This window comes from Athene noctua, chromosome 12, assembly GCF_965140245.1.
Source record: "Athene noctua chromosome 12, bAthNoc1.hap1.1, whole genome shotgun sequence".
In the NCBI taxonomy this organism is placed as follows: Eukaryota; Metazoa; Chordata; class Aves; order Strigiformes; family Strigidae; genus Athene; species Athene noctua.
The window spans coordinates 22910461-23050229 of NC_134048.1; the positions used below are offsets into that span (position 1 = coordinate 22910461).

The following is a 139769-nucleotide window of genomic DNA, read 5'->3' on the forward strand; positions in this document are numbered from 1 at the left end:
AAAATGTACTCATACAACTTCATGTTATACCAAAACTAAGCTAACTCAAAGATGCTGTTAAGGTCATTACCTCTGACCTTCTCCCTTAACAAAGAGCACATACCAGCCTGCCCCACAACTTTCTACTGAGCAAGCAGCTGGGAAATGGGTCATTCAGCTCACACAGCAGGTGAAAACTATTCCCCCAACACAGGGAAAAAGGCCAAACGGCAAGGAGGAAAAGGTGAACCCCGCCCCTGATAGCAGCAGCTCTCAGACCGGATTAAATGGATTCTGAAGCGTGACCTGAAAGCCACGTTTTATGGGTGCAGGTATAGCACCTCCCTGTAACAGAAATAGCATGTGCAAACAGACGGCGGTTCTCTCGTTAGTGTCAGAGGTTTCATTTCAATAAAAATTGAGCTACATTAAAAGGCTGTCTCATCCAGGTTCTGTGGGGGCAGTCATATTCATAAGTGTGCACAAAACTTTCCCTGTAATGGTTTTTCGAAGCCCTGTGTAAAATAAGTCAATGTCAGTGGTTTCACCCTTTGCAGACAGTGCTTGCCAAAGCCTTAACTTTTATATTTTTGCTATATGCCTATTCGATGTTCTGCAGCCTAAAAATACTGTAAATGGGGGTGTCCCTCTGTCAAAGGGCCCCTCCAGGAACCTCCCTCTGCTACCCATGGTAGCTGTTTCCTGCAGCTGTTGTTTCTTTTCAGAGAATGAGCTCTCGTTATTTTTTTAAAGGATATCTGATTACAACAAAGAGAAACCTAGTTTTCCATGTGATATTTGCTTAGCAGGTAAAATCGTGAGCGCCATACTTCAGCACTGAATACCTAGGTTATTCCCCAGTCATCACACGGATGATGAAAAGTAACGTGTGAAGGAGTTGCAAAGAAAGATCTTGATACCAAAGAGCTGTAAGAAGGCACTCCAGAAGCATGTACCCTCACTGAAGAGGTTTGACAAAGATATCACACCAATACCCAAATGGCCACCACCCGTCTAGCAGCACAGGAAAAACGGGGCTCATTTTCAGAGGCCGAGCGAGGCTGTCAGGCCGCTCTTTGCTAATCATTTGTTTTCACAACAGGATGAAGTAAAACTTTTCTCACACTGCTGCCTATTCAGCCACTGAACTGATGCACTAAAGGGACCAGCTGATTACTCTGTCAAGAACATTTATTAATTCTAGTTGTACAAAGTGTCCACAAGGTCACTTCTCCTCGGCGTTATTACGTGGTCAGATAACGGGAAGGCAGCGTGCCCAGAGGAGCAGAGCAGGAGCTCCAGGTCATGCCACCATCCCAGCTTGGCACCACCTTCCTCTGCAGCCTCTAAGAAGCCTTTACGTGTGTCTTTATCGTTGTATCTTTGTGCAGCAGACTTCATACTCAGACCAAGTTGTTTCATTTATCAGCTAATCTTTTGTAACGCTTCAGAGAGTGACTTATTTTTATTGACACGCATAACAGCACAATAAACTGGAGAGGAGTTTCACTTTTGGTCAGAATATCCTAATCCAATATAGAACGTATGAGAGATTAAAATGTTTAGTAAAATGATACTTCCAAAAATCTAGAATTTATTTTCATAACTCTAGAAACTCTATATAGAGGAACTAAACTGACTACCAGATCACCTATTGTTGGGTCTTTCTGCATCAAAGAAGAGATACCTATTGTGAACAATGGAGGTGTAGCTATGACGTACATTAAATTTAGGTACTGTTTTTTTTTTTTTTTAAGTGAGAATCCAGTACTTTAGACATGGATGCCTTAGTGAAGCAGCCGGAAGCAGAAGCAATTATTTCTTTCTTTTTGGTTGACTCACTACTGTCCCCTTGGCAGGAGAATAAAACATGATATTATTATGCCACTGGATAAATCCACAGCCTGCGCCTGGTCCCCTTAGCTCTATGAGGATATAGAAGAAGGCAGGCTTTTTTAGCTGAGGCAGAGAGAGGTCGCAGATGGCAGTTATGAAAACAAAGGGGTGAGTGACCTGCCTTGCTGCAGCCAGCCCTCACCTTTGCCACAGCCAACACCACTGCACAGGGTGCCGTTCACAATCCGGTTGTCTGCAGGTGTAGAGAAAAGGGGAGGCAGCCCTGGAAGAGGGGTGTTTATCTTGTGAGCACTCCTCATTGCCAGGTACACCACAAAGCTCATCTTCCCTCCTCACCTTCCTCACTTGAGTCAATCACCAGGGAATGCTCTTTCCTCATCCTGATGCTTTGGGGACCTCGGTGAGCACGTAAACAAAGAAAAAGGCCCTCTTGGGCATATCATCCTCGTGCAGGTTTTTCCCTTGCCTGAGCAACTTATAAGTTTTGCATTATTTCAGGTCCTAAAACCTGATTACTGTGGAAAAAAACATCTCTAAATTACATCAACACTTCTGCTGCTTCCTACCTACCTACTTATTAGAGCAATATCCTGCTGACACCAAACAGTACTTGAGATGTGTGCCTGGCTGTGTATATCTATATCAGGTCCTTACAAAACTATCATTATCCTGGTGCTCGAATGGTTCGTAATGTTTAATTCATCCTTTACTCATCCTCAGAGCACCCCTGTAAAGCAAGGGATGTGCCAGTGTACCCTCTCGCGGGGCCGGCTTCACCCGTTACATTTTCAAACACGGTCTCTGCGCTGCCTCCGAGGCAAACAGCAGCAATGCTCTCTTATAATCGTTAAATCCCTAAAACTCCGCGCTTCTCTGACGCTGACAAACATAAGGTAACTGTTCGTATGCCAAGTCCCTTCTCTTGTCCAACTCTCTGGACAGTTTAGTCTGTGTTTATGCAGCATGCAGGAAAACGGACTCATTATCCATTAGGGAAATTTTTAGGTCCTATAAATAATGATGATAAAGTGATGGTAAATTAAAACATGAACACAACAAATTATACATGCAAATCTGCATAGGTAGTAGGAGAAGTAGTCTGCAAGAGAAAAGGGATTCATACACTACCCATCAGTGCCACAGCTTTGTCTAGGATGTTTCAGTTCTTTTCCAAGAAGGTTGACCTTTCAGCTAGGAAAATAAGTCTTCCTTGGGACAATTACAAATACAATAAACGGGAAAAATCTCATCCACTGTGTCTGTGACAAAGAGCTCAAGTGGCAGGTACGACTCCATAGACTATGGAGACTGCTGAAATGATCAGGTACGAGAAGGCAGGTAGGAGCAGAGAGGCAAACGCGGCCCAATCCTCTGCTACCATCAGTTTAAGGGAGTGCCGATGCTGTCGTCGAGGAGATAAAATGGGCTGACTTGAGCACAGGCTGCTATCCTCAGCGATAAAACCCCCTGTTTCACACTGCAGTCATAAAATCAGTGGTACGTAGTCTTTTAGCTCTGATTCTGTCTTGTCAAACAGTGACATATGTGGTTCTTTAAAATAATTTGTTTGATCTTTTTGGTTTATGGCAGGAAGAAGCTATTACAAGTAACAGGAAACATTTCTTCTCCTCAGATTGTTAGAAATCGCTCCAGCTCACATCTGTACAGCAGACCTGTGCCTCAGCTGTTACTCTGCATGGGCAGTTAGCTAAGTTTCTGCAACATTATTAATGGACCCTGCAGAGAGCACCTGATACTTCTTGTATTTCAAAGTCACTGAATCAGCTCAGTGAGCCAAAAATTAAAACACTGTTTATCGGGGCATAACAGCTATACCTGTGATTAATGCTTCTGCTCCCTTGTGGAAACAAACAAACATCATTATGCAGCTACAGGGCAAAGCTACACATTCTTTGGCTCTGTTTTATAGGAATTTTTAAATTGTGTTTAGTTTTGGGGTCGTAGAGACTAGGTGTTTCCCAGGGTAAAAAAAAAAAAGAAAAAATAGTTTCTGCTGCAGCAAACTAATGATTAATAATAGAATAAATATTTAAGATATATAAAACATGAGACCATCAAACAATCTTATAATGGTCTGGATTTGAAAGAGATATGATGAAACTAGTCTCCCTGGACGCTGCATTGTACTAAACAGGTCTTTAAAAATTTCTTAAATGCTTGTGCACGTGTATATGCAGCTACCTACAAGTATAGGTATGCCAGAATCTTCACTCAAATATAGCTGCAATTTATAACTCTTCAGCCAGTGTGTCCAAGCATTGAGAAACCTGAAGTCCAGTAAAAAGTCACAGTTTCCATGATGCTTTGGCAGTGAGTGTAGTTTCCTCTTCCGCTCCCTCCCACAGCTCCTGACTCCCCTGCGAGTGGCCAGGCTGCAGTCCTGCACGAAGGGATTGTGGTGGTGGTGCTGGATCCCTAACCTGTTCAGGGCATCTGGGTTTCAGAGGAAAAAATCAACAGCAACATAAACTCCAGTTTTCTCCCTCATTATTATAGGCCACTGCAGAGCAAAGGAAGTCTAGTTTATTAGAAGCTGCTCAAGAACTGCCTAAAGTTATAAACACGTTCATGGGAACTCTCAGGCTTCAGCAATATTAAGAATCCCTGCATCCTACAGCCACTCTCAGCACATTTCAGCTCCTATTTATGCATTGAAAAAAATCACATTTTCTAAAGGGCCGAGCAGTCAACACACCGTAGTCAAATCAAATCAACTGACCCATTAAACATTTCCACAGGTCTAGACCAGGCAGTTACTAAAAAATGTCAAAACTTCACCATAAGATCCTTTGAAAGCCTCCACAGCATCTAACCCAGTCAGACAGCAGGATGAAGAAAACCAAACAAGATCTAAGGTTTTTCTACCCCAAAGCATCCCAGGCTGCTGATCAGCATTATGCCGAGCACAAGAAGAGATGCAGTCTCGTTGACAGCCCTCCAGCAGCTCCCAGCTTGGCCGACAGAGCACAAGGCAGCTTCCATGAGGTTCCTCCCTGTCACTACTGTCAGTGAAAGGCCCGATATATTGATTCAAATCGGGTGTGTTTGGACTTTGACTTCTCTGCTTAGATTCCCAACAAGACAGCTAATAAATGTAGATGAGTTTTATGATCAGGCCATGAGACTATGCAAAAGAGTGAAAAAAGAGTGGAAAAAGAGTGGTCATCGCTAGGTTTAAATTTACAGTTAAAAATCTCCATGTTCTTTCACCTGTTTAGTGAACTTTTCAGTCTACTTGAGTAAAATTTTCAAAAGCTCCATGTTTAAGAATACCTTATTCGATGCAGTGTATATATAAAAATGTGTAAGAACATTTTGGCACTCACCATACAGAATAACAGTTTAGGATTTGCTGTGTCTTTAACATCCAGAAGTACCACTTGTGTCCTTTTGAGCCCTAAATTATTCAAGATAGGCTTAATTGTTCTCAGCTTGTCCAATGGTTTCAGTATGATAAAGCAAATATTCACTTTTTGTTGGATTATTTTCCTACCACTTCAGCTGGACTCATCACAGGATCTGGTAATATCAAAAATCAGTGCAAGGGAGAGAACAGGAATGCACATTTGGTTTGTGGAAGAGGGTGGGGCTAGAGGGCAGCTCAAATTGTCATGGAACAGCAGAAACCATAGTTACATTTGTTTGAAACAAATGTAAAGTGGGACTAATTCAAACCCGCAAGGGAGGAGGCAGATGAGCTGGTCTGGTGCAAGTGTGCCTGACTGAAGGATATATTTTTTAAATTAATCAAAGTACAGATCACCTTATTCAAAACAGTTTAAATATAGCTGACCTTAGAAGTGACAGTATCCCCTCTTACCGGAATCAAATCAGCTTTAAGAAATCTAGCAGAAAGTGATATATTATTTTATATTACAGACTGTTATCTGAATTAACCTTTCACTCCAAATCAAAGAATGCCAGACTGACATTTTTGTAAGTTAACACATTTTTATAAGGGTAACACTCTCTGAAGAAGCAATCCTTACTCGGAAGCCTTAAAATGAGAAAGTTAGATTATGGGTGACATTTCACTAGATTATTGATAACATAGCTCTAAGGAAAAACAACTGTCATGAAAACAGATTCCCCCCCCCCCCCCGTATTTTCCTAATTAAATAAAACTAAACCCCATCCCTTTAGTTATGTTCAGCTACAAGAGGTTCTGAATCTCTCTGATGCAATCAATATTACTTACTCCCTTCGGAGGCTTTTGGAACACACCCCCCAGACGGCTGGTACTGACTGAAAAAACACTCTGCTTCTTGGGTGCCTTACCTGCGGCTGGAGGTGAACACGTGCTGCATGCTGGAATGAAAACCAGACAGCACTGCAGTCCCAGTAACCTCTCCCTCTCAAGTGGATAGTCCTGTCTACAGAGAAGTGACATGTGAGAAACATGCTAACAGAAAATGAAATAGAGTTGGTTTTTTTTCTTTTTTATTAGCTTAGTATCGCTAAGACCAATAATATTTAGCATTATATATATATATTTCTGCAAATAAACGTGGATTTAGTTGGACTAGCCAGCACTAACTCATCTCCCCGGCTCCCTCTGGAGGCTGCACTCACTCTTGTTTTGTAATTTCCCACGTGAAAAAGGTTAACTCGCAGAATAAGGATTTTGTTTATAATATGCTTCCATGGGCAAAGGCTCCAGCCTAAATACAAACAGCTATGTAGCCAGCTGCAGATCTTTCTCTTTGGTCTCTAATCAGAAGGAAACCTCCCTCCCACCCCACAGCTGCAAAATATATAAGGGATTGGGCTCAGGTACTCTTTTTTTCCTTGAATGTTTTAGGGGAGGTGTTTTTTTGGCTGCAACCCTGAAGAGGATGGAGAGTACCTGGAGAATTTGTGTTTGTTTCTATTACTGTCTTCACTGGTTTTCTTCTAGCATCCAGTGCTCCCCCCACTCCAGGGGTCGGGTGGGCTCTGACAAGACCTCTGGGTTACTGGTAGCTCCTGAGGATGCCACCAGTGAGCCGAATCCATTGCTGCGGCTGCCAAAAGGTGTGAGACATGGGTACGCCCTCCTGCCTCCCCTCCTCGAGGTGCTGGCTGACCGGGGACCCCAGGACTGGGCCGGCGAGGCCCCCAGGCTACGGCCAGACTCCAGAGCCCTTCGGTACATGAAGAGGCTATATAAGATGTCTGCCACCAAGGAGGGAATCCCAAAGGCTAACAAAAGCCACCTCTATAACACTGTTCGACTTTTCACTCCGTGTTCGGAATGTAAGCACCACCACGGGGACCTGATGAAAGGTAGGTGTGGGGTAGCAAAGGTTAAACGGGGGTTTTCCATGTGTTCTGTGCTTACAGCGTGATACAGGAATATCCTCTTTCTTTAGAGGTGTTGCTATTTTAATCCTGATGGCTCTTCTCTTAAACTGTAGGTGTTTTTCATAACCTGCTTCTCGAGTGGCGTTAGACATTGACTTCTCTACAGTTTGGGAAATGCCACACAAAGGGTACCGTGTTCAAGATGATACTGATGTTTCAGGCTGACTCATCTTATTATGAGTCAGAGAAAACTACAATGAGTTGTAAGAAAAGTGGAGAATTAGTTGTAAGAAAAGGTTAGGCACGATGGGCATCATGTTTCCTCCTGCTGCCCATCTCAGTTTTGCTTTTTTCAAGGCCAGAAAAACATAATGATGCAATGAGACTTGTAACAAGCTGCCAGAAATCCCATTCTCCTTGCCTTGTACATTTGCTAGGGAAGAATCACAACCCCAAAGTGTGAATAATTTGAAGGGAAGAGTAGAACTACTCGTAAATCGGGCTCAGGACTGAAAAACTAGGATGGCTGGGCACTTTGTGACTTACTTTCATGGATTTCTTAAATGTGGGCTGGTCACAGAAACAGCAGCCAGAAATCCTTGGCCTTTAATTCTACTTATGTGACTGCTGACAAGTGATCTGAGCTCTCCTGACTTGTTGTTTTTTGTTTTTTTTTTTCTTAGACAGATAATTGTAAACACAAACATCATATTTGTGCATGGTAAGAGCCTTGAGATCGAGGTTCAGTTAAGAGGTATTCACTGTGGAAAAAACAAAACAACAATCAATGTTTATGACTAAAATTTCCTGGCGTAGTGTGATCTGATTCAGAAATATACTCACAGTTAACAGTTAATCTTGTGGTTCTACATTTTAAATGCAGTGATAATTAAAGTAGCAGCCTGAATCTGAACCAACTTCCTGCAATTACTGAGGCTCTTGAAATTCATGATTGTAGAAAAATTCATTAATATAGGAAACACAAGTTTATTGAGGTCTACAGAACCCTCATAGGATTTTTGATTATTTGGCCTATATAAATTTGAGGAGAACACTTAATGCACTTTGTGGGAAAATGAACACTTTCTAATTGCAAAAGAAATGCCACGGTGAGTAGGAAAAAAAAGAATACTTTAAATTAAACATATGCTATGTCCACATCTGAAAAACAGTCCAGGAAATGGGTTCATCAATCTCAAAACAAGATGAAAATTGGAGCAAATTCAAAGAATGCCAGAAAATTCCTAACACTGGGGAAAAGATAAGAGTAGTGTATCTTATAGTAGGGGTGAATGAGCCAGAAATGTGCATGCAGAATAATTTGGAAGCGCTAGTTCTGTTTCATACAAGAGCAGCAAAGTGAAACTCATGATACAATGATAATTTAATAACTTTTGCCTTGCTATTATTCAGCAGGAATATATGACTAGGAAGAATAACTAATGCTAAAAAAGCTTTGACAGCACTGACTCAAAATGATAGCTATTTCATTTCAGGGCTTGTATAACTTTGAGTATCTAGTTCCTCTTTCCCCATATTAATGCTGAAAAGACAACTGTTAACTTCCTCCTGTGCTGTTTTTTTTAACGAAATGAATTCTAATACCTCTTAAAAGCATGGGTTTTCTTGGTTTTGTTGTCTTTTCTTAACTTTAAAATCTTCTGTCCCTGCCCAAAGTATAAATTCCATATAACAGAAATAAGGGGGGGCATCTAAACTGGTTTCTTCTGCTGCTGAATTATTTCTACTTATCCACTACATCGTATTTATGTCTAGGTGGAAAATTAAGATGCGCTAACTCTACAAGATTTGTGTTTCCCTTCTCAGGAGACATTCACTCGGTGGATTTACTCTTCAACCTGGATCGTGTTACTGCTCTAGAGCACTTACTCAAGTCTGTCTTGCTCTATTCCTTTGACACGTCAGTTCCCATTTCTTCTTCCATTACATGCCTGTGCCATTTATCTGTTAAGGAGCGTGCTTTTTCTAGCCAAGTATGTCCCAGCATTTCACACACTCTAGCTTTTAGCCTGCACTTTGAAGTTAGAAAACGCAAGTGGGTTGAGATTGATGTGACTTCTTTTCTCCAGCCTCTAATTGCTACTAATAGGAGAAATATTCATATGGCTGTGAACGTCACTTGTCTGATGGGTGATCCACAACAGAACACTAAACTGGAAAATCCCATTCATATGGCACTGGTTCCCCCTTCTCTTCTTCTTTATCTGAATGATACCAGTGAGCAAGCTTATCACAGGTGGAACTCCCTTGGACACAGAAGGACAAACCCAGTGTGGCCCAGGCAAGGGACCAGTCCTCTCGTTGATCCTGCGGGTGACAAAGAGAATTCACAGGGTAAAAGGGCTTCTCGGCGCCGAAGAGACGGGAATCTGAAGGAAGCACCAGCAACTCCACCTTATAATTTGAGCGAGTATTTTAAACAATTTCTGTTCCCTCAAAACGAGTGTGAGCTTCACAACTTCCGTCTAAGTTTTAGCCAACTAAAATGGGACAAATGGATAATAGCACCTCACAGGTACAGCCCACAGTACTGCAAGGGCGACTGCCCAAGGGTCGTCGGGCATCGTTACGGCTCTCCAGTGCACACAATGGTACAGAACATCATCTATGAGAAACTGGACTCCTCTGTCCCCAGGCCCTCCTGCGTTCCTGCCGAATACAGCCCGCTCAGCGTCCTGACCATAGAGCCCGATGGCTCCATTGTCTACAAAGAGTATGAAGATATGATAGCTACCAAGTGCACCTGTCGGTAGTGGGTGAACCCTAGTTAGTTTTACTCCAGGTTTGGGTATTTTTGCATTCTCAAAGTATCTGTAGCTTTAATCAACTGAATAGCACGTGTGTAACTCTAATAGCTCTCTAAAACCAGTTAGGATTTGGCATGGAGTTAGGAGAAGGTGTTTACATCATAGCACTTACTTTTGTAGCCACTCAGCATTTCTAGAATGTGAAATGAAATGTAAGTAATATCTTTTTATTGGAATAATTCTGCATTTAAAATGTGGAAAAGCTTTCAACTACCATATGTCTATTTTAAGCTGTTTTGTTACAGATTTAAAGAAATAAATGCTTATCGTGCATACCACTTACATTCGGTGCCTGCTAGTCTTCCTCTAGATAAAGAAATCTGTGGTGTGACATCTCCAGCAAGTGTCTAGGAAGAGAGGGAAGCCTTAATGTTAAAACTACTTTCTCAGTTTTTAATTCTTTTTTCCCCCTACCACATTTCCAGTTCCCCAAGCAACAAGTCAATTCCTCCTTACGGTTCTGTAAAAAGTTACAAGGTTGTTTTTGCTTTTCTGTTACACTCTTCAGGCTTTCTCAACAGGTGGTAAGAATTTAAGGACAGCTGTGTGGTAACTTATGAAAACCTAAATCACTGAACTACTCCAGTAAGAACTGGCACCAGGAAGTTAACTGGCTGTTAAAACCAGAAAGGCTTGGTCTAGTTCAAGGACAAATCACCAGCTGTTCATGGGGTGAGGGCACAGGGTTCTGCATGTGGAACTACACTGTCACTTGCTTCTGAATGATGAAGAAATGTTCAATGCTGTCAGCTTCAAAAAAAAAAAAAAAAGGCCTTTAGAAGTCTATTAAATTAGTTTATTTAAATGCTGTTAAAGTGGTTTAGTAGTCTGAAAATGTGAAGCCATAGCCTTGTCCTCTCATGATGAAAGTGTAGGTAACAGTGCCTTAATTCTATGTGCTTTCAAACCCAGTTTTTACTACAATCGATTATTTTCTTCTAGACCCTTCTAGTTTCAAGAATTTTGTCAAAAATGCTGGTTTCAGGCTGGGGCTCCAAGCTAAGATGGCTGTAGATGTGGCTCACACATCGAAACCCCCATATTTGGTAGGGATTTTTTTTTTTTTAAATAAAAGGATGTGGAGCAGCACTGTCTTTTCAAAACATGCTGGGAATAGCCTTTAAAATGATGACTTGCTAATTCATTGCTATATAAATGCCTTAACTTTCTACAGTAAGCCACCTGGCCAGCCCCTAACCTTAGACCCTGACCTATGCAATTCCAGGGGGCTTGGCCTGGGGCTGGGAGCTCAGCCTGGCAGGGAAAGGATGGAGCCCAAGGGTGTGTGGGTTTATGTTACCGTGACAGAGGTTCACCGTGAGCTGGTTTGTGTTGGTGTGACACTTCTCCAAGCTTGAAGTACTCCATGGAGGTGCGGTACCGTCTGGCTGACAGTCGTATAACTTCTATCCCAGTGAAGTTGCTAGCGAAGAGTGCAGTAGCCTGGCCCTGTTGAAGTAAAAATAGTGCTTGCATTGGCTCTCGTTGGAGAGTTGTTTGAAATAAATACCAAAAGCTCAAGGAAAATAGCTCGATGTAAAAAAAAAAAAAAAAATCCCAGCCCAGAGTTAACACTACATTTTGAAGGGTTTAATTCAAAGCGCCCGATATGTGTTGCTCCTGCTGATCCCTTTCAAACAGCAGGAATTCAGCTTCACCGAGCCACCAAGGAGGAAAATCTAGTTAATTCTTCCTTTGACACAAATGGAAAAGCCAGTTGAAGGCAAAAGTGCTGAGGTTGAGCTCAAGAAACTGTGTTTTTGGGTCAGCTTTGGAGAGATGTAATCTCAGCGCTGAAGTGATGCACGTTAAAAAAAGACTCTACAACTCAGAGTTACACAGCAGGGATGTTTACTCTGGCTGGGGTGCAAGGGGATTTCTCCGCAAAGCTTGCACATCAGCAGCACATTTCACCAAAACTTATAGAGTGTGGATAACCATATTAATCGGGTTACATAACACAAACATACATATGCATGAGCAGGGCTGGGTTGGTTAGAAAGAATGGTGTCAGCAGTTTATGTCTCTTTGCACCTGCACGTTGCATCCTGGGGGGCGTCTTTGGGGGCTTTGGGAGGAAGGCTCGTAGTCTTTCTCACCCTGTTTTTTCCACGGAGCATGCGCAGATTCTCTTGGCCAATTTCTTGAATAACAAAAGTGTTTTTCAGGTTTATTTTTCTATCTAATCTAAGAGAACCAATAGAACTTCCACCATTTGTCTATGACTATCTACTCGTTATCAAAATTCCAACTAGTTAGAGCCACCTGTTCCTCAAGGCCAGAGCATAATATTTTGCTGAACATTGTAGCCCCTGGTAGATTTTCAGAGTGAACCACTTGGTTTTGATGAACACTGTAGTCCTCGGTAAAATTTCACAGAACAGTCTGAGCAAGCAGGATTCTTAGCGATATTTAAAACACTGTTAAGTAAGTTGCTAAACAGTTTTCTGTAAGTAAATAAATCTCAAGTAATCATTTCTCTGTATCAGAAGGTTGAGCCTGCGTTCTCCAAGAAGTTGCTAAACAGTTTTCTGTAAGTAAATAAATCCTAAATAATCATTTCTCTGTATCAGAAGGTTGAGCCTGTGTTCTCCAAGAAGTAAGTTGCTAAACAGTTTTCTGTAAGTAAATAAATCCTAAATAATCATTTCTCTGTATCAGAAGGTTGAGCCTGCGTTCTCCAAGAAGTAAGTTGCTAAACAGTTTTCTGTAAGTAAATAAATCCTAAATAATCATTTCTCTGTATCAGAAGGTTGAGCCTGTGTTCTCCAAGAAGTAAGTTGCTAAACAGTTTTCTGTAAGTAAATAAATCCTAAATAATTATTTCTCTGTATCAGAAGGTTGAGCCTGCGTTCTCCAAGAAGTTGCTAAACAGTTTTCTGTAAGTAAATAAATCTCAAGTAATCATTTCTCTGTATCAGAAGGTTGAGCCTGCGTTCTCCAAGGTGGATTTCTGTTTCAATTCAGCCCGCTGGAATATTTAGTCTAATAATAATTTTGATGTTTGAGGCTTCTTGCTGTAGAGGCTGGAAACTTCCCCACCACCACCACCACCACCAGGCCGCTTCTTGGGGGAGAAACAGTTTAGATTTGGCGTTCACCAGCGGGTTTTCCAGCAGGACCCTTCGCCCCTCGGACAGAGGGACGTGTTGTTGGGGTGAAATTATTATAGTGGTGGTGTAAAAATTGGTTTTATGGGGATAAATCGCCCTCAGGGCCTAAGGGGGGGGGAGGGCCCTGAGGCAACCGCCGACGGACGACCCGGAAGCGGAAGCGGCTTCGCCGCTTCCGCTTCCGGGTCGGCCGTCGGCCGTGAAGAAGGTGACCCCGCCATCGCCATGGGCCGGCACTTCGGGAACCTGGCTCGGGTTCGCCATGTCATCAGCTACAGCCTGTCGCCTTTCGAGCAACGCGCCATCCCCAACGTCTTCTCGCAGGGGCTGCCCAACGTCTGGCGGCGGTTCAGCTCCCAGGTTTTCAAAGTGGCGCCTCGTGAGTATCGCGGGAGGGATGGAGGGTATAAAATAAAACCCGAGGGTTTGTTTGGTTTTGGTTTTTTTTTTTTTTACACCCTCACGCACGCTACCGTGGGCTTATTGCAGCGCCCTTTTTTTTTTTCCTTTCAGCCTTTGTGGGAGCTTACCTCCTTTATTCCTGGGGGATGCAGGAGTTTGAGAGACTGAAGAGGAAGAATCCCGCTGACTATGAAAACGACCAGTAACCGGGTTAATAAGGAGCTTGTTCCCTCACTGTATTATCACCTTGGCGTTGCTAAGCTTGTTCATGTGACTAGAAGGGTATTAAGAAGGAGATAAGTCACGTCTAATAAACTCTTAACTTTGCCCCATGGCTTTGTGTGAAGTCTGTGTCTTGAGATGTGTGAGGTGAGTAGCATCCAAGCTCTGTCTGGTTCACTCTGTACAGGGAGATAATCAGGCTAAAGGTCTGTGTGCTCAAACTCTTCTCTGTTTGAGCATTTCCAGAGTTTTTGGCTCCTGTTTCTTCGAAACGTTTCTCGGTATAACTGCTGTAGCCAGGGTTGCCTTCAGCTGGAGATGATTTGAAATAACAGCTCATTGCTTCCTCTGTTTTCCCATCACTGGCCACTTCCTTTTTCCTCTAGCCTTGAGAGCTGTGAAAAAGAAATAATCCACCTGGTTTGGTATTGACCAAAACTGCACAAGCTGGCTGAGGGCTGAATGCGGACCTTGACCCCTGTCAGAGGCTGCTTCTTCACAAGGGGCAACAGGTACAAGCTGTGCTGGGAGAGGTTTTGTCTCCTAGAATCATAGAACGGTTTGGGTTGGGAAGGACCGTAATGATCACCCAGTGCCACCCCCTGCCCCGGGCAGGGCCACCTTCCACCAGCCCAGGTTGCCCAAAGCCCCGTCCAACCCGGCCTTGAACCCTTCCAGGGGGGGACAGCCACAGCTGCTCTGGGCAGCCTGTGCCAGGGCCTCACCCCCCTCACGGGGGAGAATTTCTTCCTTCTATTTTAATCTCAATCTGCTCTTTTTCAGTTTAAAACTGTCACCCCTTGCCCTCTCCCCACACCCCTGATCCAGAGTCCCTCCCCCCTTTCCCGCAGCCCCTTTCAGCCCTGGGGGGCCTCTCAAAGGTCTCCCCGGAGCCTTCTCTCCTCCAGCTGAACCCCCAAACTCTCTCAGCCTGTCCTCACAGCGGGGGCTCCAGCCCCTGATGAGGAAATTTTGCAAGAGTGGTTGTAGACAATATGCTGGGAAGGTTATTTAATCCCAGTGAAGTGTGGGCTAAGGGGTGATGATCTGTAGACAGGAACCTGACAACATGGCGTTGTCTTAATCTAAGGAACTTGCTTTCCATGCTGGCACTTAGGCCTCTATATTAAGCAATCACAGAAAATGATTGCTTATTACATCCGGATTTGTATTTACAATTTGGTTAAAACACAGTTCATTATTTCATACATTATCTCCCTACTTGAAGTAGCTTAAAGCGTAGTGTGCTCCAAACCCTACACACACTTGACACTGAGACGTTGGAGTTCTGTCTCTGACTCTGCACTCTCAGCAATCTCGTCCCTGACAGGCACGGCGCTCGTGGGACGCATGTGGGAGCCAGATGCACAAGATCTCAGAGGAGGAGGAGGAGTGAGCACCAGCAAGATCCATTTGCAGACCAGTAATCTTAGACAAACGCTTCCCCTGCTCGTGCCAATGTTTGTAAGGTGAGAGTAACAGCTCTTCCTAAACATTCTTTTCTCTAGGCTGTTGCAATCTCATTTTACAATGGAAAAATTAGGATTCCCCTTAATTACAAACGGCCCATCCGTGTCAGTGGGGGTTGCTGGCACAGTTTAGAAGGCGAATCGTGAGTTCCGCGGTGAGGTGGAGGCAGAAGCAGCAGGGATGGCTCAGCTAAAGAAACCAGAGTCTTGCCACCTGGAGCATCTGGGCTCCAGAAGACCCTTACATCAGCCTCTTCTCTGGGGGTCACCTCCCGAGAGATTATCTTGAACTACACATGAGATCCTGGGATGCAAAGGTCTATTATTTATCATGCGTAACATACTTGTTACATTCCAAACCCCATCTGAAGAGTTACTGCATCTGCTTTTTGAGTATCGTGTGCCTGGAAAGGAAGGATAAGTAACTTCCTCATGACTCTTCCATGCACCAAGAATGAGAAGCAGGATCAAAACCATGATTCACTACTCCAGATCAACTTGATAAGACAACACTTACCCCCGGCTGACAGACTCAGTGCTGTGAACGTCACAGAAGTTAAATGAGGTTATGGCTTTTGATCTGTACCATAATACTTTGGGCTAACCACCCTTTGCAATTACACCATGGAGTTCTGGTAACGTTAGGTAGGTTTTAAAAAAAGGAACAGTTGGCACAAGTGGTAAGCTGACCAGACAAAGTACAAGTAGAAGGGGAGTAAATCATTAGCCAGATAGACAGGCCTTGAACCAGATCACTGTGGCGGATGCTAACTTAGTAATTCCCACTTGCTCCAAAACGAACTTTGTTCCTGTAATGACTGACAGCTGATGCAATGATAAGAGAATGAAGTCTATAAAAATCTAGCTGGAGCTTGGGAAGTTCTATCTGGGGCTCGTCCTACCTCCTCCGCCCAAGGCCGGTCCTGCGGTCGGAGCGACGGCTCGTACTGAGAAGATGCACTGCTGGAGGATGGTGGCAGTTGTCCTGCTCTGCTCCCTGCTGCTCAGCCAGGTAAAGAGGCTGTTTAACGTGCTGACTCAGATGGTCAGGTTGTTCATAAAAACTGTTAGGATTTGCATAAATAACTGGTAGGAGTTAGAGGTGACGGTAGAGCTCTTTTAGAGGATCCAACATCATTAAAAAGTAGAGTAACTGCCTAGTGAACGCTGGGTTACTCTGAGATGTAATTTAGCAAGTAGTTCTGCCTTCCCACCCAAGATTAAAAAACAGTGAATTTTTATACTACTTTGGGGTCAGGATACAAGCAATTACCCTTCAAGAGCACATGCTATGATCTGAAAACGAGAGCGATTTCAAGTTCCTCACTTCAGACTGCTGACCTCGGCTCCGGAGCGACCGAGCACCTGCCGGGTGTTGCTGACAGTCCCACGATCTGTTTCAGACCCGCGGCGCTTCCCTGCGCCGGCACCAGCCTGGGCCGGCGAGGCCGAAGAGGATGACCCCGTTCTGGAGAGGAGTCTCGCTGAGGCCCGTGGGAGCCTCGTGCCGGGATAACAGCGAATGCGTTACGATGCTGTGCAGGTAACTCAGCCCCAGCGGCGTCGGGCTCAGCGACACTTTATGTGATATTCTGTAGAGGAAGTTCCCAGCGGTTCTCACCCAAACGAGGCAGGGAGTTAATTCTGTGCATCCGAAAGATGCATGGAGGGGGGATGAGGCAATAGATGGAGATCTCTTTTGTAAGCAGGGCAAACAGAGCAGAGTCCAAGTGCCCTCGATTACAAGCCTCCGTCCTTTCATTGCAACCCCAAATAACCTGTCTTTCCCAAGAACATCAGATTCTAGACAGCTTTTAGGGAATCACTTCAACACCCTAAAATTAATCCTTCTTAAAGCCAGTACTGTTTACTTTGAAGCATATATTAATTAAAAGCAGCACCGTACCCTAAATGAATCACTTTAAGGTGGTTGCTTGAGCTCATGGTTTAAAAGACAACTAAAATATCAAAAGCCATTTAGTTCTCATGAGCACCAGACATGAGCAAATCGTTCATCTGGTTAAACTGATAAGTTAAAATTGCTGCGTGTGACTGCAGGGTGATTCTGTGTGGCACCTGCTGTACACGCAGCAGAATCACGGGGTAGAATAGATCCGTGTTCTACGGTACGTAGAGTAGGACAGGGGAGCGGGGCTGCTAGTTTGTGTGCGTTTGAAAGGCATCATTTCCTTCTGGTTAACGTGAGGGAGCTGTAACAGCAGCTGCAGGACGGAGGGATCTCGGCTGTGTGTGATTTCTGCACTGCTGCCTGAGCGTGCAGCCCTGCGCTTTGGAGCTGTTACACGAAGCAAAGAACATAAAATGCATCAAGAGAACAGAATAGGGAGGTGAATACAGTGTGCACGGCTACTCGAGCTGAGTATGAGCACTGTTGGACAGCGGGGGCAGGAGGAACGCTGCTGAGGATGTAGCTGAGGATGTCTGTCTGTCTGTCTCTGTCCACGCCCTGCGCAGCCCGTGCCTGAGGAGGTTTTGTTTTGCAGGAAGAATCGCTGCTTCCTCAGAACAGCCTCCGAGTGACCTGCCCCGCTGCACAACAGCCCCCACTGTTACTGCTGACGATGCTCCACACTGCGTCTGGAATATTTATTGACTGCTCAAGAGCTAGGACGGTGAAGCGAGCAATAAATATACCCAACATTTCTGCCGTATGAACTGATAAAAGGACTTTGAAGAGCTCGAGAGCGTTTCCCAACCCAGGCAGTGCCCTGCAGCGCACGCTTCAGGATGACTCTGTGGCCAAGCTCAATAAAAGGACTCTGCATCTCCTGTTGGGTTTTGTTTTGTAATGGTTTTTATTTTTTTAAGGTGCGAATTAAAAATTTATATTCAGCAAACCACGCTGGTTTTCCTTGCATCCTGTGAGCAAAGTGCATGGCAGGTCCTGCACCCGACCCGCTTCGGGGCGAGCGGCTGAACTCTTATCAGTCCCTCAGATAACGGCCTGCCAGAAGGAGGGAGCAACAAACTGATACTACTGATGGCATTTTCAAGATCCCAAATATACCCAGTGATAACCAGAAGGAAAAGTGTTTAATCAGTTCTAATCCAATTTACTTAAATGAATGACCTAGACTGAGTTTGGCCGCTGAAGTATCTACTAGTCTAAAATATTCTAAACCAAACTGTTCAAAATGCAGTTTTGACCTGTTGTGTGTTAACTCTGAGGGCTGGAAGAAACAAAGCCACTTGTGATTAGATAAGGACCAACAAGTCTGGGACACAAGTACCAAACGCCGTCTTCCTTCCGTTACGCGCAGAGCGCTGGGGTCAAAAAAAATGAAACTCTGCTTAAAAATGCAATACCAGGGAGGAGAGAGCCCAAGATAAAGCAAGAGATACGAGCACGGTGGTTTTGAAGTTTAATACAGAAAATCTATTTGATATTTATTAAACTTAGTTTCTCCAGTTACAGTTTTGCATTGTACAAAGCATTTTAATGACACAGTAGTTAAAAAGATCTTTACAAATTGAAATGTGATACCCTTTTCTCCAAATATTTTAATTGCCATAAATTTGTTTAAAAATACACATTAAACGCATGTTTCAGACACTAAACTTTCTATAATCTCAATACCACAAAATACATAGAATATACTATACAGATGTGGAAAAAATCTAGTTAGTATATAATACTTTGCTCACCATTAACAGCTTTATTACGTGAAATGCACATACTGACTTAGAAATCCTAATTTTGAGCCCCAAAGTACCCTTTGAAATTTCAAATGTATTGCAACAAATAAAATCACAGTTTGTTTTTTTCTTTTTTCAGGTTTTGGTTGAAGACAGATGCCTAAATATTTTAATAGAAACAAAATGTAACACATGGACTTGTCATGTACAAAGCATAAAACAGAGACATCCCATTAGTTACTAACAGTACCTTTCTGTATGATTAGTAAGGGCTTCATTTATAAGTGACAGGTTAAAAGTTACCTTCCCCCACCCCCAAGCCCTCCCCCAAAAGAAAAACCCTTCTTCACCAAATAATAATTTCAAATAAGATAAAGGATTTTTAATAAATATATAAGCACTTTATCCTCCATATACAAAATTTCTTAAAACAATTTAAAAGGGGGGACCAGATACAAATGTCAGGAACTGTGCTTGCAAAAGTCATGCCTGGTCCTTAGAGTTGAGTTTTCGGATGTGTAATGCCAACGCGGCCCCCAACGGCCGCCGCGGAAGTACTGTGCACCCAACCACACCAACGATTAGGGTTGCATATAAAAACTGAAGCCAGGGAACTTTGCACCCCGATTCGCCTCTACCCGCTCCGTTAGCACGCGCGGAGAGCGACGCCGGCCCGGCCCCGCTGAGTTTCCAGAGGAGGTTAAGACGGGTGAAGCGTTTCGCTGAGGGGAGGTGCCCCGCGCCCCGCGCCCGGCCCCGCGGTGGGTTTGCTCCGGGGGTGCCCGATTCCTCGGACAGCAACGGAGCTGGACAGACACCACGATTCCCTGATTGTTTGAGCTGACGTAACCTTCCTGCTTAGGAAATCTGTCTCCTGGAATAGGTCTGGATTTGTCTGAGTTGGCTAGCTAAAGCTTTGGCTACTCTTGACGCTTACAGATGTCAAGCGTTCACGTTGTTGCATGGAAACACGGGGTTTTCCAGAACACTGATTCATCAGACGGAGTAAATTTAAACCCTGACCAAAGTATTTGTCAGAAATCGAAGAATTTGGAAGCTGTTTACTCCCCAATGGGCAATTCAAACTTGACTTGCTCAGGCCCTTTTGTATCTGCCTTAATAGGAACACTGCAGTGACAGCAAATATCTGCTCGGTAAATGAAAGATTAAATACAGCAAAGGTAGTCTCTCTTTCCAGCAGTTTGCCATTTTGGCAAACTACATAATTATCTGCCTAAGGCTTTATTTTACTTGCCCCAGGCAAGCGCTACATTATTTCCATAAAGTACTGACTCTCTGTATGTTGGGGCCATTCATAAATACATTTCAGGGCTTTTTTTTTTTTTTTTTTTTTTTTCTCCTCTTGTTATCACAGCAATCAAGCCTCAGCAATCTAAAGGAATATACATTGCACTCCTGTATAATATGCAATATTTATCACCAATAAGATGGCGATTCAGCACTCAATAAATAATATATCAATATAGTCAGTTGCACCATAATCTAAAAACAAGTATAACATATACTTTGGACAGACTGAGTTCATATATATATACATATATATTAAAAGACACATACAATACAAATTGCATACTGCCATCAAAAGCCAAGAAGAGCCATCCATACGCTCTGCTTTATGGCTAATAGTTTCAAATCAAAAGAAAAGTCTTGGGCTGTTTTTTACTCTGGTGTCCTGAAGATTTGTTTAAAATTATAAACGGTTGCACCTTATCACCTAGGAACCTGCAAGTTTGACAGCAAATTCAAATAGTATTGATATCTGAGCAAGCCTAGTCTGATTAAGCCATTTTTTTTTTTTTTTTTTTTAAGATTCACCAACTGGGACCGCGTTCAGTGAGGGAATTAAAATTACAGCGTTGATATGTATTTCGTATACAATCGTCCAGGGAATCATTGCGGAAGGCAGGAGTTAGGGATTCCCTCACCGTTAGTCACTAGAGCGACGTGCGTTAGTACTGGAGTGACACGTAGAGGTACGAAAGGGCAGGTTCAGACCGTTCGCCTGCACTTGGACAGAGGGATGGAAGCCTATTATGTACTTGCATTTTGTTTTAGCTATGGAATCTGACAAAGTACATCACTTTTGTCTCGGAAGCAATGGTAAATCCCATGTGAAGATATGCTTTGGGAAGTGCAGAGTTCAGATTTCCCTGTTCGACATCGCCACAGATGCGTAAGGCGTTTCTTCCCGATTACCAAAGACCACTGCATATCTCCCGGACAGGTGGAAGACCTGGGACAGCACTCTAGAGGATATTCTACTACAAAGTACACTGTTTAGGTGGGACACTTTCAACCACTTCAGGTCCACATTTTGACACGACGTTAACGAGTCTTCTGGTCGTTTGAAGACAATTTTTTAAGATTCACTGATCTGGGGATAAGCGATACATTTTTAAGAGACCAATTCAGCGTGACACCAAAAGGTATTTGTGGGACTCTAGTTAAGGAAAAAAAATTTCCCAGAGATGAGACCATTGCTGCTAACAGTAATGGTAACTGTGCACAAAGGAGCAAGCCAAAAAACAGCCATGCTGGCTAGTGCAGCGCTACACAAAAAATAAAACTATGAATGCAACTCTTATGAAGGTCTTTTTTTTTTTTTTTTTTTTTATATAGCGTCAAAAGTGTGCTAGGCACTTTAGAGTATTAAAGGAAAAATAGTTGACAGTGTCCCATTAACCAAGATGCGGAGTTTGAGGGTACAGAGTTCTGTCTCGACCAGCAAACACTAACAGAAACGTGACCTTGCACAGTGATTCAATAAAAAGGATGCTCCAACAGACCTGAAGAGTAAATTCAGCTATCACGGAAAAAGTCACAGGTCTGTTAACCATGTATCAATTCGTACGTAGCAAAGCTTTTCTGGAAGTACAAAACACGCTGGAACGCAAAGGAAGCTCTACGAATATGCAGCTACCTTTTAGTAGGTTACTAATTTGCAAAACTTCTAAACTCTTAAAGCCCATAGGACATACTGCAGTACTAAGTAGCGTAGAATTCTATTCCTTCTCTCGAGGTTGCCGTGATTTTGGCACTTAACTACAACTACACAAAAAATTTAGTGCAATAATTTTCCTGAACATGCACGTTCATATCTGGTACAGAATAAAGGGTTAAATGGGAGAGAAAACAAAGCAGCATTCCACAATCTCACTCCAAAGGATTCAGAGTTTGACTCTTCAAAAGGAGACCACCGCAATGAGAAGTCAGTTTGTGTGACAGACGCTAGTACTTTTAAAAAGGAAATGGAATTTTACCAGAGTACTGCAGAAGACCACTGCATACAGTATACCTGGTCCTGCTGTAAAACATCTTGTAAACAGTTCATAAAATCTTCATCTAAAAGTAAGGCATAAGGCACACCAGACATGTTAGGGGCACTAAGCAATACTGAAAGCAGTAGCATTTTAAACCTTTTTACTCAGACAAGCACCTTACGTGGAAAGGTACTTTGGTTTACACTTTTTGAGAGCGGTCAATTGCAACTCCACGAACCATTTCCGTTGCACCAAGTCGCTCCCTTGCGAGTGAGTATTATGCTCCATCAAACATTAACGGGACCTTCATTAACACGGGGTAAAATACGAGTTTTAAATCCGTTCTGCATCAAAACAGTCACTTCCCTGTAATAGCAGGTGTGCTCCCACCCCACGATGGCTGTTGCACTGTCATCCTGTAGTGTCCATTACCTATCAGACCCTAAAAGGAAAACATGCACCTCGATTTCTACTTAAGATTCCTGGTTTCTCAGTCAATGGAGAAGATGCAAATGACAGTTCTGGTAGGAATTTAACTATCGTTGGGTTTGTTGTTTGGTTTTTTGTTTGTTTGTTTTTGTTTTTTGTTTTTTTTTCAAACCACAAAGTTCACTGATGAACTTTAAGTGTCGAAAAATGACAAGCACGGAAACAAAATGTATTTTGAATGAAGAGATGCAAAAAAGCACAAGATTGTCCTTTCCAGAAACCTTTCCTGTACGCATCGCACCTATCAGACTGAAGTTCATTCCTACACCATTACTTCAACATCACATTAAATGCAAATTACTGTAATGTTTTGTGATTGTTATAGTGTTAATTGATGTTTTGAAACTGCCTTGAAAACAATCCAAGTCAGATCCAGCTAAATACTTTTCCATATAAATTTCTTTATAATTCATTTAAATGAAGTATCTTAATACGTAGAAGAATATCTGGAACTTTTCTATTTAGTACAAATTCTGCAATAATAAATCTGTAGTTGTCATTTATTAGTTGACTCATAGGCATTAGGCATGAAAAGTATGGTGTCCCTACACGTTAGAACCTATCAACCCTAGTTCCTTTTACAGGCTCTACCACCACAAGACATTACAGAGTAACAAAGCTCACAAAAGTACTTAAATAAAGTGTCTATGTTTAATTTCTGCTAAGTACTCGAAAGGGTAAATTTAGGGAAGAAATAGCTAAAAACGGCCCCAAACTGGGCTTTTCAAAATTAAAAAATTAAAATAAATAGGAATTTAAACTGACTATTTATGTATTATGACTGGAATTCCAATGATCTATCCATGACAGATCAGCAAAACTACACCTTTATATGTAGCAAATTTAAAAATATTTAAATAACTTAAACCGGGAATACTGAAGAAGTCCATTAACCAGATGACTTGGGGTTAAAACACAAAACACAAATGAGGATGGGAGACGTGTAAGCATTCCTTGCTCTTAGTGTCAACTAAGCAATGTGTTATGGCAGTCTTCCTTATTGACATGACACAGTGTTGTGGAGATAAATCAGAGGCAGCGAGAAAAAATGTGTTTGATTTTTCCATTCCTTCAGTTCAAAATATCACTTGGCATCCAGGCGCAACCAGTGTAATCCCTGACGGGTGTAACGCACTAGGTCTGTCATGATGCTCGAGTTAAAAATCAGAGGGCCCATAACTTTATCCAGTTCAGCAAAGAACTCTGAAACAACAGAAGCACAAGTTAAACCATGCACCTATTTTTATATGGGAAATATTACGGCCAACCCCCACCTCGTTTCAGCATGAATCTTTTACATTAAGATAGAAGTAATAAAAGATGGCTGAATGATGGAAGAATAAAGTAAAGAATAAAGGAAAAGGGCCCTTTCTAACCCAATTCCTTTACTCCTTTGCAGACGACTGGTTGGTAAGAATAATTAGAGTACAGTTAAACGATTGTAAAACCTCTTTGGCCTTCCCCCTCATATGTGTGTTTCACTTAAGAACTTCAGAGATGGAAACGTACCAAGTTCCTCTTCCTACACCTTACAGAAAATGCAACACAGATATATATATATATTTTTTTTTTTTTTAAACCCACTGCTAGTAGACGACACTACATCTCCAACACCTCCCTGACAACCAAGACAACCAGCCCGGGGTATCACTGTGAGCGAAGGGGTAACTCTCCATCTTTCTTTCGCAGAGGACCTGGTTAAGCATCCTGTGCACCACTAAATTCAACTCCAAAATTCAAAGCCCGTGAGCGTTTCAGCACACTCTGGTACATCCGATGTCACGACCCGCTCGTGCCAGCCCTCACCTTTCTGCTCTTTAGACAGCTGTTCGGCTTGGTCCCAAATTTCAGTGGCATAGAGGAAGTTGGATGTAACTTGGACGTAGCTGGCTGCCATCTGATGGATCCTCTGGGGGATCGTCACCGAAGACCCGCTCCCTGAAGGGTTGGCTGCCCCGGAAGAGTAATTTCCTGAATTCCCTGGCGACAGCTTTGGAGAGACTGGAGACGGCATACCGACAGGCTTGCTGCTTAGCCAAAGAAAAACAGTACGTTGTAAATGAATGTATTTGTGTACTTTAAGCACATCACGCTGTAAGATGCCCTCTAAGACCTCTCTCCCCACATCTCAGGGTGTGAGATGCCAAAGCACTCCTGCTTTACACAGCAACAAGTCGGGATTTGCCCCACAACAGATGAAATGGATGAGCTGGTAGCAACTGCTGAGGATCCTCCAACTCTTTACGTTTTAGCTTCACACCCAGAACCACCAAACCTCATCACCTTTTAACTCAACCAAATCTTAAATTCACCGTTTAAATAAATTGAACCTTAAAGAATAATAATGAAAATATTACAACTACCTGGTAACTATTCTGCCATAATATTACTCTCTCAGATAACACGATGCAAATCTGAATTGCCCGCCTAAAACTCAGAGTAACCTATCAAAGGTCCGTTGTTAGGTTTGAAAGAATAAAAGTCTATTGTTGTACTAGGGAACAGACAACCCTGAAAGTACTTGTAACCATCTGGGCTTGCAGCATTAGTAAAGCCATTGTTTGGAGGGAAAAAGCATTAAATAAAACACAACAAAACTCACTGAGATAAGTAACTTGTGTGTTAGTGACACAATGACCCTTTTCTTTTTTTTCTTTTTTTTTTTTTTTTTTTTGCAATAAGGAACTGCCAGACACTCTCTGCAGAGCACCATCACGAGCAGCAGTCTTCCAAACCTTCTATCAGAATCACAACCAAGCAAATCCAAATCTCCACCCTTAGAACAATCACCCCAACACTCTAATGAGGGAGAAGCTACTCTCTGAGTGCCCCAGGCACACAGTTTATGTAAAAAACCAGCCAGAAGTTGAGAAATACCAGTAACAGCTTTCACTACTTACCTTCCCATACCAGGTGATGGTGCTTGAGAATTATTATAGGAATTCTGTTTGAGGGAAAAAGAAATTTGTCACCCAGTTTATGTTTATACTTTAATTAGTTAGAGTTTATTTGGTTATTTTTCATCAAATTTTTGTCGTTTTTATTTTAAGCAATAACTAACATTCTAAATAATATCAAAGTAAATTCGAATTTGGGACAACATCCTTTTTTACTGATGACTAAACCACAAATTAAGGGATTATTTTAGCAACACAAAGAAGGGCACTAAATATATACAGAACTGGAGTAGTCCTATGTTCTAACCCTTAAACCCCACTGCCTCTTGTGAGAACATTTTGGGTTTTTCAGCCCATTAACAGGAAGAAATTTGTTATTACTGGCACTGAACAATTGAAGATGTCTCAAAAAAATCTGAGAGGTCGGGTATGTGACAAGCCTGCTTCCTCACAGTTTGATAGTTGGAAGTTTCAGAGAAACCCCGTGACACTACCTACATCCCTCCAAGTGCTCCTTTGAAAATCTCAACCTAGATTAAGGACTGAGTAACACTACAGAAGCATTGTAACTGTTTTTCTCAGCTGCAACATCTTGATTCATATAAATTCATCCCAAGGACATCTCTTGATCTCCTTTCCCTGGCAGCACTTTCCAAACAGTTGCACGGCAATTTAGATAAATTCGCTGGTAGCGGGGAGGGGGGTGAGGGGTGTAATTAGAAACAAACAGCCCGATGCAAACAACAAACATTCAGACAAGCCAATTTGGTTTTGAATTAGAAGTTGGCTCTGGTGCCCGCTTTTGCGCAGGCGGAATAGCTGCAGCCCACGTAATGCACCCCGAGATCCTGAAGACCCTTAAGCTTAAACATGAAAGTGAAGTTTCAGCTTGTTCTATCCGCAGCAAGAAAAACATTTTCAAATTCTCCTTGAAGCCTACCAGATCTATTGAAGAAAACAAAGGCTAGATCAAATTATTCATAGAGAGCTACCATGCTTGGAACTGTAGGGCCGTGACAGCCGTGCTGTCTCTTCCCAGCTTTAAAGTACTCAACTTTAATTGACTTTCAAGATCCAGTTCTAAATTGGGTATATTCCAAGTTAACACGTCTGAAAACCAGATTCAGGAATTAAGTGATGCAGACCTTTAATCTGACGAGGTTTTAATATTTTAAGAAGATACATATGCAATTACCTTCAGATGTTCAGTCAGAGTTTTAGAGTATTTCAATGCACTTTCCTTTTTCAGTTTGAAAAGCCTTAGGTATAGCAGAGACTGGCACCGCAGACTGGCCAAAGACAGAATAACAGAACAGTCAGAGTTAAAGTCAAGTTTATCACAACTGAGTGAAGTTCAAAAAATCTAGCAGCTGCGTTTTTGAAGTTTTCTCTGCTAATTCTCAAGTTGCAGCTCTACCAAAAGTAATCCATAAAACACCTTTAAATTCTCAAGGGAATAAAACCAGCTTTGTGTGCCTTCAGCTGAAACTGCAGATTTAGTGATCTTGCTGATATCATCAGTTCCCAGTTCTCAGCACAGGAGACAACACCAAGTTACCCCCCTAGGTGGGTTTCATTTATTTTTCACTCGTGTCAGGACACACAGAGTCTACTGCGCTCTGCCACGGCCTCCCCCTTCTGTTCCACCTGACAGCGGGTGGTTCTGGTCCCCTACCCCTGCTGCAGCCATTTCATTAGTCTAAGAGGCCGGGGACAATTCCTTACGGCCAGTCCAAATCTTGACTTATCGCTGGGTGAGTACAGAGGGAGGACCTCCCCCCCATCCTTTCTGCTGTTACTCCTTCATATTTCAAAAACTCAGCCCTCGTTGTCAACATCCCCTCTGCCCCAATTTACAGCAATCAGCTACACAGCATTAACCTTTACTCCTAAGTGGAAAACTCATAAATTTGGTTCAGAAACACCTGCGAGCTCAGTGTAATACAGCATTTCACGTAGATAAAACATCTGAAATGAATCAGTGCATTGTATTAAGTTGAGAAGACACATACCAAAGCACTGCCAGCCTTTTATCTGCAGCCGTAGCATCCGGTGCCAAGTAATTCTTCAGTTTCATAGTGTATCTACAAACAAAGACATCAAGTAAACAACAAAAGAAAGGTGGCAGTATCGTTTATCTACCACAACACACTGCTGTCCTTATGAATTTCTAGTTTCAACTGTCTTCACCATTTCAGGAACCTCTCCCAGACCCTGAACAACATGCTGACTAGATAATAATTGCAGTAATTTTGCTTCTCATGTGTTACATGTTGTAGAGGGACTTCACGAGCCTTAGGAGAAAGCATCTCATGAAAACACTTTACGCCTCCGCAACTGGAACTAACTGGTAGGTGATGCAGTTCTACTGGAGAATGATAAGAGATCTCAAAAACTGGCAGCAAAACTTTAGTACATCTAGAAACTCTGATTTCCAGACCTCTTTCCCACCCACTTGACTTTTGTGCGTGCTTTGCAATGCTTACTTGATTAATTCCACAGTTTCTGAATACATAGGGAACGGGGACTTGGATTCCTGAGCATTTTTCTCCAATGCATTCCCACACTCAATGAAGGACACTACAGCATCTAGGTAGTACACAGCCTTCTCAAACCTGTCAGACTGAGGAGATTGGAAAAAAATTTTAATGACAAAAGACAAAGAGGAAATAGAAGAAAGCTCCGGTCCAGAAGGGCAGCAAAACGCCAAAAGCGGTAAACAAGCCCCAACGCAATACACAAAGCGGGTGAGTATTGCAGATTTACTTACCAATGCATCTGCATTATGTTTTAACTTCTTTGCTTCTTGCAAATAATGATCAGCTGAGTAAGTCCTGTAACAGAAGACACAAACTTATGGACTCAGCCCCACCCATACTGCAGATCCTTTTATGACTGAAGTTTCTTAATGTTGCCAAATGTCGTATTTTTTGTGTCTAACTCGAGTCACAGGAGCTACACTGTGATTAATCTTTAAAAAGCTGATAAAATAGTTAACTAGTATGAGTAGTTACAGTACCATAAAATTGTTACGGATAGTTTAAATTTAGTTCTCTAGTTTCAGGTGCCCACTTCCAGAGTTCTTAACCAGGAAGTTACTTTTACATTTGGGATAAAGATAATTTTATCTGTAAAATGAATTTAAACAACAACGAAGAGAAATGCTTTAGGAGCAAGCATCATGCTGGGATTTGAGCTGCTACGAGCGAAACCTAAGGTCTGCACAAGACGGTAAAATATTTGTGTTTACTTTCTCCACATTTAAAACCAGAACAACCCTGAGCTATTTTTTAAGTGTACTGCGTGGTCCTTTCATGCTCGGCAGGAATGTTCAGGGCAGGCTGCAGTTCCTCCTCAAGGACTGTGTGACTGCCTGCCAAGTGACCGGCCAGGGAGCAGCCAGGCAGCTCAGCACCGCGCAGCGCTCCAGCTCCACTTCACAGCTTCTGTGAAGCAAAACCACAGCTCATCTCCGCGGGGAGCTGCCCGTGCCCCGGGACTCAGAGCCCCGCAAAGGGAAAGGCACCTTTGGCTGTTCTTACCTATCGTCAAAAACAAGTTTTGCTCTTCTTGACTTTGAACTTTCCGTAGACTGGCCAGACGCGGGAGGGCAGTTTGATGAATTGTTCAGAATCTTTTCCTGAAAGGAAAATTGTTGCCAAATGATAAAGAACAGTTGAATCTGCCTTCAAGAAAAGCATTTGTCTAAGTTTCTCCCATGACTTCAGGCATTAGAGGCTCTGCAGCTCCTTTAGCTGCCATTCACCACAGACACAGCGTCCACGAGGCTTTCACCTACTGCTGGCACAGAGGAGGATGCAGAGGCTGTAATCAAGCTCCTCACTCTAATACTCTCCATTAGAGGAAAGAATGCGGCCAAGGCTTTCTAGACACACCCGGGTCCAGGAAATCCTTCCCTGAATCTCCCCTGTCACTGTTTCTAAGTCCTGTTTTTCCACTCTAACAAACAGATTATGAATGTTTTTATGATTTCTCATTTCTATCAACAACATGCTCTGCTGAATGTCTTTGCCTTGGGGAAAAAAAAAATAATTTGGAAGGATAAACATCAAGGAGAGAAACTGGCTGTCTTCACAAGACACTGTCCTTGCTCCCCTAAAATGTACATGGCCCAACATGGCACTTCAGGCTAAAGACTGGACACCACAAACATGCTGTGAAGCACAAATGAATCAATTTTTAGTAGCTAAACAGTATAAAACAGCTCCCCAGCTTCATCTCCGTCTTCCGCTCCTTGATTTATCGTGACCAAAGGCCACCTACAGAGAGGTAGTTCATAACCTACATTTATCAGGTTATTGCTAAGCGGAAGGATCCCGGAGTTGCAAGGCACCAGGTTTGCACAGCAATGTCCTATCTCCCATTGCAACGTAGAAACAATAATAAAACATGCAGCACAAGGCAGGGAGAGCACAGAATACTTTGAGAAAGACAGGACTAAGCATACGTGAAGTATAAAATGATAAAGACCTCACAAATTAACAACTGGCTTAGGGACGTTTCTACGCTGATGAATAAAGAAAGGGCAAAGCCTCAGCCTGCAAGGTAAATTCACTATCTACAGTTCCTGGAAACGTCTTTTGCAGCCACCGGCACACAACCTGCCAGGCTTCTAAAACCTCCTGGTATTGGCCTCTGAAGTAACACAGCACGTCTCCCAGTTCAGATACTCATGAACTCCACCCTGATGACTAAGTTACTTTCTGCCCATTGCTAATGTCTATTTGCTCCTTTACTCCTCCCCAAATCAATTATCTTTCCCAATTATTTTTAGACTTTGCTTCTAAGCTTTTCAGAGGCTGTAAATCCAACTCCTGAGGTTCAGCAGCTGCTTAAACTGGAGTTTCCATCGGAGGCTTTGGGGCTTTGCAGACAGCTCCACCAGCACACTTGGAATCCCAAAGTCAAAGGTGAAATCCCTCCCAGTGAAACGTATTGTACTCAACAACTGGCTGTACCATAAAAACTGCTCATCACGGGTATTCAACAACACACTCTCAGATGTCCTCACAGGCTAATTTCTGTCCAGCAAGTCACATTTATATACTGATGAAAAAGCTTATTAGAATTTAGTGACTTACAAGTGTCATTTTCCTATAATATTTCTAAATTTCAACATATCTAAATATCCTCCTAACCTAAATACCTTAAAAACCATTTTCTGCACTGTCTTTATAACCGTGGCTTCTTCACTCCAGCCACACAGAGCTCTGTACATTCCCAAGCTGGACTTAAAATAATCTTTCTGCAGTCCTACAGTGTCACAAAATGAGAGCTATAGCTTTGCATCCTAGCACTGAGCGGGGACCGAGCTCCTGCTCTCCTTAAAAATCAGGACAAGATCTCTATCTTCTCTGATGAGAGAAGAGTAACCTCATTGTTCCATCTCCTATTGTGCAAACAGCCTTCTAGTGATATTTCTTATTAACGAATTAAACTCTAAATAAGCAGCATCGGTAATCAGAAGATGACTAAACACATTTCACTAATTAACATGAGAATTTGGTAGGAATAAGCATTAATATTCCACAATCCTTCCCAAGTTATTTTCTAATTTATAGACTTCCAAGGCACTTAAGCACTATGACATGAAAGAACACATATCTAAAACTAATTACGTTTTAGCTTGAACTGCAAATTCTTGTTTAGATCACACTGAGCGTGTCGAACTGCAAAGAAAACAGGCTTAAGGCATTTATAGAATAAGCCCTTTACCTTGGTTTCTTTAGCACTGCTAGAACCCTTCCCCTCCGTCTTCTTTTGTTTGGAAGATGAGCTGCTTTTACTGCCGCTGCCACTCTCCTTGCTAAGGTTGCTGCTGGACTTTAAGGACGACGACTGACTGACCGTCCTCTTCCGGGATCCATGTTCTTGCTTGACATCTTTCTGCAGGACTGGGGCAGCAGGAGATGGCAGTAAGTCCTTCTCTTTAACAGCACTTGGCTTTGAAGACCTGGAAAAAATTAACAAATTCAGGTTTTGGGTTTCTTTCCCTAAAAAAACCAAAACCAAACCCAAAGAAAAAAAAACAAACAACCACACTACTATTTTTTTTTAAATATATATTTTTTTAAAAAAACCCAAGATTTTTATTGTTAGACTTAGCAAACTATATATGGAGGAAAAGAAAGAGAATAATCATCTCGGTGAGTAGGTTTCTATGAAGCCAGATTGAACTCGTTTTCACCATTTTATTTGTTCTGACCTGAAAACACAGTAGGCAAGTTCTAACCATAAAACCACATCCCTACAACAGTTCTTAAAAAAAACCACCCTAAAACACTTACAACGTAAGAAATTAATGCCAACGTTAGCGCCAGCCTGTCTGTTGCAGACTAGTCAGCCTAACAGCTCAGAAAAAAGATGGCCCAGATAAATGTTCTCTGGAACCCAGGAAACAGGAAAGCTTTTTCAGCGTGGCCTTTCAGTACACTCTTACCTTGGCTGCTCTTGGGCTATTTCTGGCTTCCCGTAAATAATACTTTATACGCATTGCTTTTATAAAATCATACAGTTTCGTTTAATTAAATATCCTTCAGATAACTGCACTGGCAATCAAGCAAATATCAGAAATAACAGGCAAAAAAAGCATAATCAAGCTAAAAATGCATCCATTCATTCTACATCTGTTTCCTAACAAATAATAAGACACTGTTTAATTCAGAATGTGCAAACAACTTTTCTAGCATCTGATGTGCTGCAGCTTCTCACATATTTGTAATTTGGCAATTACTCTACAGCAATATTTTCCATGACATAATTAGACTAGTTTTCAGTTGCTTGATCTGAAATAACAGAGTTTTAAGAGGCAGTGGAAAAAAACCTTACTCTTTCCTGGTGATCAACACTAACCAAGAAATAAATCAAATAAAAGCATAACAGCTCTTACAAAAAGCGTGGAAAATTACAGAAATAACGTACAAGTAAAGGAGTATCAAACAATGTTATTGATTTGCTAATTCTGTATCACTTTGCTTTTGTGCCACTCGTAAAACACACACTTTACATGAGGGGTGATCTTACTTCTGGTAAGTAAAACAATTGTCCTTGACCAACGTTTTTGGTTATGGAAATTAATTTCTACCAACTACTAGCCAAAACTCTGAAGTCAATCTGTCTGAAGGGTAAGAAAGAATGAAATTTTACCCACTGATTAATAATGAGGAAACGTGTTGTTGGAGGGGGTGGGAGGGGGAGGAGAAGAGGGGGGAAGACAACACCCATCATCTCCTCCATCACCCTGAGCCTTCAATGTTGAGAACACAGCCAAGATACTCACTCCCTACTGCTGGAAGTCTTGTGTCCTGATGTAACTTTTTCTTCCAGTTTTGTTTTCTTGCTTTCGCTGGCTCTGTTTTCATCTTCATTCTGAATAAAGCAAACAAGAAATGCATCCAAATGTCCACATTTATATCTTCACTAAGAGGGGCAATCTTCCACATGAAGAGACTTAATTTAGCAGGTGCTTTGCAGTGTACGGAATAAGATATGACAGACCACAAAATCACGTCCTACAGCATCTAGTCCGTATCAAATATTTGACCGGACCCTGATATAGGAACGTAATGAAAAACAAAGTCTGGCTTCTAAATTACCGACCTGCATAAAAAGTGTAGCAGCTAAGCTGTTCATTTTAGCACAAACATATATTATCACCATGAAATACCAGAAAAATCTGCCAAAGGCTTCAATAAGAGATCAAGAGAAAGATTTTATGTTGTGGAGCCTAACAGAGGTTAGGCCAAAATGAATGCCAAAAAAAGGTAAAAATCTTGCAGAGATGCTGAAGACTATAAATTCTATGAATTTAATCCTCAAGTCAAAAGGTCTTGAAGGAAAGTTTCCAAGCTGCCTTCAGCAAGCACTGGAAGTATCGATACACTGATTAAAATGGAAAATAGGGCCTCACAGAATAAGTCATCTGGTGACATAACCCAGATTCAAACCCAAAAGGTTTCATTTTTGTTACACCGATGCTGCAGCCCTGAGTCTTGTGGTCAGGGAAGCACACGAGCAAGTAACGTGTAGAAATCTCGTTGCAGTTGTGTAGAAAGCACTGGTAAACCTCCCAACCGGAGGGGTGGGGGGAAAGGGTGGGCTTTTCTTCAGTTGCCTCAGACAGGCTTGTATCTTCTCCAGCATGCACCAGTAAGCATTAGAGTAATCTGAGGGTTTCAGACAATTAACAAGCAGAATGTTCGCTGGGATAAAGCCTAATTTTCATTAGTCTTACCAAAGCTTTCTGGTTTAGATGTAAGAGCACAGATCTTTAATGCTGTAACTCCAGATGTGTACTGAAAGGCATAACTGGTCAAGGAATGGAAGTCAGGGCACTCAGAGACAGTGGAGCATGTGAGCGCGTTCCCATGAACATTAGGATTTATACAGTAACGTGCAAAAAATAACTATTCACTGTACTGGTCAGAGTTATTCTCATTTTACAAAAAAAGCCCCTACTTTCTCACTTAATTTCCTTATCCAGCGAAAATAGGAATCAGTACAGGAGAAACTTGTGCTTGCAGTTACATGTCAAGTCTCCTAGACGACACTAATTTCAGTAAGTGGTCAAGTTTACTGAGGTTGCTCAGTAGGAAAACTGGTTTAACTGAAATCATCTATCTCCTCTGAAGAGTCAAATCACTCTCCAAATGATATCATATAATCCTTTGATTCCACAAGTCAACGCAGTGTTACAACCGCTGCCAAATCCCCGTCAGAATGACATTTTCAGAAGGAAATCCAGAGTAGCGCGGCATTTTTGGAATCCCTGAACCAGGACTTCACAGTCCTAACTTCATGGAAACCAGAAACTTAAGAACACTCACTGCATCACTGACTCCATCTGACAGTCACAGGCTCACTCTTTTACAGACTGTTTTATGTTCTGAGGTTTGTGGAAGCAGTTTAAAATCACACCACCAACTACTTCTTACCATTCCCTCCTCTAAGAGTATTACTTCTCTTCAGGTCTCCCACTGACTCCTGTCCATTTTATTGCCCTCAGGCATTCCTGCTTTTTATTTACAGTTGAAAAGATGAAATGCTTTTTTGGAAAACATTAAATATCATTACGGAAAGATCCCTCTGCTCCCAATAAAGCAGCATCCCCTTGAGATTAGGGTTTCTGCTGCTGCCATGCCCCAGGCCCATTTCTGCCCCATCCCTGGTCCTGACAATATGCAATTGCATGATTCACTGGTTCAAGGAGCTGAAGACTGCTTTTTCTGCCCTTTTTTTTTTTTTTTTCCCCTTATTTGGCCAGGTGAATTTTCCATTGGATCAGCTGCCTGAGCTGGCCTGCAGTGCCAGAGGGAGCAGAGGCATGCGAGGGCAGGATGTGGTGCTCAGGGGTACAGAAGCTCCACGAGCTCCAGTGCTACCAGTCCTACAGGTGCAACCTTCTCCCCTCCCCTCTTCACTCCAAAAGAAAACCCCAGTAAGAGCACAGTGCTGATCAGCGTGTTCTACACAAAACAGCTCCCCAAAGTCAGCTCAGCTGCTGTCTCACTACGGTGGGGTACGGTCTGGGTTGCTGGGCTACACACATGACACCAGCAGCAAAGGGGCCGAGATAACAGGTAAATCTCTACAAAATTATCACCTGCTTATGTTTCCTTTTGCCTTTTGTAGAACTTTTGTCAGATGGCTGCTTCTGGGATTCTCTCGCGTGCTTCTCTGGCACATTTTTCTTTTCCACTTTGGGTGCATCAGCATCCTTGTAAGGCTTCCCTGGTATTCTTGATAAGAGGCTCAGGTCAATCTTCACAATAAGTGGGTACCTTTCATCAGGATCACTGAGTGGTGAAAGAAGCTCTTTCTCTTCCATAGGAGAGAACATTCTTTGCCGAAAAAAGCTGTCATCCTCCTCCATGGAAGATTTAACAGGAGTCCTATTGCTCTCAGAGTATTTGGGTGTTTGTGATGAAGGAGGCAGGCTCTCATTTTCATCTGAATCAGAGGATGAGGTATCTGTTTCTATGAATTCCCTGGATTTCTGGGCAGATTTGCTCGAAGCCTTGTATTTCTTTTTCTCTGTGGTAGGCCGAGGGGAAGATTTGGGCTCTTTCTTTATATTGGGTTTTCTGGAGCCTTTTGTGGCTGCCTTATGCCTGTTTGAAGGTATATTTGTTGCCATGTCTACTGGGGTTTCACTTTCTATTTTAAGACCTCCTCTAGGCTCTTCAACAGCTGTCTTTTCTGCTTTCTTGGGCTGCTTTTTACCTACAGTCCTCCTCTGTGTTGAGCTGTCACTCTGGGCAGGTGATTTCTGCCTGCCACGACTGCTCTCTGAGCCCTTTTGGGTGGGTTTGGAATCTCGCCCCGGGGTAGATGAAATCGAATCCTTGGATCCGCTTTGATCAGTGTACCCACTCCCTGTCCCCTGATCCCGGCCCTCTTTTTTGTAGCCTTGGGAGGATGGGATATTGCTGTCCACGGAAGAAGCTGGTGACACTTTATGTGAATTAACTTTGTTCAACCAGTTATCCAGTTGCCACTTGTTTGTTGGTGGTGGCTCTGGCTAAAAACAAATAAAAAACCAGCATTAGATAAAGTATTTCACATTCTTTCCATCTTTTCCACAGGACAGCTGTATTATGCTGCAGGCCAAAGCAAGAGGTACACCAAAAAACCTGAGATCAATAATGAATGATATAAATTGATGAATACAGATACAAATAACAGCTCTCGTTTTCCCTTCATCAGGAGCAGCTGCTATCAACAGGCAATATTTGCTGCCACAGCTTTCTAGACTAAAAGCCTGCAGTTTTTTAAGGTCCTGTTACCATTATCTAACTTCTGCTCTCCAAGAGATAACTGGTGGTTAAAAATCACCTCAAATTCCACCATCAAATGCATGCTTATACAGAGAATCGTTACCATATCCAATTACAGGTGCTTCAGCAAAAGAACAGTCCATCTTGAAAACGATCCCATGTTTGCCAGTTATTTTTTTTAAAAACACTTTGAGAATTTATTAATCTTTTCTGCTTTTAAAAGGCAGGATTAACGTCAAGCTAATGAAGACGGCCCAAACACATGTCAAATCCTACCTCAGGGGATGCACTCTGTGATGGTTCATTAGCTTCACTATCACTAGAACTGCTTTCACTTTCAGAGTCCGATCCTGAACTGCTTTCAGATCCACTGTGGCTGCTCGAGTCATCCCTCGAATTATCTGCTCCTTCACTGTTATGCTGTGAAGGTTCAGAATTACTGAAAACAAAAATGAGGAAAAATAAACAAACACTATCCAAAGCACAAATATATCCGAGAAGTGATTTCATTAGAAAGAATAAAATCTTTTAATTAACATTTACTAGGAGGTTCAACACAACTGAACACAGTTCACCCTGGAAGCAAACAGCCCTTGGGTTTTTTTCCCCCGTCCCAAAGTGGTTAGTGCAATTTGCAGGATATACGGTATTTAATCACTGATTAACTTCTAATCACCTTTTGCTTCAACACAAAAGACAAACGTGAATTTTAGAAACAAGATCAAACCAAGAGTGCTGACTGGGCCAAATATCACCACTCCACACAGTCTGCCAGGAATGCCTACCTTCCAGGTGTGCTCCTTGGCACTGTCTTATCACAGTCCTGCAATTAAGAAAAAGAGCATGAAGCTTCTAGAAGTTACTTTGGGATCGTCTATACAATTAAATTGCAAAACATCAATTCAGAGCCTTTAAATTTTTAAAATTATTTAGCCCGAATAGCATCTTAATTCAGTACTTGCAGCAGTTTACATTTATCTGCGTTTTCCTTAAACAGAAGCGAAAATAAATCAGAGTTTTCACCACAAATCCATTATCTCAGAGTCGTACACACACTGACTGCAGCTCTAGGAGTTCCTCCTTCCACCACTCGCTAATGCCACGTTTTCATCTTTTTGAAGCAGACAATTCTACATTTCACAATGCTATTCCTGAGATGCCCAGAGTATTAGGAGTTACCCAACTAGATGCACTCTCTCAAAGTTTTTAATATTAAAAAAAACAATAACTAGAACTGGGAGAGGGAGAAAAGAAACGAAAGGAGGAGTGTGGATGCCTGCTGACAGCACAGACCTACAGGTATTTTCAATTTCGCATGCTCGACGCTATTTCTGACAGAAGCTGCACAGAGTTAATATGGAAAAAGAGGAAAACAGACTTTTGGACAAAGATAAAGGTGCTGTATCCCTTATCCCTTATCAACCCAGATGCAGGCCCAAGCTACTAATGCACAGAGACGTTGATACCATGTACACTCTAAGCGGAGTGGCAGAACCTGAAGGGTTCTATCTCTAAACGACAGGCCGTTCCATACGTTTTAAATGACACTACTGCCCCTTCACATTCAGAGAATGCCCACTTGAAATCAGTAAAACAAGATTTTCTAGCTAAAAGCATACCGTTTTCACAAAGCGGAGCATTTTCCCCAAGTTTACATTTAGGAATACCCAAAGTTTGTCTAAAAACATCCCATTTGATTTTAGTTTCTTAACCGTATATGTCTTCTTAAGCTGCTCGGTTTGCTGTTGGAATATTGAGCACTGCTGAAGTACTGAACCACGAATGCATTTGTTACGTTCTTCTCAACCTCTGGTTTAATGGACATACCTGCTCTCCATCGCTGTCTTCACTACTGCTAAGTTTTAAGTCATCTTTCAACATGCTAAGTAAAAAGGAGAAAGTGAGACAAGTTTTTCCACGTACATTAATTACTTTCAAAGCATTCTTCTACATTTCAACATGCTGTTGTTTATACTATGAAGTAGGCTGCGTGGGTGAAAGCCACCAAATGCCATTCTAACATTGGTGAGTTAAGTCATTCTTTAGAGAAGAATAAGGATTCTAGTACTTTGAGTGCTTAGTCCATTCTGTTAAATTAAGAAAGGAAATTTGACACAATTTACTAACGTGGGAGCAGCTAACTTGTGTACGTTCAGCTTCTTACACACAATGGCCAAGAATACCCTGTTAAATAGAATCGAGAAAGCTAACACTAGTGGCTGCTTCCTGTCTCGTGGCAACAGTGCAACTGTTCTAAGCCCTAATTATTTGATTATTATTCAAAGCCATAATTATTTGTGGCAGTCATGCATACACACACTATTTCTAATACTGAAAATACACGAACACACTGAAAACACAGCAGGGTACAGGGCCCTTGTGCTTATTGAAAAACACCTTTGATTACAAAAAAAAAAAAATCAAAACATCTTACTCTGTCTGGTTCGATTCACATCTGGAGAAAGAAAAGGAGAAAGGATTAAAAGTCTAATAATTCCGAGTTTCACAGTATAGCTGTTCTACTGATGATAGCCTCCAGGATCTGGTTCCTGAAATATTCTTCATTTCTATCCTTTTACAAAAGATGCGTTTATCTCCGTTTTTACGCTTTTTGACCAGATTGCAATCATTTTTTTTAAAAAAAATATTATTTAAAACTGTAAACACTTGTCACAGTAAACATTTTCTCAACTTCCTTCTGATGCATCCCAGTTCAACACATTTCTAGTGCCACCTCTTGTTCTTAGATGTTCTCCCATTCCCCAGCTTGGGAAACAGCACGGCTCCTCCTTGGCGGGCTGTGCTGCTATGACAAAAGGAAAGCCAAGTGGTGAACTTCCATTTCTAGCACTTGTTGAACTGGCTGCATATGAGCATTGCCTTAAACTACTCATTTTGGGGAAACTGACTGTAAGACTTTAATAATTGAGGGGGTTTTCCTGGTGTTCTATTCTCCTCCCACAGGTCAGGTGCTTTTTAACCTCGCTAACACCGTAACGTGCACAGACAAGCAGAAGAACTAGACTTCATTTTGTGATTGCATCGCAACAAATGTTAACTTCGAATAACAAGCTTTCAGAATCTACAACCACTTTCATTTAACATACAATTAGCTGATAAACCTTTATTTTCAGGGACATACGTGCTTGGAAACAATCGTTTAAGAGCATATAATTGATTTTCGGGTATGAGAAAGGTGGGCTACAGCCATCCAGAATATTCCAGCTGCTTTTTATTTTTTTTGTCCAGTTGCATGACTGACAAAGGAAAACGTTGGGTCTGTGTGCCTAACTAATAGACACGTTTGTCAGTCAGTTAAGAGACTGAGCAAAACAAACTCGAGCAGATCCCAACCACAGTTTACTGTCTCCTCCAATACAGAACAGTTCCCCATCCCGTCTCTTTGTGCAAGTGCTACGAGCTCCTTCCAGCTGCCAGCTCTGCAATGCACACGTTCGGGAAGTCCCGTCCCATCCTGCCCATTCTTACACACCAACGCCTTCCTGGTTTACAAATCAGTTCCAAGGTCCAAACCCCTGCACCCCTATCCTGACAACTGACAAGAAACAGGGGAACGGAAAGGCAGCACAGGGTATTTGTGACTCACTCCAATGTGCCATAGTTGTCCGCTGTCCCAGAAAACAGCTGCTTAAAGATGATCCCTTTTTCCTGCCAGTCGAGGAGAAGTATGCTAAAGAGTCTGTGCCAGAACTGACAAATTCTAGTAAAAGAAACAGCTATTTCCCAAGCCTCTTAAAATTTGACTGTTATTTGAGAAACTTTTTCTCAACAGCCACTTACGATTTGGATTGATGACCGTTGGATGTTTTTGATGAAGGATTATATCGTTCTAGAAGAAGAAAAAAAAGAAATTCACAGTTGAAAACTCAGCCAGAAAAATAAGTCAATCCCCAGTTGCCAGAAGTACAAAGTCTTAGATAAACCAAGAGTGGCTGAGTAGACAGGAGAAAGTAATAACTAGCTGATGCCAGGTACAATCTCCCACAGGCTGAAGATGTGCATGGATGCAGAGACAAAATACCAAATACAGCAAGAAAACTGAAAAATTATTTAAATCATTTCTGTCTAAACCTATACACAATTTATCATTAATGGGGTGAAAAACTGTTTTGCTTCTATCAAGATTAATCTATTGCATTAACACGCAGGATATAAATCAGCCTGCCAAGCTCTGACTTGTTTCAGCATCCCGACTTAGTTTTTTAGGAGATGAGCAACCTTTAGATCCAGAAATCAAATTCAGAAACCAATTCTTACAATAGAAATACACACTGATCTAAACTGCTTTTCAGTTTGGGGGGTTTTCCTTCCCTTTTCTTTAATTCTGGCAGATTGCGTAGTTCAACCGAAACAAGAACTGAGGCTGTTAAAAGTTTCCCAGAAAATTCAAACAGGAGTTAAAAACTGGTTCTGTGTTTTGACAAACCTTGCCTCTTCATTTACACACCTAAAGACCAGTTGCTCCTATGGTTTAGCATCATGGAATTAAGTTTTAATTTGTTTCCTTAATTCCCCACTGTATCAGCTGTTTAGATTAAGCTGCTTGTGAATATCTAAGAATAAACCGTTCTTCTTTTACTGTTAATCACTTCAAGAGGGAGTGGAAAGACTTTTGGAAAGTCACAGCACAAATCAAAAGAAATTTTACCTGGTATGTTACCTGTGTTAAATTATTAAGTAATATCCAAAACAACAATACAGTTATAGAGAAATAAAAGCTGCTTTTGTCTAAAAACCTGAAAATGTGTTCGGGGACAAGAAATTCAAGGATATTGCTAAGGATATTGCTATGAGTTCTTGATCACTCTCTTGATTTTAAAATGACAAAGTGAAAACGAACAGTGAACTGGCAATGTGCTTTTTCTATTGAAATATAAACATAAGCACTATTTTGGTTTCTAAGATGTCCCCCAGCAGGGATTTGGATTTTTTTAAGGGGTGTTTTGTTTTAGTTCTCAGCTATTTTCAATCAGATCAACCAGGAAGGCATTTTTTCAAGAAATAGCAACATAACAAACTACAATACATATTTTTTTCCTAGAAGTCAGTAACAGCCTTGCAGCTCAATCATAACTTTCTAGAGCTCAACAAGAAATGCAAAAGAAATAGTTTTATAGGTTAAAACTTCAGAGAGTACAGAAAATCTTAGCTTAGACTCTATCCTATAAGCAGTCTGGAAAATCTCCTTCTCTAAAAAGCATGACATACTAAGAATACTGAATCACAATAAAAACATTAAACACATTACAGGAAGTTTAACATACTTACTCTGTTCTCCAGTGCCAAAACTGGACTGTTGAGACTCCTAAGGGAATAAAAGATCACAAATGTTTTTTTCACTGGGAATTTTAACATATTAAAAACCATGCTTTAAGCAAGATACTCTTTCCACTTAAAGATGGCACCTAACCTCTGAAAAATAAAAAAACCCAACAGTAAAACAGAAAGAGTGATTCTCTGTCTGGGCCGTAACTCCCCTCGCCAGCCGTAACGGCACAGCCAGCACAGGGAAGGAATGCTTCACGCTCCTCTTCCTCACCTCAGCTCTCCCACTTGCTTGGTTTTAAGAAAGGCCACGTGCAGCTGTACTACGTGATAGCTGAAACTCCAGAACCCCTACCTGACTTCCATAAACCCTATCTTCATGTATGTTTAACATGGAGAGGGATCTTCAGTATGTTTTTATCTTCCTTACGCACAGAAAAGCTGTGTTGCTAGTTTTATGTATTTTCATTCAAATTTTTTTCTCCGCCTTTTTTTTTTTTTTTTTTTTTTTTTTTCTTTTTCAGACACACACAGCATCGTGGTGGACAAGCAATGAGTATAGTAACCTATCAGCAAAAAAAAAAAAATAATTTTAAAAAATCTTTGGGACAAAGGAGCCCAAGAGAAAATGAAACTTAAAATCTGAAGAGATCTGCACACTCTGCCCCAAAACTCCTTCTCGCAGTGGCTCCGGGCGAGTCCCTGGTAAACAGCTGGCCAACACATCACTCCTCCCCAAGGAAGGCCAGATCTGCTCCAAAAGCCAATGAGCAATGCTATGGAATTTCCTTTGATACATAAAGTATCTGTTACCTACAAAGCTAGGCATGAAAGATGAAGCCTTGCAAATTTTAGTGCTTCTATGATCTTCAGTATTCCCATCCCAGAAAACCCAATTCTAACTCCCAAGACATAGTAGATTATAAATTTTTTTAAAAAACCCGACAATATTATTTTAACAAACAAATACACAGAGGATACCAAGTTACCGAAAACCTACTTCTAGGCTGGAGTGCCATTTTAAAATAGGACCTTCCCGACCTCATTTTAAAACGAGGACAAATGCTGGCCCCATAAATAAAAATTGAAAATATTTGACTCAATTCATAAAGTTATATACACACATTTTACTGAAATGCTCTGGCAGTGGCAGACCAGAATTACAACTTAACAATGAATTCCAGGTTTTTGGGTGTAACTGTGAACCAGTCTCCACAAATAGCCAAGTCAGTGATGTGCAGCGGTTACATACTCAATTTAGAAAATTTAATTTTTTAATCACACAAAAGCTTTACACAGCAAAGCAGACTTAGATATTTCCAGTTTCCCTTAACTTTATTTCAAATGTGAAAGCAGGTGCAATAACGCACCAAACAAGTATTTTGTTGATAGGGAACTTGATACGTAACTTTTCTTGTAAGGTGTTTCAAATGCCTCTAACCTTTACTAATTGAAAGAAAGGGACAATAAAAATAAAATTAACTTAGGTTTAAAGTGTAAAGCAAAGATGAAGTTGGAGAGAAGCCTTGTGACTTCAACAGAAAGCAACAGCTACACTTCAAAATAAAACCTGATTTTTATCTTTTACGTAGGTACGTGGGGTGCAAGTGTGATTCCCTGTCAGCTTAGACAAGCTGACAAACTGTAAGTCAAAAAAGAAGTAAAGACCACACAGTAATCAAACACCGCATCTACAGAGCAACTGCGTCGGGGTGAGCAGAAGATGAGGAACTGGCACCCCTTCTCACCAATACACTATCACAAATTCTGCAGAAAGCACCTGCCTCATTGCTCACTTCAGTCAACTTCCTATTTCTAAGGCACAGTGGAGTCTTTCAGCTAAGTGCACTTTAATGAGGTGCTATGTTTAAATGTGCAACTTTTTCCAACTCTCTTGCCATCTATTTTGTCTTTAAATGTGTATTTCTTTAAGAAACTCAGAGATTTAAAAATAAAAAGCTACACTTTCAACTCTGACATTATTTACAGCAGTGTAAGTCTAAAGGTCTCCTTCAGAAAGATGAAATTCAAAACAACTTAAAGGAAGGAAACCCTTTTAACCAAAGTATAATATAGACTGCTGAGGTTAGATAGTGAAGACACTTAAGCAGGAAACAAAATCGCAGCTTGTATTCAAACACAAAAACTGTGAGAGAAAACCACTCTCCAGCAGGATAGAAGGGCAGTTGGGTACCAGCTCTCGTTTGTAGGTTACCAGCTTGGCTGCAGTCCCGGTTGTGGGGATGGGACCCATTTCCATGTAATGTCTGAAATCTCAGGTCAGATCTCATTTTTATTTCTCAGAAGAAAGTTTCTGTATTACGGTGGATCAAGGGACCTGCATCCATAAAACTTCCCCTGACCTATTTTCATCAAGTTTTATCATCTGATTCAAAGACTTCCTGATAATTATTAGATATATTTATAGTCATGCAGAGAGGCCCCGGTCAGGAGTTTGTGTTCCTTCAAGCTACTCACTACCTACACACAGGGAAAATCACCTTATCCCAACAGTCTTACAAACAAAATCAACTGGCCCACCAAAGGGAGCTTAATTTTACGTGTGCAGGCAAAACATACAAAACTTCTGCACACAAGAGGAATGCTGTGAAACACTGCAGCAGATCACTTGCAAATAAACTGAGCACAGTATTAAAGAGAACAAGCTTTCCTCGAACAGTACTGCTTGATTAAAGTAAATCACTGTTTTGTTTTGTTTTCTGAATTCTGCTCTGGGTCCAGACTGCACAAGCCTATGGCTCGCTAACTTGTTGGAATTCTGCAAAGATCCTGCTGCCAAGAATGACAGAGGGGAGAAGGCAGAGGAAATTATAGGCTTTGGATGCGGAGAGAGAGTTTGACAAAGTTCCATGGCTAAGATGTGCAGCCACAAAATAAAAAAGCTGGCAAAAAGTCAAAAGACTCAGAGCAGCCATAAATGGAATTTTTTGCAAACTGGGTGAAGAAACACAATCCAGGTTGATAGGTTCAAAAAAAACACAACCTACCTTTTTTGTTCAAACATCAACAAGACTGTGCAATCTTACATAGTTTCTCTCTGCGTCACAAAGACACGTATATCTCTGCACACCTTCTTCTTCCCAAACTGAGTCAAATACCAGAGAAATGCAGAAACAAGCAGTTCTACCAACCCCATAATCAAGTGCGTTCAAAAGCGTGTGAAGGGAAAACATCTCCCCAAAGGTTTGGGAATAAGTATTCAAAGCAGTGGAGTAAGTACCTTTGTTGAAGAGGAAAGGTGGGGAATTTCTTTCTTTACCATAAAAGGTAAGAATTATTTCCAAGTTCACAGTTTTATGTAACACAGCAAATAAACCCTGACTAAAAGTAATATATGCAAGATTAATATTGATCTAATGTTAAGAAAATAGCCGACAAGATTTATTTCTAGATATGCCTTCAAAAGTAAAGCTGAGAACTGTACAGTATGTTCTGCATTTTCAGCTCACTGGAGAGAAGCAAAGCAAGACACAGTGAGCCCGGAACACGCCGCGCAGAAGGCGATGACAACAGGACTGCCCAGAGCTCCGGGACATCCAGCCAGCAGGAGAACCTGAACCGTCTAACTCTGCACCAGCCTGAGGAGTGCTGTGGATGTGCACTCACAACCCGGGACCTGGAACCTTTGGCCAAAAGAAGGTGATGTCAAAGCACTCACGCAAGACAATCGGTTTAGACAGATTACATTAGAGAGCGCAGTGAGAAAATCTTCTTAAATTACTTCACTGAACTGTTCTGGTTTGGGGAGCAGTTTGGATCAAACAGGAAATTTATAGCAGCAAGTGGTGCTCTAGAAGAGCAGCCTGGTCAGAAAAAAAGTGCTGTTTTAATTATTATGAAGGTAACTTTTAAAAGATGAACAGTGTAATTTCTTCACTTTGAAGTTATGCCAAATTAGGGGTGGAGTACCCCCAATCCGTATCAGAGATATGTGGAGTCTGGAGAAAAATTATATTGTCAAGCTAAACCTTTTACTGGTAATCAGTAGATACAGGAAACAAAATATGAATCCTTGAATGAGTCAGCTATCGCAAGCTGAACCATATTTGCTAAAGTTGCTACCCACAGCTATCTACCCTGCCTATCTCCTCACTGCCTACCCATCAGCTTCCAAGATACTGCAGATTGCAAAGCTGTATTTCAAGGCAAACAATCACCAGCGCCAGTTTGCCTTAAAACCCTGCAGCTGGGGCTGCCAGATCCAGCCTCAGGGGAGGGAGCAAGCAGCTGGGAGCAAGACAACTCCTTCCTCAGAGGTGTCAGCTCAAGCAGGTCTCCTGGAAACGTGCCCTGTGCTGTCAACAGCAGCGAAGAGCGACTGATTTCTCTTTAGAATGAATAGCTTAAACACTTCAGTAGTTACTAAGTACACGGGAGGTTAGCAAGAGGATCTTTCGGAGTAAGTGATCCGAAAATTTCTTTAGCAAAACATCTCATTTTTAAAATTGTTTTCATTTTTTTTGTAATTGAAAATGTAAGAGCTAATACAGCTATTAATGGACTTCAAAATTATGAGGAAAATTCAGTTTATGCAGAAAAGTACATTTAAATTTCTCAGCATTTACCAGCCAGCCTCCATTACTTTGTCTACTTTGTAGAATTGCTTGGTTCTACACAAAATGGTGCAAAGTTGTTTCCCTCACAGGGAAAAAGGCTCAATGGCATTCTGAAGCTTCAGAAGTATTCTGTAGAAGGTTTAGATTTATGAAACAAAAATTTAAAAGTAAAAGGAAAGGTACGTTATAGACATCTTCGCAGACTGCTGTGTGTGTGTAAACCAGAGGAAAAACGATGCCGTTCTTCATAAGGCTACTGCTGACAAATGTTGTTGTGAAGCAAGATAAAGAGATACAAAGCACTGAAACAATCCCAGAACTATACAGAATTGAATTTTAAAAAAAGAGTTTCAAAATCCTGATCTTCAATAGGAGTTACTCTTTCAACAGCATTCAGTATTTGACTACAGCACTGACCTTTGTTGGAAAAGGAAATTTTGACGGTTCAGTTTTGCATGGCGTATGAATAGCAGTCAGTGGAGGAGGCCAAGAATGGCTCATCTCCTATAACCAGAACAAAAAAGGAAAGCTATTAACAAAATTAAAGCAAAGATTTCCAGTTAGTCTTGATTCAAATGGTAACCCTGTCTCTCAATTTTCAGTTCATCGTCCACACTTCCCTAAACTTTCTATTCAAATCTTAATTTCCCAAATGCGTAACAAAGATTTTGCACATAACCCTAAATCTTAAATCGTTACCCACGAGAACAGATAGTGAAGGCATAATAACAAGCAGAAAGGCAGAAATCCATAAAATTGGTTGGCCTGAACATAAACTGCAGTAGAAGTCAGTCTGATCATTTCAGACTGTGAAGAGCACATGTAGGATACAGGGGTAGAAAGAAGAATCCTAGGAAAGGGAAGCCTATAAAGGGGAAAATCAAATGCCTGAAGCTGGAAAGAAAGTGCCTTGTATTCTCTCAGAGCATCTCCAAGGACCACGGAGTACTGCAGGTCAGAGCAAACGGTAAGCCATGGAAATGCTCAAGGGGAGTCTGATGATTCTTTTGTGATAGTAGACATACGACCAGGGGAATCACATCGGGGGTAAAAAGACTTGAGAAAATAACCTAGGTAGAAGAGAAGGGAAAGCTCTGCCGTGGGGGTAGCAAAAAAATTACTATAATCTAAAAAGATATTGGAATGTAAGGACTGTATTTTGGTGGAAGAAATGGGTAATTCTGGTTAGGTTAACAGGGAGGCGGCCTAGAAGAACAGGAATGCAGCGAGGATATCCAGGAGATGATGTGCACACCCGGCAACGCCCAGCTCACACGCAGCTGCTTCCAGCCTTCCCCGCTCTGCCCGCGCTAGAGGAGGAACGGAGGAGCCCTCCTGTAACAACTTGCAGCCAAGTCAATTTAAAAGGCGCTAATCAACTGCAGACTACTTTCCACCTCCTTAGTAATGTTTGCATTTTCAACAAATAAGTTATGAACAAAAGCACAGAGAACTTACTTTTAGAATTTCATCCACGCAGCTCGCATCACCAGATGCTGATGCCTACAAATCAAAACTCAAGATTAACGTCTCCTAAAGAAAATTTTCCTTATAAGATCCCAGGGGCTAGAAACAGTTAAAAATAAACTTCAACCCTTATCATGATTCATATGGACTCTATACAGGTACAAACAGACCTTGCTAATTCTGTTCAACAACATTAATTTTAATATCAGATAGGTCCGTATTTTTATGGTATGAGTCACATCAAGTTATGAAAAGCAAATACATGAGATCCATAAAACCGCAACAATAATCTCTTACTTTTCACTTGACAGTTAAAGTGATCACAGACAGTCAGTGATATTAAAAACTTGTAGAGAGAGATGAAAGAGAATCGTAGCTTTCAATCACTTCCTGGAAGAAGTCACTGGGTAATATCAGAATTCAGACGCATGACTGTGAATGCACAGTAATGACAAACTCCATTATGAAGTAAAACATACGTTACAGCAGGACTCTAGAAACAGCAATAATTACGAAACTATGAATCTTCTACATCCCTGACTGCTACAAGCTGGAAGGATGCAAAGCCACTACACAATTCACCGCATCAGCGTGTCGAGTCTTCACGAATAAGGAAAGAATTCATTTTCCAATTTCCTTACCTGTGTCCTGGGTCTTATTTTGCTATTTGCTGAAATCCCAGGAACAAAGGCTCTTCTTCTCTAGCTACCACTATTCAAGCAGTTAAATAGGAGATGCAATGACATTTATTAAGACAGGCACTCTCCTTCTAAGTGAGCTGTAGTCACAGACTGTGCCTTAACAATTCAAGAATTACCAAACTACTAAAAGTTGTTAACCCAACAGTATTTTGTACCCAGCACAACTGATAAAAGTTCTGAACCCTGTTCAACTTGGTGTGCTTTAGAGTTAGCTTATTTCCCCTAGGTGAAGGCTCAATAATCACATCCCGTTAATTGCTACACACTTCAAAAGAAAATCCGACATATGCAGATAGTATCACAAGTCTGAGACAAAATGGCTCCCAGAAATAACAAAATATATATATAGCTTGTCAAAATATTTGTGAATATCCTACTATTTCACTAACTTCTGACTACAGAAATAGTCTACAAAAATTAAGTCTCTGTGGGTTAAGCTAGCCTTTCTGAATGTCTCATAGCCCATATTTAATAAAAATCACAGTATCCACACAGAAGCAGCAGAAGGAAAAAATAATTACTTTTGCACATTCCCCATTTAAAACACAGGTCTTCGCTGCGAAAGTTTAAGATGCTTTCCTTAACAAAAAACCCATAGTGTTTACTAAAAACTAGACTTTGGTTATGTAGATTGGGATTTTAAAGAAGCTGGAAAATCCCAGCCCAAAGGGACTTAGATTTAAGAAGCCAGGAAAGAGAGAGCAACTTACATCCAGTGGTTGAGAAGGTATTTTGAGCTTGGTGAGATGTGCTTTGCTGCTAGGCTTCAGCTCATTCACGCCGCTGCTGTGAGTCTGACTGCTGTAGTGTTCGGAGGATAACTTTGGTTCCATGGACTCCTGTCCATCCATTGGCCTTACGTACGCAGTGGGTTTCTGCAACATTGAACTGGACTTGGACATTAGTGAAGGTGGAAAAGACTGATTAGAGTGTTGTCCACTTGAAAATGAGGGTACACGGGAGGGAGAGTCCCAGTTGGCGTCAGGATCCCGGGGAGATTTCGAACGTCGATGTTCTTTGCTGTGGTGATCATTTCCATGAGATCTTGAATGGCTGGAGCTCAACGAAGAAACAGCAGATGGTTTTCCAGGGCTGGAAGAACGGGGTTTGGAGTGTTCAGACCCATGCTGGCTTTTTTTGCGGCTGCTGCTGCTACTGTACGAGTCACGGTCATGCCTCTGGCCACTACTGCTAGTGTTATTGCCACTGCCACGCTGACTACTGTGTCCGCCCTGTAAACCCGAGGACCGTTTCTGAGATTGCGAGGAAGTGCTAGGTGCTGGTCCTACAGGAGTCCATTTGCTGCTCTGATGAGAGCCAGCATTATGTCTCTGATCACCAAAGAAACTTTGGTTTGATTTTTCATCTGGTGTTGATGGTACGGTTGGCTCGGGAATTCCAACAAGCTTTTGTAGCGATCTATCTCCTATAAGATCCTTCATTTCATCATAATTACCAAGCATGCTCTGAATACGACTAGATAATTTGTCTTCTTTGCTGGTCTGTGAAAATAATTTTAAAAAACAATGCTTTAAAAATCACAACTTCGCTTTCAGTTAATTGACTTGACAACTACTGCAGTTAAGCTAAATTTCAAGACTGAGATCATGGCTAGCATCCGTGTCTTTTTTGCCATTGTTTCCAGTTCCCAATTTTAATTCTTAAAGCAGTAATTTAACCTGCTAAAGCATAAAGAAAAGATGTATTTCTGCAGCAGGAACAGTTGAAACAACACTAACCAGTGCTTCAAATGAGCTGGATGCAAGTTTAAACATGGCAGAGGCCTACTGTCACCTTGAAGACTATTTCTCTAATACAGAATGTATTAGTACTAAAAGGTTTTAATTAACAGTAATATAAAATCAGCTTAACCTCACCACTGTATGTAATTTTTAATTGGTATTTATACTGGCATAATTCTTGTTGCCAACAAGATTATATGTAAGAAAGGGTTCTTTCTTATGTAACCAGTTTGCTTTCAGATCACGTGTGCTGTGTCATCCCAACCAGCTTTAGTTAACTTCATACATGTGGGATTTGGTTATTAAGCACAGTAAAGTGATGGGAGAACAGAAATAAAAAACCCAAAACCATCTCTCAACTTTCCTCCTGCAGGACAGTTTTCAAACACAACATATTTCCTCTCACAAACCAACTTATCTTGAAATTGTGATAAGGGAACGGGTTTGCTTTCAAAGGGAGTTTTGAGCTACATAATGAAAATCTAAAATGGTGTTTTTGTAGCTCTCCCAGAATTAGGTTATTTTTTCCAGTTCTGTTCAGCAAATCAAACCTGGAAGAAAACCTAGCACAGGTTTAAAGCTGTACAAGACCATAAACAGAGTCAACTCCTTTAAAACAAACAAAAAAATCAGATACAAATAATTAGCATACTAGTTAAAGCTGACCATTCTATCATACTAGGCATTTCAACATTTAAAATTAACCTTCTATTAAAACATTCTCTTTCTGAACTTACCCAGGTCTGGATCAGATGGATTGAAGGTTAGAAAGTTTAGCAACGGGCTAAAGCACCCAAAAAAAGCAATCTGGCCCGTGTCGTGTTTAACCCCATCTGGCAACTAAGCACCACACAGGGGCTTGCTCACTCCCCCCCACCCAGTGGGACAGGGGAGAGAATCAAAAAAAAAGAAGGGAAAAAAAAAAAACCAAACCAGGTAAAACTCATGGGTTGAGACAACAGTTTAACAGGACAGAAAAGGAAGAAAATAATAATGACGATAATACTAAAATGTCAATAATCATAATAAAAGAAATAGAATGTACAAAACAAGTGATGCACAATGCAATTGCTCACCACTCGCCGACTGATGCCCAGTCAGCTCCCAAGCAGCAATCTGCCCTCCTGGCCAGCTCCCCCAGTTTATATACTGGGCATGACGTCATATGGTATGGAATATTCCTTTGGCCAGTTTGGGTCAGCTGGCTGAGTCCCCTCCCAGCTTCTCGTGCCCTTCCAGCTTTCTTGCTGGCAGGGCATGAGAAGCTGAAAAATCCTTGACTTAGTGTAAGCACTACTTAGCAACAACTGAAAACATCAGTGTGTTATCAACATTATTCTCATACTAAACCCAAAACACGGCAGTATCAGCCACTAGCAAGAAAATTAACTCTATCCCAGCTAAAACCAGGACAGCGGGACACAACGGACGGCTTGTTTTGAGCCACTGTAGCAAAAACAGAAGCAAGCCAAACAATTTTATGGTTCTATCATCCTTTTTCTCACTGCCTGCAAAGCAGTCCCTCCTTCGTAAGCATTATTATAAATCTGCCAGTAGAGCTGGTTAGTAAGTGCCCGTCCTTATTTTCAAGCCCTGCTTAAACACTTGGTTTGACATAAGAGCTGCGGATCTAAAAAGAATGCAGATAAAACCAAATGTAAAATACAAATTTGCATACAACTTCTGCTATAAAAACTGCATTTGTAAGAACTGCGTAAACTCACAACTTTGTATGGTTCAGCAAAGAGAGGAGAGTTAGGTGGAAAGGCTTCTTCACCCTGCTGAATTTCTTGATTTCGCCTTTCCCTTTCTTTCATACGCAGCACATTCCGGTCTTCACGGTTCATGTTGCTACGAACAAAAAAATAATTTCTGATCACAGAAGGAAACGAGGAGGGATGCAAGCGCACACGGTTAGCCCCTGTATCTGTTTTGCCAAAAGAATGATCTCGGTTAAGAAGCCCCAGCTGAACACAACTCCTCAAAACGGAACAGATGTTTGTCCAGTTTAAGACACCTCACACTCAGAAGAGCTCTAACCCACAATCTACAGCTAGCTGCTGCTTCTGACGGGGAAAGTTTATGCTGCAATAAAAGAAAAAAAAAAAATCCACAAAATCCTCAGGCAAGTAAGTATTTCAAACCATTTCACCTGCTTGAATCATTTAGCTATTTCAACCCTTGCTGTACATCTCTCATTCAGTTCTAAAGTACTTTTTCTCCTCCACATCCCCCAAGTGTCGTTCTGCAATTTTACTCTCTTATCCCCCCATCCATTCAGTGCCCAACTTCTCCTGTGGATTTGGTGCTGACATACCTTTGCTGGCACCCATTCTCCCACATATTCTAACCTCAAGCTTTGATGTTGTTTCCAGGTCTCCCTTCCCCCTGACTCCCAAAAGACACTTCTACTCAAAGAAGTGATTTCAGTAAAGTTCTGGCAATATCGCACCTTTTGCCTCAGACCACATAGTTTTCTCCTACTGCAAAAATGCACATTAAAAACCTGCCAATCTCCCCTCTTACAAATTTTATTCTGCAGTTTGGTCTTGCTGCTTGAGTGAAGAGAAATACGTCAAATTGTTGCAACACACACAGAAAAAAAAGTTTGAAAAGACTCCTTTTGAGCTTGATAAAGCACTGGAACTTAAAGGAGTAAACAACACAAGATGATAAATAAGGTCACACTAACTCTTTTAACATGTACTATCCTTCATATCAAGTGATTTGTAAATGTGCCTTACTGATCTGTAAAAACTATGGTAGGTGCTTCCAGGAAAGAAACAGATGTTCTTCCACATAATTTGCAGTCTGAAATGAAAATGTCATCTGCTTACAAAATCATTATTTCATGTTTTTAGACAGCTGCCTGATTTATTTTTCTAAAAAAAAATTTGCTACAGCATTACTTTGAAAGCCATGCAAAACCAGCTATTCCACTCTAAACAAGAAGACTTCAACCTATCAGTTTTTTAAATATTAGTCTTTTCACTTTAATAGTATTTTAGTCTCTTACAGTGATTTCTTAGTCATTTGGCTTCATTTTGTCTACTACTCTGAACACAGTGAAATCTAAGAGGATGGCAAAACCAGCATAAACCCACAATGTATGTTTATATCTTGATGTTTTTGAGGCAACGGGTTTGTTGTATTTCCCTGCACTGTAAACGAGATAAAAGCATTGGTATAATCCAACTTGGTGTTGATAAGGCCTATGAATATAATAACTTCTAAATAATCTGTGAAAAACAACTTTTTTTTTCTCCAGTTACTCTGTGATCAGATGAACTGCAAGTGAACACCAAGGCTGCCTCCTGGGAGAGGGACCTGTACACTGGAATGGGGTGAGCAAACTACTTGGATCATTTTGACATAGATGGCAAATCTGTTTCAAAAGTTTGAGGTTTAAAAGCATATTCTTCGGCCTGCAGCCCAAGTTCTTCTACGTGTCGGATTTAAATAGAGACAAACATCGGATTTAATTATGGATACTGATCGGTTAAAGCCAACTGGAACAGTCTAAATCTATGCCATTTTATTATTAAATGCAAAATGTGAAGCAAGGAATAGGAGTACCCTAGCTTTGAGTAGTTCATTCACATCAATACACTACGATTGTGAATTATATACAGCTACACATTTAGATTATAATCTTAGCCAAGAATTTTACATCTACATTTTATAAATGAGGGTTAAATATTAACAAAGAACTTTACTATTCTTTACAGAGACAAGCATCATCTTTCAATATTGTATCAACATTTACTCTAACTCTTGGGACTGAGGAAAAAAAACAGCATTTGTACCAACACCGTCACATGAAAGGAACATTACAGCAAAGACTAACTTGAGATCAGAGCTGGAGGAAAACCAGAGTTGATCTGGCTATACCTGCCAGGTCAATGTAAAATTAGTCATCAGAAATATACCAACTAATCACACTTTTTACCACTCCTCCCCAATCTTTTGTAGTACAGTAACTGATAAACATCTTCAGGGGTAGTCATTCTGACTGCATGCGGATTGGGTAGAAGAGGTTTTTTAATTCCTTTAATTTTTTTTATTAGTCAATACTTTGAATGCGATTCAAGCTAGACTTGTTTGTATCTAATCTTCTAAGTCTCTACGCAGAGATATTTTAAGCGCCTACAATGTGTACTAAGCCATTAAAATCACACTAGCATTAAATGTGTAGATAAATGAAGTTAGTAAGGCTTTCTTAACTCTGTACTTCAGACAACTTTCCAGTCAAATTCCTATCTTCCACAGCCACGAAATGACAGAAGATAAACTTGCCTGTGTTCAGGAGACGTAAGCAGCAGAGGTACTTTGAAAAGCAGAAGATGAAGGCATGCTTACTAAATCAATCTGCCAGCAATTAACTTCAGCATAAAGGAAATTGCAATACAAAGTTTTCAGACTGCTGGCAATTGTAATAAAACTTTAAACTTCACTATCTAAAATTTACTACTGTGATCAAAGTTCTGTACTATTTGCTGGTTCTCGGGTTTTTTTCCCAAGCAGAGCAGACACCCACCCTGTCTCACGCCGGCACAAGAAGCTCCATTCTCCCCCAGTTTTGGTGCTGACTGGTGGGAAGGAGGCTCTGCCCTGCCACTGCAGACACGGTCAGAGCAGCACGGAGGCAGAGCTGCTTCTCCCACATCCACACTCGCTCCCCAGATTTAAACCTTTTCCCAGACGGTAAAACAGCTGGTGCAGCCGAGCTCCTGCCACCCCTACCCCAGCCTCTGGGCCAGAGGACAGCGTCTCTGCTCCTCCCTCCCTGCACAACAGGCCTGGAAGCGGAAGATGGAGAACTTCTTGCCTTGTACTTGATGCTCTCAAGAGGATCCTGCCATAATTTCCCTTTCCCTCTTCCCAGGAGGCCTGAGCGAAAGTGTGAACTCCTAGGAGGGGCAGAGCCAGGCTAAGGGAGACAAAACTAGCGTCCCTGCAGCAAGGACTGAAGTCACCTTAATTTCCACATCTGGAAAAAGAAAAGTTCAAAAATTAAATTCAAAACCAGGCCTAAAGCACAGCATAGTATATCCATTTTTAGAAAGTCTAATTCTAAATGGTTTGAGCCATTATTTGTGCACTGTTTGCCATGCTGTCCCATTAGGATGTGATTTCACTACACAACTGACTGTTCAAATCTCATGCCTCTTCTCCAGCTCAGTACAAAGAGTTGGAAGAAAGAAGGAAATTCAGCAGGAAGTTCACAGACACTTCTGACACAGAATTCACTTGTGTGTACTCTTTAAGCACTGTTGACTGCTGCCCTGGACATACTGAGCACATGAACTAGTCGAGCGTCACTCGAATCATCCATAACAGGGACACAATTTTCATTTCTCCTTCCAACATCTTACTAAATCCTATTTGGTATTTCTGTTCATCCTTAATCCAAAAAGGGCACGGCTTTGGCTAGAGTTCACTTCAGCTGTCATCATCTTGGACTTTATAACCCGCATTACGAAACTGCAGCGTTGCTGCTGCTGCCTTCTGCTTCCCACCTCCCACCCACTCCGCTCTGGGGCAGGGGGACAGATCCCAGGACGGGGACTTTTGGACCACATTTTGAGTTAAAAAAAAAAAAAAAAACCAACAAACCCAACACACCCACATTGCCAAACTTTTACTGGCAACACTGTTAAAGGAAAGAGGATCTTGGCCAACCCCCGGGTAGAGGCATAGGGCTAAGAGCCTACTTCTCACCCTCCTGAACCACATCAGGCACCCAAGAGCCCATCCTTGCTCGAGTTCACCAGCACCCTCACCAGCAGCAGTATCGCTCCATCTCCCCACACACCATAAGGCAAAACCATCAAAGGTGAAGGTCTGCCCGAGGAATCCTCCACACACAACCCAACAAAAAACGATCCAAACCCATCACTTTTCAACCAGGCATCAGTGGATCTTCAAAGCATGTTTACAACACCTTGACTTCCTTCAAGACATCCTCGTTTAACTCAAGGGCTTTTTTTTCCATCTGAATTGGTTTCATAAGCAAGAGAAATCAAACAGTTCATTTATCCAGTGCCGGTTAATTGGCTGTGATGAAACACAAATTTTGTTTGACAACATTTGGCCATGAACGATAAACAGTCTTCAGAGAGAACACACAGTATCTAGTGCTTTGTGCAGGGCACACCCAGCTGTGGGAGGCACAGACAACTCAAATTATTTTTTTTTACTTTTTTTTATTTTTTTTAAAAAAAAGGGAGAAAAAAAAGCTGGAAATCCTGCTTATAATAAAGAATGTTATGTTTTCAGAAAGCATTAAAAAATATCATAAACCGTCTCAGTGCTGTATCTAACTCCCTCCCAAAGATACCTGTTACTTATTTTCAAATATTTTTCCTACTCATACCATGAATAGCAAAGAGCATCTAAGGAGCTGACATGGCATGCTTAACTCATGCATTGAGTATGGCATCAATACTAACCCTGTCACTAGAAATCACGTACACAATCCTAAAACATTACTCTGTCAGCTTTTAATACAAATGCACTCACATGAGAGCTGTTAAAAAACGGGAGAAATTAAAAAATAACTGCCCTGGAACGTGAAAATTAACACAAACCAACTAACACACAAACCAGGAATGTGCTCTGGTGTCACCAAGAACTATTTAATACTTATCACATAAAAGTGAGTGTGTAGTCTTAATTTCTAGCTCTGTAAGTTATGGTAAAGAAAAAAAAAAAAAAGCAGGAAAAAAACCCACTAACATTTCCTACTAAAATGATACAGCTTTGCAAAAAGGATTCAAACACTAGGCTTCTCCTGATAAAGTTTAAAGGATCAGCACAATGTTGCAAATACAAAAGTACTACGATCAAAGCCGGTTTTGTAACACTGAAATAAAGAACAAAACTAAGAACAAGAGTTTATTCAAATACTATTCGTATGTGTCAAGAAACAGGAAAAAACGACTTTTCAAAAGGACAAAGTATTCTGTTTTATTTCTCTCTCCTGCACCTTTTGACACAAAGGCTGCTGTTTTCCATCAGCTCGGGTTAATACCGCAGTGGTGTTCTCCGCCAAGGGAGGGGTATTTAGTTTGGGGTGGCTCCAACTGCAAATGCTATCTGCTCCACCAAAGCAAGCGTTGGTTAGATCGGCAGTATTCTTCAAATTTAACTCCGTATCAATCAACTCGCTGCTGGGCACAGTCACACAGTGAGATTGCGTATGTGAACGTAAGAAAGCTGGAGCCGTAATCTCAGTTAGATATCTGGATGAGAATGAACTCTTGCATAGCTCCATCTCTAGGGGAGAGCTGTCCCTCTTCCCAAGGTTTCATTAGAAGGTCAGAGCTATTGGCAATACAGTTGTACTGCTAATATAATACAAATACAAACCAGCGATTCACCATTAATATAAACAGAAACATCTCTCCTTTCCAGCATACAAACACGACTGTTTCTATCCCACCCCTCCTGTCAGAGATTCCTTCCGCGCATTCAACGGGGAGGTCATAAAGTTCTGTAAGAGCTGAATGTAAACACCTTTGTACATACTGGGAGGCTGGGAGAGCTTTAAAAAAAAAAATAATAAAAAAGTAAATTGGCCTAGGTCAGGTTAATGTTTGACAAGAACTAGCAGGGAGGGCAGAGCTAGCAGCTTCCCCTTCCTACTCAGCTCCGAAACAGTGCAGAAATCCCCAAGAAAGCACTATAGGCCCAGACTTGCTGCTGCTTCTCAGAAAAATGAGTGCAAATCCCTCATCACCGTTAGTCGAGAAAAATTTCACAGTACTTTTTATAAGAACATGTTAATTCCAGTGTCTCAGTCAAGTGATGATGCAAGTAATTACATCCTGCTCTAAGTTTTTACCTGCCAGATTGCCCCATCATCCCTCAAAACCGTATCGGGTTACCCAAGTATCAGCCAGGCAGCATCTTGTACTTGAGAAGCCACCACACTGCAAGGATGGATAAAAGAATTATAGTGATCATTTGTAACTCAACACTAACGACTGGAAAAGGACTCGAGGAGCCTTTAGAACTAAAGAGGCTCTCCAAGTGTAATGTTTCGTTAAACAAGTTCAGATGAGAAATGGGTCTATTATTCATCAGACACGAGATTCAGCACATAGAAGTAAGGGCTGCATTTTGACTAAGGTAAAAATAAACACCCAACAACTGGATTTTAGAAGCCAAGTTAAAGAGGAAATTTCTAACTTCAGCAGTTGCAATACAGCTCATTTAAAACCCAGCTTTAAGTCAATATCTAAAACATACTACTAAAATAGCTTCAAATTGCTTATATCCAGGAAGAATTTGCAAGACTGGTTTGATGTCATTTACTCAAGGGATCTTAAAAGATCCAAAACTACCCGTTCTTTAAAATGTTGTACTTTTGTGCAAAAGCATTACACAGCAAGGAAAACGTCTGGTTGCCCTCTCCCTCTGATTAATCTTACACAGAAACAAAATTCCCAGCTCTTTTTCTTCCTCGAGGGCAGAGCTGCTTGCAGGACACCAACTGCAGTCCCTCCTCTTCATCCTGTCTCTTCAGAAATGGTAGAGAAATAGGGAAGTCTAAGTGGCAGCACAACTCCCTGCTCTCTCCTCCTCTCTCGGGGGACACAAAGAGCAGCAGAAGGTTCATTCCTCCATCATCTGCCCCTCTGCCACCAAGCGAAGGCAGGCGCAGGCGTCGCAGCTCCCACAGAGCAACGACGTTGCTGATTCTCAAAGGAAAAGGCTATCTCTAAGATCAAATGCTGCGATACCACAAAGCCATAATCTACTAAAATTTGTCATTTTCTGCACCTTCCACAATGCCAGGTCAGGCCTCCGAGTCAGGTAAGAGAGGAGCCTCCGTGTATTCTTGTTATCAATAACCAAGCCTGGGACAGAAGAGGAAAAGTAAAGCTCCTTTCTGCTGTTAAGAGAAGCAGAATTTCAACGCTACCTCTCTGCATTCCTATTTGCTTCACCTTGCAATACCTAAACTACTTCCAGGAATACGAGGCTTTCTCAACCAAGGCAATAATACTCTTTTTAACATCATCTGAAGCTTGAGCCCTGACATCCTAGAGCTCAGAAGATAACAAAACCAAAAGCACTACAGAGCAGACTGAACTCAGAGCTCCGCTGTCCACTGGGAACATAATTTTGTTTCTCATGCAAATCTAACTCAGCAAACTTCAGCCCAATTCAATCTCACACTCAAACAACAACATTCTCCTCATCCTTTCAATTCTCCATCCCTGGTAAATTCTGCAATTTGCACAGTGCACAGATGGAGCATCACAAACACAAAATTTTGACATGCAGTCTTTTCATGTCCACACAGGCTAACCAAAGCATATACTAATACTGTTTCCCAACCATATTCTGCAGTTTAATTGGGCAGAAACTTAATAACCAAATTCCTGTGCCTACATGTCCTTCTGTTTAAACTTTGAGCCAAGACAATTGGTGTTTAAATTTTATTAAGCAATAGTTATTCAGACATCCAACATTAATCTGGCTATTATAGTTCTGACTTCCTCACATTAATTTACTTTAATAAAAGACATCATTACACTTGAGTGTTATGAACTCTATGGCATTAGGATTAAGAAAGGACTCACTTCACAGAAATTCCCTGATAAATTTCCTCTGTGCAAGATTTGAAACAGTAGACAATGTTTTAATGAGGTGCCATCTAAACTAGGAGAGTGAAAAGGCAAAAAGGAAAAATCACATTCGTTTCAAGGTTCATATCCTTTTCCTATCTTAACAGAACTACAAAAAAAGCAAGGAGAGAAAAAGTTTATCACATACATTACCCAGGTTTAACTGCCACTTCCTCCAGCCTTATTGAAAGATCATCTGTCTGCAGCGTCTCACAAGACGTTTATCTTGGGCTCCCTATCGTAATCACGGTTCTCGCGTTCCGCTGCATAACATACTGCAGTGAACATCAGGGTTTGAGATAGTAAGTTCTGCCACTGTATAAACTCCTTAGGTCTTTCCTAACCGCTCGCAGGAGTAAGGTCTCTTCCACATGACAACGCTGTATAAATACCGCCAGCATCTCTGCCTCTTCCCCTTGCTCTTTCAAGCGCAGCTTATTTTCTAAACACGGCTTGTATTTGATGTGTCTTCGTAACACAAGCATCAGTAATAAAATATTTGGGAGCTATTAAGACAACCTGTGTTCAGCTCTACTTGGTACTTAAAGCAAAAGGCAATTTTTAAAATTTGAGAGTGCAGTATGGGTGTGGTTCCCAGGGCCTGGTCCAGGGCAGATGCCCAAAGCAGCTCCCACCCCGCACCACTCTCCTGGTTGTGCTGACACAGCCATTTACTGGAGCTGGTTAAGCTGAATTTGGGAAATCTGTGCAGGTTCAAATTAGGTATTTTGGGGGCAGGGTTAGTTTTAAACACAGATAAATCTGAACATTCTTTGGCCCCCAAAACAGTCACATCAGCATTAGAGAGCAGGAATAAGCAACCTGTTTAAAACAAAAAAACCCCAACAAATAAACAAAAAAACCCAACCCCCAAAATCCACAGAAGTCTCATTAGATTACTGCTTATGTTTTTTGCATTGCAGCGCCATAGGTGGACTCTGCAACAGCTGACAAGCAACGTGGTTACAACCGACGGAGAGCAGGAGGATGTTGGAGAGCAGGTCAGCAGAGCAGCCAGTGTTAAGGAACTTCACCATTTTATGATTTAACTCTCTTCAGAAACATGGGAAAACACTTGAGATATGCTACAGAACAGCTGAGTAACACAATAAAGTGAATTATGTTTCCAGACTGTTACCAGAACAACTGAAGGGGGTGGAAGGGAAGCATCTAAAAAGCCAACTGAGTTCATGTATGTCAGCGTGAACTCTCACAGCACCAACGGTCCCCGTTAGCACTGACGGTATTTCCAGGACTGCTTTGCAATTTGAAAACTGGAAGAGTTCAGACTTCTTAAAATCCACGATTTTGAGTGTCAGAAAAGAAAGAATAAGAATTTTAACTCTGACTCCCAGCTTTCAACCCTAACTTGTATGCAAAACGTTCACCAAATTCATCACCATTTGCTACTGGTCTAAAAACCGCTACTAATATGTGAATGACATGACAGCTCTGAGACCTGGGATACTTTCTGATTTTCTTTTTAAATTTCAATTTTAATTTTAAATTTAAGAGCACTGAAGATGATGAAAGCGCAGGTTAGTTAAACTTTGGAAAAACCCACTAGGGAAGAGGAGCATTTAAGATTTGTAGACAAAGCAAAAAAAATATTCGGAAGCAAGAGGAAGGGACCAGAACTATCTACAGAGGTAAGCTGAAATTCAGCAGGAAAGCCACAGCTCTGATGTGCGGCACTTCCAAACAAACACTGGTTTAAAAAGTTGGAAGGTTTCAACCTTTCATCCTACCCATTAAATCTCACCTGTATTTTTATAATCCCTGTAAACAGATGGAGAAAAACATTAAAATTTCAGCAGCCACTGAGTAACAAGACATTTAGTGCAGTATCAATTACTGCAGGAAAACAGTTGATAAATGTTAATTTAGCTATCCAAACCCTTTTAATAAAATGACATTACCTTTTTCACCCCCTGATGACACGAAGTTGGGTTGGTTTTCCCCCTCCCAAAGTTTTTACAGCTTTTTCTCAATTTTCTGGATGTGGTCTTAAAACAAAAGTCACGCTGTTCACGGGTCTATCAGATTGAAGCACCAAAACGAGACTGAGCCACCCAAGACACCCCGGACAGAACACCCCTTGTGCTGCTCCCAGGGACCCCGGGTCCCAGGCGGGGCCTTCGTGTCCTCCCTGTCGAGCACCAGCACCGCTCCGGTACAACCTGCTGTCACCCAAGGTCCGTGCAGTTACACCAGAGATGTGACACCTATAAACAGTGATAATCATGAAGCGTCCTCCACAGAAGATAGGTAAACAGTTTTTGGTCTACCCAGTCCAAAAACTTAACTTCTTCATTTGACAAACCAGTAAAGGTGTTGTGCAAGCTGGTTCTGAGCTGCTGTTCCTAATGTATTTTGAGCTATAAGCTAAAAGATCTGACAGACAGAACTGCAAAACACAGAATCACAACAACGTATATAAAGCCAGCGAGACTCAATGAACCTTGCCGCTAGAAAAAAAGAAAAGCTTTTTTCTTCTATGAAATTGAAGAAAACCACAAGCAACCTTGCAAAAGTCAAAATTCAGTTGAATTTCAAAACACTTAACGCAATAGGCCAGTGTGGCTCACGCAGAGCCTATCAGTGTGTCAGTCTGTTACAAAGCTTAAACCTGGTAACGTCCCTGCTAACAGATAAAACTGCTTTCAAGTGCTACAAAAATTACACCGCAAGAAGAGTTTCTCATTGCTAAAGCTTCCAGGGATAGAGTGGACAAACTAGCTTCCATTAAACAGTTTTGCTGCTTTGCTTAGGGACCTGGCACGGACAGCAACTCCTTGTTGTTAGCTGAATTAACTGAATTCTACTAAGTACGAGCTAAGATTAATTTTTTTAAGGTATGCTTCACTATTTACTTACACATAATAATTAAAAAAGTCGTATAATGGATTAAAATAAATGGTATAAATACAAAGTACACTCCCACTAGCAAGAAATCACCCCATTATACCCACCAATGAGATTCAAATTTTATGCTCTTAAATAGAAACTAAGATTAAACCACACCCATTTTTTTCCATCTTTACTTTTCAAGTCTGTCAGTAAATCATGACTGAGAGTATTTTAACATTCCTCTGAATAAAGACATGCTGGCACGTGCCACGTACAGCGAGCAGGAGAGCCACACAGGCAGTCACCAGTGCCCCCCTCTCCCTGCCCGTGCCCCCCCACGCACGCTGCGCCGCTGCTCGGCATCCGCAGGGCACATGGCAGCTGGATTTTTTTTAAAAAAAAAAAAACTAACAAAAAAATCAACATAAGCTATTTGGGACAATTAGGTACGTGAAGAGGACACCGTGAAAACATCGTTAAATGTCAATCCAGCACGGATCTTGCTTCGTGTGGCCATAGAAGAATGCAAGTTTTTCCTTAAAAAAAAAGGAGTAAAAATGAAGGAAAAAAAAAAAAAAGGCAGTTTTCAGAAGGTTATTGGTGATTAACAAATTTAAGCTGAAGCCTACTTGTTAAAAGTCTCTCCTAGTACAACATATTTCTGGTAATTACTGGCTAAGAATGTCTCACAGTACAAACTTCTTACTGGTGTTTTTTCCTCGTTAAATATAATTGGTGCAGATATTTCAGCAGAAGTGATCACTGCTCCAGGAAAATCCTTTTCACCCGTTATCATTTAAAGGCTACCTACAGCCTAGTTTTCACTGTATCAAATCAACATTTTAATACGATGCTAATTTATCCTATCAGCATCACAAGGACAAAATTAAATATAGTGGTTCTAAAACTTTACTGGTCAATTTAAAACAATATATCGAGCAGGTACAGTGGCTGTACTGCTTTCACCTACAGCCCGCGCGGATGACAGCAGCTACCTACCAGCATCAGTCCCTGACCTACAAACCACAAGTGAACTGGGAGGTTTAATGGTAAATCTCAAACAAACAAACAGAAAAGCTCAGCACCAGCAGCCCCCCACCCACCCAAATATACAAAAACCTACTCGAAACACACAAACAAAACTATCAGTAAGCTCTTCTCCATACAGGACCACCCAGCACATCAAAAAAAAAGACATGAGATAAGATAAAATGGACTGATATTTTTCCTATCTGGCCAATCTTTATGCTTCAAGGCCCTTGAAGTTACAAGAATAAAACAATATTAAGACATTCTTGTAAAATCAGGCATTTTTGAATCTCCATTACATTACTATTCTTATTTATGCCAAACACGGTACAATTTGCTAAATTAAATTTACGTGTTCCTCCATTAAGTCTTTTAACCCAGTTCTCCACATACAGTTTTTCTGAAATCTTCATCTTAATGGCTCGATTTTTCAGATTTGGACTTTGACCAAGCAATTTTTTAATTATCTTTAAATAAGGAAATGCTTATGCTAATAGTAATGGAACACTGGAAAATGAGGTTGGCACATTTCTTGATTTTTTTTTTTTTTCCCAGAAACTCTGGTTACTCCTCTGCCCACAAAATACATAACATCACACAAAAACTCAATTCCCATTTTGATGTGGCTTTTCTTGGTTTGATTTTACCCTCCCCTATAGGAAAAATATTCCCTTAGTTGCTCTGCAGCAAAACTATACAAAGAGAACTGTGGACTTTTATCTCCTCATCCTACTCGCTTTAATGATCTGTGCACATCAAAGACTGATTAAAACCGTTTAAGCACTTCCATCACTGCAATCTCTTTAAAGTCTTTTGGAAATTAAATTAAATACAGAAACAACAACAACAACAAAAGATGTGAATGCACAAAGGTGTACAGCAACGATCAGCTACTGAGCTTTATAGCGATGTTAGCGTGGATGGTGACATACATGGAAGTACATGTTTAGTGGTTCAAAGCATAATTTATATAAAAATATTGCAGACAACCAATATAAATATTAAATATTCATTTAAAACCAAGAGACTTGCAACAGGATCACGCTAAGGAAAGTGCATTCTGTATTTCTGACTGTTCCGCACAGCCCTAATTCTGACCGTTCCACGCAGCCCTAAAGCACAAGAGGAAAAAAGCACCGAATATAACTGCCTGCTAGGGTAAATAAAGCTATCACAACTTGTTTCCAGATTTTCTGATGCTGGAGGACCAGTTACACTAACATTGCCTTATATGGCTTCAGGGCGGTTGCACAGTTATCTAGGAGTACGTGTCTATCTACGGGTAGATACCTACTACCTCAGTATCTACACACTCTGTGCAGCTGGAAGGGCAACGAAACATCTGCTCTGTTCTCCTTCAGATTCATCTGGTTTCTCTATTTGAAACACACTTCCATTTCTCACACGGCTGCCTGATCGCAGCTCAGGATTCAGCTCTCGAAGGAAACACTCACATGTACCTGCTACACTTCAGTGAAAAGGTGGGAGAGACTGTTCAACGGTGGGAAATCTCAGCAGGAATCAAAACTGCTGAGTAAAGCATCATCTAATATGGAGCAATTTACTTTGGTGAAATCTTAGAATCTGAGCTAAGTGTAAGTTTACACAATTCTTTTTGTCTGAAGAGGATTTTTTTAACTGGTCACTGGTTAGAAACACAATTTTCCCAATGTTTGGCTCTAAAAATTAAACATACTATTATTTTTTTCCTTAAAATTGGAAAACATATGTAAATAAAATGATGTATTCCTGGAGATTACAAGGTTACAAGACCTGGGTGCCTTCTCCTTGGAACACCATACACAGTAAAAGTGACAGAATTTTACACGCACTAAGCTTAGGGATTCACCTTGGTTTGACACATTCTCCAACACTCTTCCCAACCCCAGCAGTCACCCCCGAGAGCTTCCGGAGGGGCACACGCATTTCCAGGGCTCAATTCTGCCCCTCCATGACTAAGCCACTAAATGTAAAAGCTGAGGAAAGTTTCAAATCCAGTCCAAAGGACAAGTATCTTAAAGCTACTCTTGGAAACTGCAGATAATGGGGGGAAACATCAATCCTCTGCAGGAAAATAATCACAGTGCTAACACTGAAGAGAACCGCACCATTATCCTGGCCTGTCGTCTCCTACGTCTGGTTTTTATGCCCCCAGTGCAGTACTGGGAATAAAAAGCAGGAAACTGCTGTGAGGCTGCAGAGGAGTACACCTATCCACAGGGAGAGATCTGGAATGATAAAACAGTCTCTCCTGAAAAACACGATCATTACAGGATCACAGTATTAGTAAAAGTCCACTCCATATTTGTTTAATTATAAAACACGGAAAGCAACACGTTCAAGTAAGTTATCAATAAATGTTATGACGAATAAAAACTAAGATGAACTGTAAAAAAAGAGATATCAATAAAAGGGGGCTATGAGCTGTCTAGTGAGGTATTGCTGGCACTGGCTACCACAGCTCAACAGAAAAGTGCAGGAAAACTTCTCTTAATGAGCTGTTAACAGAAGAAAATTAGTTCAAGACTTCGGGGCAAGAACTTCTCTTATTCAATGTTTGTACAGTACCCAGCACAAGGAGATTTTTTTTTTTCTTTTTCTCCTGTTGGTACCTGGTGCTACTGCCAGTTAATAAGCCGGGTTTTACATTCATCAGCAAGAATTAATGAATCAAGTAATAACAAGAGACATGACAACTTGAAGAACTACAAGCTATTGCACTTGAGGAGAAAATACAGATCACTACATTAGGGAAAAGGAAGGTCTGAAACACAAAGTTGGAGAAAGAAACTTGGAAAGTAGTAAGGATTTGAGAGCCTGGGGAGATGGCAGACACCAAATTAGCCACGAGTGCATGAGGCAAACAATATCACAGCTATGGGGAAAATGGAATTTTGGACGGCACGTACGAAGCTGGCACAGAACCAGACAAGGAAGCAAGCCGTGCTACGCTGCAGCTATGTGCTGTGCTAGGCACCTCTACAGAAGTCATCAACATCACATTTTTATTTCAGAGAGCACCAGCACAATCATTCGAAACGGGAAACCTTAATTCAACAGGAATACGGACATCTAGTTCAAGTATCTAAAACCAGAATAAACCTGGGTTCCCACAGGAGAAAAATACACAGCAAGAGAACAGTACTACTTTAAAACTTCACACTGACTAAACTTACGAGAAAAGCTTTATGACAGGAAGGAACACGAGCCTGTGCAGTTACGTCTCTCCTAAGCAGTGACAGAACCCCTATCATTTCACAAGCTGGAGAGCATCTTTTTAGTCATTAGAGACGTAACAGAGAAGGAACAACCCTGCAAGAGAAGAATAATTGCCAGATAAATTCTTTCATCTTTAGTTTTGCAATTCTATGAACTTGATTTCTTATTTTCTTATTTTAACACAGTTAGCAATAGATTCTACATACATCTAATCCTGCTCTGAAGGTAATCTGTTAAAGTTTCCTGGCTTGTTTCCAGACAGTCCCTCTTCATCCTATGGCCTCTCCATCTCCCCACAATTTGGGACGTTATTTCCTCGCTGCTTAGCAAAGACAATATCAACATCATTTCCTTCTTAATAAAAACTCCAAAGGAGACAGTAAAAATCAAATGACAGGTGGACTCAAGTTTAGTTACTTCTTAACCTCTGTTGAAGGTAACCATGAGACTATAGTAACACTAGCAAAAGGAAATATGCCTGTAGAACAAACCACATGTGAGTAACTATCTGAAATTATGTGGCTGAGAACAATTACTGTAGCAGAAAAGAAACCTCAAAGTCACTAAAAATCTCAAGCCTATTCTTACACCCTCGGACTGACAGACCCCAAATATGACACTGTGTAAGGAACTTTCCTCCTGGCTCTACACAGACATCGCTGCTGGTAGAGGTGGCTTCTTGAAAAGATGCTCGCACACTTTCCACAGATCAACAAGGGCAAAACCTGCCTATAGGAGAGGTGCTCATTCCACGTCTCAACCCTCAAGATTCAACCAGGGTTACTAATTCTACCTTCAACATTGTAGATTTCTGTTGATCTGCAGCAAAGAGTGAGAGTAGTAGTGATTAAAACACTCACAAAGCAAGAGGACGAGCAGGAAGGAAAGGAAGGGAGGCATCGGAAGCGGTTATGATTACGGCAACTCTCATAAGCACTGAAAATGCAGACAGGGGACAGGAGCTTCACCATCACTTGGTCACAGAGTCCCCTCTCTGCTTCAAAAGACGCTGTGACCTGCCCCCTCCATCAGTAACGCACAAGCCGTCCGCGTCTTTCGTCACATCCGACATCCAGCAGCAACCACGGTGGAAAACAAAGTGCAGCAGAACATCCTTGCCAGCTGCTGTGAGCTAGAAAAGGAAGAAGGAACTAGCGCGTACGTGCCAACTTATTATCTACCAACTGTAACATCAGGACAGATTTCTGCTGCAACTCTTTTATCTACACAACCCGAACAATGCAAAGCGTATGGCGTTTGCAGATAAAATTCTGTGGCATCTTCTCATTAAATTGTTGGGTCATAACCACGCAAAAAGCATTTCTACATTCCAGCTTACTAAAAAGACAACCTAGAAATCCAAGTGGTATTTCACTGAAGTTTTATCACGCTTTATCAAGCTCAGATCATTAATGACTGGGAAGAGAGCGATACACACAAACATGAACTACTTTTTTTGGTTGCCGTGTGCGCCTTCTTGCACAAAAACCTACCCCAGGGGCTCAGTCTTGCTCTCTCCGTGTTTGAGATAAGAGAAAAGTCATAAAAGGAAGAGTGCTGAGATCTTTGTAGGAAATATTAGGGATCTGAAAGCGGTTTTGAGACTAGAGTTGAAATTTACTGTTTTCTTTCAGGATGGTTAAAACTTCAACAGAGAGCTTGCTCCTGCACCAAGCTGCAAATACACTGTACAGCAGTTAGGAAATCATAAAAAATAAACATTGATACGTTAATAAAGCCAAGATATCAGTAGCACCAAAGGGTAAAATTTTCTTTCTGGTTACTGACCAACAAGAACTGCACGATTACCATTACGAGCCACTGTATAATTCCAGTGTAATACCCATATACAGCACCTCTGTGACTAAGACTGCATACATCACACCTTGCTGAGGCAGATGACACAACAGCAGCGCTCCGAGTTTAACAACGTTCCTCTCATTAGAGGAGATATCAAAATGACAAATCAAGTCTACAACCCCCCCTCCAAAGCACTTGACCAGAGCCTATTTTGCAATAACACCCCCAGGCTGCACAGCACTGTGTTCCAGTGACTTACGAGAAGTATTCAGAAGTTCTAAAGAAACGTAAGGAACCAGAAATACACCCATGAGGAGAGAGGTTCGGGAGCTAGAAGGGAGCTGGCATCAAGGTGACAAGCAAAAGCACAGACTTGAGCAGAACAAGTTAATTTCAAAGACGACTGATGCTGAGTAAGTGCCTGTTCAGCTCACACAGAGGCAAGTGGGAGGTCTGACTGACATCAGTGGAAACATGTGAACATTTAAAACCATCAGAGTTTTCGTAAGTAAATGATCAAATAAGCCTGTAATAAGCGAGGAGACAGCCTTGTGAAATAGAGGGGTCTACACCGGCTCAGCGGAGCTCTCTTTTCACGGGCACATTATCTTTGCAGGCTGTGTTTGAGAGAGGGGTGTAAGTACTCCCAGTTTGCCCCCAAAATGAAGTGAAGCACTTTCTCATTTCAAGAAGGGAACGAAAGACACAGCAACTGGAAGCACTAATATCCATATCACACCTTTCAACACCTTCTCGTTTTGTTTTGTTCATCGGAAAAACAAACAAAAAAAAAACAAACCCCAACCAACACTTGTCAGCCCAAGTTCCAGAAACGCGAAGCGATTGCTCCTTTGATTACGGAGTATAACACAATCCTCATGGGGGCTGATGCTTTACGTAACAACTATCCAGTCACTCACCAGGAGGATGCGATTGCCCGTCAATAACCCCGCGAGTCTCCCTTCTCCTGACCTTCGGCAGCACCTACCTGAAGCCATTTCCTCCGACCACCCCGCACCCAGCAGCACCCACCCCTGCCCGCTCCATCCCCAGAGCGGCTCAGGGCCTAAAACGCAGAGAGCAAAGGGGAAGGAACAAAGCCCTGACGTCAATTACTGGAAAAGGATTAACCCCCCGCCCCCCCCCCCCCCCCAGCTAAAAGAGGGGAATGAATCGGCCCCGTTAGCACCCAGAACCATCCCCGGGGGCTATTTTCTGGGTGTCCCCCCCCCCGGTTTGGCTCTCTAGGGAGAGGGGCAGGGCGGGACTGGCCGGTGGGGAGCGGTGCCCGGCGCAGACACCCACCCCCTTCCCGCCGGGGGGGTGACTCCTCTCGGCGCCTCGCCCCCCGTGAGCGGGGAAACACCGCGGTCCCGCCGTCGGGAGCGGGAGAGATGCGCCATGAAACGGGTGATCCCAACCGTCCGGAACGGCCGCCCGGCGGGGCGGGGGCGGGACGGCGCCCGCGCAGGTAACGCGGGCACAGGGAGCCGGGCCGCGGCTGGGGGCGGGACGGCCGCGGGCTCGGGAGGGCGGGCCGGGAAAGCTCCCCGAAAAGTGAGCCGCGGCGGGGGGGGGCGGGGGGGAGCAGAGCGGGGTCCGACGGCGGCCGCAACCGGGATCCTGCCCTTCCCCCCGCCGGCGGGCACCGCAGCGGAGCTGCCGATCTCGGTGGGCCCCCCCTTCACCCCACCCCACCCCCGGCCGCGTCTCACCTCCGTTCGCCGCTCCGCTAGGCCCGGACCATTTCCTGGCTGCCGCCACCGGCCCGCCGGGCGGGGACGAAGAGGCCCGAGGGAGCGGGGGCGCCGCCGCCGAGTCACCGACCGCCCGAGGAGCGCAGGGGCAGGCTCGGCCCCCGGCGGGGGACGAGGCCCGGGGGAAAGGGGAGGGGAGGGGGGGGTGGGGGGGGAAGCGTCTCACAGGCGGGAGGCGACGGCGGCTCCCCAGGGGTCCCGCCGCTCCATCGCGGGACGGGGCCGGGCTGGCGGCGAGGCGAGGTCGGCGAGGGCCGGCGACGGCGGCCTGGGCAGCCCTCGGCCCCTCGCCCGGCTCCGGCCTCCCTCCCGCCCTCCCTCCGCCCGTCCTGCCGGGCCGCGGCTCCTCCCGCAGCCGGGCACTCGCGTTACCCGGCAGCCCCCGCGCCGCCGCAGCCCCGCCGCCGCTCACGTGACCCGACGACGGGAGCTGGAGGGGGGGGCGGGAACGACACTCCGCGAGCACGTGACCCTGCCGGGCGGGGGGGGGGCGTGCCTCGGCCCCGCCCACCCCCCGGCGCGCGGCCGGCGTCACGTGGCGAGGGCGCCCGCGCGCTGCGCCCCCTGGCGGGGGGCGGGGCCGCCCCCGCAGAGCCTTTCCCGCGCAAAGCGGCCGCGCGGGGGGCTCCGCCCGCGCCTGTACCGCGAGCGGAAGGGCTGGCTGCCTGCGCGAAAGGGAGCTCACTGCGTCACCGCCGCCAGTAGTCATCTCCCCCTCGTCCCAGGCACAGGCAGGCTCAAGCCCGTTCCCGCTCCGCTCAGACGCGCACAACCAGAATTCAGTTTTTCTCCACAATTATTTCAGCGTCTTTGCCTGCTCCTACAAGCGCCCCCGAGCCCCGGCCACCCCCCGACGCCAGCTCCCGCCGCACGGGCCGATTTGTTCTTCAAACCGCTCCAACCTTGTGCCGCTCACGGCTTTGCTTTATAATTCGGTTTTTCATCTCAGCCGAGTGTCGTGTTGCCCCTTTTTGACCTAAACTGGCGGATCAGAGCGTTCAGGGCTCCGCTTGACCCACGGAAGCACACGTCGCCTCAGTGGAAATCCCACATCAACAACCCCATCGCACTGGCCGTGTTACCGAAACTTCCAAAATCGGCTTTAAAAACAATCTCTGAAAGAGGATAGTTTTTAAAAAACGGACAACTATACTACATATTTTTAATTTAAACAACAACTTTGTCCACGTGAACTGATTTTGAAACATAACGGAACACAGTTCTACTTTGGATTCATATTTTAAGAAGTAATACTTCATGATTTGTTTGAAATTTTAAAGTAAAGTGCAGCAGAATGGTGCAAAACCCCATTTTTTTTTTTATTTTCGCATAACTGTGGCAAACTCCAGAATCTAAATCCTTTAAAAATATAGTCTCTGATACTATGATTGCAGAGACCCTTCCAGCAAAAATGCTGTAAAAAGACACAGCAGTGGTTTTAAATCTAGAGCCAATCTGAAACGGTTTGTAACTATTTTAACTGGCAGTTAAATCTGAAGTTTGTTGTGACACCAAAATATGACCAACACCACAACAAAACATGATCAAACTGCGGTGGAACCCCAACCTACCTGAAATTTAAACGCACCTAAAACTTCCCTCCTTTACACGAGCGGGGAAGACACAGGCAACTTCTTTGCCAAAGTAACACTGTATTGTAAAGAACAGAAAATAAAAATGCCCTGTTCCTATCAGTTCCAATGATGTTTTTTAAAATTATGTCCTGCTAGTGACTTATTGGATATACCAAATCTCAAAAGTCACATTCTGGTATTATTTTTTATTACCCCCCCCCTTACACATATCTCAACTAACAACATCAGGCTGTGTGGATCTGCCTCAGACACAACTGATGGCTCACTGCCTGGTTAAAAATAAGTTAAACCCATGGGGGTTAAGGTATGTTGAATAGTTTCTTTATAAAGCAAATCCATTTGCTAGCAAGTGTCCTATTTATTAAGGACTCCTCCCTCAAAAAAATAAATCAATGCATCAAGCCACAAGAGAGTGAATAATGCAATTCCATTGCGCACACCCAGAAAAACTGTTTCTGACTGACAGATGTTTGATTTAATAAAGACCCGGACTAGAAGATCAGGTTGTCTCTCCTTCCTTCTGCTCTCCCATCGGTTCGCAGTGTTTCTCCTTGAAACGTGATGCCTTTTCCCGAGGCTGTTTTTCTACTAGACTGCATCAATTGCTTCCCTTCAATTAGCAATGGCAGCTTTACTTGTAATTGGAAGGATTAAAATTGAGGCTGTTCAGAGCTACACCGGTCTCATGTAACTGCTTAGTAAATACAACCATTTCTACTCAGTGGGTTGGTTTAGTTGTTTGGTTTGGTTTTTTTTAAATAATGATCTTAATGTACTTAACCTAGAGCTTTGAAAGACAGCAATTAAAGAAATACCTTTCCTGTTGAAGAAAAATTGGAATCAAAGCATCCAGTAAGAAATCGGGGTGTGATCTAGTGAAAGATGAACTGGTAAGGCTCTTGAGAGGCTGGTGGGTTTTACTCTGTAAAATAAGAATATGTAGAGACAAATTAAACAGAGGGGGCAATTAAAAAAAACAACAAAAATATATCTGAAATGTAACTCTTTTTTTAAAATCTGGGTATAGAGCGACTCATGGTTGGTCTCGAGCTTAATCAGCATTTGGCAACACTGGATGTCCAGGGAAAGCAGCAAGCCAGCTCCTTGAATCTCCACTCACGAGCCAACAGCAGATCAGAAATTAAATTAAGGTCCCCTTAGTATCATCTGTAATTATGCCACCTTATCCTGGCTCCTGCTGACAGGACCTAACATAGACAAGCATTTCCTTTTGTCTTTGTGACTAGGCCCAATCTGTCTGACTGTAAACAGACCTATGAAGAGACCAGCCCTCTGAATTTCATGACGAGCTTTAGTACTTGGTGGCTGTCTAACAAACATCTCTTTTCTTGGCAGACACAACGGGGAGAAGCAATATACTTGTGGGAAGCGACGTCCTTCCGACAAAACCATCTACACAGAACGCCAGCAGCTTTACAGATAGGAACGTACAGCGTGGTTTTAACGGGATGGCAAAGGCAGCCGAGCCCTGACCCCCGTCCTGACCCTTCTGAGCGACCGCCCGTTCCCCGTCACAGCCCTCCTCCATTCCCAGCCCAGCACCAACCAAACTCAAGCCTAAATTCTTCACAGCTGGGACCTCCGCGTCCCTCTTCCAGCTGTGCCCACGAAGGGAGGGCGGCTGGCAGCAGGCTGGCCACCACGCCTGCTCCAGCCAGCACGTGTGGCTCGCTGCAACGGCTGAGATGGCCCAAACCCCGCAATAAAGAACATCCCCTAGTCCAAAGGGCTTCCCCACACATCCGTAACTACTACGGTATCGCTTACACTCGGATTTGCAGTAAGCATGAACTTAGCAACTACCGTTTAATAATTTATTAAACTTTTCCCGTTAAATGGTACATTCACTCAAGAAGACTTGAACAGTTTTCTCGTAATTTTATTTACAGTCTGCAGAGTGCTCTGTAAAACACGGTAATGATTACAGACTAAAACACACAACATACATATTTTCAAACATTTAAATAAGCACAGTTTATTCAAAAGTAATTCTACACTACTTTTTCCATAAAAATATAAAAAATAGTTTAGTTACCATATTTTACCTAAACCAAGATATTTAAGAATTCTTCCACATGTAACACCCCCTCCCCAAAAAGGAGCACTCCAAGGATATGAAATTTAGGAAACTGCAGCACAAATTAAAAATACTAATGCCAACGGCTTCAATCCACCAAAAGAACAAATAACTTCCAGTTTGCAACCAGCAATGCTTGTTCTGCAGAATGTTTGACTTTGCTTGTGTTAGGGTTTTGGTTTTTGGGGGTTTTGTTGCACTAACTTGCTTCTCCCATGCCAGATTTTCACAGACACGTACACACTATTACATAAAAATAATGGACTGATTATACTGCAGACTATAATGCCAGTCACCATGTGCCCAACAACACGGATTGGTAATCTTGCATTACACGACAATTTTTTGCAAAAATATCAAAAGGGAAACACTTTCCTTTGGGACCTCTATTTAAAGACGACTCCTTTTTTTACTGAGCGTCCAGCAAAAATAGCCTTTTTCCCCCCCCATCTCCTTGAAAATAGTGCCCATTTTTGTTTGTTACTACTCTTTCTCCGGGTTTACTGACCATATTCTGTATGGAAAGCTAATGGGAGTTCTGAAAAACACCCACTCGAGCCCTTCTCTCACTAGGATACATTTAATTTACAAAAAAAGGCACAAAGATGAAACTCCTAAGCACCATCAGTCATAACTCTTCCACTGTGCACTGCTCCCCTTTCTTACACAGACACCGCTGCAAGAGACACTCCGTGTCTCACGAAATACTACGGAGACATGAGCTAAGGAAACAGGCAAGTTGAAAAGACTAAAGCCTCTGTACAGTACAAGTGGTATACTGATCATTAACAAGTGAACACTAAAGTCTGATGTTGCAGTAACGACTCGACCTGGAAGCATCAGGAAAAGCCATCAGAAAGAAAGCTCAGCAGCACAGAATACGTTTGTTAACAGTGAGATGGAAGGCCCTCTGTGTGCAACACTGTGCATTCCCTTTCAACAATGGCAGTGCTCCACAGCCAGCAGCAGAAAAACTCTGCTTCTCATACATTTAGAAAAATCCTCTCAACTGAGTGAAGCGGTCATAAACAGAGTAGTAGCATATGATGCACAGCATGATTTGCACTAAAAAGCTTTTGCTTTCCAGCATGTAAACATCCAGGTTACTGGACCTTAGCTCATATAAACAAATCTGATGATAGATTTTTGAACTAAAAAAGTAAAATTTTCCATAAAAGGATAAACCACAAAAATACTCTTTCAGTAAGTCTCACGTGCCATTTAATACCTTCCATGTCCTATGAACAACTAGGCAAAACATTTAGAAAGTTTTAGCAGTAGAAATGTTGACCAGTTAAACTGTTTGGCAACCATGGGCTCAAAACATCTTTGAAGAGTGTTATCCTTCACTAAACAACAGTTCTACACTGTACCACACTATTTCTTCTTCTTTTTCTTTGGTGGCTCATCGTCAGAACTACTGTCTGTGCTGCTGCTGCTACTGCTGGAGGAACTAGAATCCGATTCAAACTCTGAAGAAGAGGAAGTACTACTTGAGGATGGGGAAGATGAGGAAGTAGAGGAGCTCTCATCACTGTCACTATCCTCATCAGAAGATGAGGTAGAAGAATCTTCACTGTCAGATGAGGAATCACTAGCTGAACTGGCACTGCTACTGCTGCTGGAACTGGTCACGCTTTTAGATCTGCAAGAAAACAGATACACAGATGAGAACAGGCCTGACAGAGGTAGCATACGCTATTCAGTGTTCTTCATACTGTGTTGTAATCCAAAGATCAATTATTTGGTCTGAAAATTTCCAGGCCTGACAATCTAAGACAAATCCCCATGCTCCCCCCCGCTTCCTCCAATTCTGAACGGATGCATTTTGGCCATCTGAGCCATGGCAGAGTGATGCCACGTACATGAAATAAGTCAAAACAGGACTACAGAAAAAGGTTAAGTTTGAAAACTGGCAAGGGTCTTGTTTGTAGTCATGATGAGTGTCTTTACTGCCTTGGTTAAATAGAAGAATGAGGCTGCAGGAGAAGCAATGTCCTGTACTGCTAAAGCCTTGGGAAAAATTCTCAAAGGTCAGTTTTCTAGGACACCACTTATAAGGAGTGACATTTTGGCAATGTAAAAGTTGGAAGTTTCATCAGTGATTTCACAAATGTCAGAATGGTACTCGAAGGCAACTTAGATTACACCTGGCAAAAGAACCCAAATTACCTGCCACTACAGGATGCTCATGCTTTCAAGGTGGAGGAGGAGGAGGAGTGGAAACAGTCCAAGATAAAGCCAGAATCATGAACATAGCAAAGTGGATTTCAGTATCCTCTGCAACTTGTTTTTTTTCATGTTTAGCCCTTACTGAGGTGGCTGTTCTCAAAATCAAGGTCTCTAAGTAAGCCAATGTGAATACCAAGAAAGTACAACTAAATTCTCCCAACAGATCTTTCTTCAAAGTGTAAAGGCACTAATTCTCTCCGCTTCCCACCAAGCCAACCAAACAGCATGCAAAAACGCTAAATATGACAACGCAGAAGCTTCTTTCCATTAGAAAATTAATGTAGCAGGTTTTATCAGAGGGTTTGATTAAATGCAACAACTCAGGAAATGCCTGTGTTAAGGCTATTAGAGAAAGAGCAATGTTTTTCTCATCCTATCAGCCACAGTCATGTCAGCTGACAAGTGTGGATGCACGCGTTAAGCTATGAACCACCGAAGTGTTTATAATACATCTGCAATCTGTTATCTCTGCGTACAGACACAATGGCTGTTTATTGAAGATAAATCCATAGGGGCTGGTTAAATACAGACCTGTTTGTGAAAAGCTAGTCTTAAGATGAGAAAATTTAAACGAGAGACTAGTAGTTGAAATCTAAACAGTTTCATCAGATGTGCAGAACCATTTATATGGTCAAGAATCAGAGGATACCCTGAATGACCACTCTGAACTTTTTTTCCTAATCACCTTTCACAGAACCCATAGCAGCTGTCCGTGGGCCTCCAATACTTGGGTTATGACCTGAAGCCCACTTACAGAAACATCAGAATTTAACAATATTGCTTCTCCTAGAGGAAAGCAATAGCTAGATCTATGAGGGAACAAGCAAGCAGGTACTTGTTCTCAGGTGGTGCAATGCAGCCTGTTGGTCATTACAGGAGGACGGAGATGGGAGCAAGTAAAACTCACCACTTCACCTTGTCCTAATTAGATAATGTGACAACCTAGATGCTCTAGGTTGGTAGATCCAAGATCTTCAGGTCCACTGTAAACGTACAAAATTTATCCAGCAGACAAGCACTCAATTCTCCTCAAAACAAGCTCATGAATGTTAATACCTTGCACCAACTGTGCAACAACTGCTGCATTTTGTAACACAAGCTGTCACCCCTCTCAAACTCTTTGTCCTTTCTAATTCTATTTCAATCACCTAACAACCCCGGGTGATTTTAAACACGCTACTTAAAGCAAATCTACAATTTTGGGCACAATCACAGCCGGGTGCCTGAAGAAACAAGCGAACCAAGACACAAATGTACCTGTCTGAAGGGTAGAATCACACGCGATCCAAGTATAAAGTGGGCTTGCAATTAGCAACCAAAGAATGCCGCGTGGGAACACTGAAGGCAACGTGCGCCCAGAAGGTAGCTCTGTGTCACCTGAGGTCACAAGATTGTACAACAGCTGTTTCGCCTGTTCCTGTTTTTCTGGTTAAGCCTGTAGCTTACTTATTACTGCTTATATCAAAACAAACATACACTATGTAAAAGGTTAGTGCTCACTACTGACAGAACCCTAACTTTTGCATTTTCTTTTAAATCCAGAACTTACATATTCAATGGCAACACCTTGTTGAATTTTCCACATTTAATTCTTCCTGTATCATAACAAAGATATAAGTAGCAAATGATGCGGAAAGGAATTTATATGGATGGTTTCAGTGCTTGCATAAAAACAGGGTAACAATTCAAACCTCAAAGAGTTTTAAAATTCTAAGGAAAAGTGACCAAACCACCCCCTCTCCCTTAAATCCTTTTGCTTTTTTCATTTTTGCCTTGGCTTAGAGCTCAAATACTCTGGGAATCCTTATGCCAGGACTGCAGCATCTGAGAAAGCTGAGGCAGAAAGAGGTCTGAGCTACAGCGCTCAGCAGTCAGTTCATTCCTGGTCTCACCAGTCCCAAGTAACTCCAGCAACAAAGGGACACCACTGCGAAAGGAGCCTCTGAGCAAACCCCCTGTGGCGGCAGAAGGGAGACACCAAGAACCGTTCCCATAAAGCCACGTTCCACCCGACAGCCTAAACTAAAGGCCTGTTCTAAAAAACTGCTGTGGCTTATTCCATGGCTGCCACACCAAGCGCAAGGCCCCGTCTGTCCAAATCTGCCAAAAACTGTTTTTCAAAGATCCGATTTAGAGACCGAGAACAGTCAACTAGATGTGGAGAACAGCGAGGCCCTTCCTGCACAGACACCCCGTAAGTAAAACTCGCACCAGGATCAGCAGGAGAGTTACAGCCGGGTTCTAGCTGGTCCTGAAACCGCTTTGCTAACAAAGACAGAAGCAAATTCCCAGGCAAATGTTACTGCAAAGTGAAGTAGAAATAATGGCAAGAGAGTTCTGGGCTCAAATTAGCACTTGGGGTGGGGAAGAAGTTTATTTCCTGGATTTTGTGTTGGTCTGGGATTGCGGGGGTTTTTTGTTTGATTTTGGGGTTGGGTTTTTAGATGCTTTATTTCATTCTCCAGACAAAGCTTCAGAGACACCTGCTATGTGAAGGGAATGAAGACAACAAAAGGAAAAGCAAGGTGGGCAGGTGGAGCAATGACAGACTAGAAAACGGTATGCCATTCTTGCACAATGTTGAAAATACACTTGATGAACTTTGAGTTAGAAGTAGGAAGATTTTTATTATTAAAGCAAGATCATGTAGAGATAGGACAATCAATACGGAGAAAAGCAGAAAACAAAGAATTTAGACTTTTTGGACAGGGAGGAGTAGAAATTCTGCAGATGTCTGACATACAAATGCCTGTAACAGGCTAAAAGCAGTAAAATCAAAACCGTATTTGCAGCGTTGACCTTCTCCACACAGCCCTCCCAAACTGCCTGCTGCAACACCCCGTGCAAGAAACAGCTGCACAATGTCAGCGTTCAACACGTACCTTTTCTTCTTGGTCTTCCTTTCTGCAGTACTTTCTCCAGTGCTAATTAAAGGGGGGGAAAAAAAAAACAAACAATGGCTTTGATTAATGCAGTAGGAAAATTAAATAAATAGCAGCACAGCAGAGCTGAGTTAATATTAGAAAACTGGTATCCCACTGGCAGAGCGCCGCACCGCCCAAAGTTCATTCTGCATCTATTTTCAGTCCCTACTCAAACCAGAAAAACAACAATACCTACAAATCCAGAAAGAAAAAACAAAGCCTCGATTCACCTCTAATTTTCTGTGTTAAGTATGCTTTTCTTTACTCTTCATGTTATATAGACAACATCATTCTGGGATGGGAAGGGCACAGGAGAAAAGGATACAAAAGAGGTGTATAACCATATTTAGCAATAACTGAATGCTTGAAACAAAAGGTAAAATACTGAATTGATCTGTAGCTTTCACCAAGCATTTGTTTCAAGTGAAAGATGACAAAGAACAATATTTACATTGATGCTTTTGCCTTTTCAGGTGCCCATGTCTACATACACTCACAGAAAGTTTTAGTAGTAAGTGACACAGAATGAAGTTTCTTTTAACAAAACATTTCTTTTTTTTTAAACCAGAAACCAGTCTGCACTTGTGGATTATTATTTTTTTTTAAATAAAATTCTAATAAAAGTCAACTATACCAGTCACATGCTGTTCTCAATCCACTGCAGATGCACAGCACATAACTCAACCTGGAATGTCCATGTGTGATTAAAGTAGTCCCTCATGACATACTTACAACATGCTTAATGTGCCGCTGATATATGAAGAAGTTGTAGATTCTTTCATGAACCAGGATACTTTTTCCTCAACTGAAAGTTATTATTAGAAACCATCTTAAATATACAATAACAAAAGTAAAAACTGCATATATATTTCATTTAGAAATCAGATAGCAGTATGTGTTGATAAAGGCTCCAGAAAAGGGTAGGAAGAAGAAAGCATCAAGTGTAAACTATACTGTATTTCAATGAAAGTACTCAATGCCATTCGTATGTCAGGAAAGTGAGATTTGTTCAATTTTTCATTTTCACACATATGGTATGAAAATACTATAAGTACACAGAAGAATTTTTCACACTCCCCACCATCTCCTGTGGGCAAGAGGAAGATTCATTGACTGTCAAATTTCAAACCAGATTACAACCCCTCCTGTGTTGCTGAATGTTGTTAATATTTATATTCCTAAGGCCTTACACCCTTGCCCTAGGTAACCAGGTGTTTCACAGTTAAGAGAAGTCACTGTGAGCAAACAGATCCCAAAGCACCTTTCAGAAGAGGGAACTAACTGAGCTGTGAGGAAGGCGGGCTGCCGTGGCACGGGTCTGTGCCTCCCTCTAGTGTTTAACGTGTGGACAAGTAAAGGGGCTCACCACTGCGCAACCACAAACCGAGGGGGTCCCCCCCGGCAGATCCGAGCCGATCCGCTTCAGGACACTCGGTCGTTTTCCCTGTGGCACCACACTGTCTTCAGAACCATAAATAAGACTCGGGCATCCTGATCTTGGTTCAACATAGTAACATCACCAAGGAATAAGCATTTTCTCAGTGTTCCTCCCCTCCCAACTCCTACTCTAGCCCAGGCAAGCGTGGGCTTTACTGGCACCACCATAACGTCCATCAGTGGGGTCAACACTGGGCAAACAGAAGGATCCTGGAACAACTGCTGAAATGAGATAATGCTGAAAAATCTTGTAGGTAGTTGTCATAAAGTAAATATTAACCTTATTAGACTATGTTTGCCTTCCGGTTAATGATTGATTAATTAGATCTTTAAAGATGACAATACAAATAGTCAGAAGCAGACCTGTAGGAGACTTGACTTCTCTGCAGATAAGAAATAACCTTCCAAGCAAGTTATACAAAAAGTAAAATTGTGGCAGGAAGCTGTTTTTTCCATGAGGAATAAGCTTCATCCTTAAGAGTGTAACACTGGCATCTGAGGAACTGGATACCTCATGGTACAGTTAAGGAGCTTCACAGAGCTTATGATTATGCAACCACTGTGAATCCAGCCCAATTTAACCAGGATTACAAACTGTTCCCATCCGAGGATTACTTGGTCTTCCTTTTAAGAGACAGCTTTTCACTCCACATACACCTCACGCTACAGACTGTTAGACTTACAGCTCGAAAAACTCCACTCGTGACAGACACTGGACAGTCATGTAACTACTATATAAAATACCCTGTACACAGACTTGAGCAACAAGCAATTCCACCCTCAATTCACTGTCCTCCAGTGTCAACCTGCAGAATTCAACAGAAATTGGGCAGAAAAGGAGCAAGGAAATAATTGAGTCTTAAACTCAATCTTTGCCTTAAAAGTCTGGAGTGAAGAACTCTTCCCAACTGCCTCCACAGGGAGCAAGTTTTAGGGCCTCAGCACTCCTGATTTCTTATCGACAATACTAGGGGATTACAACTGCTTTAGAATTACTCACTGGATCAAAATTCATTTCAAAAATCAAACATTTTACGTCACTCAACACAAGCTTCCACTGAAGTCAGTATTTCAGCACCGATTCATTCTGCTGCCCCAGTCAAACAGCTGACAAAGCCCCACCAGACCTCTCTGCCAGAGGGTACCACACATTTTGTTTCCCCAACAAGCAAAAAATGTGAACACTCCTCAGTAACTCACAGCTGGGCAGCAGCAAGAACCTACAGCCAACACTGTGCTGCCAGTGACAGCGGGTACTGTCCAAATCCTCACCAATTCTAGCTGTAAATGATACCGTCCCTCGGGGGGGGCTGAGGCAACAACCCTCCAGCTACCATAACTAAATCTGAGTTGCAGTGGCAGAACAGAGACCCTCATACATAGGAACTGCATGGAAAACTAACGTGCTGCATTCGTTTTCTCTTTGTCACCTGGAGTTGCTTGTTAAAACAACTATTAAAGTTGGGGAAAGCATTAAAGACTACTCACAGAGCAAAGCGGAAAGGAAATCACATTACACATGGAGTTTTGCTTGCATTTTTCTGCTTAGCTGCAGGTATCTTTCACTTTCTCAGATGTCAAAAAGGGAAATAATTAATGCACTTCGGTGAGCTATCTCTACTTTATGCTTTAAACACACCCGATAAACCAACTCTCATTCACCTGTTTAACCATTACAGCTCATCATGAGCAATACAGGAGCTGCGCTGGCACAAGTCCACTGTCAGGTCGTATCCAGAAGACCAGGTTTTAATTGCACAGTCTAACAGCAAACCTAAACACAAGTGAAAGAATCGCTTCTTTGTTAGAAACACATTTACAGTCTTCACACCAACCTGCTCGTACTAGCACATAAACATCTGAAACCAAGGAACCAAGGAATTCAGGAAACAGTATTCCATTAGAAAAAAAAGGCTCCAACTATTTTAACTTTACCTTAGTACACTTTTTTTGTTTCAGATAAGCAGGTATTAACAAACAACATTAATTTGGTGGGACCTGAGTGTACACATTCCACCTAACATACAAGACAGTTCCAGTATTAAGGAAGCATCACACAGCCCAGAGCAAAGGATGACAACGAATGGTCTAGAACACCGTCTTTCCCACCCACATACAAAGTTATTTTCATTAATAAACTAGACATTTTCATTCTGCTAATCTTACCTTTGTTGCAGTAATAGTCGCTTTTCCTTTTCTTTAAGAATTTTTGCTAATTGAGCTGTCCTCGAAGGTCTATGCAGGTATTTTCTCTTCCCTGTACATTCATACGTCCAATGTCCAAACTCTAAACATTTCTGACATCTTACATGCTGCTTGTTTGCCTCCCTACAAAAATGCAGAATTGCTTAAGTGACTGATTCCAAATCTGTTCTACCTAGTGAAAAAAAATTTTTTTTTTCTTTTAAATCAGACAGATTCTTAACAGCATATGTAGTTATGATTAAACCAAACTGACATTCATGGATGCTTTAACAATCATTCATCTTAAATCAGCACAACAACAGTAACAGAATTTAGGCAAATAACATTCCTTTTCATTAAAACATTTTCATATCAACTATTTATGAAAGAGAACAAAGAGACTTTTGCTCTATTGCAGAGCTTCTGCCAGTTAGCAAATGCAGAGCTACTGACATCAGCTGTCAACAAGCTCATCAGCTGCACCACAATTTCACTTTTAGTTTCACACTAGCTGCTGGTTACCCTGCCTTGCAGTCTTCCCCCACTCTTAAAATTCCATGATTTCCCACCCCTTCAGCTACCATAAACAACTTAAACATTTTGGAAATGCTCCTAGGACCATTCTCTGTCAGTGAACAACAATTAATCCCACCACAAAATCATATTTTGGTCAACCTAATGGGCAGATCTTTTAGCATTACAGGATATAGTTGTGCAACAGTTATTGGGAATGACTACCCCGCACACAATTTGTTGCTATCCAATAATTTGCACACGTTTGGTTGTAGCTTGTTTCAGATAAGTAGTTGACATTATTTTTTAGAACATTTTTTAGCAAAAAGCAGGCAGCTTCTTTCCTAAATCTTAGAATTTAACACAAGTACCAAACTGCCAAGTTCTCACAGACAGCCTAGGATTCTGAACAAGTAGAACAGAGAGGATCTTAGTTGTAGCTTATTTGAACTTACTAAGATTCATTAAAGGCTGGCAGAAGGTTTATCATAAGAATAATCAAGCAAGACTTCACTTACTACTGTGTACCACCCAAATACCCGAAGTATTTAGTGAGCATTTTACATTCACATTTCAGTTTTCACACTGTGGCAAAATCCTTTGGGCATTTTTAGAAGCCAGTTACGGGAGAAAACTCCTATTTTCATATTCTAGCTCTTACTCCGCTATTCTGAAGCTTTGCAAAAACTGTTTTGCTGCCTTCTCACAGACACTCCCCTTCCTGCTCTACAAATAAGGAAACTCGTACAGCAGTCAAAGGACTCACTCAAGGTCAGGATCACGACGAACTAGTTTTAGGGCCAGTACTAAAAATCAGGACTTTGTAGCTCCCATACAGTTCGTTGCAACTGCAATAACTTATTTCTACTTTTTATCATTTTTTCCAAACACCAAAATACTAACTTTTCAACGCCAGCTCATCTAAACTATCTGAATATAAGAGCCCTGGCTTAAATAGGAGGCTCCTTGACTGTTCATTCAGAATTTAGAGAATTCTGAACAATTACGAAAAAAATTTAAAATAAAATTTTAAAAAAAAAATAGAGAGCATGAAGTGACAGACCAGCAGCGATCGTTGATTTTCAAGGCAAGGTGTGAATTGCTTCTCCTTCAACAACAGCCATCACCTTTTGTGACAGTCCTACTGTATCTTGAAGGGAATCTTGTTCTGAACATCCATTACTTTTTCAAAGTAAAGAGTATTTGGCTTCAGAGTCTAGCCTTAGAAATACTCACCTAAATCAGCACTAGAAAACTAATTAAACTTGCAACCTAGACTGCACAATTAACCCAGGCTTGAACAGGAAGCAGTATGTCTAGTAATGAACAAAAAAAATCCCAGTGTCTTTGTCTTGCCTTGGACTTCTGGCTCTGCCACAGGAGCTACATATCAGCAGGGTACTCCCCCCTCCTCTTCATCATACAAACCAAAAGAGTGACTGTTTTTTTATCCCAAACTAGCCCAGACCTGTCTTCACAGGAACAGAACGGAAGTTTAAAGCAACAATAACATAACTCATTATTTCCAAGGCTTTAGTGCTCTACACGTGACCAGGGCAAATGATTCAATGCAAGCTAAAAAGAATCAAACCCTAAAAGCAATATAAGTGTTTAGCAGGAAAACAGATAAAAATAGCTCAGCAACTACAGATCTATAAATACCGCATCAGCGCTAACAAGCTTTAAACACTAATGAAAAGCACAAGACTGAAACAAAATTATACCAGAGATCAATAACCACCCTAGAAGGAAAGGCTGGCAGATGTACAGTTCAGCATACACCCATTAAGCACATTGAGACATAGCGAGAAATGGGAGAAAACATTCCTTGACTCATATAAAATAGCAACTTAAAAGAACGAGTATTCCACGAGTACTTTGCCATTTCAAGTTACTATACACTGGAAAATAGGAAAGTTACACTAAATAAAAAAAGAAAGAGAACGCAGAAGTCACCCGTATCCTATCCAACTCTTACCATCAGGCAAAAAACCCAAATACACTCTAAAAATTGAAACAATAAATTAAGAAAAAACACTCCAAAACAACAAACAAATGAAAACCCAGTGCAAGTAACACACGAGAATGGAACACAGCGATTTGCTGTACTCAGCATAAACAAGGAAAAATGTTGGCTTTTTCTCATTTCAGTGTTTTGCAACCAGCTCCCTTGGGTACTGAGAGAATTACTTGAATGCGATACCCTGATCTGCGTAAAGGTCACTTTTAGTTTTGGCTCCTCTTTTAGAGTTCTGTAAACATACTGAACATGAAGCTAGAACTTAATCTGCTGAAAGCCCATGAAGAAGATCAGTAAACACCTGCATCCCAAGACCTTACCCACTTGACCTCTTCCCAAAACGCCGCTAACTGGTGTTAACACCAAAAGCGACAGTTTGAAGACTTCCTCCCCTTTTCCACATCCTGCTTTCCTTCTCATCATTTCACCGCAACGATGTCACTGACCGGCTCACCGCAGCCGCATTCTGGAGCGGTTTCCCCACAGAGGAGCAGCACTCCGCCGCGGATGCAGAGCGCCTGCGAGGAGGGGGCTCTGTGCCCTCAGAAAGCGCTCGGACCCACAGCCCCCACTCACGGGGGATACCCCGGGCTCTGCCCCGGCCCCGCTGCCCCGGGGCCCGCAGCCGGCCCTCCGCAGCCCCTTCCCCGCAACCGACCGCCTCAGCCCGCTGCCCGGCGCCTCCCCCCGCTCCGGCTCGCCGACGGAAGCCCCCCTGCTCCGCCACGGCGCCTCTCCCGCGCTGCCGCGGCCCGGCCGCCCGCCGCACTCACGCCTGTCTCCGAGCGATGAGGCGGTGCATGGGAGTCGCCATCTTAGCGGCCAGGCCGGGAAGTGAGGCGCGGGCCGCGGTGCATGCCGGGCCATGCCGCCCGCCGCCGCCTCCCATTGGCCGAAGGAGCGGTCACCACAGAGACGAAACCCGCCCCCCTCCTGCGGCCAGAGAGAACGCGCCGGCAGGGCCGCGCTCTCCGCCTCGTATCGCCTCGTCTGCTCCCGCGTTGTCATGGCACCGCGGGGCGGGACGGCGCAGGGCCGCGCTGTGGGGACTGCCGCGGGCCCCGTCCCTGCTGCCTCCTCCCCGCGCCTCCGCCTCGTCCGGCCCGGCCCCCGCTGTCCCCTGCTCGGTCACCGTGGCGCGGCCCAGCCCTCCCGCAGCCCTCCGCTGGGCCCCGTGCCCCGCCGACGGCCTCGGCCTCTTGGCGGGCTCCTGCCTTGTCACAGAATCCCAGAATCATCCGGGTTGGAAAAGCCCTCGCAGCTCCTCCAGCCCAACCATGACCCTCCCCCTGAGCGTTCCCAACTCCCCCAGATCCCTCAGCGCTGGCTCAGCCCGACTCTTCAACCCCTCCAGGGATCCCGGGGACTCCCCCCTGCCCTGGGCAGCCCATTCCAACGCCCAACAGCCCCTTCTGCACAGAAATCCTTCCTCAGAGCCAGCCTGACCCTGCCCTGGGCAGCTTGAGGCCATTCCCTCGGGGCCTGGCGCTGGGGCCTTGGCTCCAGAGACTCATCCCCCCTCTCTGCCCCCTCCTGGCAGGGAGTTGCAGAGGGCCAGGAGGTCTCCCCTCAGCCTCCTCTGCTCCAGACTGAACCCCCCCAGTTCCCCCAGCCGCTCCCCAGCAGACCTGTGCTCCAGACCCTGCCCCAGCTCCGTTGCCCTTCTCTGGCCACGCCCGAGTCATTCAATGGCCTTTTTGGGGTGAGGGGCCCAAAACTGAACCCAGGAATCGAGGTGCTGTCAGTGCCTAGCTGCTGCTTCTCTCTCCTGTCAGTGCAAGTCTCACAGGAACCTGCCTCTCACTTAAAAACTGACAATTTCTCCTGGATGTGTTTTAAAGCAGAATGGACTGTAGCAGACACCTGACTGTGTGTGGCCGGGGGAAGCCAAGGCAGCCCGCAGAAGGGTGGCATGCAGTGGAGGTGAGGAAGAGGAGGGTTATTGATCCAGGCCTCTCCTGCCAGCAGGCACCACCTCCGAGTTGCTCCAGCCAGCCAGCAGGGTGACCTTGGGATCATTTCACCTTCCTTAGGCCACATGAATAATTCAACATAGTTGCAGGTAGCCTGCTACAGCTTCTCAAGAGCATTCAGCTATGCAACAAGTTGGAAAGCGTAATAGCTCTCAGGTGATAACATGAAGGCTCCAAGAAAGTGTCAGAAAGAGCTAGATCTCAGAAAGGCATCATTTAACTCATTATCACTCCTAAAAAGTTGCAAACATTTACTAACATTAATTTTTAGCAGGTCAGATTTTTATGCCCCACACTGGCAGGAAAAGAAATCTCAGTATAATTGAGAAGATTAATTCTGCTACCAGAATGGGTGCATATCCATGGCTCAATAATCAAACAATCTCAGGGTCTGAGGATACTGAGCAGTCACATTCGTGTTGACCCAATGTATTCTATGCTTGATTGTGAGGAAATACAGTTCAGATATATCTAGGAATCATAAGGCAAATTCTTTCTTCCACTCCATTCAGCCCCAGAGACTGTTGTCCCCCAGTTATGCCAACAGCAGCTCGTATTTTTGGCTCCTACATCATCTCCTTGTAGTCCTTGGCATGGGAGGGGAGGGCTAGGCACAGAAAAGAAGAGTAGCAGCGGCTGGAGCTTTCTGACAGCACATACCTGGCAGGCAGCGCCTTGGGGATCTTTGCCAGCTGGCAAAAGTAGAGCAGCCAATATCCTGGATTCGGGGAAGCAAGGAAAGTGGCTTTATCAAAACGCATTGGAATGGGATCGGTTTTAAAACGGTATCTTAAATTTCCTGGCAAAAATCCTTCAAGAAAACATTTTGTAATGCTGAATTGCAATTACTCCTGCTATTAGTATCCTGGAGGTGCTTTATATCCAACCATTTTCAGTATTAATTCAGAACTATCCTGTCATAGGGACAATTGATAGGCGATAAATCAGCGGTCTACTGAACAATTTACATTTAGGGAAATAGATTAACTTCTAGATTTTTAGCAGTCTAGTATCAGCTATGTAGCTCTTTAAAAATGCGTGTCCTGTGAGTCGGTGGTATTAATTTATTATATAATATAAAAATACATATTGTATTTTCTTAAATTCAGTAGAATTCAACTGTACTAGTTGGATCAGGGCCTTGCTGTGTGAGGAACTGTAGCAACAGGGTCAAAGGCCGCCCTTGCTGAGAAAAGCTCACACTGACCTCAAGGCAAGATTCGAGGTGGAAACACGGAACAACAGCGTTTGCGGGGAGAAAATACAGGAACGTAACAGTAGGGAGGACAGGTGGCTATACAAGTGTATATTTTAAGCAATTAATAGATGTATAAAAATGAAATATATTTATGTCACATATAATACAGCAATAAAAATCAGATGCTTTCAGGCGATGACTATCCCAGGTCTCGAATTAGAGGCGTGTGGCACAGAGGTGTTTCACCTCTGGCGGTGCACGATCAAGTCACAGCCAGGAGATACCAGAGCCAGAACTTCCTCTGTGTGTCACAGAATATTTATAATAACAGGGAAGGTAACAACATCTGCTGGGTACAATGGCACCAATTAAATATCACACTGGGAAGGTCAGATACTGCGGGATTCTCTTAGACATAAACAATTCCAACTCATCAGGATTAATTACCATGTGACTAATTGCTGAATATTCTCATAGCTCCTGTCTCCAAGCTCTGTAATCGTAACATCTAAGACTAGCAGCTGTTCCTGTGTGTGTCATGCATTCTCCTCTATCTGGCACTTCTTGCAGTGTCTAATCATTGTCCTGTTTCAGATGATGCTCCGCGATAACCTGTGATTAACCATATCCGGCACCTTAGCTAAATTCTGATGTGTGATGCCTGATGTGTTATAAACGCAGCAGAGTTTGGCCCAAATATTTGAATTTTGATGTCTGGCATCTCACTTAATGCAGAAAGTCAGACAGAAGAATTTCCTATTTTAAGATTGACTAAGAAATTTTCTTAAAAATATAAAATAACTAAGAACAGCTATTTCAAATAATCCATGCTCTATAATAATAAATCCCTGTCTGCTGATCCCTTTTTTACCTCAGTAACACTTAAAATCTGGGAGTAAATTACACCCTGATAGCAATATCTGCTTAACAACTTCGGGTGCTTCTAGCACCTGTGCATCTCTCCCAATGTTAATGCAGCAGAACTACAGTTTTCTTGAATTGGCCAATATAGCAAGATTTCTCATAGATGCCAGATTACTCCATGGAGTGGATGGGCTTTTTCTTTACAGATGTACCTTTTATGAGAACAATCCACTTTAAATCCTTCTACTTGAGGAGTTTGAAAGTGTTCTTGTGAGTTCAAGTCCGCAGGCTCCTCCAGCCTGAAATCTCCGTTTCTCAGCCGTTCTGTCATTCGGTGGGAATTCAGGGGGGGGCCGAGGAGTGCACCGGAGGGTGCGACTCCGAGACTCTCCAGACTAAATGTGCAGAGTCATTGCACGGCGCTGGCTCCGCTCTCGGGGAGACGGTTCCAGGGAGCTGCTGCTGCTCAATGAACCGACTGCGCCCATAAATCCTGCCTTTGCACGTTAGGTTGCTATTTAAAGTTGCAGTGTCGTTAACCTATTTCTAAATGTGCTGGGCAGGGAAATTACTTTCTAAAACGTACCCCTGTCTAGGCAGGAAAGGGAAGAGGTATGCAGGCAATGCAGGAGAAAAAAAACGGGAAAATACTGAAGGATCGGTGGCACCAACACTGAGTTGCCTCGTGTCAGCTCCTCAGACACCCTTCTCACTATGCTCCCACCCCCCAGCACTTTCCTGTGCAGACTTATTGCTTAAGAAACGAAGGTGTGACACTATTTGTTAAGGTCTGTACGTGAAACGGGGAAAATCTTGTCAGAGCTTTCTTCCCGTGGCACAGGAAGAACCAGGACCATGAGTAAACGGTTAAACCTCCATGGCCAAGAGTGCTGGCTGCTAGTGCCAGTTGCTCAAAACTCTGATCAGTCTTCCAAAATGATTAGCAATTAAGTAGCTGACAGTGCTAACGCTGGACAATAATCAGGATAAACCGGGAGCGCTAGAGACGGCGTCACCTGGCATTTTTTAAATGTGTGTTTTACTTTTTTCCCCTAGTTCTCCTGCAGAATGTATCCGAAGAGAAGTGAATCACATCGTGTATTCTGCACTGAAAACAAAAATTCAAAAGAAAACACAATGAAAATTGGATATGGAAGTAACAGTAGTTAAAAAACCCTCCAACCAACCAACTAACCAAAACAAAAAAAAAACCACAACAACAACAACAAAACCTAAACCGAAACAACCAACCCGCACTGGCTGCCGAATTCCTGTGTGTAGAGCTGTTAGCATTTCCAGCCACAAAGCAAATGAAAAGTGAGAGACAGAAACCCAGAAGGTCCTTGTTCAGGCAAAACTGTAGGCTGGGGGAAAACCCTCAGTGATAAGGAATATAGTCAATAGATCTGAATCACGCCCTGCGGAGGATTTCCTGTCTCCACTCCGTTGTACCTTTGGTAACTACAAGTTTACACACGGTAGTACTTTAAGGTAACACGTTAGAGTTGGCCAGCTCGCTTTGCCTCTCTGCAGAGGAAACAAGCTCACATGAAACCCCATGGTCCTACTTTTGGGGACACAAACCAGTTCTTTTAAATTTGGCTCAGTTGTTTCTAAACAGCACTACAGCCGCGGCGTGGGCACAGCCTAAGATACTGGAAAGTCTTTGTTCTGTTTTCGGCGTTTTCTAATTCAGAACAAAACGTGAAAAGTTTGACACTGCCTATGAAATAAGATGTCTGAAAAAACGAAGCAATCTGACCCAAACGTGTTTTATTTCTCTAATTAAAGCTTCTCCTGATGTAATTCTTTGGCCAGCGCATCTGCAGCTTGAATTTCCAGGTGATAACCTAATTTTTCTGAAGGAACGATGCCACACCCGTAGAACAGCTCCAGACTGAAATCTGAGAGCAGGGCAGGGTCTCCGGGGTGGCGGAGCTTTACATCAGCACCTGGCAGAAAGTGGTTTACTGGAAAGTCTGGATCGGCGCTGGGCTGGGTCTGAATCCACCTGCGGTTACTGAATCGAATCTTTTTAAAATGCAAAGGAGGGTTTTCTCAAAGCTTTTCTACCTTTTCCAAGCGCTGGTTGACCTAATGGAAAATACTGTCTCTACCGACAGAGCTTTCCTTATAAAACCTGAAATGAAGAAAATTCAAATGTTTCTCCTCATCACAAAAGCAAAACCAGAACAGCCAAGTGAAACAAGCCGTGAACCCCGAGCACGAGCAGGTATCCTGCTGGTGGCATAAAGAACAAAACTCCTATTTCCCACCAGAGCATGGCCTGTACACTGCATTTATATGATGGTTTTCTCGCGTTGTGCCAACGTGGATTTCAGCGAACCGGCCTCATCACAGCGTGTTTTAGCACGTCAGGGTGGGGAACCCCAGGTGAGACTCCATCTGTTGTGATATCTCAGATGACTTGCTTGTGAGAAGCAGAAATATGGGAAACCCTTCCTAGGCATAACAGAAAGCAACACGAGCTCCAAATCTTTCTGTTGTTTCTCTGTCTCACAACTGCCCAAGCAAGATGGGTTCCCTCGTTCCCTCTGCTGTACATTTTCCTTGCAGTATGAATTGCTGAGCATACTATAACATGTTATTTACAGGCTGAAAAGTGTCTCCTCTTCCAGCAGACTCACAAAAAGTATTTGTTTCGGCTACTTAACAGGTAATGGAAGATCTGGCAAAATTGTTCTTAATATATATACAATTAGTACCAGCATAGATGTAGGTCAGTTCCAGTAAAATCCTTGTAGGAGCTCAATATTTATATCGGTAACTAAGAGCAGAGCCTGGCTCTATGTATTAGAATTCCAGGCTTGAGTAATATCAGACACCTTTGGTACCCACTACATAAACAGACAATTAGAGGATAGTACAGAAAGCTGAAAGAAAAAGAATAGAAATGCCAGTCGGAACTGTGACTTGACACTCACATGAAGGAATCTTCTTGAGCCTCAAATCAGCTTAGTCTTGTAAAAATACACTGAAAGGGGTACTGCCCCCCAAAATCTGTAAGCTATACGGATAGTCAACCACAGCTCCTACAGAAATGAGAAGTAAAAAATAGGCTTTATTATTAGAATGCATTTAAATGAACTTGATTTATGATCTGTGAACCTGAGGTGAACGCCCCTTTTCTAGAGGGGGTAGCAGTGCTGTAGCGTTGCCATGGGGCTGTGGGGTTATTCTGACTGTACCCTCAGCGGGTGCCTGCCGGGTGACCATTCCCCGCTCCAGCCTAGAGAACTCTGCCCTATTTTTAGATCCTCAGCTCACACTTCAGCGATCGCTAAGTGCCTCTGCGTGTCAACACATCCCAAACGTCTCCCGACGGAGCGCAAAGCATCTCCACGTAGCGGGGACGTCATTTGTGTGTGCGGGTTGAGGAGGCTTACGTCATTAAGCATGTCACTGGAATGTATTCAATGGATTTAGAACAAATTCAGATGCTTTTCTCTCCTGGGCAGCCAGCCAGCGGGCTGAGGCGTACAAAGGAGCCTCAGCGGCAGGCGGCGGGGCCGGGGCAGCCTGGCTGCCACTGCGAACCCGAGCGGGACGAGAGGGGAGGGCTGTCCCCTGCGCCAAACGTGTGTGCGCGTCACACAAAAAGCTGGAACCTTTAGGAGGTTTGTGGGTTGTCTGGATGGAGAAAACAGGGGCTGAGGTCCTGCCCGGTGGCCAGCCACAGCCCTTCGCCCTTCGAGCCGGGCTCACGGGCCCCAGCTCCGGGATCTGTAAAAGCTGGAGCGCAGGTGCCATGGGGAAGGGTGTGACAAGGAGTGACTGTAGCCTCAGTCCTCAACGTTTTAGCACTCGTGTGCTTTGGGCTTACAGAGTTACTGGGTACCGCCGCTGCTTCCAGTTCTTGTGGGAACCATTTCACAGAATCCCATTTATACACTTACGCTGCTTCATCTTTAAAGCTGTTTTCTTCCTCCCAGCTCTCTTCAGCAGGCTTTTCAAAGCTTGACTGCTCCGACTGCTCCAGGATCCCCAATTTCTGAGCTGATTTATTGGTGATGAGTGTATCCATTTGTTCACATCAGCTGTTCTTTAGTTTAAGGACTTACTTCCATCCCCGCTGTGCCTACAGGCAGTGGCTGTATCCCCTCCTGTATTCATTTCAGTCCATCTGTAGTGCCGACTGCCCGTTCCCCTGACCACCACAGGGTCCCTTCTAGGCATCTTTTCAATGCTTTGGAATGACAAAATGCCACTAACACTTTCCTGTCTCAGCTGGAAATTCCTCATGCATCTCGAGATACTCTCCACCCACAGCCATCCTCTGACCAGCCAGGTTAGATGCAAATCATTCTCCTCTGCCATGATTTCCTGCTGATGTGCTTCTAACAGATTTTTTTTGCTCTTAGTTCATGTGTACATGACCTTAATCTCTGCACCACACAGTTTCATTCCAGTCTTACTACTCCAGCCCCTGGGATCATGCAGTTTTTCATTGATAATGCCTCCTAATTTTATGTCACATCAAAAAACTTAATCACCACGTTTAAATTTCTCCCCTAAAGCCTTGCATTCTGTGAACGGAGGTACGCTTGCATGTAGCATTTATAATATTTTTTTTTTCCTTTAACACAGCCACTGTTTCATATTTTGAAATCATATGACACCATCCTTTATCAATATGTCAAATATTCTGTCTGCTGGACTTGCAGCTCGGTTCAGGGCCTCCAGACTGCAGTGGGGAGGCCGACACAGTAATTACAACCTGTCCAAATAAAGCCTCTCGCGCTTTCCTGCCACGTTTCATGGACCAACACGCTGAGAAGTATCTTCCATGGTTAAAATCATGTGGGCAGGCTGCCCCCAGGCACTAATTTCCAGTGTTAAGAAGTAGCAAACCCATGAACTAGCCTTAATTATACAACTATGATGTGTGTGTTAATGTGCAACATCCAGGAGAAAATAATTGTTTCAGGAAATATTTGTATATTCTTTACACTTACACGTATGTTGCTACAGTGTAATATAACTTTCTGTTGTTTTTCTTGTGTCTGTTTTTCCTCCTTTTTTTCCTGTTTGCTTTGATTATGTTTCTTTGGGAAGTTTTTGGTGTTTTTCTTGTGTCTGTTTTTCATCCTTTTTTTCTATTTGCTTTTATTATGTTTCTTTGGGAAATTTTCGGTTGTTTGTTTTGGGTTTTGTTTGGCAGGCAATTACCCAGCTCTGATACGTCAGGAGCTGTGACGGCTTCATTGCTAAACACAAGAAATGTAATTATCTCTCCAGTTTGATGGAAAACGATGGAAATCGCAACAAGAGGGAGATTTATCCTTCCAAGGCTTATTTCACTGCACATTCTCAGGATAACTGAAGTGGTAAAAACGGCTCCCGAGTAACTTTTACGTAGCACAGAGGTAGGATTTTCTGAGAACTGTGTTATATGCGGTACAATTCGTAGCAGAGGTCGGGGCAACATGATACTCCAGATACCCTCAGCTGAGGAGACTGCAAAGCCCATTTCTGTCTGGATATCCCAGAATAGCACTATGAACCATACATTAGATGACATGCAGTGACTATTTACAGCAGCCCGAAGAATAGCCTGTGACAGCTACCAGCTAGGACTTATTTTAAGGCCGTATTCACTTTCGTGTTTGGCTGGCATTAATGAATTGCAAGACATGCCCCCGTAAACAGAGACTGAAGAGACTGGGCGCACGCTGCGACACACCGTAGCGGCAGATTTGTAGTATGGAAGCACTTCCACTGAAACCGTACATCTATTGTGCATACAGAGAATAGAAAAAGGAGGATGCTTAATCTGCCCGGCAAGGATTTATCTGTGAGGCACCCCAGAGGAGTAGCTCTGGGGAAAGCCTGGGGGCTGCAGACTGAGACCGGGGCTGACTCCGGCACAGATGAAGGAAACCACTGGCTGAAAGCACCATGAGGATACTTTGAGGAACAGACAAAATCACCCGTAGTGTACAAATTAACATAGATACATCAGTCTTTTCCCCATCTTTTTTATACCCACGGTTTCTGAGGATTACATATTTGTAACGCCTGCCACGCTACAGAAGACCCATTTGCAGCTCAGAGCAGTGAAATGGTGTTAAGTGTATCAACAGCGAATGATTCCTTCTTTCAAAGGCAGCCGTGAGGCTGAGGCCACGTTACCATTCCATTTTGAATACGTTCTCTGACTCGTATGCAGCAGTAGTTGTTCAAATATATGTAACTGAATTCTGAAAGTCCTGAGCGCATCGTGTGATTATATGAAACTTTTGTTTACATTATCTGCAAAAGTCTCAGAATTCCTGAGATGCTTTGTGCTTAGAATAGCTGCCATCTATTTTAAAAGAGACAAGCTGCATCTTCAACAGCCCTTTTTTTATGATTCTTCTTCTGTGTTTTTCTCCTTAATTTAAAATAAAATTACTCATTAGTGTGATAACAAGAGGGAACAAAAAGTATTCAGCTATTTATCAGTTTACTGATAAGCAACAGAGCAGCAACATACACAACACATTCCAAATTACAAACACCGTGTGTTCAAATAAGGAATATTTATGACTGATAGGGATTCACAGATGCTGTATTTAAGTGCATAAAAAAGAAGTTACTTGCTTGGAAGAAGACAAAGTCTGCCTTGATGTAAGAAATGAAATTACCCCCTTAAATTAATGTGTCAAGGTGCTCTGCTACCTCATAGCTGATTTTTTGCCTTGATATTTCTTAATGTACTGAGACATTTCTTCTAGTCATAGATCTCCGTTAAAAGCAAATGTATCAGTGCTGTAAACCCAATTTGAAAATGTGCTAGAAAGCTTGCGAAAACAGTGATAAACTTGCAGATTTCTCCCCATAATTTCTGGCATGTAGGTTGATTTATTCTTGATTTTCATGGCCCAGGTCTTCCGAAATAATTAGATCCCGTGACACTGTTCTAAAAATATAATATAATAAATACCTCTATTAATTAAAAGTTTAAAACTTAAAATTCACTGACCAGTGAATTCCAGACCGGTAGTAACTCAGTTTCAAAAGCAAGTGGACAGTTTAACAGAGGAAGGTTTAACCAACATGAGGACTCGGGTGCCCACCCGAGCAGAGGACACATCTGTGGGCCACCACGAAACAAATCCCAGCGTTCAAGTTAATTGAAGCAAACGTGCAATGCTCCAGACACGCTTCCTAAGCACCCACAGGGAACCACAGCAAATTTTCTGCCTCTATACTGGATCCAAGAGTTTGTATTTGTTTGCCAGGTGAGGGAGTGCGGGGCAGCAGAGGCAACGGGACATTTGGGCTAAGCAGGACCGGGAGGCGCATCCGTGTCCTTCCAGGGATCCGGCCAAACGTCCTCGGACCGAGCCCTACAGCGCCGTGGGTGGAGGGTATCAAACCCGTACCACAGAGGATATAAAAGGTAACGAAACTTGTGTCTATTCTTTCTTTAGTGCCTTACCATTGCCCTGGGGAATGGACAGAAATGCAGTTGAAGAATGTGCTTTCAGATCAGGCTGCCCATTATTCCAGATATTTTTTTCTGCCTACTCTTTGTTTCTCCTTTTTTTCCCCTCACTTCTCCTTCCTTCTCTACACATTTTACCCACCACATTGGCATAGGCAGGCTTCATCTCCCGGTTTATTTTCCACGCAAACATAAGCAATAAAGAAATTAAGGCTTACCTTTTGAGTATGGTTTGTCTTTAGATTGCTCCTCTGATAGTAATTGTCACTCCCTAACAGCAATTGTTTCAGGCTGTTACCAGTTTAGGAAACAACAAACACTGGTTTATTCTGAACTCCCACCTGGAAAGATCACTGCCACCCTGAAGGCTAGAAATATTGCCCAAGGCCTGATCTCAGTGAGCGCATCTACACTGGAGATTGGACTCAGCTAAGACAAAGACACTTTTGTTACCCCAATTCCTTTCCACGTTTGTCAGGCATGTCTAGCTGGTTGAACACAAGCTGGATCCCCCACGGGGAGGGTGAACCGTGTGGGAGCAGAAGAGCGAAGGCTGCCCACAGTGCCCCCCAGGCTGCAGAGGAAGGCACCCGGACCACTGGTGAGGTGGGTCCCAGCACCATTCCCAAAACCATCCACCCGTGTGGCTTCCTTCAGGCTCGGCATGGGAAGCTGCTTCACCATGCCGACACCCCAAAAAGGGGACGCTCGCCAAATTAAGTATAAATGCCTTGGGACTGGGTGACACGCGCGGTTTTCCGTAGGATTCTCAGTGCCCTCAGCGATGACTGTGTTTTTATAACATGCTGAATGTGAAAAATCTGTGGCAAAAGGAACAGTCTGGATTCAAACAGGATTCATCAGAAGTTATGGGAGGGGGGAAAAATATCCAAAAAAGCACATACAGAATAAAACCCCCACATATATAGAATCAGCTACTTATCATGCCTTCAAAAGTCAAGCACTCACAGGTAAAATCCAGTAAGTTGAGTTCTCCCAACAGGTACTTTGCTGTTTCATTTTACAGTCGCTCTCTCCACTGAAAATTAGTCTTAATCAGGGAAGAAATTATAAAGCGTTATTAAAGAATATATGTTACAAGAGTTCAGGATAATCCTATTTTTTTCTTAGAAGTATTTATTACAGTCTTTTCATGTTTTTACATCCAAAGTCTCACTTTTTACAAGAAAAAACATTCACAAAATAGAGGAGAGTAGGGAGAATCGTGGAATCTGTTCCACTTCAGGTGACTACATCATGACAACTCAGGTTTGGAGTTGGTTTATTTATTTTTCTCCCAGCCAGGGAGGTTGTATGTGGTGAGCAGAACCGCCTGCTTGGGCTGGCGGGGTCCCTCTTGCCCACCTTCCTCCTGCCCGGGGGGCAGCATCCCTGGTGAGGTCCCCAGCCTGTGCCTAGCCCAGGGTCAGCAGTCACCCGTGGCAGGGAGCTGGTGGGAGCCTGTCGGGGATCCGGGGCTCCAGGCACTCTGACACTGAACCCCTCTGATGCCAGGCCCTCCGCTGGCAGAGCCTCTGCTTTTAGGAAACAAAGTTTACAACAACAATAAAAAAAAGAGGAAACTGGGTGATGTTCTTTCCCGCTGTTCATTGTGCCGTGGGGACGTGTTGTACAATATTCTCCATGCGGAGCCGCGGGCTGGTTTCGTTCCTTGGCACCTCGTTCTACGCTCAAGGACGTCCGAGGTGAAACACTTCGTTACGATTCTGTCATTAGCACCGTGATGCAATTCCCAGCCCACCGGCAGCTGCCAGAGCGGCGTCACTCAGCACGCTGCCAGGAATCGCAAACGCGCGGGGCTGAGGCCACTCGACAGCCTCCGGGGCAAGAGTCCTTCCTGCTTTAAATATTGAATTTCTCTGCCATGTGTTTTCTGTATCATTAAAACAAGGAGCAGCGATGTAAATATAGGGGCAGGGAATTTGGAAACACACTGTTTATAACGCATTATGTTGCAGTATTTTCGGCAGGTTTTATCTCAGAATTAAAAGCATTCCCAAACACTAAGTTTCACAAAGTCCATGACTGTAAGATAAGTATCAGGATTATGCTCGTGTTCGGATGAATCTGCCAAACCCTTGTGCTTTCTTCCCAAAACATTCCCCTCGGTAAAACTCTCCCTCACCTCCTCACTGCTGGGAGGAGCAGCCCCGCTGTCGGGGTCCCAGCAGAGCAGTTGGCCCACCCTGTCCCCCCTCAACCCGCTCCCGCCACCGCTGGGACTATGGAACATGCCGGTGCTTTTAGGGATTTTTTTTTTTTTAATTATTTTATTTTTTTTAAGATTTCTGATCCCTAAACAGGGCTTTTCTCCAGCAGGCTCACAAAGCACTTGGCGGCCAAACGCTGCCCTGGAAAACATGATGTAGCGATATAAATCCATACTGCAGGGGTAGTGGCCCAGGCCCTGAAGATAGATAGACTAATATTAAAATTTGGTGTTGATTAGAGAGTGACTGTACTGCAAATCCTACTGGATATAAAGCAATCATGCACTGAATTTTATTGGTAGCATTGATGGAACCAAACTATCTTTTATCCACATTCTCAAACTATGAAACCGTGGGTCCAGCCTTGGATTTTCTTCTGTAATTCAGAAATGGTCAAAACCACTGTTGGATTGTTTGACCCAATCATGTTTGAACCACGGAGCTCTCCTGTTTTACCCGAGAATTCCCACATGGAGAAAGGTTTAATGAGGACCAAATACTTCTCTGTGTGTGTAAAATGTATGGGCTGGATGTGGTGGTTTTATCCTTGCACCCTCTGCCTGGTGTTGCTGAGGAGATCTAGGAAGAACCAGCACACGAGAGTTCAGCTCCTCATTGCTGTGAAAGTTGGCAGATGCGTAAAAGCTGAATGACACACGGCTGCTATCAAATACCCTGTAGCGAGCTACGCAACCTTGTCAGTGAGGCCTTTAAAATTTTTTTTAGTACTTCAAGGTTGTTAAAATAAGAAAAAAAAAAAGAGATTTCATTGTAATTTTGGGAGCATTGAGGTAGAATCACCAGTGTGCTCCTCTCGAATTGATGGGCCACAAAATGACAACAGCCGAATGGCAAATGTAAATACTCGAGGGGGGGTTTAGGTCCTTTTCTGCAAGACCCGTGTGTGCTTTCAGAAACGGTGATTTTGTTGTTTTAAATCTCATGGCACGCCGTGTTCCTGCAAGCCCCATCCCTTACGATCGGGTGATTACATCCCAGGGAAGGAAAAAAAAAATTAAAAAATAAAATAAAGCGGCCCGTTTGCCCTGAAAGCCACGAACGCCTTTGTGAAGCCTCAAACCCGAAGGGAACTAACAGCACAGAGGCCTCCGCCGTGCCGCCCAGCTCCGACCCCGCCGCCGTGCCCGCGGCGCCGAGCCCCGCCAAAGGGGCGTGGCCACCCGCCGGGAGGGCGTGCCCCCGCCAGCCCCGCCCCCTCCGGGGCGCTTCCCGCGCCTGCGCAGTAGCGCCCGGCGCCAGTCTCGCGAGACTCCCGCCGCTCCCCTCCGCTGGGCCCGGCCGCGGCCCGACGGGATCTTTCGAGAAGTCCCCCCGCCCCGAGGAGGCAGCGCCCGCCGCCGCCGCCGCGCATTTAAACGGGCCGAGCCGCGGCTCCTCCGGCGCCTCGGCTCCTCCTGCCCCTCGCAGCCATGTCGGTGGTGGGCATCGATCTGGGTTTCCAGAGCTGCTATGTGGCCGTGGCCCGCGCCGGCGGCATCGAGACCGTCGCCAATGAGTACAGCGACCGCAGCACGCCGTGAGTGGGGCTGAGGCGCGGGAGGGCGGCGGCGCCCGCCCGCCCGGGCCCGCGGCCGCCTCCTCCCCGCGGAGGGAGCCCAGCCGGGGGCCGGGGTGCCGCTTCCCCCCGCGGCGGGCCCGGGGCAGCGGGCTCGGTAGAGAAACGCTTCGAGAAAGGCCGGGTGCGGGCGGGGAGAGGTGCCGCGGGGGGGGTAGGACCAGCCTGTCCTCCCTGAGCCGGGGCGGTGCGCGTACAGGGGCTGCGAATATAAGCAAAAGCATCCGTGTCCTTGACTGCTGGACGTAACAAAGCTTAATTTCCTAGAAATTTATACGCCGCGTTCCGGCGCATCTGTTTGTTCTCCTGCAGCTCAAGTGCTGTTTCCCCCAGCGCGGCCGGACGGGAGGTGAACGCTGAGCTGGTGCTTAGCTCTGTGCGATGGGGCAAAGCTTAGGAAAGCCGCTTAGCAGCCTTCCCTTCAGGCTCTGTGTTTCTTTGTTCGACGAGGGTTCTCAAAAAATTCACGCTTGTTTTCACTGTTGGGTCTTGGAGAGTCTCCCTTGAAGGTGGCCGCCAGGTTAAGTGGAGGTGGAATGTGAACGGACAGTGCGGAGTCAGGCACCTGCCCCCCGGCGAGGGGATCTGCCTTGCCGTGCAGTGGGCTGGTGAGCCTGGACCTCAAGCACGTTACACTTGACAGGGTGTGCAGTGTACTCTAACTCTGTTTATAGAAATAGGCCTCTCGACACACTTCTCAAGAACGGTGTGCATTGCCTATTTTTAATAAAAAACTTGCTAAGAAGGAGAGGGAGAACTGGGGTAAAACTCGTCTAAGAATGAATTGCAAAATAAAGGTGAAAGAGGAACTTCTAGTGCATCAGAGCTGGAGGGGAACTGTTTAAAAGTGGCCTTAAAATATTTTTATAGCTTGCTGTATGTTGTGGTATAGCTTTATTTTAAGAATATACTAAATAGCTGTCTTGGTGAGACAATTGCATCTAGGTTTGTTTTTTTTTTAGATCCCTCACATCTCTTTAAAAAGACCTAGGACCAAAAATCACCTTTTGTCTCATTCGACAATACCTCAGCTCTGTTTGCCTGTTACTGTCTCTAAGCAATGAGTCAATGGAGAAGGAAGTTTTTAATTCAGTACATGTGCTAGAGTAAGGACTTGTCAAGTATTCTCGATAATATGTAAGTGTAAAGGTTAGATGTACTAGAAAAATATTTAATGTAGGGAATTTCAAAACAGTCTTCTGATAGCTCTAAGTATCTGGTCCTCAGGGAGTTGGAAGTTCTGCTTATATATAGTTGAGATATCGACACAGATCTCGCTCATCGAAGGAGATAAGCTATATAAAATCTGACACAATGCATCTTTCAGGAAATGATTCAATTATGAAAGGCTAAAGTGAAACTGGTAAAAATTAGTATAATAAAAATGATAGTTTTCAGCAAGACCTCATCTCTGAGTACTGTTTGGAGGGAATGCAGAAAACTGCTCTGTAAGCGAACACCTCTCTATTAGATGAAATTATTAATAACTTTTAAGTGTCTGTCTTGGAAACAGAAAGCCTGGTTGGGAAGGTCAGTGCTTAGCATTTCTTTAGAGTGAGCTCTGGGGGTGGTTGTTTGAGGTGCTGTGACGGGTTTCCTCAGGGATCGGCTCATGGTCAGGGTTAGACACTGTTTTCTACCATGACATCCACGTTTTGGGAAGGATTAGCAGGTCTGTGTCACTGATCGTTTGTATTGGGAAAGTAAACCTTTCTGAATATATTGTACTTGGTTCAGCGGCACAGATGACATTCTCACCGAGCCTGCTTCCAGCTCTGTGCTTGGATTCTTCCAGAATCCTGTAAAACTTGAACTTGTGTATCCAAAAGCAGTGCAAAGCATGTTTTTCCCTTGAATGAGGTACTCTTAAAATGGAAAGGTTGGTAGAGAAAGTGAGTAACCAATGAGAAGGAAAAAAAGTAAGATAACGAAACTATCCCCTTAAGGACAAAGGGACTTGGATTAAGCGCAACAGTTGTAACTGATCTTCGGAATCCTGTGCTGCTCTCCAGCGTGGAGGAAATGTGCTGTCGGGACGGGGGTGTCCTCCAGGGAGGTGAAGGCGGGTGGGAGGGTACCTGGGGGTGAAGTAGTGCCTGCAGGTGTGTTAGGGAAGTTCACAGCTCTGTTTAAGTTGCTTCATTAGGCCTCTGACCTTCCCTGTGATTACGTTTCTACTTAAAATGCTATGGTTAGTTATTCAGTGTCCAGTAAATTGTGTAATAGTATAATTTGTATTTAATGAGTTAACCCTGGTTCCTATGGTGAACTCATGTGGGGAATGGGACTGGCTGAACATTCTTCCTTCCCTCCCTCTTCCCCCTTGAGCTTACCTCTGCGCTGGGCCCCTGTGCGGCCTCCCAAGGCTCAGTTGGAGCCAGGCCTAGCTCGGGAGAAGGGTTGGGATGGGTGGAAAGGGACGGAGTGGAGCCGAGTTAGAGCCACCCCATCTGTCCAGCTGCGGCTCCTCGGGGAAGCTTGCCTGTGCATGACGCCAAGCAGGGGACAGGCATGATCAGGAAGAACGTAGGCACTTAAGGGTTTTAGTCCTAGTGTGTAATATGGAAACCTGTATTTTTGATTACTGTACTCTGTCCTTGTGTTGAGACAGGCTTCTATCTTGAGGTTTTAGTCTGACAGATTTAAAGAGTTCTATGAATTAGTGGACTTGTGAATGGAGGCTGATGGCTTGTGAATTTAGCAGTGAAGTGACTGCATATGGTGGTTTTTTGGTCTGTGAGAAAAGCAGCAATTCATGTCTAACTCCTTTCTGGAGCGCAGAGTGAATTAATAGCTAGCTTTCTGCTCAGGACTTGTTTAGATTTTTAGCTGTACGCTCTGTGGCTCCTGCTCCCTTAGCATGGGCCTTAGGGTCTGTGTAGCACAGAATTTGCCCAAATTTTGTTAACTAATCCCTTGAATAGCTGTTTCAAATAATAACAGATCCGTTCAGAAACATTAATTCTGTTGCAGCATATGCTTTAGGGTGGGCCTTGTTTAATTTGTTCTTAATGAACTGGAAGAAGATACAAACCCAGTGCAATTATATCACTCTGGTCTTCAGTACTGGTTTTGACAGTTTGTGTTTGGAAGATCGATTCTAAACCTCAGGCTGAGTTGGAATGTGTTTCTTGTGGCAGCCGTATGGCATAACCCTGCTGTAAAGCAGATTCTTGACCTGCTACAGAGAGCAGCTTCATTATTCTGTTAGTGTGTTGGGTGAAGAGTAAAGCTCCACTTGACTAATAGCAATTTTTTTTTTCCCTGGTAAGTTTACCTCAGTGGTATGAGGAACTTGGATTAGAGGGCTGGATTTAAATTTGTTAGGGCTTCCACAGTATGTTGAATATTTAAATCAAGAGGCTTAATAGGACTAGGAATTTCTCCAAAAAGAATTTAAAAAATGCTCCTGTCTTTTTCAGAACTCTAAGCTGTCACAAAGTAGTTTTGAGTAAAGTATGATTTTTAGTTTAGTGAGTACAGATTAAATTCATAAACATCAGTCTTTCTTTAAGAGCAGAAATAAAAAACCTGCAGAGGTTGCTTTAAAACTAGAAAGCTTAGTTAGCATTTGGTACAGACGTGTAGGAATGATTTCCTTGCTATCTGATTTAATTTGTGTATTTCTTCTGAACAGTTGAGTGTTTCCTGTATTACTTACCTTTGAGTGACTTAGGTGTATGAGTAATTACTGAGATAAAGGGTGTCTACCCAATTATTACTTAGATGTGAAACTTGAGGTAGCATGAATAAGTTTGGTTTTAGCGCTGTTCTGCAGAGGAGCATTGCTGTTTGAACTCAACTCAGAGCGCCCATTTCCAGAATTCACAGAACATTCCATGTGTGTATTGCAGCGAGTGGCCAACTTTCTTAATGAACCAAAGACTGTTTAAAATATCCCTAGTCTTAATTATCAACACTTTTAAAGAAAAATGTGCAGTGCCATTCTACGAATCACTTACTAACCGGAAATCTTTCTTCTCATTATAGATCATGTATATCCTTTGGACCCAAGAATCGCTCAATTGGTGCTGCGGCAAAAAGCCAGGTGAGCGTGTAGTTTGGGTAGAAGCAACGTCAGTAGTCTAAAATCAGAGCAGCAGAATGTATTTTTTTATCGCTGAAGATTACAAATGTCTCTGAGCTGGTGTCCCAGTGTCTCTTTAACTGTAATGAACAGCTGAGCTTAATTCAGCTGTTCAGCATGTGATGCTGCTTTGTCCTCTGGGTGGAAATCTCAGGGTTGATCGCTGCACGTAGTGAAATGTACAAAAAAACCCCGGTCTTTGCCTCTTAAATTCTGATAAATACCAATTTATTTTTTTTTTTCAGGTTGCAAATGTAAATTCTAAGCTTAGCACTAGTGTTTCATCCTACTTGAGCTTGTTCCAGTTCGTTTGCTTTTAATTTAATAGCTTTTAATGATGTGACTCCATTCTGTAAAATTCCATTAAGTGCATAATTCTGGCAGAAAGGGGACGTACTCGAGTGTAAATAGATCCAGCTTTCTGGACTCTCTGGTTGAATTGCAACCTAAATATCTCTTAGATGCTCTTGCCATACTTCGAGTTTCTGTTAGTGTAGGTAGGTAAATATGATTTAAGGACTGAGAAGAAGTTAAGCTGATTGGTCCTGCTGTATCATATCTTGTGTTGCTGTGAAACCCCTATAAAACGTGATTTTTCTTTTGAAGTCCTCTACAGGAAGTGACTATTCAAACACTTGGTTTTTCTTAGCCTAAAATACCTAGAGATGTGTGAAGATTCATTATCTAGAATACAAAAATGACTGGACACAGCCATGTTACTCAAGAACAGAAGAACTGTACTAGAACTAAATACAGATGTTTTTTCTGGAATTGAGTGTCTGCTTAGCTTAAGGAAATTCATTGGTACAGAGATCCAGTAGAGATGAGGTATGTCCTGCAGAAAATAACCTTACAGAGAATCAAAACCAGGTTACTTAGGAAATAGCCACTTGGCTGAAACTGGATCCCAGGTAAATATGAAATGGTAGAGTGCTTGTCTGCTTTGTCAATTCCTATTTTTTTTTTTTAGAATGTGTCTTGCTCTAATGTAAATGAAAGAATTAAACAAATTTACTTTCACTATGTGAGAACAAGCTATAATGATTTTTCACTTCTCCATTTGTGCCGATCTCTGCTATTAATAAAAGACAATCTACCTTTTGTCAGTCAAATCAAGTTGACAGTGTCACCTTGGGGCCCTCCTGACTTTTTAAAGCTTCATGACAAGGTCCTTGAGCTGTTTTGTGAGAATATCTGTGTGTTGACTGTCACATGCGTGTGATGAACCTGAATTGGAGTTTACATCAGTGTGCTTGTTATGTTTGTGAAATTACTGGCTGCAGCGCCGTAGAAAGGTAGGGTGGTAGGAAACAGGTAAACGGGAGAGGCACTTTGCTAACAGTTGTAGTGTCCTACACATACACTATGGCAATTGAGTGCTGTTTTTGATAGTCTTGGCTCTATTGTCTAGCATACATTTTATTTTAAATCTGAAATTCCTGTAGGTTACCTCAGCAATCTGAGGGAAGTTGCCTTCTAGCAACTGCCTTGATACTACTAAGACATAAACAACAAAAATATTCTGGCGAGAGAAGCATGAGAACAAAACTCTGTCTTCTGTTTGAAATTCAGATGTTCCCCTGACATGCTGTATTAAAGATTTCTTTTCCTCTAGGTTATTTCAAATGCAAAGAATACAGTACAAAGTTTTAAAAGATTTCATGGTCGTGCATTCTCAGATCCCTTTGTTCAAGCTGAAAAAGCAAGCCTTGCGTATGAACTTGTCCAGCTGCCAACGGGCTCAACTGGCATCAAGGTAAGTCTGGCATATTTGAACAAGAGCCAGAGGAGGAAACTGATAAAGTTTCCTTTTATCTCTTTATTTTGAATCTTCTTGCTGTAGTTCCCATTCTCCTGAGAATGGAAAGCCTTAAATAGGGAATAAAGGGCTACTAACAGGGGTAGTCTCTCCAGGCGTTAGGTGAGACTGATTTTACGGTTAGACCGTTTCTCTGCCTTGCAGAGCCAGTCCCACACAAACTGTTTTAGCAGTGCTATTTTCCTTCACTCCCTGGTGAATTTGGAAGACAAGCTGTGTCACCAGTGTACTTATTTAGCTGCTGTCCTGATACTGCAAGAGTGTGAGATGGCAGCTTAGTGCTTTGGGTAAAATGGTAAAGATTTGCCTTTTCCAGCAATGGCTGAAATTGGATTTTAGCAATAACTACCTTAGTCCAGGCCAGCAGGGAGGAAGGCATCCTAGGCATTGTCAAGCAATTGGGAGTCAAAAACCCCAAACTGCATCCAGAGCAGCTTTGTGTATGCGAATTCTTAAACGTGCATTCCCGTGTTTGTGTATTACCTCCTCTCGGGTGCTGTGCACGAGCTAGGCCAGCGGAGAGGGCTCTCGGAGCTGCGTTCCTGTTTAAGCTGCTTTTTAGGAAAGGCTTCCTTGCATGTCTTATGTTTGTAGTGTGTGGTTTTTACTGCGGTGTAACACGTGTGTACACGACTTTTATTTGAAGGCCATGTATATGGAAGAAGAAAGAAACTTTACTATTGAACAGGTGACAGGAATGCTTCTTACCAAATTAAAAGAGACCGCTGAGAATGCGCTTAAGAAGCCTGTAGTTGACTGTGTTGTTTCTGTAAGTATGTGATAGTAAGTAAGTCTTACATATTTGGTACCAAACTGAAATGATTGCAGCATTAAACTGTCCATTAAACTCGAATATTCAGGTATTTATTTTCTGTTTAGAACTGAATCTTACATCTCTTCAAAACTAGATTTTATTAATGGTAAAATGTCTTAAATTGCTGCTAATGAGCAGCACAAATAATAGATGCTTCTTTCTGGTCCTTTGCTCTTAGAGTGGCTTGTGAGATAGAATGGAAAAAGATTCACAGAAGGTACCTTGGTCTTCATGTAATGTTTTCTTGGCTTTTTCTCTGTTGCAACTGAAATGATCACAAATTTGAAAGATACCTCGGCTGTGCTCTGTGCACACCTGTAACTCTTTGCTAAAGATGGCTCTTCTAAAGGTTCATATTGGCTGTCTGATTTTCTTTCAGGTTCCTTCTTTCTACACAGATGCAGAAAGGAGATCTGTGATGGATGCTACACAAATTGCTGGTCTCAACTGTCTGAGGCTAATAAATGAAACAACTGCAGGTAATACCTCCCTCACTTAGCATTGTAGTTTTATTAAACAAAAGGGCTTTTAATCTGCCACTGATCCATGCACTCTGGAGTTACTGCTGGTTTTTAAGCTTAAAATAGATTAGTTGATCATACAGTTTCTTAAGATCCGGTCTGGTTGTTTTCTTTCATTGCTTTAGAGGCATAAAGGTATTTCTTGAATACCTGTTCTAATGCAGCTGCTGGGAGGGACTGATATTGTTTAATGTTCTTCAGTGTTCATTGGCACTGGGAATTATTTTAACGAGGTATCAATTTCTGTAGCTTGAAAAGTAAGATGAAATGTTAATGCTGTTTACTGATGTACCATCGATTTCTTAAAGCATTACAAAACTGAACGTCCTAACTACACTCTGACTCTTGTCTCTGTAGTTGCCCTTGCATATGGAATCTATAAGCAAGACCTGCCTGCCTTGGAAGAGAAGCCACGGAACGTTGTGTTTGTGGATATGGGGCACTCTGCATATCAAGTTTCTGTCTGTGCATTCAACAAAGGCAAACTGAAAGTAAACAATCTGTTCTGCATCCGTTTTAATTACCAGTAGAAATATTGACCAGTACATACATGGCCTGTGACAGGCGAGCTTGTCTGTTTCTACAGAAGTGTATCCAGACATCTCAATTCATATTCTTAAAATTGCACTTGGTCTGGAGTTAAAAGTAGGGCAGGGAACTAGAGAGCTGCTGAGCAGTATGTGGAGGAGACAAACATGCCTTAATCAGCAGACTTTGGCAGAGAATAAAAACCCTGGAATAAATGATCTGTTCAGAAATTATCATATCTGACTGGACGCTGCTTTCAAAACATGCCCTAGTTCAGCTGTGAGATCTAGCATTAAACCAGGAATTCCTAGAAGGGTGTAACTGACACATTATTTTTCTAACACTGTGGTGCTTATGTAAAAAAAAAAAAAAAAAAAAAAGCAAAAGCATTCTTATTTACTTTAAGCTGCAAACAGAAGATAAGCGAGTTAGTGTACTTCTAAGTGTAAGTTGCCAAAACCTTACTGTTTTCCAGCAAATACTAACATTTCTTAGTTGGCTTTCTTAAGATTACAGTCTGGACTTTTGCAGTTCCAAGGACTTTCTTTTAATCTGCTAGAGAAACAAACACAAATTTTAAAGCATGGGGTAGCAAAATGAGGAGAAGGCAAGAGCTGCGACAACACTACTTCTGTTGTAGTTACGTTTCCTCTTGCGAGGAAATACAACCTGCTTTCTGTTTTTCTCAGATTTGTCTTTTAAACTTTGAAGCCATAGAAGTAGTAAAGGGATGCTTTTGAGTGTAGAACGGAGAGCTGGCCAGCAAGGCAGTTAAACCAGTGTGGAGACCAAACCTAGTTTGAAAGAATATTGAGAATAATGTGATGCTTTACGGGTTTTCCTATAAAAAGTACACAGAGTGTTTAAAGAGAAGAATCAGCTGAGGTGGATGGGCTACAGATACTCTTTGCAGATGATTCCCTCATGAGCACCTATTTAGTTAGTAACACTTACTCTCTTCGTGTTTTATTTTTAGCTTGGTGTAAGCATGTTCCACCCTTATGAGGCATCAAATATTAAGCCGGGACATAATTCAAACTGACAGTGGCTAAGCAGAATTTGGAAACTCTGATGGTCTGCCTACAGCACAAGTTACTGAACACATTGTGTTGCTAAGCCCTGCCCTATCTTCCCAAATTTCTTTTTAAAATTGTCACCTCGTTACAGGAAGGCTGGGTGCCCAAGGCTGCTTTTTAGTACTAGAGAATTTTTTTTTTTTTTTTTTCTCCTGGAGCTTGTAGCTACTGCATGTATGTGCTGCAGTTCTTGTGAGTTCCCATTCAGAGTGGTCTAATATTTGTGTAGTTGCTGGAATTTGTCAGTTGCGTTGATGTTTTTTTCTCCCAACAGCATTTTGAATGTATCTACTATCAGCTACAAAAGGCATAGTATGTATAGTCATGGTTTAGACTTGGTAGGCTTTAAAAAAAAAAAAAAGCATCCCTTAAGATATGTGTGGTTATTTCTGCATTTGCAATCCACATAAACTATCAGATGTTAGTGATGCAATTGCTACTTAGATTGCCCTGAAATACAAGAGAATGGCTTAATTGCCAGCAGCATCCACAAAATATGGAAGATGAGTATGGGACATGGCTTTATTGTTTGGGATGGGTTAGGCTTCTAGATGGGGCTTATCAAAAGAAATTCATCGTTTGCTGGTGATGACAAGGGCAGGATAAAAATTAACCGTACTGGATTTCTTCTGTTGGGGTTGCACCGGTCTAATTCTTCCTCCGTAATAATGTTGTGATACTTGCTTTGATTCAGACTGTATTAGAAACAAAGAAATGCTTTGATTTTTAACTGCTAATAGGTTTCACTGAAGTAACGACAAATTGTGCTGTTACTGAAGAGTTCAATTTTTTTAAGGTTCTTGCTACATCATTTGATACAACACTTGGAGGCAGGAAGTTTGATGAGATGTTAGTTGAATACTTCTGTGAAGAATTTGGAAAGAAATATAAACTAGACATAAAGTCAAAGATTCGTGCGTTGTTGAGGCTATACCAGGAATGTGAAAAACTGAAAAAATTGATGAGTGCTAATGCCTCTGATCTCCCGATGAACATAGAATGCTTCATGAATGACATAGATGTCTCTGGAACAATGAACAGGTAATGCTTATACTTCTATAAAAATAAGCTTTAGAGTACACTTCATTCAACTTCCCTCAGTCCAGAAAGAAATTCAGTGCAAAGTACCAGTTCTTAGGGCTGGAGGGAGGTGGGAAATGTAAGAACAAGATGTGCAGGGCTGCTGCTCAAAACGATGGTGTTTGGGCAGTGGCCTGGAGTTAGTGGGGAGTGCTGGGATGTTGCAGATGTGCCTGGATTACTAGAGCCAAGTTTGTCTGGGAGAATATCCTAAATAAGTATAAAACTAGGATACTAAATAGGTATAAAACTGGGACTGGGGGAGAGAAAACCCTGCAGTACTTAGTTAAAATGGCATTCTTTCAATTTTGGCATCCCGTTGTGTTTGCAGTATTAACATGCTTACGGTACGCTATAGCTTTATTTATGGCTTCTTCCAACAGAAGCAAATTTTTAGAGATGTGTGATGGGCTCCTTGCAAGAGTGGAACCACCCCTTCGCAGTGTGCTCGAGCAAGCCAGTAAGTGTAACGTGTTCTGTCTTCTGTAGATGGAGAAGAGACCCCCACAACCCAACCTTCCTTTGGGTGTTGACAGAACGGACAGGTGGATTTAGCACAGCTAACAGTTTCTTGCTTAGCAGTCGCAAAACTTTTTAAAACTCTCACGCAAGCTAAGATCTGAAGTTCTTAGTGCTTAGAAACACGGAGAACCAGCTTCAAATAGCAGTTGGTCTAGTGAAACTTTTAGTTGACAATGTCAGCATATTAATGTGAAACAAACATTTAATCTGTAAAAACTAATGTCTGACTCCTTTCTAGAGTTAAAGAAGGAGGATATTTATGCAGTAGAGATAATTGGTGGTACCACAAGAATCCCTGCTGTTAAAGAGAAGATCAGTAAATTTTTTGGCAAAGAAGTCAGTACCACTTTGAATGCAGATGAGGCTGTTGCTCGAGGTTGTGCACTGCAGGTAAAAAGTGCTGTTTGTTTTAGCTGTGAGTATTTTGACTGAAATCTGTGAATATTTGAGCCAGAGTCTGCAGGTAATGGGAGAGAGACTTCATGTGTATCACAGAATAGATAAGCTGCAAGGGAGCAGTTAGAAGAAAGGAAAATAGCAGCTTTAAGGGATTGCTCTGTGGTGTTTGTCTAAGCCGGATCAGTGTAGCGTGCTGAAGTGAACAGTGTACTCTGCTTCTGCTGTGCCTGGAAGCTGGGACGGATAAAGCTCGTGTTGTTTTCTCTTCAAGGCTCCTTTGGGCGCCTAGATGAAACGGGGGGGGAAAAAACCAGATTTTGTAGAACTACTGATAAACTTGTGATACAGTGATCACTTGAAAACTGAAAGATTAGGTTCTTGCTAATGGAAATCTGACTTCAGCTGGGACCAGTCACTGCTGAAAGGCTTAAGCAGTAGTAAATACTCTATAGTTACTAGTGCTGCCATCTTTTAAATGCATCTTAACTTCACGTCTCTCTTCAGATGTTTAATATGTGCTTACAGTTCTATCAGTGGTACAAATAGCTATTGGAATCTGCTTAAAAAGATAATTTTGTGTTGTGATACACAAAAACCCTGGTACTACGTCACTCTAGAGAGTAACTTTGAGGTGTTTTCTTATCTTGGCACCAAAAACAACTCAGTAGCTTAACCATAGCAAACCAAACAACACAATGACTCCAAAACTTGTGTATTTCCACTTTCAGTGTGATCAGATCATGGCACCCTCCTGAAAAGGAAGGGCACATAGGAGTTGCCAGTGCTTATTATGCAGGTTCCAAGTCCACCAGTATTGGTCTCCTTTCAGCTAGAGTAAATCTACATATTAAGCAGCATAAATAGCTACTTGCTAAATTAAATTACTGTTCACCTGAAGTTTGAATGTTTGTAACATGGCTCTTGTGCTCTTTTCAGTGTGCTATTTTATCCCCGGCGTTCAAAGTGAGAGAATTTTCTATCACAGATTTGATACCGTATCCTATTTCTTTACGATGGAATTCACCAGCAGAGGAAGGGTTAAGGTAAAAAAAAAAAATCAATCTTCTTGCACAATTACTAAATGATGACAACTAAAGTAAATAACACTTCTAGAGCAGTGCCCATCTAACAACTCAGATTTTGATACTTTTTCTGAAGTTAATGACAGCAGGAAACAGAAGCAAGGATGGGTGGCACTTGAGCACTTCCTACATGGCTATTGGTCTTGCTTTAACCTAAAAGGTTAGGAGTCTGTTTTGTCACCTCTTAGAGAAGCTTTTCCTTAAGGTATAAGAGTATCTAGAAAAGTTTCATTAATTTTCTCAGGTACATCATCCCACATACCAAACAAATGCTCTGTTTTGTCTTACAGTGACTGCGAGGTCTTTCCCAAGAACCATGCTGCTCCATTTTCTAAGGTCCTCACATTCTACAGAAAGGAACCTTTTACTCTCGAGGCCTACTACAGTTCTCCCAAGGAGCTGCCTTACCCAGATCCTGCTATAGGTTAAGACCATTTTGTTGCTTCAAGCTTTATTAAGTCTTGTACATGTTTCAGGACTGCTTTGACTAATTCTGTAGTCTGGAAAGTGCAACTTCCTACAAATGCTTAGGGACAGGTTTCCAAAGTCATGGATCTACAGTAAAATGAGTGGAGTAACATGAAGTTTATGGACAAATAGGCTAAATAAAAAGCATCCTGATGTTGGAGCAAATTTGAAAGGCACCTGCTCAGCGCTGTGCAGTCCTACTTTGATACAAGTAACACCATTTTTTACAGCATACTGCAGAGAATTTCTGATAGCTGTGTGTCCTAGCATTGCTGAGTAAAAAATTGAATTGTTGGACTTGAGTAGGATTTGATACCCTCCGAGTGCATTGCAGTGATCCATTGTCAGCAACAGTCAGGTTTTACTTCCAGTGATTACATTAATGGTAATTTTTTTTCTCTCTGGGACTGTTTAGCTCACTTCTTGGTTCAGAAGGTCACTCCTCAAACAGATGGATCCAGTTCGAAAGTGAAAGTCAAAGTTAGAATCAATATCCACGGCATCTTCAGTGTTTCAAGTGCATCTTTAGTGGAGGTTCATAAATCTGATGAGAATGAAGAGCCTATGGAAACAGATCAGCATGCAAAAGAGGAAGAGGTAATTCCTCTAATTCTAATGAAAAGACTTCATTGCTTTTGGTGACTTAGAAAACCAGTGAAGTGCAGTTGGCCAAGTTCTGGGAAAGTTCTAAGCCTTGTGTAAGGATTTAGTAGACGTGTCCAGCAACTAAAATACAAAGATGTGATTAAGCACTAATTAAAGTATGTTACACCAGTGACAGATCTGTCAGGACTGTGAGGTATAGATGAAATTCTTCATTGTGCTAGGAGTGTTGCTTGCCTAAGCAAAGGCTAGAAGCTTATAATTTATGGACTGAGGCTCTACTTTGGTTTTTGTTCCGTTTCTTGTGCCTAAAGAGCGTTAGGTGTAAGTGAAGTGATCAGCCTAAGAACTGAAGCAGTGATCTGTATGTGCATCCTTTAATTAATGTCAACTTGGATCTCTGAATTTCAGAAGATGCAAGTAGACCAGGAAGAGCAACAAAAGACTGAAGAACAACAGCAGGCCCAACCTGAAAATAAGGCAGAGTCTGAAGAAATGGAGGTAACATGAACATCTGAGACTTCTATTTTTTTGTAGGATACTTCCAGAAGATTCATGAGAATATGTAGTGTGTGAGAGCATCTGCTGCCTTTGGCAGCTCCGGATGCTGAATTTTTATTGGAATCTCTTGGGGGTCTGTGTTGTGATTAGAGCTTTTCAAGTACACAAATTGTGTGGAAATCGCAGACCTCAGGTGACCTAGTACTGATAAAATGGGTGAACTCTCCTGTTTGTGGAAGAAATAAGTTACTGAAAAATAAGTTACTAAATACTAGTAGAGTGGCCTACTGGAAGCACCATCATCCCCGTGGATGTATACTCTGTGCCCAGAAAAGGGCAGAAATTCCATTAATAATCTCTGACTTCAGCAGCTGAAGTGTCAGTGACAGGTAATACGTAGTTCTGATGTTGAGGTGCACTGACTCAGTAATACTTTTTCTATTGTAAGTCCTGAATACTTGAACTGACTGGAGATGCCGTTTTCACTTTGAATATATTTGTTCAATGCAGACTTCTCAGGCTGAGTCAAAAGACAAGAAAGTGGATCAGCCACCTCAAGCCAAGAAGGCTAAAGTCAAGACTACCACAGTGGACCTCCCCATTGAGAATCAGCTGGTGTGGCAGATAGGGAAAGACATGCTGAACTTGTTCATTGAGAACGAGGTAAGCTCTCACTTGCCCAGGCTAAAAATGTCACTAGTTGATCCCCAGAAATGTTGTTGTTCATTAAACACGGTGAATGGGTAAGGGTGATGAAGAAAAATGAAAAGGAAGAAAACACGCAGTTTTCCTGAGGTGAGCAGTGCCCCGTGGAGCCAAAATACATTCTTCCTGTGAACACTAACTCTTACTGAGGAGGTGTTCTGGAGGAAAGCTGGTTCACAGGGTGATTACTTCCAAAATCCCCTGCAGTTAGAAGGTACTCAATGGCTGCTGCCATCAGGGTGAAGGTTCCTCAGCTGGAGCAAGATTGTTCCGCCCTGTATTGGATATCCCCCCCACCCGAAATGAGGCTTTATTCATGTGCTGTGTTTAGAACAAGTCTGTAAACCACAGAATTTCAAAATCTTTAGTCAAACGTAAGCTTTTGCTAACGAGGTATCCTGGTAATAAATGTTAAATAACTGGCTCTTCAGCCAACTAACGTGACAACTTGTTCACAGGGTAAAATGATAATGCAGGATAAACTAGAGAAAGAGAGGAACGATGCCAAGAATGCAGTGGAAGAGTACGTGTATGATATGAGAGACAAACTCTGCAGTGTTTATGAGAAATTCGTTAGTGAAGATGTAAGTATTCCTGGCTTTGTTGTTTCCTAATGTATTTTGTTACAATCAAGTTGTATTTTAATAACCTTCGACCTGTATCAGATACTCTGTTTACTTAGACTGTATTTTCAGGCTGTAAATTTGGAGAGGTAGCTTTTAATCTCTCTGCCTGCGAAGATAAACTTCTCAATGTGGCCCAAGTACAAGCAGATGGTGCTCAGGATATATTGTGTGTTCTTCTCTGAAACAGTTGTAGCAATTAAGATCTAATCAGAGCGTGTGTTTTCAGACTGAAACAGGCTAGGAGCGCTTGCACACTACAATCATTTTAAGGCAACCTATTCTATTTTGGCTCTTTGTCAATATTTAGGAATAGTTTAAGATTAAAAAAAAAACCAGCCCTACCTAGGAACAGGGTAGGTGGGATTAGTTTGACTAAATGTGGGTACCTGTATCTGTACAGGTTGCCTAAAAATCTCTTAGTAGTATTAATTAGCTTTCCCTGTTGTACTAAAGGAGCCTGGTGTGTAATTAATGTAATTGTATGTTAGAGGACTATGTTAGTCAGACAGATCACTCCAGCTCCTGCCTGGATCTGCACCGATGGCAGTGGGAGCCTTGCCAGCAGGGTGTGGGCAGAGCCTCTGTACCTCCGTCAGAGCTAAAACTGGGACGAGTCAAGTGGGATTCATGGCACCTCTGCCAAAGATCAGTTTAGCTTTTCTCAGGCTTGCTCATACAGTGATGATGAAAATGTGAAGAAAAATTAAAAAGGAGGAAAAAACAGGCTTTTATGCAACAGTATTGATTGGTGGGTGTCTAGATGGTTCTTCCTTAGGCCTGGTCTCCACCATGAAGCAACACTGAAGAATATCTTATTTTTCACTAAAATAAGATGAAGTGTTTCAGAGAGAGTACTTTACACTCTAAAAATGTAACCCTTCCAGAAAGGTTCCAAGTATCCTTTAATGCTATCTGCCATCTAATAAGAGTTACCTCACCTACCTGTTTTGTATGGATTGCTTCAGGATCGGAATAGCTTCACGCTGAAGCTGGAAGATACAGAAAACTGGCTTTATGAAGATGGTGAAGACCAACCCAAACAGATTTACATTGATAAACTGACGGAGTTGAAGGTAAGTGGTTCTTTCGTTCCCCCTGGAATTCACTGAATCTAGAGAACTTTGATCAAGCAGGGAGCTGTGTTAGGTCTGCTGATTCAGAGCTCAGCCCTGGTAACAAACATCTTAATCTCCTCATCAAGGACACGAGGAGCAGAGCCCCAGCGGCCCTGGGGTTGAGGGACACTCAGACTTTCCTGTGAGGGGAGGGAAGAGAGAAAGTTCCACAGGAGTTCAGAAATGTGGATGTACCCTGTGAGATCTTGCAGGATCTGAGTGCGGTGCTGTATAGTCTTTGATATCTGTATTTTGTTTCAGACTCTGGGTCAACCTATTCAGGCAAGATTTCAAGAATCGGAGGAAAGACCAAAAGCGTTTGAGGACTTAGGGAAGCAAATTCAACAGTACATGAAAACTGTTCATGCATTCAAAGCAAAGGTATTTGGATACTTCATTTCTGGTAAATGCGGAAAAGTGATACAAATCTTTTCTGAATCTTAAGGTCCTTTAAACAAAAAGCTGGTACAACCTCCTGCCGAGATTGAGTTCTTTACATTTCCCATATTTTCAGAACGGGATGTTGGCTTGAAAACCTGACAGTCTTAATCAGGTGCTGATTTCCTCATGGAGGGGAAAATACCAGCAGCAGTAGAACTTTGGCTCTCTGGTTAGAGCTGCGGGTGATCAGATTAATTGCTCTGCTAACCAGCCTTCTGGCTAAATGCTCTTTCTAGTATTTTGGAGCTAAAAGTGTGAAGAGCTAAGCATGCAGTTTAGCTGTTCCAAACAAATACCTGCGCAGCTACTACTCATTTGGCTGTTTCAGGATGAACAATACGACCATCTAGATGAAGCAGATGTAGCGAAAGTGGAGAAGAGTGCGAACGAAGCTATGGAGTGGATGAACAATAAACTCAATCTACAGAACAAGAGAAGTCTTACTTTGGACCCGGTTATAAAAGCTAAAGACATACAAGCTAAAACTAAAGTAAGTCTTTTGTGGAAATAGAGTGAATTAGGCAGAACTTTTCTTGGCCTAGTTGTGCTTAGAGGAGAACTCTGAGGTGAGAAATCTGTACTAGAAGGACAGTGATGGGGTATTAACCTGTTAAATGTGTATTGGAACATCAGCCCTTGCCTTGAACAACCTTGTGGTGGTGGCAGAAGTTAGATTTGGGCAGCAGGTTGAAGTACGACTGGTGGTAGATAAAACCATTTCTAACTGTGTTCTATTTCTCCATTTTTCTAGGAATTGACAAGTATTTGTAATCCTATAGTCACCAAACCCAAACCCAAAGTGGAACTCCCCAAGGAGGAGCAGAAACCGACCGAACCCAACGGACCAGTAGAAGGGCAGGGGGAGGCCAACAGCGAGTCCCCCCAGGGTGAGCAGAGTGCTGCCCCCCCCCCAGACAAGAAGCTTCCAGAAATGGACATTGACTGAATTTTGGCACTTGTTTATATTATTGCAAACTCCAATAAAGCTTTAAGTTGTCGACTTTGTATGTTCTGAATACAAACTGAAGCAAGTGAATACCGCAGCACTCTTAGTAACTTTTGGAGAGGTTTGGTCAATGCATCAAGTCAGAAACACTTAGGTAGCTAATTCTTTGGTCAAATAAGCAGTATTTCCTGCCGTTATGATTGTATTTAGAAGTTTTGGTGATATTACTAGACCTACAGAAACAGCCCTAAGCTGATTCTCCATTTTTAAATGTCCATCTTTAAATTGTGCTCTCGCACTCCTTTCAAAGTCTAACTTGGCTCACTCTGTTCGCTTTCCCCTGAGGACTGTGTTACCCCGTCGATGCTGGGGCTGCAGGAAGCCCAGAGCCTGTTGCAGCCCAATCTTTCATCTGCTCACCTGCATCTAGCCCTTAATTTAGTGTTAATGCACTACTCTAGATTTTATTTTGAGTTACACGAGGTTTGCAAAGCAGGGTGTGTAGTATCTAGGCTGGGAAGTGCAGAGGGTCAACCCTGACTCAGAATCCTTTACAAAAAAGGGGCAACTGTCAGACTAAGAATGTGCTCACAGACACACACGTACACTTTTTGTCTCTAGTTAAATTAGCTGGTTGTAGAAAGAATGAATACTGGTATTTCAGCTGCCTGCACTTGTTCCTAACTTTTTCTGAAGGGGGATGCTTGCTTCCATGAGGCCTTCGTTTGGAATGCTTGGGCTTTTGTTTTGTTTGGTTGGTTGTTTTTTTTTTGTTTTTTTTTTTTTCCCAGGAAAAAGAAAGACCTGACCCATTTGGCATTTCTTTTTTTCTATGAGCTTTATACAATGATTTGCTTCTAGTACTGATTGTCATTAAATTTGCGAACATGAATTTGTACGTGTTTCAAATCCAAAGCTGCAACACCCGTTCAGATATTGCAAGAAATAAATGCACTGGATTCTACTGGATCATCTTCTCCACCTGTTGATTGCAAGGAAAATTAAAACTTGGGGGGGGTAGGTGCGAGGGCTGCGTCTGGCACCTGAAGGCCTCGACGCTTGCCTTGGGGGGTCGTTGTGCTTTACTGCTCTGAATTCAAACCCCCGTTAGCGGAGCAGCGCTAATGAGTACTGGGGGGTCCGGGCTCGCCGGGGGGGTGCGGCTGATGCCAGCCCCGAGCTTGGCGGCGTTTTCTGGGCGTTTTCCGAGCGGCTCCAGGGCTGAGGCCGCGCCCAGATAAACCCGCGCCTAGGCCCAGCTGGGCCGCGGCCTAGGCCCCCGGCCCGGCGCTGCCGCCCCTCCCGGCCGCCGGGGGCGCTGCGGCGGCGGGACCGGCGCGGCCTGTGGGGCCGGGGGCGGGCCGGGGCCTCCGCCCGGCGGCCCTTCCCCTGCCCTGCTCCGCTCCGCGGCCGCGGGCCCGCACGCGTGAGGCCGCGGTAACCGGTGAGGCGGGCCGGGCCGGGCGGGGGGCGGCAGCGCCGGGCCTGCGGGCTGGGGGGCGGCCGGCGCGGCCCGGGCCTCCCTCTGCCCCGGCGGGCCCGGGCGGGCGGGCTGTGGCGGTGCTGCCGCCGCCGCCTGCCCTGGAAGTGTTTTTGTTTGTTTTCCCTTTAATTCTCTCCGCTGCTCCCCGTACATTGCTTTGGGTTTGGATTTTATTTTCTCCTCCGTGCTGCTGAGGGGGGGGGGGGGGGGGGCTGCTTCTGCTCTTTAGCAGCGAAAAATGTCCCTGAATGGCGGGGGGGGAGCAGCAGGGTGGGATTTTCCTGGGTTCAGCGGGGCCCTGACCAGGCTCCCGAGTTAGTCCGGGTAACGACCGCAGCACGGAAAAGGCGTTACAGCTCTCGCAGCTTAAAAAAAAAAAAAAATAATTCTGAATTATTGAGTGTGCCTGCTCGATTGAAATGTTTGTTGTCGTTCATAATGACAATGTTGAGAGGACTTCAATCCCTCCGGGTGTTTGTTTTTGGGGCTGCAGGCAGCTCAGAAGTACCGGTCCATAACCGTATGCACTTTGATGATAAAAGTCGACATTTTTCATGAGAAAACGCCAGTGACCTCCGGTTCTGTGAGAGGAATGCTCAGGGGCTCTGCTCCGGCCCTGCTCCCGCGCCCGCCCTTGGTCAGTAACCCCTACCTACGACTTTGCCACTGCACAGTTGTGAATAAAAAGGTAATTCATGACATGTAGCTTTATTTCCCAAAAATCTAGAACTGAAATGGGCCGGGAGCGCACCTGCAAGGTGCCTGCGGAGGGTTTGAAGCCTCTTACAGGTACCTTCAATAACTTCAAACATAAATGGGGCTGTTTGCTTTGGTTTTGAACACTGGATGAGAGATACTGCTACTAATTCATCTTTCTTGGTTTTTTGGTCTGTTTTCCCTTTCAAACGTTCATGAAATGTCCCTGTGTCACTTTTGCCAATGGTGTATTTCACTATTTTTCCCCCTTACAGCCGTCTTGAGCTACTAACACTTACAGACAGTTTGCTTTTTAACTTTTCAATGTTCTGTTAAGGTGGGATTTTTTATTTTATAAAGCTATAAGTAGTTCTTTTAACCTGTAAAAAAGTTCAATTATGTTTTACTTTGGTTTATATCAGTTACTTGGGTTTCTGAATCCTATAGTAGTATAAAATAGATACCCCAAATTAATAATTTGAATAGGATGTGTTAACTCAGTTGATCTTGTAGAGTGGTGTTAATTTAACTCCACAGAAAATTTAAATGTCTTCAGAAGACAAAGAGGCTCAGGAGGATGAGCTGCTGGCCTTGGCTAGCATTTATGATGAAGATGAGTTTAAGAGAGCCGAGTCTGCCCAAGGAGGAGAAACAAGAATTTGTCTGGAGTTGCCCCAAAACTTCAAAATTTTTGTGAGTGGTGAGTTCAGATGTTTTGTGTTATCCTCGAATCAGGTTTTCCCCAGCTGATTTTCTGGTACACGCTCGCTGGTCGCTGCTCGAGCGACCTGCAGGAACATGGACCAGAGAAAGCCACGACTGACCCTGTGCTCGTGGTGTGGTCAGGGTTTTTTTATCTGAGTAGGTGATTTCATCCTCATCCATAGAATCTCTTTAGTGAACTGTAAAATTAGAGATGAGTAATAGTATTTCTTAGGATTTTTATTTTTTTTTCCCTTGAGGACATGGCTTTCCGGGCTCTTGCTTTGTGCAGGAGCTGCTGTTTCACAGTACTGGTATTTACTGATTTAACCCTATATATATATACACACAACCCCGTGAGATTTTAGTGCGCTGAGCAGCTTTGTTATCTAGGGTTGAAAAAATAATTTTAAACCCATAAATTAATCCAATGAAAAGAGATATGCTGGGTGCTATTGAAGTTCATTAGTTTTCATTTTCTTATTATTTTTCAAACTGCCTCAATTGTCTTTGGTTCAGGCAATTCCACGGAGAGCCTCCGGAACAACGGATTTGAATACACCGTTTGCTTTCTGCCTCCCCTCGTGCTGAATTTTGAACTCCCACCAGACTACCCCTCAACGTCCCCACCGGCGTTTACCCTCAGTGGGAAATGGCTCTCCCAAGCCCAGGTTTGCAAAATAGTTTTACCGTTGTAACAGAGCTTTTGTGATCACGAGTAAGTTGATAATGAGCAGTGCTCTGGGGGCTGTTAATGCAGGAGATGAAGGTAAAATTAAGACATAAATGTTTGGGTTGCTCTTTCAGTTGGCTCCTCTGTTTCCTACTTATTTGGTCACCGTTCTGAGGAATGAAAGCTTGCATCCATGTGCATTACTTTTATATGTATGTATATATAACAAATATAGAATGGTCAGTTATAGATTATATATTAAAAATATAGATTATATATTAAAAATAGAGAACGGTAGATGATTCTGTGAACTCCAGGATCTGAAGTCCAAGTATGCCCTAAGGAGGACTGTGGGAGAGGAAAACAGTAACGAGTTGTCAGAACTTACCGAAATCTGCACTTGTTTTTGTTTTTTTTTCCAGCTCAGTGCTCTTTGCAAACACTTGGACAACGTATGGGAAGAGAATCGAGGCTGTGTGGTCTTATTTGCCTGGATGCAGTTTCTGAAGGAAGAAACGCTGAGTTACCTGAATATTTCCTCCCCATATGAGCTGAAAATGTGCCACCAAGGGAGCAGGCAGAGTAGAACACCTTTGGTCCCTCTCGATGCTGAGAAGGATTGTGGGGGTGCAGCGGGCTCTGCCGCAGCCGAAGAGGAAACGATCGATGCAAGAGCTGTGCAGGATGTGGAATCGCTGTCGAGTCTGATTAGGGAAATCTTGGACTTTGATCAGGCTCAGAGGAGGAAGTGCTTCAACAGTAAGATGTACTTGTGCAATATCTGCTTCTGTGAGAAGCTGGGCAGTGACTGTATGCACTTCATGGACTGCAGCCACGTGTACTGCAAGGCCTGCCTGAAGGACTACTTCGAGATACAGATCAGGGATGGGCAGGTCCACTGCCTCAACTGCCCCGAGCCCAAGTGTTCTTCTGTCGCTACTCCTGGCCAGGTAAGAGAAGCCTGCGGGCAGTGCTGGTAGAGTTCTGCCGACTTACAATCCTCACAGAGCTGGGCTGTGGCTTTTCCTGGTGAATATACCCGGGGAAATGTTCTCTCTTAAAACTGGATCACTCGGCCTGTGGTTCGCCCGCTGCGTTAGGACTGGCATTGCTCAGAGGCCTGAATTAACATCCCATTGCATTTGACCCTGCGTGCTTTTCATCTGATTGTTATTAAAATAGCATTGGGAGTGTTCAGTGTGAGGAGGAGGAGGCTGAGGGGAGCCCTCATCCCTCTCTGCAGCTCCTGCCAGGACATTGCAGAGAGGCTGGGGCTGGGCTCTGCTCCCAGGGGATCAGGGACAGGACAAGAGGGAACGGCTGGAAACTGCCCCAGGGGAGGGTCAGGCTGGGCAGGAGGAGAAAATGTTTCCCAGCAAGAGTGGTCCGAGAGTGGAACAGGCTGCCCAGGGAGGGGGGAGTCCCCATCCCTGGGGGGGTTTCAGGGCCGTTGGGATGAGCTGTGGGGGATGTGGGGTAGGGGAGAACTTTGCAGAGTCGGGCTGAGGGTTGGACTCGATCCCGAGGGGCTTTTCCAGCCTGAGTGATTCTGGGAGAATTTCCATAACCTCTTACCAAACATAAAGCGGATGCATCCCATCTATAGGTCCTTTTTCACTGACTTACAGTTCTTTTGCTGAAGCCAGCAGGCTCGGAGCGTGTAATCTTTCTTTGATCTTTGTTTAGGTTAAAGAGTTGGTTGGAGAGCAACTGTTTGCACGTTACGACCGCCTGCTGCTGCAGTCCACCCTGGACCTGATGGCAGATGTGGTGTATTGCCCTCGCCCGGGCTGTCAGACGCCGGTCATGCAAGAACCAGGTTGCACCATGGGCATATGTTCCTGCTGCAACTACGCTTTTTGTACTCTCTGTAAAATGACTTACCACGGGGTGTCTCCGTGTAAAGTCACCGCGGGTGAGTCACCGTCTTGTGGAAGTGGATCAAGGAGCAATTAAGTCTTGTGTGAAAAAGACTGCAGGTCAGAAATTAAGTGAGGAAACTCAGCGCTCTGTGACTTTTCTAAAAGATCAGACAGATTAATTTGGAGTAGGTCTGGTGCTGGCAATTAAAAAGTATTCCTTTGATGACACTCCACAGCTCAGGATGTCCCTAAACTGCTGACTGCCAAATTCTGAGAGGCCATTGCAGGGGACAAATAATTTTACGTGTGCCTTTTTTTACCCTTTCCTGTGAATCCACTCCTTTCTGTTGTCAGAGTTGATAGTGGAATCAGGTGGATGCTTCTCCATCTGTTTGGCCTCAAAAGCATGTGCCCAAGTTTCGTTAAATGTATGTTCAGAAAAAATATTTCAATTTTTCAGTTTATTTTACATTATAGATTTGATCTAATTCCATTGACTGATCTCTTTTATAACGAAACAGTGTAAAAATGTTGAATTTTGAGGTAGAGGGGTTTTAATATTCTCATGTTTTTCTTGTGTTTTCTAATGTTTCACTTTTTAATTAATGATATTAATTGCCTTTGAGAATATGCTGTTATTAGCTGAACTTCTTTATGTACTGTATTACAAAAGCTGTTTTGTTTGGGGGGTTTTTTTGTTCCCCAGAGAAATTAACGGATTTGCGAAGTGAATATTTAGAAGCAGATGAGGCAACTAAAAGATTTTTGGAACAACGCTATGGCAAACGAGTGATTGAGAAAGCCCTGGAGGAGATGGAGAGTAAAGAATGGCTAGAAAAGAACTCCAAGTCCTGTCCTCGCTGTGGTACTCACATAGAGGTAAGCACGGAGGGGAAAGGCTGGAGAATCGTAGTAACTCTTAACAAAAACTAATCTAAATTGAGTCAGTTCTGTATTTAGGCTGGAGCAGAGGTGTATTTGTAGCCTCCAAGTTCACCAGGGAAGGTGAATTTCTAGGAAATGGTAAGAGAACTTTGCATTTCTGGCTGCGGTCTGTAGGAAAGGAGGTGATGTTTCTGGAGCTCAGGGACTTGAGTAAACACAGCAACTGGTATTGTTCAGGCTCCAGCACTGAAAAGATGGAGGTTGACTATGGATCTGTATAAATCCCTTTGTTTTCCAGGTGTTTCAGGCTACTGCTCTTTCTGACTACAGCCAAGAAATAAAACTAGCTTCAGAAAAATATTAATTTTCAGTATTATTAGTATTACAGCCAATTTCCAGTTATGCAATTCTATCTCCTAGTTGTTTTGAAGAGTGAAAAAGTATGAGTGCTAAGACAGAATCAAGGTAAAATGTATTTCTCAGTGGACATGGTTTTGAGGACTGTTACATAGAGACAGGCCCGAAGACTGACATGGTCAGATTTTTTGTCACTGCTATTTTGGTTTTTTTTCCCCTCAGAAACTAGATGGTTGTAACAAAATGACGTGTTCGGGCTGCATGCGGTATTTCTGCTGGCTCTGCATGGGTCTGCTCTCAAGGGTGAACCCCTACCAGCACTTCAATGACCCGTCGTCCCCGTGCTTCAACAGGTTGGTGTTGACTGCGCTTCTTCTAGTGCTGTAGCTCTTTGTTTACTTTTTCTGGCAGTCTCTCCCAGATTATTCTTACCTTGAAATTTGTAGCTACACAGTTTAAGGCAGAGTTGTTTCTCTCAAAGATTTATGCTTACAAGGGCCCGACACTAACAATAAAAAAAAAAATCAGGAGTGATTCAGGATACGATTTTGGTTTTTAAGAGCTTTTGTTTTAAAATCCTGGAGAAACCTTCTGGGCCTATTCGTGACCCTTTCCTTGCTGCCTCTGACTGAGAGACAGCCTGTAACGAAATGTTTCCTTGCAGATGCTCAGGTACGTGGGAGCGCAACACAAGGTTTTGGGTAAAAAAAGCTGCTTCTAGAAAGCTGCAGACTTGCCTTACATCACCACTCTTAGGGACGTATCGGGAGACAAAGGGTGCTGCTGCTGCTTGGACAAACGAAAGGGCAGGTGGCTCAGGGAGGGGGCTAACAGCAGCCCCTGAGCTCCGGGTACCCCACTGGGTCATGAGCCCATCGAGCCCATCGCCGTGACAGACGCTGCCTGGATACAAAAGTCAAAACACCAGCAGTTCTCTCACCCCCCACCGTCTGTAATAGATGCAGCTGACAGGATTTAGTTTTTCCTTGTTCTTGGCCCTTCTTTTTCAGCATTCCCTCTTCTCCCAACAGTAATTTTTTCACTTCCTACCCTGTTTTCCTTTCTGTTTTTCTTCTGGTGTTCTTTTTTCTTTTAGTTTAGTTTAACTTCTACCTATCTTGACTAAGCTCACCTGTTATATAAAGAACCATTTTCTTCCCCCCCCCCCCCCCTTGATGTTTATGTTCTAGTTGTTTGCTCAGCTCTGTATTGCCTGATTAGATTATAAACTAATGGAGCAGGCAGGCTTGGCGGGTGATTATACACTGCTTAAGGACCAGCTAGGAGCAGCAGCATGCTAGGTAACGTTTGGTATGGTTTGGATTATTAATATTTTCAGGGATTTCTTGAGGTGTCGTGTTTGTAAGGCACTGCAAAGTTTCCTGGTGTCACGTGCTTTAGAAGTGCAGAGTGGCTTATTTTAATCGACTTTGAGGACTGCAGCATGAGTGGTTTATGATACCAAAAAAATAGTGCAATTTGCTGCTCTTGTGGTTTTTGTCACATTTAGATTGATTTTTTTTTTGGGGGGGGGGGGGGGGGGTAAATATCTTACTTTTTTTTGCATCCTGATGGTAAATTATTTGCTGTCCTGCAGATTGTTCCAAGCCGTGCATATTGATGGTGAGTTCCTGGAGGATGAAGATGAAGACTAGTAGCTTTCTCTAGCAACAAAAGCTGAACAAACCAGAGACAGATGCTTTCCATTTCTGTGTCGTTTGCTTTTCACTTCCATTATGTGATAGACAGATGATAACTACCTTGCACTGCAGGATACTCACGCTTCAGAGGCTGTTGCCAAAACCAAAGGAGACTGTTTTACCCATCCCGTGACCAGGATCACCACGGAAGGCCCTCACAGTCACAGCGACTGCTAAAGGCAGATACAACCACTCAGAAGTTGGAAGACTGCTGGGAAAATACATACTAAGAGGTGCCCTTTTTGAAAAAGCAAACAAAACTGAAGCTCCAAATCTCAGAAATATTTGGGGGTTTTCTTTAGGGGGACTGACTTTTCGAGGATCTCGGCTCATGTCCGTTGTGGGTTTTCAGGCAGTTTTACGGTAGCTGTAGTGCTCTTTCTGAAGCTGTTCAGGGGTGCTGCTTGGACAGGGAAAGGTTTCTGATACAATGCAGAAAATTTCTTCGGTATTCAGCACCTGAGCTTATTGCTTCTTTAGCATTTCCTGACCCGTTTCTCTGGAAAGCCACTGATCGCTCTGTCACTGATACTTTCTAATGATGGTAATGCTAATTATCCCTACCCCCCATACTGGCTGTGCTGCCCGGGTCTTGGCATTACTGAGTGCTTTGGCAGAAAACGACCAGCGGCCATTTCCAGAAATTTGAATCTGCTTGATGACTCATCTCGGTGTTGCTGTTGTATTCACTCACGTTGCTGCTCCTTATTTTGACAGTGGTGAGCGCTAAGGCAGTGACCCCGGTATGTGGCCAGTGAGAGGATGAAAAGTATCAGTCAGCTGGTGAAACAAATTGTTGTGGATACAATAGTGGAGATTAACTTGAATTCTTCAAGATAACTGAAAAGTAACTTGTTTTCTCAGATGATGAAGTAATTTATTTTTTACTAACTCTTCATATAAGACATTTGATTAGTTGATAGTTTTGCTTCTGGACTAGATACCTTGTTTCTACTGTCCCTGCACTTCAAATTATTTCAAAACCAAATTGTTTCCCCTAAAAGCTCAGTAAGTAGTTTTGCGAGCATGAAAGTTAGTACTGGAGGGAACCATTAATTTTTGAGAAGTTTTTCCACTTGCAGAATGGTCTAAAAATTTATTTTGAAATTAAAACTGCATGTGCTGTGTTCAAAACAATTAGCAGGGACCGGATGGATAGCTCAGGAGCTGGAAGACACTTCAGAAACTCAAGGTGAACACCTCTCAGTTTCAGCTGTTAGTAAATAAATTTATACTTGGGTATCTGGCCAGAATGAGTGCTGATTTAGTTCCTTTCCCAGGGGATGGAAGTCTGTATTATTAGAGTTGGCAGCGATTAAACAGATAAGAGAGGGTAGGGGTGGGTCTCGTGTCTTGGTTTAGGGTATAGGGTAGCGTGTAGGGAAAGTTTACATTGTTTATGGTTTAAATTGTATTTCCTGCACCTTTCACATGCACTAAATTCACTTTAAGACAGTAAACAGAGTTGTCTCCCTGCTTGTGTTCATTCTGGTGTGTACGTGGCAGCACAGGTCAGCGTGTGGGACCGAGCTCTGTTCTGAGTGGTGACGGGCTCTGGCACCACGGGGCCAAGGCGCTCGCTTGCGGGGTCGTCTGTAGAGCGGCACAGAGCAGAGCCGGGCTGGCACCAGGCTCCCAGGTGAAGGTGGCACAGGATCTGTTCAGCTGATAAAAGGTTGGATGGTTCCGTACGCGGCGTGTCCTCGCACCCGGAGAGCCCTGGCTTTCCCGCGGAGATACAAGCCCCTGGTACGTGGTGGGGTGGCGCCACTGCTCGGGGATCGCTGCGTTGGACGGAGCCGGCGCCGAGCTGCATTTCCCCCCCGCAGGAGTTTCCAGAAAGGGTGTGTTGGGATGAGAAGGGCTGTCTGCCAGAGCTACCCGAGCAGAGCGCTGTGTGCAGCAGCTGAAGTGTCGCAGTGAACCACCTCCGCTCCCAAGGACTTTGTGCGGAGGGAGGAGGAACGAGGACGTCGTCACCGCTGTGTCCATGAATTTGGGGCTCCCGTAGACCCCTGGGCTGGAGCTCCCACACTCTGCAGCACGGTGCGGGAGGACAGACCCTCTGAGGAGAGGACAAACAGGTGACTGCACTCGTGGGACAATTGGCTGGTGGGACAGAGAACACCAGGACCTGCCTCCACGCAGAGAGAGCAAGGCAGCGACTCTGGTAACGCGGCGCAGTTTCATCCTCAGTGTCTACGTTTTCCTCTTATAGCCCCTTCTCCACTTCTGTGCGTGCACAGAATGAGCAATGGATTATTTGCAGACATTTTATGGTAAGAGGTGGAGAACTGTGACCTCTTCTCTCCTTGAAAGATCCCCCCTTTTGCTGCTGCCTGGCAGGACAGAACTGTAGCAGGTGTTCGGTGGAAACCTGCCAGCAAACACTGGGCAAGGGGGGAGCTCCTGCAGTAGGGAGCAGCAGTGGCTATTTCTACCAAACTGCTTTCACTAGAGCACTGGTTCTAGGTTGATAGAGAAATCTTGTGCAAAATAACAAGTCTTTCTCATGCTTCAAAAGTTTTGTTCTGTTCAAACCTGTTCAGTCACATAAACTGTCCCACGTTTCACTGGCACAGCGAGACTGAGCACCAGATACAGTCACTGTGACCACTTAGAAAAAATCAAGACATTTACCTGAGAAAGTTACATTACAGATCAACAGCATCCAAAATTTCTGCATAAGGAATGCTCCCCAGTTTGCCTTGCCCTCATGTGACAGCATTTGATGGGAAACCCAGGAATCAAGTTTCAGAATGGGTGGGGTCTTGCCAGTACAGGCAGCTGTTCAAAACCAAACAAAACCCCTCAGTCCCAGACCAACACAAAACCCAGGAAAGAAACCTCCCCCCCTGCCCCAAGTGCTAATTTGAGCCCAGAACTCTCTTGCCATTATTTCTACTTCACTTTGCAGTAACATTTGCCTGGGAATTTGCTTCTGTCTTTGTTAGCAAAGCGGTTTCAGGACCAGCTAGAACCCGGCTGTAACTCTCCTGCTGATCCTGGTGCGAGTTTTACTTACGGGGTGTCTGTGCAGGAAGGGCCTCGCTGTTCTCCACATCTAGTTGACTGTTCTCGGTCTCTAAATCTGATCTTTGAAAAACAGTTTTTGGCAGATTTGGACAGACGGGGCCTTGCGCTTGGTGTGGCAGCCATGGAATAAGCCACAGCAGTTTTTTAGAACAGGCCTTTAGTTTAGGCTGTCGGGTGGAACGTGGCTTTATGGGAACGGTTCTTGGTGTCTCCCTTCTGCCGCCACAGGGGGTTTGCTCAGAGGCTCCTTTCGCAGTGGTGTCCCTTTGTTGCTGGAGTTACTTGGGACTGGTGAGACCAGGAATGAACTGACTGCTGAGCGCTGTAGCTCAGACCTCTTTCTGCCTCAGCTTTCTCAGATGCTGCAGTCCTGGCATAAGGATTCCCAGAGTATTTGAGCTCTAAGCCAAGGCAAAAATGAAAAGAGCAAAAGGATTTAAGGGAGAGGGGGTGGTTTGGTCACTTTTCCTTAGAATTTTAAAATTCTTCAAGGTTTGAATTGTTACCCTGTTTTTATGCAAGCACTGAAACCATCCATATAAATTCCTTTCCGCATCATTTGCTGCTCTGTAATTAAACATAGGCTGAGGCCAGAGGGACTGGAGTGTCTCCTCTGGGGCTTATGTGGCGTCTCCTTGTAGCAAGGGAAAGGACAGGAAGGAGGGAGAGAGAACTTACTGCTGCAGGCTGACACAAGTAACAGAGGGCCGAGCAGTGCAGAGGAGTCATTTATGCTTAATCCCATCAAATCTGCGCTCTTGACGTACATCGTAAAGCACCAGGGCATATAAAATTATACAATGAAAATGAACATGTCAGGCTTCTTGTGTGACAACAAATAAAATCCTACAGATGCATAAACCTCGTTATTAACACAGCGCTGGCGAGTGGTGCTGGCGGCCTCTCTTTTGCTGAGCTGGGCTCAAGTCCAATGTCCAGCTCAAAGGCGGGTTCAGCCAGGGCTTTATCCAGTCAGGCCTTGAAAAACTCTGAAGGATGGAGTCTGCACCTCTCTGGGGAACCTGCCCCACAGGTTGACTGTCCTCGGGGGTAGTTTTTTTTCCTTATATCCAGTCTAAGTACCTGGTCCCAGCTCGAGCTCTGTGGTCTCTTCTCTGCCCGGTTGAGCCTGGCTTAATCTTCTCGCTGACTGCCTTGCAGCTGCACAGCGCCTTACTACTGGCTCACGCTGAAGCTTTCCCTGCCCCAGGCTGAACAAGCCCCATTCCCATTTTAAATGACTCTAATGTAAGAGTGTATGGTGGAGAGGGAGCAACACAAGAGATACTTGTCCTAACTGCAGGGAATACACCCCAAAGGGTTTACCCGCTTGGTTTCTACAACATTGTACTTTCATGTAGCTTCCCATTTCAGCTTTGGGGCCTTTAGTCCATGTGATTACAGCTGTTTCATAGATTAAACAACTCATTCTCCATTGACTTTACCTTCAGAGAACAAGTTAGTGGCAGAATTTTGTGGAACACAGTACACTGGATCCCATCCTCATTTGGTTAATTAAGGCAGGTGTTTGGCATCTGTCTTTTTAATGGAAAGAAGCAAGCACATAATCATTTTGCTAATTTAAGAACAAATCTGAGTTTCTGCAGCAATTCCCTTTCTTCACAGCTGGTTTTCAACAGAAAGGCTGGTTCAGCACTACGAGCAGCGAGATTAATCGCTGTATGGCTTCTCAGACTGGCTTCTGTCTGCTCCCGTCTCCTTCATGCTGTATAAGGGTTCCACAAGCTTGTTGTGAACCAGCATTAAACCTAATGTAGCAAGTAAAAACAGGACTTAAGTAGACATATAAAGCAAAATTCTCATTTACTGGATGATACTGGAATTAGCTATTACTAGAGTCCTTGTTCCTTCACTCCCACACCCACGCAGTTAAGCATTACTTTTGCTCTTTTATTACTGCTGTACACCTCAGCTGTTGTATTTAAGGAACATACTCCTTTGGGAGTTAAACACAAACAGGCCATGCAAAGCATGGCTTGTGTCACTTAAAAATGAAGTACAACAGCTGCCTGACCTGGTCAAACACTCACCTTTAAAGTATTTCACCGTCTTAACCCTGAGTTCCAGCGTGGCATCCTCATCGCACACAAACACAGTGTTGGGGTGTTGCTGGAAAGCGGATATTGTCCACATGTGGTTGACACCCTCCTCGATAGCTTTGTACAAAGCAAAGGCTTTGTGGGCTCCTGTGATAAGAATCATCACCTGGACTCCGAGACACAGAGGAGGGCAGTTAGGGACCGGAAGAGAGCACACCTACCCCCTGCTGAACTGAGAGGTGCCCGAGAGGGGACAACATCCATCATCCTCCCCAGAGGCACTTCACTATCACAAATCTGTTCGCTCTGGCTGCATTTTCTTCATCAATTAAATCCTAGCCTGGTGGGTCATTGTAATGATTCAGATCCTCTGAGGTCCCCTGTTAAGCACCTATATGCCGAGGCTTAACAAGTATAAATCAAGGTACAGACTTAATTAAAAGCTATCTCACAGAGTTTTCATGAGCTGCTGATGTAACATCAAGTCCACCAGTGCTTCTTGCAGTTACTTCCCTTGATGAGATTCTTAATCAAAGACATCCTCCCAAACCTTTCTAGCTCCCTGGGAATCACAACTGTTCCACAGGGTTACACAAAGCCAAGTGTCAGCAAAGCGAAAATGGAGGCCAGAGCAAGAACGAGCCTTTTCCCAGTGCTGCAGAAGGGGAGGATCAGGCACTGAGCTGCTCGTGGCAGGGGAAGCGTAGGCTGGCCCAGGCCAGCAGGGTGCAATGCTGCTCCAGGGCTGGATGAGCTTTAGCTGCTCCAGGAAGCCCTGCTCAAGAGCTACTGGATAAAGTCCTGCTTTTCTCCTAACCTCTCTGGCATCCATGACAGTGCCTACTCCGACCGTCAATGCCATTGTGGGGACTCTGGAAAGGTCACCGTCAAAGAACCTGGCATTAGCCAGTATAGTGTCCGTAGCCAAGGTCTTCACGCGCGTCCTGGATACCAAACTCGACCCGGGCTCGTTGAAGGCAATGTGACCGTCTGGGCCGATACCTGGGACACAGACAGTTGGAGAGGAAGGTCAGTGGCTGCAGTGCTCGTGGCAGGAAGCGGAGCCAACAGCACTGCTGTTAGAAAGACATTCAGTGCTTCAGGAATAGACACAGAGCTGAGGAAAATACTTGCAATATTTCTGCTCAAGCTTAGATTTGCTTCTGGTAGGAATGCTAGCCAAAACCCCCTCTGCAGTCAGCAGAGACTCTTCCCTAACTGCAGGGACAACAATAAAACGAAGTAGATGGCAGAATCTTAAGGCAAACTGATGGGAAAAGCTTGTGTTGGGCTCCTGTTGGCTCAGAGGGCTCTGACTACTCCTAGCAGTTTCCTGTTTGCCCTGGCAACTGTAATACATTTTCTGTTCGGTACCATTCTAGCCCTGCCTGTTCCTCCTGCTGATCATTTCCTGAACAATTCACTTACTGGATTGAAATATTTGAAACTGAGGAAGCGGTACCCTGGGAAACAGGGCTGCCAGCACCCAGGAGCACCCAGGGCAGTGGTATGTGCGGTGCCTTTCCCTGCAAACCCACCAAACTGTGCTGAAAATGAACTTTCCTGACAATGATTGAGACAGCTGGTGGAGGAAAGGCAGCACTTCCTGCCAGTGTTTAGAGACCACTAGTCCTTTGGGTTTTCACCTCCAACAAAGAGTTCAATTCCTCCAGCTGCTTTGATTTTATCCTCAAACGCGTCACACTCTGCCTGTAGATCAGGTGCGTTTCCATCCAAAATGTGAACGTTTTCTGCCGAGATGTCGATATGCTTAAAGAAGTTATTCCACATGAAGGAATGGTAACTTTCCGGGTGATCTCTCGGGAGACCTGGTAACAGAGCATGCACGGGACTAAGACCAACTGAAACATCACCCATAACACAAACCGTCTACACGTCCTGGCAGTGCCTTTGGTAACAGAGCACTGCTTTCTCTGTCTGTCACTGGTGACTCCCTCAACTTTCATGAGTTGTTTTTATTTCCCTAAATGGCAAAATTAAAATCAATCACAATAGCTCCTGTAAAACGTGCTCATATTAAGATGCAACAGTGTTCCAGAAAAGCAGGCATGCGTCATACCTCATCTGTTGCTACCTTTTCAGCCTTCCTCCCAGTTCATATTAGCAAGAATGATTAAAAAGCTGTGCAGTAGCCTGGGAAATAACTTACTGCATTTTTTTTTTCCCACTTGAATGCTATAAACCCACGCTGGACTGCATATTCCCTAATGCTCCCTGATTAGGGTTGTTCGCAGAAAAAATTCTTGACTGGAGTAAAATCTGCATCAGCAAATATTTAGCCTGTATGTTTTTCACCTTTGGAGCTTTAGGCTTGCCCGCTAATCTCTCTGTACTCTTTCTTCTGAAGAGGCTATTTCTTCACAGCTCCATAAGCAGATCAGTGCTCTGCTATCTTAACAGGAGCGCGCTTGTAAGAGACCTGCAGCTGAAGTGACCTTTATAATCCTAGAGCAAAGGTGGTAGTTTATCCTGCACACTATCTCGGCTTGCAAAGATAGATCAGAGAATACCAGGTTGGAAGGGACCTCAAGGATCATCTGGTCCAACCTTTCTTGGCAAAAAGCACAGTCTAGGCAGGGTGGCCCAGCACCCTGTCCAGCTGAATCCACCACCTCCCTGGGGAGATTATTCCTGCAGCTGGTTGTTGCCAATGTGAAAAACGGATGCTTAGCTAGTCAATACCTAAGTTCAGGTACTCAATACCTAAATTCTGGTATACAGCAGTGCCCAGTGTGTATAATACCAGGCAACACCTGATAACCTTTAATATTTCTTACGCAGGTTTTCAAACTGTGCCTGTTGGCTCCCCTGGCTAACGCAAATTTTATCCTTCCCACCCCGAAGCTCTGGCAGGCGGGATTTTCTGTGCCCACCACGCACTAACAGGACCGTCCCGGGCACCCGACACCCAGGCTGGGCAGAGAGAGAGAGAAGTAACAGAGAGCAGAACCGCTAAGGGAAGCCAACTACTTCTGGTGTGCGGGCACTCACCCACGTACTCGTCCATGTTGAAGGTTTTCACGTACTTGAAGGAGAGGTCCCCGTTCCGGCAGTACTCCACCAGCTTCCTGTAGCAGCCCAGCGGCGTGCTGCCTGCGGGGGAGCCGCCGCCTCAGCCCCGGGGCCCGGCCCCGGGGCCGCCGTCCCGCTCCCGGCACCCACCTGTGGGCAGCCCCAGCGTGAAGAAGCGCCCGGGGCCGGGTCCGAAGTGAACGATTCGGTTGCGAATGTACTTGGCCGCCCACTCGCTGGCCTGCGCGTACGTCTCCAGGATGATGAGCTTCATGGCTGGGCAGGGCGGGAGCCGAGCTGAGGAGCGCCGCCATTTTACCGCCGCCCCGCTCTCCTTCCTTCCTCCCTCCTCCCTCCCTACCTACCTGCCTGCCTGCCTGCCTGCCCGCCGCCGTCCCGCTGCCGCCGCCCGGGGATCCCCTCGGCGGGCGGGACCGAGGCAGCGGAACCGCCCGGGCCGCCCTCCCGCCCGCCCCGCCGGTGGGCGGTGAGCGCCCGGGCCGGCCCCTCATGGCGGCCGCTCCCCTCAGAGGAGCCGCGCCAGGCGGGAGCAGCGGGCCTGGCCGAGCGCCGGCACTTTCCTGCAGTCGGGATTCGGGGGGAGAGTTCGGAGGAGCGGTTAAATACACCCAGTAATGGGGCGCTTGGGCTGCTAGCGGGCTGCTCACGCGTTAGGAACCCGGGAAATGCGCTTGATGCCTGGGCAGAGCTTTCGGGAACCAACCGAGGACAAAATTCTCCCCCGTGAGGGGGGTGAGGCCCTGGCACAGGCTGCCCAGAGCAGCTGTGGCTGTCCCCCCCTGGAAGGGTTCAAGGCCGGGTTGGACGGGGCTTTGGGCAACCTGGGCTGGTGGAAGGTGGCCCTGCCCGGGGCAGGGAGTGGGACTGGGTGATCTTTAAGGTCCTTTCCGACCCAAACCAGTCTGTGATTCAATGGTTTTCCCCAAATGCTCTAAAAAGGCAATTAGATCTTTAGATGTCCTTATTCCCTCAGGCTTCTGGGGTGTCCCCACCGCTGCTGGGATCCGCTGGCTCGGCCCTTCAGCTGCTCTGGGTGACCCACAGTCCATAGAGCCAGGCCACGAGCCGTGTCCCGGGCAGGAACGAGCAGCTCTCGCACTTGAAGCGTTTCACAGGGACTCGCTTCAGGGCACGTCGGGGTCATTCGGGGCTTTGGCTGCAGGGACAGTGAACAGATCATGACCTGCCAGTGTTTGTGCTGCTCCCGACAGCAGAGGTATCCCCAAAAAAGATCTTTCTGCTCTTGTTCAGCTGCCTTCAAGCTGTAGTGGAAACGTGCCCGACCTCTCCTTGCAAAGTCTTGGTTCTTTGTTGAGATGCAAAGGTCTTACTTCAAAGTTAGCTTTTTGCTTTCATTAGAAGAAAGAATAACATACAAATTGCTGTGCAAGGATCCAGCCTGTGCAGTTCCTTCTTAGTTTAATAATTTAAACAACCTGTCTAGTCTGAGTTATCTCATCATGGATGCTAAGCAGTCCTGGCTTGGTTTGCATTTGGATGGGGAACGATGGGTGTGATGGACCGTAGCCAGACAGCTGTGGTTGGACACGGGAAGGGTTTGAGGCCACAGAGACTAAGTAAATGGAAAGTGCTGTGTGTTTCCATCAGCAGTGGTCAGCCAGCAGGCATGAACTATTTTGGTGGCTGCAGTGCTGGGCGAAGAGTTGACAGCAGCAGCATCCTCAGCTCTCCTGCAGCACAGGGCAGCCTGGGCTTTGGCTCTGTGTGAAACAGCTTTTCCACTTTTCCCATTCGGGTCGTATCGGTGTGACAGACCCATCGGTCCCGTGGACGCTGACGGGAATTACAGCGCTGGAGGGTTCGTAGGCGCAGAACCGAGGCGCTGAGCTAAACGGGGGCTGTGCCTCCGCCGGGACGGAGGGGCCGCGGGGACCTGGCTGGGGTCGGGGCAGTTCCCGTCCTGGGGCCGCTTCGGTCCATTTGCCACGTGGTGCCTGCACGAAGGGATCTGGTGAGTGCAGCTCCTGACCTGCCTGCCGACGGGGAGCTGCCCTGAGGAACATGTCACCGTTACTGCAGCACACTGCAGCTCCTGACCTGCCTGCCGGCGGGGAGCTTCCCTGAGGAACATGTCACCGTTACTGCAGCACACTGCAGCTCCTGACCTGCCTGCCGGCGGGGAGCTTCCCTGAGGAACATGTCACCGTTACTGCAGCACACCTGCAGCTTCTGCTGGGCGAAGCCAGAACTGCTGCAGCCGCTCGGGAGGGAGAGTGCGCCGGCACCTCGATTCTGCAAATAACCCACATCGGCTCGCTCAGCGTTACCACGGAAACGCAGCGAGGGCTCCGAGATATCTGAAAAGCAAACACTGGAGGTGGAGACCACATGGGAATTGATTTCAAGAGCCATCGTGGACTTCCCACAGCCATGAGCTGTAGGGCATCAGCCATGTCCCCCACCCACCCCGTGAGGTGACTTGTGGGCCGTCGTGTTTGTGTGTCGCGGGAGCAGCCTGCGGACAGCCATCGCTCCAGCCCTTGCCCCTGCCTCACCTTCCTACTGCACTTTGCCCCCTCGGAGGCTTGGGGAGCTGCTGCATTTGAGGGTCGGCCTTCCAGCATCCTACCCTGCCGCTCACACAGCCCCAGCGTCGGGATGGATTTGGTTTAAATTCAAATGCTGTGGGTCTCTGTCAATCACAAAGGGTCTGGCTCTGACTTTAATCTCCTGTGCAAGTGGCTTTAGCAGATCCAGTGCACAAAGACGGAGGAGGCAGCCGGCAGCTCCCAGTAAAAGCAAATCATGTTTTGATGAGAAGAAAAAACTACAATGGTGCAAGAGAGCCCGGCACGTGCATCTGCCGCCACAGCTGCCCTGTTCTGCCCACATCCCGTGTCTCTGCATACTTTATGCAGCCTTACCGTTACTTAGGAATGGCTCCAGGGCTGGGTTATATGTGTGACTAGCATGCAGGGTATTTTAATGATAATTTATGCGTGTTATTGTTTCTGCGTTTACAGCTAGCTGTTCAAATGTTGAAGAACTTCCTGGTATCTGAACAGGCTGATTTTCTCTCCTTGCAAGGGCAGCAGATGGAAGGAAACAAACACTTCTCTGCAGAAGTTGAAGTTTAACCAAGGAGTTCTAACAAGCACAGCGTTTTCTTTTTCTCTGTGTTGAAGTGATTAGAGTCAGCAGTGCTCGCAGACCAGGGCTTTCGCTACCGGGAACTGCTTGGGAGCGCAGGGATTTTTTTTTCCCCAAAAAAGCAACAATTAAAAAATTATCTGCATTAAAGGACCCTCTCTCCAAATCCTGTAATCAAAGCATCTTTTTAATATCCGCCATCTGTCACCACTTCCTGCTCCCGCACATCCCACTTACCTTCTCACCCCTATTTATAAGAAAAGGAGAAACAAGATTCCCTGTTGGATGGATTTGGAGGGGACCTGCTCTTTTCTGCAAGCGTCGCTCACTGCTCCCAGCAGTGCCCAAATCCCAGTTAGGAGTTTGCTGGGGGGGTCACAGCAAGTCGATGTGCTAGGGCAGTGCACGAGCAGGCAGCTCTGGGGAGCACACGTGCCAGTCCCTTCCTGTTTTTGCAGACGAGGCTCCTGTGGGAAAGCTGGCAGAGCTTCACTCCTCACCACGTTAAAAACTGCTTGTCTATGCAGCAGGGGATTTAGTCTGGACAGCAAGATTAAATTAACCATTGGTTAATTGTGATTTCTGCAGTACACTGAAGAAATAATGAAGCGACAAAGATCACTGGTGAAATCTGAGTTAGGGCTCCAAAATCAGGCTTGGAAGAGTTGGCTGTGCTAGATGAAGCCAGTTGGGAGCTCAGCTCTCTGCCTTGCCCCGTTCACAGCCCGGCCTGTCAGCACAAACTCAGCTGCATCACTCGAGATCTGACCCTCAGTTTTGCTGTTGAACTTCAGGAGAAGTCCCGTTGGGAAAGTCTTCCATCTCAATGCTGCTGCTATCTTCATTCCCCTTCCTTGCAATACTTGTGGCTTACTGGGGCGTAATTTTCTGCACAAGTGATTGAGGCGCTGCTTACACATAACTCTGCTTGGGCTGTAGCAGCGTGTGCAGTTACAGCAGACCCGAGGTGAGCGAGCAGCTTTTGTCGTTACAACAAACAGCCATGGAAAATTGCAGCTGTGAGCTGGTTCAAAGCTGGGCACAGAGATTCACGCCTGGATCTGCCGTGCCAGGGGGCCGGCCTCTGCCGAGGTTGGACGAGGTGCAGTGCTGTCGTGGGGCTTGGGGCCAGGGCCCCCCGTGTGCTTTCAGAGGCCGTGTCCGAGCATGTTTGACCCGGCAGGGTAAAGGCAGGCCCATCCCGAGGGGTGCAGCCACGCTGCCCATGAAACAGCCAGGGTTCGTGCTCACACAGACCCTGGTCTCGCTGATTCTGTCTCTCTGAAGAGGCAGCGAAACCAGAAGGACCCAGTGAGGCCCTGACCTACTGTAGATACATCAGTAACGTGGTTTTAAACCAACTCGAGAATAATATTGTCCTCTGTCAGTAAAGCTTTGAACTGGCAAACAGCTAAAAGATGATTCAAATACTATGTGGTACCAAGTACAAAATATTAAGAAACTGAAGAGCATCAAGGTATATAGTGGTGCCTTGAAGTAAAAATGATTTCCTGTCAGTAGATTGCTAAAAAGAATTGACAGCTATATCAAAGTTAACTACATACGAGAGACCCATCTCGTCCTTCTTCTCCTGTCTTTACATTTCCACAGTTGCAGGACTCTTCCGTGATGTTCTGGGGAGGAACATCCGTTAGACATTTATTAATCCTTAATAAATCTCTTCAGCCTAATTATACAACTGTAATTCCAGAAGTTATTCCTCAGTGTGAAAACAAGACATGACATAGATGTATGTTCAAACCCTGTGACTCCATTTCTTGCATATTAAGTACGTGTGCCTCCAGGGGCACAGGAATACTGCTCACTTCATAGTCGATGACAAAAAATTATTTTTCAGTAAACCATAAATGCACCGACAACCAGTCAACACTACAAACAGCTACTGGGACGGAAGGAACCAAGCGGGCAGCGGCAGCTCAGCTCCCTGCCAGGCTGGCGGAACTCCACCAAGGGTTTGTGGGCAGCACAGTGAAGGTTCTGTTGATAGCAGCGCTCTTCGGACCAGACTCATAATAAAGTTTCCATCTGCCTTAAGGCCAGCCTTGCAAATGGGTGGAAAATCCAACCTTTTAGTGAACGACACTTCACTGTCACTTACTTTTTCTTAACCTGCCAGTTGCAGCCTGCTTGCATATGATTAA

The 139769-nt window shown here is 43.6% G+C and overlaps 8 protein-coding genes across 19 annotated transcripts; 5 read left to right on the plus strand and 3 right to left on the minus strand.

The window, feature by feature from the left end:
* The first annotated feature begins 6692 nt into the window (after nt 1-6692).
* GDF9 (growth differentiation factor 9) lies at nt 6693-9914 on the plus strand. The gene is made up of 2 exons (XM_074916288.1): nt 6693-7122; nt 8968-9914. Exons 1-2 carry the CDS (start codon nt 6693-6695, stop codon nt 9912-9914), a joined length of 1377 nt encoding a protein of 458 aa, XP_074772389.1.
* Nucleotides 9915-13265: 3351 nt separating this feature from the next.
* On the plus strand, nt 13266-13817 carry UQCRQ (ubiquinol-cytochrome c reductase complex III subunit VII). Its single transcript, XM_074915846.1, has 2 exons — nt 13266-13460; nt 13595-13817. Exons 1-2 carry the CDS (start codon nt 13307-13309, stop codon nt 13687-13689), a joined length of 249 nt encoding a protein of 82 aa, XP_074771947.1. The 5' UTR covers nt 13266-13306; the 3' UTR covers nt 13690-13817.
* A 272-nt stretch (nt 13818-14089) lies between these two features.
* LEAP2 (liver enriched antimicrobial peptide 2) lies at nt 14090-18023 on the plus strand. Its single transcript, XM_074915847.1, has 4 exons — nt 14090-14217; nt 15036-16186; nt 16578-16717; nt 17679-18023. The coding sequence occupies exons 2-4, from the start codon at nt 16130-16132 to the stop codon at nt 17713-17715; spliced, it is 234 nt and encodes a 77-aa protein (XP_074771948.1). The 5' UTR covers nt 14090-14217; nt 15036-16129; the 3' UTR covers nt 17716-18023.
* A 527-nt stretch (nt 18024-18550) lies between these two features.
* On the minus strand, nt 18551-70702 carry AFF4 (ALF transcription elongation factor 4). Its single transcript, XM_074916543.1, has 22 exons — nt 70319-70702; nt 51792-51918; nt 49036-49827; nt 47616-47660; nt 46575-46661; nt 41584-41620; nt 40096-40144; nt 38729-38749; nt 38122-38176; nt 37080-37117; nt 36571-36733; nt 35121-36038; nt 32799-32887; nt 31235-31472; nt 29041-29138; nt 28269-28332; nt 27985-28121; nt 27511-27582; nt 26694-26787; nt 25502-25545; nt 24408-24628; nt 18551-23804 (listed from the first exon to the last, which is right to left on the minus strand). Exons 2-22 carry the CDS (start codon nt 51912-51914, stop codon nt 23686-23688), a joined length of 3504 nt encoding a protein of 1167 aa, XP_074772644.1. The 5' UTR covers nt 51915-51918; nt 70319-70702; the 3' UTR covers nt 18551-23685.
* Nucleotides 70703-73839: 3137 nt separating this feature from the next.
* ZCCHC10 (zinc finger CCHC-type containing 10) lies at nt 73840-86198 on the minus strand. 2 transcript variants are annotated; one of them, XM_074916168.1, is made up of 4 exons: nt 86137-86198; nt 82813-82974; nt 79168-79209; nt 73840-75698 (listed from the first exon to the last, which is right to left on the minus strand). In XM_074916168.1, exons 1-4 carry the CDS (start codon nt 86175-86177, stop codon nt 75431-75433), a joined length of 513 nt encoding a protein of 170 aa, XP_074772269.1. In that variant the 5' UTR covers nt 86178-86198; the 3' UTR covers nt 73840-75430. The 2 variants fall into 2 exon arrangements, with proteins under 2 accessions (XP_074772269.1, XP_074772268.1); XM_074916167.1 differs by lacking the exons at nt 73840-75698; nt 79168-79209 and adding an exon at nt 79210-79233 and having other exon boundaries at nt 82812-82974; nt 86137-86188.
* Nucleotides 86199-100352: 14154 nt separating this feature from the next.
* Nucleotides 100353-118040, plus strand: HSPA4 (heat shock protein family A (Hsp70) member 4). 3 transcript variants are annotated; one of them, XM_074915648.1, is made up of 20 exons: nt 100355-100616; nt 104646-104703; nt 106358-106498; nt 107208-107330; nt 107755-107854; nt 108254-108387; nt 110297-110541; nt 110964-111040; nt 111341-111492; nt 112438-112544; nt 112874-113007; nt 113467-113648; nt 113755-113766; nt 114066-114155; nt 114666-114818; nt 115319-115444; nt 116452-116559; nt 116863-116982; nt 117371-117532; nt 117794-118040. In XM_074915648.1, exons 1-20 carry the CDS (start codon nt 100510-100512, stop codon nt 117986-117988), a joined length of 2526 nt encoding a protein of 841 aa, XP_074771749.1. In that variant the 5' UTR covers nt 100355-100509; the 3' UTR covers nt 117989-118040. The 3 variants fall into 3 exon arrangements, with proteins under 3 accessions (XP_074771750.1, XP_074771749.1, XP_074771748.1); XM_074915647.1 differs by lacking the exon at nt 113755-113766; XM_074915649.1 differs by lacking the exons at nt 113755-113766; nt 114066-114155 and having other exon boundaries at nt 100353-100616; nt 112438-112538.
* A 1276-nt stretch (nt 118041-119316) lies between these two features.
* RNF14 (ring finger protein 14) lies at nt 119317-127820 on the plus strand. Of its 4 annotated transcripts, XM_074916580.1 has the most exons (9): nt 119317-119432; nt 119965-120159; nt 120705-120867; nt 121389-121540; nt 121965-122492; nt 123229-123457; nt 124111-124283; nt 124869-124999; nt 126244-127820. In XM_074916580.1, exons 3-9 carry the CDS (start codon nt 120714-120716, stop codon nt 126299-126301), a joined length of 1425 nt encoding a protein of 474 aa, XP_074772681.1. In that variant the 5' UTR covers nt 119317-119432; nt 119965-120159; nt 120705-120713; the 3' UTR covers nt 126302-127820. The 4 variants fall into 4 exon arrangements, with proteins under 4 accessions (XP_074772681.1, XP_074772682.1, XP_074772683.1 ...); XM_074916581.1 differs by lacking the exon at nt 119965-120159 and having other exon boundaries at nt 119340-119432; XM_074916582.1 differs by lacking the exons at nt 119317-119432; nt 119965-120159 and adding an exon at nt 120239-120260.
* A 131-nt stretch (nt 127821-127951) lies between these two features.
* On the minus strand, nt 127952-134979 carry GNPDA1 (glucosamine-6-phosphate deaminase 1). Of its 6 annotated transcripts, XR_012634442.1 has the most exons (7): nt 134626-134815; nt 134455-134556; nt 133089-133271; nt 132260-132444; nt 131434-131608; nt 129372-131151; nt 127952-128411 (listed from the first exon to the last, which is right to left on the minus strand). XR_012634442.1 is itself a non-coding variant. In XM_074916587.1 (6 exons), exons 1-6 carry the CDS (start codon nt 134747-134749, stop codon nt 131054-131056), a joined length of 867 nt encoding a protein of 288 aa, XP_074772688.1. In that variant the 5' UTR covers nt 134750-134815; the 3' UTR covers nt 127952-131053. The 6 variants fall into 6 exon arrangements, 5 of the variants coding, with proteins under 5 accessions (XP_074772688.1, XP_074772689.1, XP_074772686.1 ...); XM_074916587.1 differs by having other exon boundaries at nt 127952-131151; XM_074916588.1 differs by lacking the exon at nt 134455-134556 and having other exon boundaries at nt 127952-131151.
* Between the last annotated feature and the right edge of the window lie 4790 nt (nt 134980-139769).

What these genes read in the sequence shown, in the direction of transcription:
- AFF4 (XM_074916543.1), bottom strand. Translation starts at nt 51,914, where the DNA reads ATGAACCGTGAAGACCGGAATGTGCTGCGTATGAAAGAAAGGGAAAGG. An exon ending in TTGCTGAACCATACAAAGTT is followed by an intron (nt 49,828 to 51,791) that starts GTGAGTTTACGC and finishes TTATTTTCACAG; the next exon opens with ACCAGCAAAGAAGACAAATT. An exon ending in AACGGTCATCAATCCAAATC is followed by an intron (nt 38,750 to 40,095) that starts GTAAGTGGCTGT and finishes TTCTTTCTCCAG; the next exon opens with ATGTGAATCGAACCAGACAG.
- GNPDA1 (XM_074916585.1), bottom strand. Translation starts at nt 134,749, where the DNA reads ATGAAGCTCATCATCCTGGAGACGTACGCGCAGGCCAGCGAGTGGGCG. An exon ending in CACGCTGGGGCTGCCCACAG is followed by an intron (nt 134,557 to 134,625) that starts GTGGGTGCCGGG and finishes GCTCCCCCGCAG; the next exon opens with GCAGCACGCCGCTGGGCTGC. An exon ending in AATTGAACTCTTTGTTGGAG is followed by an intron (nt 132,445 to 133,088) that starts GTGAAAACCCAA and finishes TCTGTGTCCCAG; the next exon opens with GTATCGGCCCAGACGGTCAC.
- GDF9 (XM_074916288.1), top strand. Translation starts at nt 6,693, where the DNA reads ATGGAGAGTACCTGGAGAATTTGTGTTTGTTTCTATTACTGTCTTCAC. An exon ending in CCACGGGGACCTGATGAAAG is followed by an intron (nt 7,123 to 8,967) that starts GTAGGTGTGGGG and finishes TTCCCTTCTCAG; the next exon opens with GAGACATTCACTCGGTGGAT.
- ZCCHC10 (XM_074916168.1), bottom strand. Translation starts at nt 86,177, where the DNA reads ATGGCGACTCCCATGCACCGCCTCATCGCTCGGAGACAGGC. An exon ending in CTCATCGCTCGGAGACAGGC is followed by an intron (nt 82,975 to 86,136) that starts GTGAGTGCGGCG and finishes GCATTTTTGTAG; the next exon opens with GGAGGCAAACAAGCAGCATG. An exon ending in AGGAAGACCAAGAAGAAAAG is followed by an intron (nt 75,699 to 79,167) that starts GTACGTGTTGAA and finishes GTTTTCTTGCAG; the next exon opens with ATCTAAAAGCGTGACCAGTT.
- LEAP2 (XM_074915847.1), top strand. Translation starts at nt 16,130, where the DNA reads ATGCACTGCTGGAGGATGGTGGCAGTTGTCCTGCTCTGCTCCCTGCTG. An exon ending in GCTCCCTGCTGCTCAGCCAG is followed by an intron (nt 16,187 to 16,577) that starts GTAAAGAGGCTG and finishes GATCTGTTTCAG; the next exon opens with ACCCGCGGCGCTTCCCTGCG. An exon ending in TGCGTTACGATGCTGTGCAG is followed by an intron (nt 16,718 to 17,678) that starts GTAACTCAGCCC and finishes TTTGTTTTGCAG; the next exon opens with GAAGAATCGCTGCTTCCTCA.
- HSPA4 (XM_074915648.1), top strand. Translation starts at nt 100,510, where the DNA reads ATGTCGGTGGTGGGCATCGATCTGGGTTTCCAGAGCTGCTATGTGGCC. An exon ending in GTCTCTGGAACAATGAACAG is followed by an intron (nt 110,542 to 110,963) that starts GTAATGCTTATA and finishes TTCTTCCAACAG; the next exon opens with AAGCAAATTTTTAGAGATGT. An exon ending in ACATACAAGCTAAAACTAAA is followed by an intron (nt 117,533 to 117,793) that starts GTAAGTCTTTTG and finishes CCATTTTTCTAG; the next exon opens with GAATTGACAAGTATTTGTAA.
- UQCRQ (XM_074915846.1), top strand. Translation starts at nt 13,307, where the DNA reads ATGGGCCGGCACTTCGGGAACCTGGCTCGGGTTCGCCATGTCATCAGC. An exon ending in GGTTTTCAAAGTGGCGCCTC is followed by an intron (nt 13,461 to 13,594) that starts GTGAGTATCGCG and finishes TTTTCCTTTCAG; the next exon opens with CCTTTGTGGGAGCTTACCTC.
- RNF14 (XM_074916580.1), top strand. Translation starts at nt 120,714, where the DNA reads ATGTCTTCAGAAGACAAAGAGGCTCAGGAGGATGAGCTGCTGGCCTTG. An exon ending in CTGTCGCTACTCCTGGCCAG is followed by an intron (nt 122,493 to 123,228) that starts GTAAGAGAAGCC and finishes ATCTTTGTTTAG; the next exon opens with GTTAAAGAGTTGGTTGGAGA. An exon ending in TCCGTGTAAAGTCACCGCGG is followed by an intron (nt 123,458 to 124,110) that starts GTGAGTCACCGT and finishes TTTGTTCCCCAG; the next exon opens with AGAAATTAACGGATTTGCGA.